Source organism: Convolutriloba macropyga, chromosome 11, assembly GCF_964194025.1.
Source record: "Convolutriloba macropyga chromosome 11, txConMacr16.3, whole genome shotgun sequence".
Lineage (NCBI taxonomy): Eukaryota > Metazoa > Xenacoelomorpha > Acoela > Convolutidae > Convolutriloba > Convolutriloba macropyga.
In genome coordinates, this window is record NC_134478.1 from 43,255,542 (window position 1) to 43,369,049 (window position 113,508).

The following is a 113,508-nucleotide window of genomic DNA, read 5'->3' on the forward strand; positions in this document are numbered from 1 at the left end:
TCAGAGTTACTTCTCTTTCTTCTGCCAGGTCGATGACCTGTTAAGTAGCATGCAAAAGCTGTCAATCTTGACTAAAAACAATACACACTTGTGTGTAAGATTGCAGTCAGTCTATAAATCTAATTTTTAGATGAAATTCAAATTAGACTTTCTCTCACGAAGTAAACACAATTTAATTTTCTCTCCACTTTAGTTCATCTGTTCATTTCATCGCAACACCCTCTCTTTCTCTTTTCCTCCCCGCCCCGCTTGAGTTGCTCTGTGTATGAGTGTTTGTTACGGTCCTGCTGTTAAAGATAATTAAAAGTGCATTATAATATTTTCAATATCAGTTTTCCTTAGTATTGCTCATCCTTTTTGCTCGGAATTTTGTCCCTTTTTCAATATCTGACGTAAATTTCTAAATAAGGCTATTCATTGATTTCAAAAATGGACTTAATTGCAAATACTTTTCCATATGTACTGATAATTGATGACATGCCTTAGCCTTTATTGTTTTTCGACAAAGAGATGCCTTATATCAACTGAGCGTGCAATATTTTTATGGGTTGATTTAGGAACTGGAAGGATTTGCCATAAAGAAACGGGTGGCCTAGAAAGCTCAAATTTAATGGCCCGGGAGTTTTTGTTTTTGACTACGTTGAGGAAATGTGGGCGCGAAGGACATATTAAACACCTGTTTAAGGATCGCGTTTATGGATTTTTTTGGGAGTCAATGCTGGGCTTGTAAATATAGAATTATAATTTTTTCAGTTGTAATTTATTCTTAGCTTTTAATTCTGGAAGATTGTCGATAAGAGACAGAGCGACGCCTTGTTCGAAAATAACCAGCTGTCTTCTGCTTGAATTCTACAATATTTTCGATCGTTTTTATGACTTGTAGAAAGTTTTGTAGGAAGTGGAAGTAATAAACAATGCAACGTAAATAACTTGGTTTTTAAATTGAAGCACAAAGTGTGGGATAGGTCGTGCTTCTTCATAAACAACTGTTGTGGCGTCTTCGATTCTCTATCTGAAGATGTTTATGTGGTTTGTGGGTTCCGTTGTCGAGAGGGGCGTGTGTATATGGAAAAGACTTACGAGTTGTAAATATTTTGTCTGACTTGAATGGAAGTTGTTGTCTGACATTTATTGACAGTTTGGCGCCATGATAGTTTGGCTGTGCTTGTAAACACTGTCTAGGCTATAATTTCACCTTATTAATTGACTGAAAAAACTTTCTGTTTAAAAGTTTCAATATCTGGCCCCTTTTGCGAAGGTCAAGGTCAGTGCGGAGTGTCGGAGAAAGATGAATGTTTATGAGCGTGTATGGTCTTACTATTTTTTTGTCAACAATATCTGCCGCTTAATAATTTGAGCAAAAAGGACCTACTCGTTTTCTTTTTTAAATAAAAAATAACTTCGGTTTGAGGTTTTTGGGTTTTGTTTTCTTTTTTGGTTCTGGCGAAATAATCGTACGTATTAGCTAAGCATGAGGTTTTGAATAGGAGTTATGTTACTTGTGATAGCGAGGTATGACAAATAGTTATCTGTCCGAGTCACAAGTTGTTTAATAAGGGTGCACATTGTGTGCTTTGAGGCTCTCTAAATTTGATTAAGATCATTCCTAAGGTAGATTGACACTAGTCATTGGACACCTGCTTTGTGTAGTTGACTTCTCTTTAATTCAATTTTCACTCTGCCCCTTAAAATGCTAATGTGGCCCCATAAAAATTTAAATTGCACTTTGATTGACAGGTACAGCGCTGGGGTGAAATTAAATTGTTTACTATTGTTCAGTTACAGCTCACTTTTAGCCTCCTATATCTCCGTTTCTTACAGATGTGCGTGGGTTGAAATGAGAACATGTCTTAGCTGTGCACCTAAATTTTTTGAATAGTTGACACTATATAACTGAGGAGGTATGGAAGGCAAGGAAGTTGTGAAATTTTGTGCCCAGCCCAGGAAATGAGGCCGCTTCCCCCCAGGGATGGAAAAGACAAAGGGAAGGGGAAGGAGTGAATTAAGAGTTGGGTGCAATGATCGCCCTGTTGTTTTGTTGTGTGGATAGATGCTAACTTAATTTTACCCTTTATTTAACAAACAGAGTCATTGCCCGTGATTTGTTTATTATGAGCTACAAAATACCGGATCTCAATTATATGTATTTGACTTGATGAATGACTTTTCGGAATGTAAACCGTAAAATGCTCAAAATTTGCCTTCCCTCAATTTTCAGGCGCATGGTGTAACTTGCGTTGTGGAAAAAAAAGTGAAGTAAAACCTTTTTGGAGGCACATTTTTTTCGGTGAGCATTGGATGTTTTGGATTGGGAGTAGGGGGAGGGGGCTGTATTAACAAGAATGGGAATTGCTTGTTAAGTATTATTAGATTTGGGTGCTGGCTGGGTAATCAAATTAAATGTGAACAATAGTAACTTGTTACTTGATCTGAGCTAAGTTGATTTGATATGTAATGCGTCTGTCGCCCTGTACACCTATCAATATCGACCCATCCTTTTGATAAGAGCCTCCTAGGGACCAATTGCGTCATAATCGCATTAAATGATTTCGGCAATTCTTGTAGACTTCTTATACAGCCAGCATATGGTGTATTTTTTTGCAGAAAATGATCACCTCCCTCAATTATCGTCACCTCGATTATTGCTCTACGCTGTTGCACCAAATACCGACATGCACCAAAATGAATAAATTACTAAGTTAATTTGCGCCATAAATGCACATTCAAGTTCCAATAGCACATTCATACTCAAATTACTTGAGCAATTAATTCATCAAATTTTGTTAAAAGATAGAAAAATTGGCATAAAATTTGGTGTTTGTCTTTACGATGAAATGCGAGTATTTAGAAGAAGTCACGGCATGGTTGCTTTAAAAATGATGTCACTATGTAATTCCATGTTTGAAAACTGCATTTATGAGCAAATTATTTTGTTCATTTTGTGCCTGTCGATGGTTTAAAACGGTGCTGCGAAAGGTTTTATTGCTAGATGTAAGTTCAGTTTTTAAAAAGCGAGCAGGAGCAAAGAATGGGGTGGGGGTTGGCTGTGATTGTGAACAACCCTGGGGACCTAATTTGGGCACACTAATTGGGAGAGCCAGGGAGAAAATTGCTTCTAAGGCCCATTCAGACTTTGTTCAAAAGCCCCCCTCATTTCTAGCCCCTTCAATTAAAACTACACAGTCTGTACAATATCAGCATTGTTATCATCGCCTAGGGCCAATTTCGAATTGTGAGCTCAATTTTCTTTTCGTTACCAGTTTTGCTGTTGTAATTAAACCTCAGTTCAATACGCACAGAGTAAAAAATTTCTGAAAGTGTTTTCAAAATTGTTCCGAGAAATTAGAGATGAAAATTTGAGGTAAACAATGAAACCGTTCCTAATTAGGCCGTATATTTATGTTTATTTTCCATATTTTTGGCAATTTTCAGCTTTAATCATCAATTTGTTGAAAGCAAAGTGGAAGCATATTTATGAGACGTCATTTGCTGTGAAATATCAAACTGAAAGCGATTTTTTATATATGAACAGGTTTCTTATGAAATATTTATGACATTAATGCTACAAGTTTCCTTCGCTAAATGGAGAATTTTTGTGGAAATGTCTTAAAAACAGATCTTGTAAATAAACTTTATAATGTTGACAATTGTGAATGAGCAGGTGACTGTGCTGATGAGCTAATCAATTTTTAATTGGCATACTCTGTCAGATTCTAACTTCAACTGGAGAGTTGTTAAGTCAGAGCTATTGAGTTTTAGTGCTTTGACCGATTAGGCTACGCTTTTTAGTCAAATATAGCGAACAATTGGTTAAAAATTTGTGCCTACAATTTTCTGGGAGCTGTATTACTTATGAGCTCATCGTACTGTGAAACAAACTTGAGTATCAGAATGATCTAAGAGATTTATCATTTCTTCTATCTACTGTAGACGTTGAACAACAGATTTAAAAATAGTTTTGATTTTCATATGCCCACTACACCATGGTACCAAAAAGCTACCTACAGCATAGTTTTTGCTTTTAAAATATGATTCGTGCTCCATAAGCATGATTTGCGCTAAGGCGTCAAAAATCTTCTGAAATTAAAAAGTTTTTGGTGAAATTTCATTCACATTTTCTTCGCTTAAACAGAAACGCCAATTTGTGAGGGTTAGAGATGATAGATCTTTGTGGACAAGACTACACATACAACTCAACTTGAAAACAAGCAAGATCCAGTGCAAAGTATGTATACAATTTTTTTCGCTAAAAATAACAGTTTTGAGGACAAAGTATCGAGCGGAAGATCCTCAAAATTTTCAAACAAAAATCACAAAAAAAGTTTTGAAAACATTGTCTTAAAATTACCCAAAATGTCAATGGAGCAAATCTGAGTGTTTCGTATGGCTTTGTTTTTTTAACGATAAAATTTCCGGAGGTTCTTTTAAACGAATTCTCAAAAAATATGGAGTTTTTTCAGGAAATGCTGCAGAAAGTCCAATTGAAGAAAGGAAGCAAGTGATATCGTTCAAAATTGTGTGTCGATATGTTCAAGAAGCCTTTCGCTATCTGAGAGAATATTTTTGCGGATGAAACTAGAATGCGCCACTCCAGCGATGGAATTTTTCGTGTTTTTTGAAGAAGTGGAACGAGATTTCTTGAAAAAAGAGTCCGGACAAGCGATCACCTGTGTTTAGTGGTGCAATACACTCAGATGGACGAAAAATTCTTTCTCGACGTCCAAACAAATGAAACGCTTTCGGTTATTTGGAAACTGTGAATAATTGCATAGAAAAAATGGGTTTTCAGGGCCTTAGTTTTCAACAAGATAATGATCTATTACTTTAATCAAAGTTTTTTGGCAGTTTTTTTGAAAAGTTGTCGAAAGTAATGAAATGGCTTGCAGAGAGTCCAAATCTGAATCCAAATGACAATTTATGGGCAATTTTAATGCTGCAAATGGACCTTGTTAGGCACCTGTGTGAAAACTATGCAGCAAAACTGTTTTATAAAATCAATATATGATGCTAAAATTAAGATAGAAGGCTCCAAACATTTTTTTGCACCGTTCCTCTCCAAGTTTTTTTTATTTTTTTTTACTATTGGTTTTTGTTCCGACCCACTATGTACTCAACGGGGTTATTGTTTGGTCAGTCAATCTTCACCGATCGCTTTATTCATTGTGCAGGTTGTGAGTGGTATCTTTGGAAAGCTTGGCGGGCGTAGAATTTCTAATTTAAATCGATTTTTCTGATGTTTGTTTAGTTACGGATGTTAGCCTTCCGTTGTTTTGTTAACAATTTTCGTAATTTTTGCTTAAATATTGATCAGTTTCTGCTTAAAAAATGACAAAATTCTAATTTTAGTCTGACTGGTTTTACGTTTAAAGATCATAGTGAGTTGTTGAATTGTTTGAACCAACTATTTTGGCTTAATTTTTGGCTAAATTTCTGAAATATCAACATTTTTTCCACAAAAAAATTGCATGAAATATGCATATTTGGCCCTTTTTGTCCAGTTTGACCTGTGGTGCAAACATTAAAACTGCTGACACAATCTTGGTTTTCTAGGATATGGGCTTATTATACCTCCGGTTCGCATGAAAAATTTCTAGAAATAACATTTTGCGCCAATTTCGCTAATTTAAAGCGATTTTTGAAAAAAAGCATAATTTGGTTTTGATATAACGATTTTCTTTTCCCAAAAAAACTACTTCGCAACGTTTTAAAACAGTTGCGATCTTCAACAGCCGCTCAGCGATGGGAAGGCCAGTTTTGGTGTCATCGTTGATTTTTGCAATGAACAAAATTCGGATTGTGTTTTTGGTCTGTCCTTTTTTAAATTATTTTAAAATTTGTTTTCATTCGAAAGTTCAGAAAATTCAATTAAAGGAGTCCCCATTCACGTGCAAATCATGTTTAAATGAATCAATACTGTGCTGTCGAAGGATTAAAACAAACTCTCTAATGCTTTCAGTTGATAAAACAGTTTTTAGGTAATATAACTCGATAAGTATCCAATATTCATCATTAATTTGATATTTTGACTGTGTGGTCAAATGAGCTATTTCTGAAACATTTGGACATTTAGTTTTTTTGCAGTAGGAGCAAGAGCAAGACCAGTTTTGTTGTAACTGTGGAATTTTTGTAGTTAAAACATTAATCGGACTATAATTGCGCGCTGTATGTTTCGAAATATTTTTTTTTTGTATTTGTTAGTTACAGAACAGAATGATTTCAGATAGGACTTCAATTTTTAACAAATAATTTTACTTGCAAACGAAGGGCAATGAACATAACTGATAATCTCAGCGGAAAGCAGATTGATTTTTGGCTTCAACACCGTTTATTTGAAGTGGTTTGTGAAATTTTGAGTTTTAACTGTATTCGTTGTTAGTTTGTAGTCTTTCGACTTAGTTTCAATAATGACTTGTACAATTGGCATCCTAAGCAGTAACAATTGAATCTATTTATCTTATACAGTTGTATTCTTTTGCGGTTTTTAAATCGTTTGTTTTTTTTTTAATTTGTTTTTTGAGATTTGCCACTTTCAATCTTATTTTTGCCAACTTTTAGCTTAATTCTAGCAAAGATAGGTTGCATTATTTGTCAAATAAATTTTTATTAGTCTTCACTGCTGTTTTTTATTTAAATAGTCGTGTTGGCGTTGGTACTGCGGGTTTTCATAAATTTTGTCAGTTGGCAGTTTTTTGAGATTCTGTTTTGTCCGATCATCACAAATGGATAATGACAGGCCTCAATGGTTTTGTTTGAAGGTATTATTGAAGCCAAGCCATCGAATGATTTCAATTGATAGCTAATGGTTTTCATGACTTCGAATTGAATTGCTTTCGAATAGTGTAAACGTTTTTTCTATGTCCGCCCCTTTTTGTTTTCTGTCTAGTTATTGTTTATTCTCATTAAAGACATGTAACATTTCTTTTCTGTTGACATGCAAGTCATTTTGTTGTGTTTAGTTTTCATCTGATGCTCTTTTGCCCTTTTCATTTTTTTTTTTTTTGAAAAAAAGACAATAAATTTTGGTCGTAAGTAATTTCTTGTTGTTTTTGATTTTGATGTTTGTCTTGTCTCTTACTCTCCAAAATGTTAACTATCAGCGGCCCTCTAATGTGTTATTGTTTAATTTGAATAGTGGTTTGAACTCAAAGATTTGGGACCAAAAAGTTATTGATTTGATTTTTTGAAGATTTTCTATCTCTGCCTCATTTGGTGGACAATTAAGTCAAAAACGTATTTGAGCGGGGTCAGAACATTATGTGCACGCAAATTTCAGAGCCTCCTTGTTCTGTTTAAATTCTTTCATTTTGATATTTTATATAAAGCAAAACTAGACTATTTTACTTGACTGGCGAAAAAAGATAACTGAAATATGTTTTCGCCGAACAATTTTTTGACGGCGGAGCAACAAAACTCTGTGCTAGTATATGTAATTCCAGTTCTTAGACGTTAGAACAATTTAGGAGTAACATGTTTATGTTCGACAGGATGGTACGGTGGGTCGTCACTCAAACTCTCAAACTAAATTTCAAGTTTTACGGGGTGCAAAAGTTTAAATGTGACGTTGCAATGAATTCGGTAGAACATGGATATACCTTCTGGGCCATATTAGGTACCTGCCATGAATCTTTTCCCTGTTCTGCCTGGCTCTTTTAAGAGAAGTAGCTTTCCGCAGCAGAAGAATGCGACGTTTGTTCTATTCTGTGGTGATTTGTATTGGGAGTTGAGTAGCGGAATCGCATAACTGTCACTCAGCCACTCTATCAGTCAGAGGGACTATAAGGATGTATGGCTATTTATGAGAATGGATGGAGAGAGAGAGAGAGAGAGGAAAGTAAAAGAGCAGCAGTAGCAGTAGTAGAATTAGAAGTGGTTGTGGTATTGAGGGATTGCAATAGCACACCTGCCTGCTCCCTGTCATTACTTATTAATGTCCACCTCTTTGTCAATTGCACTCGACTCAAATGTCCGCTAAACATCTCAACACCCCCCAACATACACACAAACAAATCAATAGCATATTGCCACTTCCAGTGCCTACTGCCACCAGATCTACCCCGTACCGCTTGGCCTTTTTCACAGAGAAGTCAACACCAAAACTGACCACTATGTTTTTTTCCCGACACAGAGCAGGAATGGTAGCGCTTTTGAGTTTTGAAAATGTGCTGGTTTGTAAAGTCATATAAATCATTTCTTGTGAACTTATACACCGCAGACAGACGAGATTTATGCCTGGTACCTTTTAATACTTGGTGAAATGAGCATTGCTACCTCAATTGTAAGCTAGCGCAATAGGCTGTTCCATGTGTTGAAACCAAATGATGAGCTCTTTTTTAAAGATAAAATTATAGATGGAAGAGGTCCTGGTTTCACCGGGGATCTCACGTTAGAAGTTAGCTTCAAGACACCCATTAGACAAAAATGATGGATCCCAACTAGTTTATTAAGAAACTGCTTCATGGAATTATTTCGCAAAATTTTTGTCAGTTGCCGCTGGGGTGATTGCTATTGATTGTAATAACGTATGTAGGTGTTTGTTCAAACTACATACCTACCTACATCAGTCAATTTTCTCTCTTTTTACCCTTCTATTTCAGTATCTATGTATATGTTATATCGATGTATTTGTATGTATATCTGTGTATATGTTTTGTGACATTTACTGTTTGTGGTAGAGCAATTCGGTATGTGTTAAATAAATGTTCCTCACGCCTGGCTGCTCCTAACCATTGTTATGTGACTGCGTACATTTTTATTATACTTTTGATTGATGGATCCAATCCATCCTTCTTTCTCCCCCTTTCCATTCCCCCTCCCTCTCCCCATTACCTTCCCTTCCTCTATCCCCTTGTTGCCATATGACAAACAGACTAGCAGCACACATTAAGCATATACAGACGTACTATATACGTACATGTATGTATACATACATTATGTAGATGCCTGCTTCCTAGTTTTATATTGGAATATCTGTTCTCCGATATTGAACTGAAAGTTTGCTGATAAAGGTCACGTTTTGAACTACTAAAATGATCTGAATTAATGATTGAAAGCTGTGACATTTGGGCAAATGTCATAAAATTTTCAACAACTTTGGTAGCGGTGTTCGAAATGAAAAGTTTTCATTCATTGTTTTGGTCATCAATTTTTGGATACTGGCTTTTAATATGATTCAATAATAGATATCTTATCAAGGCTTTTGTAATATGTAAAGTTTTTCTGGAGAATACAGGAAAATAGAAAAAGAATGAAAGAAAGATGTGGAATATGGAGCATTCTACATTTGGACATGACATTTGCGGTTTGATTTTGATTTGAACTGCTGTTTTAAAAATATACCACGATTATGAAAAGAAAACAAGATCTGTGTAACGAATCTGTGATTCTGTTTTGGCATAGATCCTGAGGCTTAAGAAGTCTTTGAAAAATCACATTTTTTAGAAAAGTGGTTTTAAATTTAGTTCATTATTTGCGAGTAATGGGTTTTTCTGTGAGATGGGAGTATAATTGCGCATGTGTTTCATGTTGGTGGTTTTATAGTTAGTATGGTGCAATTTGTAAAATAGAGGGAGGGAACAAAAGTGATGAAGGAAGAATGAATTGTGAAATGAAATGTCTTTTCAATTAAGTTAAGACAACCGCATCTTGTATCTGTCATCGCCAAATTCCTACAAGTGTTGCTATTTTCCAAATTGACAACCGCTTTCAATCTTCCTCACGACACATCCCATTGTTTACACGGCCCCAAAAGGCGAGAAAACAACAAAACAAATGATGAATAAACAAATGGAAAAGCACAAAAACAGCACGCTAAGTAATCCCTAGCACAATTCAATTTGTGACTTGAGCGCTTTGCTCAAAAAGGTTTTAGCAGATAAGGGGAGGAACGCTGTGTGTTGTGGGTAGGGGCTTGAGGCTTTAATCTCGTAGGAATTTCAAGTGTGTTAATTTAAGCAAGCCATCGTTTAAATTGGGTCCATTCATTTTGAACAAGCTGATTAATGCATTTTCACAACTAACTTGTAGAGAACGAGGCGTGAGTTGCCTGCCGTTCCTCCCAAGCATTCTGAACTGCAGGAGTGGTTTTATGAAATATGTTAAATTACTTTGCGATAATTTTTAAACAGAAATTTAAACTGATGGGTCATTGAAGTAATGTTTGCAATGGCGATAAAAAAATTGTACAACAAAAGTATGGACGGCATTAAGATTGGAAGATAAGAGCAGTGATTTTTTTGTAATTGCATAAATTTTTAACCGTCGTTAACTATCATAACTGGTAATTATCATAAAAATTGTGACCCGTCATTTATTGCATCGACCTAAATTATCAGAAAAAAACTTCTGTTCGAGGCTTTGGTAGAATATTAGTGAGGTTCTTTTTCTCGGACCTTATAAACTTGAGATTTTAAGTTGGGTATCCATTTTTTGTTTAAGAGTCCATTTTAGTAAGTACTTTATGCATCCATCGTACAAATGAGCATAATTATAAAGACAGAGATTTAGTGATAACTCATGTTAATACGTGTACATGTTGCATGCGAGAGTATAATTTGTGATTGATGAGTGAAGATGCGATAGAGTGTGTATGAGTAGTGATTGTTGTGATTGTGGTAATTGAAGATGGCGTCACCAGGTACCCCTCTCACACAATGCACAACAATTGCCACTAGTCAGCCATGCCACTCTGCCACCTGTCAATCATCCACAACACATAATACAACAATCTTAATTGGTCTGTTCTGCTCATCGATCCGTACATCTATCTACCTCTTGTTAGTAGTTGTTGAAGTTACAACTTATGCTATAAATATCCACATTATCGCATTGGTTGGATTGAATATCTGTGTGAAAATGTACTTTGACCATCTATCAGCCACAAAAGGTAGTTGGAAAGCTTCTGGAAAAAAACAAGCTCAACCTTAAAGCGTGAAAATGATTGATTTAAGTGATTTTCTTGATCCTGTTTGTATTTTTTGATGCGATTTTTACTAACTCGATTTTTTTTATCTCGCCTATTTGACTTTTCGACCTCAAATCTGGATAAACGTAAAGCTCGATAGATAGCCTTATAATGATTTACAGCTCTCCAAGATTGGCTCTTGTGGTCTCTAGGTTTACGTTTCAACAAAACTGCTTAGAAGGCATGTGTTCATGTAGTAAAGGGCAACTGTGGTTGGTTTGAACCTCTTCGACGCCCAATTTTAGTTAATATTTTTTTTGCCAAAACGCATTTTATCTTCTTTTAAAGGTTTTTTTTAGATTTTTGACTTAAAATAGGTCCTTTTGATGCTACACGTTTTTGGTATGTAATCCTTCAAAACACTAAATTTTATATCTCCAAGAGCATCTTAGACAATTTTGTTTTGACATGTTTGCCTGCTAAAATGGCTAGAAATATTTTGAGACCAATTTGTTTGTGGGACATGCCTTTTAATTATTTGGAAAGAGAGAGAGAGAGAGAGAGAGAGAGTAAATTTCTGTTTTAGTATAAATACAAAAGCAATTAATGAAAATAAAACAACTGTTTATGACTCGTGATGGAGAAACAGAAAGGACAACGTAGGGACCCGTTCGGATCACCAAGTGTTGCCCTGTTAAAAACATAATAATCAATTTTGAGTTTGAAGGCCCCCAAAAAATTGCCAACTTTGTCGAAAAAAAATCTCTTAAATACTGATCCTGTGAGAAATTTGCAAATTTGACTCAAAAATACCAGGACGCAACAAAAATTTGAAACGGCCCTAGCTTGGCTAGGGCCGTTTCAAATTTTTGTTGCGTCCTGGTATTATGGTCACGGGGCATTGCACTCCAGAAAGGGTCCCACCCGCGGCTAGATCTCAAAGATTTTTTGACTAGTTCTTCGTTAGATAAAATATATGAGTCCCAAATGCTATGCATTAAATCCGTAAAAATCAAAGCAGGGTTATCATAGCAACTCATCAACACTTCGTTATCCACTGATATATTGTATAACTTGCTATATCTGTGCAGTAATGAGAACCGACTAACTTTAGATTTGGCCTTGGATACTTTCAGAAAAGATTTAGCTGATCTGCGTGTTGCATATGTGTGAGCATCTACTAACGAAAACCAGCTGTTTAGATCCAACGTGCAAATTATAAACTGGTCGGAAAACAATTTTTAAGAGTTCATAGATGTGAAGTTCATGTACTGCAAAGAATTTACCATCCCTTATGACATCTTCTAACGTATTTTTTTCCTAAGACATATAACACGTAGTATTTTCAGCTGTTGCATTCGAATTGGCTCCAGTGAGCTAAAACTCACTCCGCCATATATGAGTACACCATATTGAACAATAGGCTTAACATTTGACGAGAAATAATCTAACAGAACTCCACGAGGCACGTAATGTCGTAGTTTTGATAAAATTCCACACTGCCTACTTAGTTTCTCCATCACCAAACTAATTTGAGCATTAAACGACAATTTGCTATCTAAGAAAACACCAAGGTAGTTGATCATCACGGAGAATATCTCTCTTGAAATCACCCATTACAATGACTTTTTTCTACGAGAGAGCTGTTCTAATTCATGATCCAACTGAGCAAGAAAATCTAGCTTATTTGATCTTGGGGGTTTGTATAAGATCAAAAGCAACAGGGGGTTTCCACTAATACGTACTTCAACCAGAGAACTTTCGTCTTTTGAACATGGGTGCTCTTCAATTATATCAATTTCTTTTACAAATTGAAGCATTATACCTCCATCCGCTTTTTCCTTGCCTTGTTTTTGAAAGAACAGTTTCATAACCTTTTATCCTGTAGCACACAGCAAGGTCCGAACTATCTAACCATGTTTCGGTGATACCTAAGATTGCAGGTGGAGACTCACGGCTATCTACTAGTACCTCAAGTTCCTCATGATATTTTCTTTGTGATCTAGCATTTGGTCGGAACACATCATTAGTTTTCACACAACTAAAAGTACTTGGTATATTAACGGGCAACATTTGAAAATTTTGATCAAGGTTCCTCTGTAGGTTAGTGCTGTCACTACTCTTCTGACTGACTACTCTTCTGGTGACTCGGTCCGAAATACCTCAACATTGTGCTCTAATACAGTTTGCTTGGCATCTGGCGATTCGGCCTTTAATCCCATCACATAATCCATCAGAGCATCATTGTCATTCCTGCTGGACTTCAGTTCAGCGATCAGCTCACGCACTTCTGTATTTTCACAAACAGGCGAAAGATTGTTGAAGCTTCTTTTCAATTGCGGCCTTCGTGATGACATAGGAGTTCCAGGTTCAACACAAGGAGGTTTTTTGAGCATTGGCATTGGGGTGTCGGGAATGTTTGCGTACTGATTAGTAAGTTTTTGGTGGGAAAAGGAGCTTCTTGATCGCTTCGCATGACTCTTTAGTTCATTGATGTCTTCGATTGAGTTGATAGTATGAGCAGCTCTGCGACCATTTTAAACAATATGAGTCATAGGTTGAATGTTATGGGTCGTAACATTCAGACACTCTCCTTCGGCGGATTGTTTTAATTCGATATCATGCCTTGTTAACTTTTCGTGGATAAACACAGGCTTGTCGTTGGCCGGATTTCTGTAGTTCTTTAGAAGAGCTTTTCGTTTCCAGATTCGGTCCTTTCTGATCATTGTACAAAAACTTAGTACAATAATCATATAAGTTCCCGTTAGCTCCTCGGCCGAATGGATGACAGGCCTTCAAGATCTTCTTCGCATATTTGGACCTGCAGCACTTCATGGACAAACGCAATGGTTTCGGCTAGATATGAACCATTTGCACCAATAGGCAAGTCATGGAACATCAGGCAATCTTTGGATTCGTATCTCTCCAACTCATTGACTTTGATAGTCATTTGACGCATCTGTCCTTCGAGTTGATTATTCGCTGGTCCTTGTGGGTAATATCTTCTATCACTTTGAATAATTCCTTCACCGATGCATCAACATTCATGACTACAATCAGCGTTGCACTTTTTGAAGCCACTGTGAGTACTGATAGGTAGAGCAAGGATGTTAGGTTGTCAAAACAGGCAATGCAGCTTACAATATCCTGAAACTATTTAATAAGTTTCTCACAACAATTTGGAAGACGACGAATTACAAATATAACATAAATTTCTAAGTTGAAAGGACTTATTCTTTTCACTGCATTGTTTTTTTCTTTTCAATTTATTTAAATGTGAAAGTGAATGAGATTTAAGAGCCAAAATCTGGTAATAGGGCTGAGGATAATTGTGCATGAAAGTTATTGTTAGGTATTTCTGCTGTAGGGGTGTCGCAATTGATCGCTATTAACGCAAAAATTTTTCAAAATATATTGACTGATGAAAAACCTTTTCGCTTCACCAACGATGAAGAACGAGAGAATTCAAAATTTCCTGTCAATTTTTGAAAAAGGTAACGAATTTTCCGCATTTCTTCATTCGTTAATTGGTGAATGAAGCTTTGGTTTTTTTTCAACTTTTTTGCTTCAGGTTTGATTTATCCAATGGTCGGGGATAATGTTGCTAGTTCAGTTGAATTTTGGTATCTTTTCCGTTTGTGCCCCCCAAGCTTAGTGGGTTCATATTATTTGCACCCTCCAGACGCACGTGCCATATTTTTACGTAGTGATTTACTTTGTAATGACACATGCTCTGTAACTGGGGGAGCATAACGTACTGGGGCGGACAAACGGAAAAATCCGAATTTTGATTTTCTGTGGAATGACGTTTGAATCAATTACTGTAATTGTGTTTGTGTTCCTTTTTTATGCAATTTTTTCCTGGCTGTTTTTTTTTATTTTTCCGGTGAGTTTGTAGCCCTTGATTGTTTGTATTTTGCGTGATCTAAATATAAATATCTTTCTCATTCACACGTGTGAGCAGCTGAACTCAAGCTGAACTCAGCTGAACTAAAGCTGAGCTCTTTTTTTTATCTCAATAGTGGTATTTAATAACCTACGTCAATAACTTACGTGTAATAACAATGTAACAACCTAACTCATGCCCCGCACCCAGCTGAAGCAGGCTGCAAAAGATTAGAGCTCCCTCTAGTCAGCCCTCGGAGAGCAATTCTTCTGACATTAAGCAATTCTTCAAATGAAAAGCCGGGCGAAATTGGTGTTTTTTTGCTCTTTTTAATAGTTGTCTGTAATAACCTCACGTCATTTGAAGACTCTTACCCCCCCCCCCCCCACAAGACTGAAGCAGGCTGCAATAAATGCAGCTCACACTAGTCGTTTCTTTCCTGTGATAAACCATAGAATTTTCTGTGCAGCGTACTTTTTCACGACTCCTCTTTTTCATTGAACCTGATTAACACTTCTTGTATTGATATTTTTGTTATCTGAAGACGAAAACAATATACTTTGAAAAAATCGTAAATTTTGTCCTCTATTTTTCAAATCTTTGGGAGTGGGGTTTTTCAATGAAAAAGTGACAAATTATTTTAATATGCTTCAAAAATATCATCCATCTGAGTTTGATGATTTATTATTAGTTTAGTTACTCATCTAATTTTTTAGCAGTTCCAATAAGTTATTGTCTGATGGCAATGCTCGATCAGATATTTTATCACAGGTCGTTTAATTAGTTAAGGTTGTCTATCGCTCATATAATAATATCGGACGTTTGTTCAATTATATGTTTCTCTATAAAATGTTTGCAATGGGTGACAACTGCCACCAATTGTTCGGCTCCTTCCTTTGACTATGTCACTCATGTGTCCATTCCATTCTAGTGTTTTTCGATGCATGATATGTCTGTGTCTGTGTATATATATTAACGTCTGTCCACCAATATTCTTAGCACAAGAGAATCCAAGTGTGTTGTGTTTGTTGATGATTGCACCTGTTTTGTCTAATCTGTTGTGTCTTTTGTGGTGATGTCTCTCGCTCGCTTGATTGTCAGGCCTTTCAGCGCCTCACTGTCTTGAGCTGCTTACATCTCGCATCAGCCAGCCATCACCAATCAATAACAACATCAAATCCTATACATCCACTCTCTCTGCCTACAAATAGTGATGGATGGTTGGATTTTAGAAATGAACGGCCTACCCAGCGAACCAAAAGCTCAGCCTCCGCTTTTGGAGCAATCCAAAATGCTTGTTTTATGTATTTTTATACTATGCAGCTGCAGCAATTTTGTAATTTTTCAACAAGAGTACAACTAAAATTGATTTTTCAAGTGTTTGGTTATCGGATTTTGCAGCATTTTTGGTAGTGTTGTATGTTAATGTTCAACAATTTGCGACATTTAATGAAAAATATTTCTTCAAATTTAAATTGGTAAAATTGCTAGTTTCGGCAGTTCTAAACTTTTGAAACTGCGAGTTTTAAATGTTTATACGAACTATTTAAGCTATTTTTTTTGGTTTTCTGTTGTTTAGTTCTGCGCGACCTATTGAAGCGTTGATCGCTTAAGTCATTAAATGTTCTTTACGCTAATGAGAGCTTGTTTGTTTACTATCATTTATACCTGTCTCTGAATTTCCAGATGAGATGTGCGTGTTTATGTTCTTGCGAGAGTGTGTTTTGTAAGCATAAACAAAGTTGTGATGCGTGTGTACCATTGTGTATGTATATTTGTTTTGTTACATTTGTATGTGCAATTGTGTGCATTTTCGTGGCTGTTTGTTGTTATTGGTGTGTAATGGTACGAGGGACAGTGGTAGAAAGTGCTTCTGATTGACGTATTTAGTGACAGTCGGAGGTTGAACAGAATAAACAACAAACACTACCCCTCCCCTCGCAGCTTCTGAAGCAAGCTCTTTTTATTTTCCCTTGTTCATCCCTTGTTCATTCCTTAAAATAACGAAAAGAGCCGGTTTTTCTCAAGACGAGTTTCTTATCGTCTTGTGGCGAGGTTCTTATCGTGGCGAGGTTCTTAAGACGAGGTTCTTATCGTCTTGTGGCGACGATACCATATTTTCCATGGCTGGCATTAGAGGCTGGCAAATGATATTGTTTTAAAACTAGACCGAACATGACGAGATGATCAGGTTTTGGTTGCAAAATTACACTGGTTAAAATTTTCATAGAAGTTTTCGTAAAAGTTCGAACTAGTAAATAGATCAATACAAGTAATAAACTGAAAGAAATCTTTATTATCAAAAATTTATTAGTTGCTCTCAAACGGAGTTTATAGCAATTATATTAGTCTTAAGATCTTTTTATGCACTTTTTTGCTCGACCGATTTTTCTTCTGACGCTTTTAACTTTCCGTCCTCAAAAATGGTGTAAACAGGTAAAGCCCGGAAGTAAATAATTAGCTGAGCAGCTCTTTTAGAGCCTTGTGCCTAAGTAGTTTCTATGTAGATTTACTGAAACTGTTTTGAGGAGACATAAAATCATGGTGTAGGGGTTGAGTCTAAATTTGGACACCTCGAACCAGACCTCCCAAACCAACCAACACCCCACCCTTCATAGCTTGCACCCCACACACGCACACACTAATGCTAGGATACCTAAGTCTCAGCTGGCTACTAACAAAGACAACCTCTAGCGGGTTCGTTAAGCGCAATTCGCTGGACGTTAGTGAGTTATATCATCTTTTTTAATGATAGTTTTGGCGTTGGTTCACTCGCTCGCGTCTTTTTATACCAGCATGGCATTTTTGCCCAATCAATATCTTTTACAGATATTGTAAAAGTGGATAGAGGGGTGGCGAACAAAAGTAGAATAGGTGTTGGCGTTACCAAATCCGTTAAGAATAAATTGACTATTGCCAAGATTTTCACCTTTTTGATATCGAAAAACCTCATAGGCTCCCAAATTTTTCTATTTCGAATTTTCAAAATCAGTGTGCTGAAAATATGGGTTAATTATATTGAAGACAACGTGATTGCTCTTTGGGATATATGGATAAACCTGTGATAGAAAGCTAGATATTCCTATTTCGACAAGGAAATCAAAAGAAGTTGATCACCATGTTTCAATGTTCAAAATTTGAGCTACTGTGTACAATGCAATATCAATATCAAGCATTAGGAAAAATGTTGTGTTGTAATATTGAACAAAATTAATTTTTTACCATTCAATTTACTATGCATATGTATCGACTGTATTATTTTTTCTCACCTTTTTTAAAATTCTTTTTTTTCCTATCTTTCTTCAGTTACTCTGATTGATGACACTTTTTTATTGTTCCAACCCTCTTGAGGGGGGAGGAACTATATACTCAAATGGGTTTTTTTGTTCAGTCAATTTTGGCCGATCGATATATTCACCGTAGAGAGTGGTACCACCGTGTAGACTGGTATCATTAGAAAGCTTGTCCAGCGTAGAATATGGAATTAAAAAGATTTTTTTGATTTTCGTTTTTTACAGGGAGTTATCGAGGTTTAAACTTTTGAGAAAATAGAGTGAATTCGTTGATTTTATTCACATTTTTCGGAATTTTCGCCAATTTTCGACTACAATTTCGTCGATTTTGCTAAAATTTGTTAAAATTTTTTCAAAAATGTTTATTGATTTTATTGCTAAAGACAAAAAAATATTCTAGGCTATTTCTTTTTTTTAAAAGTTCTGGCTAAATGTTTCAAAATTCAGAGTTCTTCATCAAAAACAGCACGAAATAAGTTTCTTTAGTCCACTTTGATTAAATTTGCAGGAAGTACACACCCAAACACCACAAACACATTCTCTGTAGACTCAAAAGTGGGCCTTTCTACTTCAACTTCCGTTGGGAGTGCTCCGTAATTAAAATTTTGCCGTTTTTTGCTAACTTTACTCGTTGATTATCGAAAACGCGGAATTTATTTTCGATTTTTTAACTAACAAAATATCTATATCTATAACACTCGAAAAATTAAGTGTTCTTAATTGACGAACAGCATTAGCAGGGCTAGTTTTGGACCAATCGTGGACTGTTACAATCCAAAAATAATTCGGATTGTAATCAGTCGGTCTTTTTATTAAAAAAATTCGATCTTTTCTATATTGTTTAAATAAAAGAAAATTTCAACTCAAAGCTCACTATTAATAGGTCCATTTGACTTCAAAGTTTGTTAGTTCCAAATTAGTTTGTCTAGTTTATTACTTGACAGCTTGTGGTCGTTTTGACATTTAAAAAAATATTGGTTTTTAAAAAAAAATTGGCTTATTGACCTTTGCCTCCATTTTCCACTTAATTTGGTCAACTTGTAGATTAGTGTCAGCAATGAAAGAATGCTTCCTTTTTCTACTGAATTTAAATCCACTCATTATTGCGGTTTTACGCCTTAAGTTATGGTTTTGTTGCTTTCATACTACTAGATTTAAAATTTTACTTTTTTTTTAGGTATTTGCCCATTTTTCACATTTTCTGGATTTGTCACATTATTACGCTACTGACAATTCATATATCACATTATTGGCGTTCAATATAGAGCAAAATTGATAATATTATGATCCTTGAAGATGTATATTATGGTTTTAACGGCTTCGACACTACTTTCTTGAAGAATTTCAAAGAATTTTTTATCATTTTTCTTTGTCTTTTAGTCCTACAATAACACGGTTATGGTTTTTTCCCGTACAATAACGCGGTTTCATTGGTATTCATGGAAGAATAGATGAGCAGATATTTTGATATTAGTAGATAACTGATGGCTTTCATGACTCTGAAAACAATTGTTTTCCAAAAAAAAACAAGTTTTAACTTCACAATTTTGTTCATTTTTTTCTGTTTGTTACCTAGTCTCGTTTATTACAGGGCAAATATAACATTTTTGTTGTCAGGGGAAGGTGTCAAAAGGTATTGGTGTCAGAAAATCTAAGGTTTTTTAAAAAATTCGTTATGACTTTACTGGCTTCGACTCGGGTTGAGAATTGATATATCGTTTTTAAGGCATGAAAAGTGCAATTTTTCGATTAAAGAAACATGGTTGTAACATGTTGCTCCTAATGTTGATGTAATTTTTGAATTGAACCAGTGGGAATCCAGTGCGTATTGACGAGTCTCCTCGCGTGATATATTCGAAACTGTTGGTTGGTGTGTAAGAGTTCTTACAGTGGGCATGCATCTGTCTTTAACGTTGTATGTTTATGTTGTGAGTGAGTGAATGGTCACAGATTGTGTGAGTAGAATGACGTGCTGAGATTGAGAGAAGTGACAGCAGCAGGCAACAGTCTAAATTCTCTCTTTCTAACATAACAACACAAGTCAACCTCTCGCTCTGACTGGTGCCTCTTACTTGAACTGTGCAACTAGCCGCCTTCACGCATGACAGAACTTACCATTGACTGTATTTGCAAGTTCAAGCTAAACCCGAGGACTCGTTTTTAATAAAAAATGCTTTGGAGCTTTAAAAATACTTCGAGTTTTTGGATTTTTGTTTTGCTCCAAATGGCTGAATGCTTTTTAGATTTTCTCGTTTCCGTTTTTAGGGAAACATTTTTTTCCAGAGTTGAAGATTTTCATCTTTGTTAGATTATATTAGCAGATTCGTCTTTGTGAGCAGAATGGTGGTTGTGTGACACGTTGGGAGGCAATTTAAGTTTTTGCGTTTTGACATTGATTGACAGATCATGTAATATATTGCTTTTGTTACTAAACTGTGACTACTGTGCTCAATTGTATAAACATGCTGGATCTATACCGGTGGTTTTTGGCAAGCAGTCCAACTCGAAACAACAAAAGTAACTGGATTCGTGGTCGGGGTCTGGGGAGGGGAATAGACCAGCCAATGCTTGTGGAAACCCTCCCTTCATTTTCGTAACGATTCTATTCTCGGCGGGAGGGTAACAGCGGTTGAATGACTAACAGACATAACAGACATTGGTAGACAGTTGAGAGAAGGTTTGAATTAGTGCACGTTGCATACTGGGATTGATTAAATTGGCTCAAGTGACAGCTGGCTGTAACTTTTTGTCAGCAGTCGCTTAAATTTGTTGATTAGATTTGCTAAAATTTACCTGATCAATCTAGGCTGCAAAATTTTAAAGACGTCAGCTTTAGGCTCATAAAATGTGTTTACAATTTAAAGCTGATCAGTTAACAGTATCTAGCAACGGGAGCGCGTCTTATGAATTGTAGCTATAGGATTTTCTTTTCGTTTAAAATATTCTTGAAAAGGGAAGGTTCCAAAAATGGCAAAAAACAAAGGTGGAAGATGATTGGAAAAAAGACATGCAGTAGATCAAGTGATCTGTCTAATATATATTCAGTGGAAACCGAATATTAGTTCTTTTTGTAGCGCGTTTTGCTGATGTTCTTATATGTGCGTTGACGTTAACATTTTTAGGGTCTTTCATTTTTTGCGGCCAGAGGTAGGTGCTCCTTTTTCTCTAGTAGTCGAAGAAGCAAAAGAGGCTCTTGTATCAACTGAGGAATGTTTCGGGGCGGTCATGCTATGTTTCGGGGAGTGTTATCTTGTAAGAGTCTTGTGGAGATGTTTGGTTTATCTTTTAAAACTCTTGCATTTTTGGGAAGTTATCTTGCAAGATGATGCATAGTTTTGCTGGATTCTTGCAAGATCTTGCTAGACAACCATCGTTCGAATAGGGTATGTATGCATTTCATTATTATAATTGTTCGGGGTAACAATTGAATTGAGAGATAAAAGTACCTCTGTGTTTTTAGAATTGAATTAAATACAATTTAGCAAGTCAAATTAAAGTAGTACCTAGGGTTTTTTGTCGACTTTGATTTGATTAATATTTTTAATTTTCAAATTCTGTTGAAACACTTTATTAGCATCAGGTTTATCCCTTTGCAGGAAACCCGCATGGGACTATCAGTGACAAATCTGTTACGATATATGGCACTATCAGTGGTATTAATTATTAGGTCTTTTTGTGCATTTTTTGTTCAATTAGATAATTTGCATCATTTTTCTGGTTGATTTGCTTTTAATTTTAATTCCCATAACTAAAACATTTGTGAAGCTGAAATTAACTTTGCTTGCTAATTGAAAGTAGTATGCTATTGAAAGTGAAGTTTAAGAAGTTTAAGCTATTGAAATAAGAATGTATTTACACTGCTCAGAATATAAAATTGTGATTCCCATTGACTACAGAGCATTTGTTGCTTCTGATGGTAAATATTTTTTGTTTATTTAAGCTTTTTTTTTAAAAGAACTTTATTAATTGGTAAGTCTACTGATAAATAATTCAACTAAAATATCATTAGACACGTCTTGATTTTAAGCTTGTGATTGATAAAGAACATATGATGTGCTGAACTGAGCTATTTGAAGAGCTTAGTGAACATTGATGTCAAAATTTTAACAATGAGCAAATATATCTGGCGTCAAAACGTAAGAAGCCATTTGTTTTTATTGACACTTGGAACAACTTATCTTTTGAATCCAATTTCTTCAGCAATTTGACAGTTTGATTATATAGAGAAAGGCGCTGGATCTGGGATGCAATTGGACTAATTACGGGTCATTTTTCAATTCATAATCCTTGGTTTAATTGTTTTTTTTAGGAACTAATATTTTGTGTTATTTGTTTCATTGACGTGATTCATTAACCTACCTGAACGGAAAAATTGAACTTGTTTATGACAGAGTTATTATTTTGCTGGAAATGGAGTTTTGCTGTAAACTTTTTAAAAGATAAATGGGACTTCGAAAAAATTATTGTTAGCTGTTGTTTTTTCTGAGAAAATTTGAAGTTGAATTAAATTATCATCTGGTCACTCTCAGATCAGATGCATTCTAGTCACAAAGTTCATCAAGTTTTTGCTTATGCGTTGGAACAGCTATTGCTGTCAGATGTTGAGTGGTTATTTGTTTTGTACTTTTTCTGGGGGCAGAAAAGCTTCGGAAGGTAGTTTTCGTGGTGAAATAACAATTTTCAACATGTTGCTTACTAGGATGCTTCCGTTTTCTGGCTCACGGACGTTTTATAAGTTGCTTGGTTTTATAAGTATTGCCAACAGCAACTATTGAAAACGGTGTTTCCTGTTTTACAATTCAAAGAATTTGAATTGGATTGGGGCGCTGTCTTTTACGACTCGAAGAGGAGTATTGGAGTGAATTTTGAAGCGGGAAATGAAACACGTAAAAAAATTTGGAGTGATTTTGTTGCTGAACAAAATGAAGAGTGGAGCGAAAAGAGTGGTTTTTTGTTCATGGCGGTGTTTTCTGGAGAGCGCAAAATTGAGGTGTGAAAAAAAGTTCTGTAAGCGAGCGAATTTTTTTGTTCACGTGCGGAATTTAAGCAATTTTTTCCCTGAATTTTTTTTTGGTTAAGAGGTTTGGTTATGATTTGCTTTTAATTTTAAGCTGGGTTTGGTAGTGGTTTGAAGATTTCTGAAAATTTGTATGATTTTTGTGCTAATTCGGATGTTTTTCATGTATTTTGCTGATTTTTGGGCTAAATTTTACGATTTTTTTTACTATTGTTCTGTTTTTCTGCCTCAAATGGGTATTGAAGATACCCCTATTACTTGAGCATTTTTTAGTTAACACGTGGTTAAAGTTTTGTGGATATGAAGCATTTTTTGTTGAGAAATATGACGAAAAATGTCGAAAATTGGAACTTTTCTTAATTTTTTGCAGTTTTTTGGTTTTTCTCTTCTTTAGACAAGTTTCTTAACCTATTATGACTTGTCTATTGTTTTGCGAGAATCTGGGTACCTTGTTGGCTGAAAAGGTTTTTTTTAGATTTGTGTGCTTTTGTAATATTAAAAAAATATAACTTTTTCCAGTTTTATAGTCAAAGTTGTTTGTAAGAGCTTATTTTTTCATGTTTTGGCTTCAAGTATTTTTAAAAAATCTCATGTGGTTTAAGTAGTCGCTAGTGGTATTGATGAAGTAATTGTGGCACAGATAGTTTTTTGGGTATCAATTTATGACATAATTTGATCAGATTTTTTATCATTTTTGAATAGATTTGATTTTTTTTTTTACTTTTTTGTTTTATGGTTTTATTTCAAGATAATCGTAACTTATTGAATGCACGTTTTGTCTAATGAGTAGTTGGATGGCATTTAATTGGATCTCCACTTCGAGTCGTTTCCGGAATTGTTCCGGCTATGTTTTTTCCTAAGATCTTCACACATTTTCATGATTTTTGAAGTCGAATTGGAGTAGTGATTTTCGTCACTCCGAAACAGGAAGTGGAGCGAAAAAGCAAGTGGTTTTGCGGCGTGAATTTTTTTCCCTCTAAATTTAAAGTTGAGTGAGAAAAAGGTGTTTGAACAAAAATTCGCTCTAGTGGTTTTTTGTTCACATGCGGCAATTTCACTTTGATTTTTACAGTTTTTTCGATTTTTTGGATCGGATTTTTTTTCTAAATGGTTTTCCCAATCCATTCATAGTCCGTTCTTGGTCTAGTTTTCTGTTTAGTCAATGAATATTCTTTGAATTGTACGTCAGGTCTTGTCCTGCTATGTTTTTTAATTTCGTAATTTTAATTTGGCGACTTTCTTATGAGCATGAATTTTGCAGTCACTGTATGTGGAATGTGTGAGTAATGGGCCTCGCTTTAGATGTTGCAGATATGTACTATGGCAATACGATTGGGCCAGGTTTTTCTCGTCTTCTGAATCAGGTTGCTTGACATTTGTAGGGGTATTTTTTCTGTTATTCATTTGTGCCAAATGGCATATCGTGAAAACAAAAGGAACAAATTTGTGGTTTCGAAGAAAATGTTTTGCAGAAATATAAATATTTTAAATCGATTCTTTCTGACAATCTGTTCAAAATAGATTATAATACATTTGTGTCCACTGTATAAAAGCGCCTTCTTCAGTCTATTATATCTGCCATTTTTTAGTCAATGAAAATCCGCTGTTATTTTTAAGAATTTAAGATACGGGCATGTTTTCATTGTTGCAGTTGGGGCTCCCTATTTCTATTAATGGTCTTTTGTGACTTTTCTTTGAGTTTCTGAATATTCTAGTCAAGACAAACGTCTGTAATATGAAAATGATCATAATATGATTTTTGGTCGTTATTTTGACACTGATTGACAGTAATGAAGTGGTTGCTGAGTGATTTTGGTGATAATTATCACAGTCTGAGGTCTTCGATGTGTCTTCACGCTGTCTTGTTATGTTCTCTGCTTTTCTCATACCAAGATAGACTTACATGCATTATTGTGTTCAGTGAATTCTGTGATTTGATTGGCGCAGAGTGAAGCGAAGCAAAACTCGTTTCAGCGCTGTTTGTGATGAGCTGCGTAATTAATTAGTGATACCTACCTGAGCGAAATTGTATGTGCTTCGCTTAGCCGAAAGGCTAGAGTAGCATAATTTTTTTCCTTTTTATTTTGTTTTCGATTTTCCGTATTATCTGCCAAGATCTGGTGTTTTTTTTGTCACAATCTGTTTAGTTTTTCCATTAAAAAATCAAATTAATCCTTTCTTTCTTCGAAAATATGGGAACTGCAATTGAAGGCGCTGTAAAGTGCATCTTAACATCAAAATGATTGTTGAAACTTTTTCGGCTAATTATGAGTTAGTTTGACTGTGATTGCTGTATTGATTGACGTCTGAACAGTGTATTTGTGTATTATGCGTGTTGTGTGTGTTTAGGCGGAGAGCTGATAGTTTTAATTTGATAAATTGGTTAGAATTGATTTGGCTTCTAGTTTCGATTCGCTCTGGCGCTAGTTGAACTGCAGGGCTCAGGTAATTTACCTTCATTAATTAATCTAATGCAGTGCATTAAGTCGAATGTCTATTTAGCTTCATTCTTATTCATCATTTTGCAGGACTTTACAATTCGCTCGTTCCATGAAATTGGCACGTAATACAGATTTTCTATAATTTTTTGTATGCTTTGAAATATTTTAGAAACGGGGGGGGGGGGGGGTGCAAAATTGCGTGGTGGTGGTGGTGGTGGGGGGGGGGGGGGGGGGCAATGAACGGGAAAGATCCAGATTTGCATACAATTGATCTCAAAAAATGCTAAACTCCCGAAAACTTTGCCGCGCCTTTTCACTTACATCGTACCTCAAGCGTAGGATAAGTTATGATTGATGACGGGTGTATGTGGTAACTTGTTTTATTGTTAAGCTCGGAAATGCTTTGTTTTTGACTACTGATAACCAACCAACCATTTGTTCTTGGTTGCCATGAGTGTTATCGGCGGTTATCGGCTAATTAATTAATGTGGTTGTGAAATGGAGAGCCGAGTGATTATGGCTAATTTAGTTTTGGTTATCTAACCACAGACTGGAAGAGAGAAAGTTGGTATGGACCGGCTGGCATTTTGATAATAAATCATATCTCATTAATTATTAATTGGCATTCGAAACGACATCTATCTGTTCTACAGAACAAATTCGCCAATTGTACTTCTAACAGTCGTGTATGTGCAGTAAATACAATATGCGTGCATACATCAACGTCTAATCAAAAAAGAGTGAGGCAAAAGAGAACTTTTTGACTTTTTTGTGGCTGAAACGAGCGTTATGAAAAGCGAAAATGAGTTTTGTTCTAACAATAAATTTGTACCTTTTTTGTCATCGTGAACTGCAACTGTATGCATCAATACATTGACAGCCGAAGATTCGAACAAAAAAGCCACCAACGAATTAAGACTTAGCTGTTATTGATTATTATTTATAACTAATTTATAACTAGCAGAGGTATTAGCTGGTTAACTAGTTAGTAGTGCTGGTAGCAGCATAGTAGTAGAATTTGTGAAGAAAAAGAGAAGGTGGAGAAAGAACGTATTTTACAATTCTGTGCAAATATTAATTCATATCACTCACTTTCAGCTTAGTTTAATTTATAATCATAAACTACAACTATTATTACTTAATAGTTTATTACTACCACTGAGGAGCAACAGAGAGAAAGAGAGAAAAGAGCACCGGCCAATTCTAAACTTGTCTCCAAATTGTCATAAATACCAAAATTTTGACAATTTCTCAAACTATTGATCAATTTTGAGGAAATTGTCAAATTTTTAGAAAGACAAGGAAAAATCGCTCATTTAAATGTGTTACATTTTGCGTTTTGTTTCTAGGAATTGCATTATTAACACAAATTGCAAATCGTCTACTATAAAATTGATCACTTTCGAAAATCATTACCAGTATTCTTACTTTTGAGTCTTGAAATTGGAGGTGTCTGGTTTATTCACGGTGTTTACATTTGTGTACATCTCTTGATTGCGATATTAATTGCCTTGTTTATTGTGGTACCTGCTGGCGGAGCGTCTTGAAATTAAGACAGCAGAGTTGTTGGAGCCATTAAGAGAAGCAGTTTTGAAAAGGGAGGAACATTTTTGGAAGCATTTTTGAGCAACTGATAGTCGCATCATCAATTCACGTTTTCTCAATTTCCCTGAGCCGCCATCTTGTCGACATTAATTGGAACTTCGACTACGTTTAGTCGACTGAGATTTTTATAGTTGCCAATTATTGCTTCTGTGCGGAGACTATTTAAATTTCAAGCATCTCCGTAGCCCTCAGTTTTCCAACTGTTGAGTTAGTTACTACTGTTCGAGACAGGAAGCGTTACGTGAACGAGTGAACGTAAATAAAAACAGACCGGGTTGTGGGGAAGAAAAACAACAAAATCCTTTCCCCGCCTTTTCTGCATCTTTTTACCGTTATCCACAAAATTACAGTTGCCTCAAATTTCCTTTGCCATCAGGTTTTCAAGCGTACCACGTTGCCAATAGCTATTGAGTTGAGAAGATACTACTTGAAAAAGTTGCCTGTGAACAGATAAATACTACACCCCTCCTTCTATTTTGTTCTTCCTTGTTTGTTACTATTGCGAAGACGCGCTTGTATTATTACCCACAGATTGTTAACTAACCAGGGCTAGTTATTACGTGCACCGTTCATTATAATTCTCGGTTATTTGCTTCGCGTTTACTCTAAATGCTGCTAGAATTGATGCTGATATATAGCTCCTATCGTTAACCATACGTTCATCATTTTGCTGTTAAAATATCCCCGCGCGTTATACTTACTTCTGCTTTAGGGGGAGAGAAAGAGAAAGCTTTTCCATTTCAACTAGTGGTACTTCATTTTTCCCTCTCTGCCTCGATTCGCTTCTCTTAGCTGCTTTGTACTGAAGAGAGTTGCCCTCCTAGTCTTTGTAAAACAGCACAGCTTAACACACTGTGGTACTACTGCACAGAAAACAGCACAAAATTATCCTACTATTGCTGTCTTTTGAAAAATATTCTCTATTTTGCCTCTATTTTGCATTTAGTGGGAAAATTTCAACATTTTCAGCAGCAGTAGCAGCCGAATACATTATCTTCGCACGCACTAGAGTTTTATGCTATATGCTACTTACTTTTTGCATATATAACCTTTTCCAATTTTGTGGGGAAAACACAATTTTGAGTAAAAGTAGTGTTGTATAGCTCAATTTTGAATTTTGTGCTCATTATTTTTATTCCATCCTGCTTTGAGGGAAAATTTTAGAAAATAGAAAAATTTATTCCCAACTTATCTGTCGTGCTGACTCGCTCTGCCTTACCTCTCTCCTGTTTACGTGTTTGCTTAGCCTATTGGGAGATTGTCCTATAGCATTCGAGTGCTTTCACCTTTCATTAATTCTCGCACTCTGATTGGCTGATAAATTCGATTCAAATTCTCGCAGCGCCTATCAAAAATAGCCGAATAAATTGTATCTTTTAACATTGTAAATTTACACTGTGCGTTTATTTTACTACACACACTGTAAAAGAATTTTAACTTTTACTGGTTGAGAGAAATATCCTATCCTTTCTGTTTTTTAACAGAGCACACGCACACAGTAAAGATTTGGTTTGGCGTGGAATTATTGGTTGGGAAGCGGGAATATATGTGTAATATTTGTAATACTTTTCCTGCCTTTTCTATATATCCTCAGAGAAGAGAACAGGCTTGTAGAAAAGTAGGCGGCGATTGTTATTTCATTTTGAATTTTGCTCCGCCAGTTTTGCTTTGCTTCATATTATAGCAGCTACAGTAGCTAGCTAGTCACTGCTCTCTTAAATCGCCATAAATTGACGGCCCTTTTCCTCTATAATTCTAAATGCCACTTATTTCTATCCCCACTACTACTACCACCAACTGAACCTACACACACACTCGCAGAAACGCATAAACTACCAGCTAACAGGCATCATTGTTGGAACAACAACGACCTGTCCAAAAACGTTCCTTGTTTTCCTTGTTGGTAAACAAATTTATTCATCCTGGTTGCAAGTATTGTTGAACTGCTATAATTACTTGACGAAATACCAAGAATATTTGTCACAAGAGAAAAGTCACCCGCGACTACTGTTCTTTATTCAAACACTTTCTGTTGTTCTTACACTTCTCAAATATATTTGGTTACATTTACGAAATAAATTGACATCTTGGGAAAAAATTGATTGTTATTCGCACATTGAATATTATTTCCGGTTTTTGTTGTGACACTTAGTGACAAAATTTGCGTTCACATTGATAACCAAATTTGTCGACAAATTTTATAGAATTTCGAGGATCAATTTTAATTCGGTTTGGCGGAAACGCAAAAATTTGTCACACATTTTGTGAAAGAATTGAAAAACGTCATATTACTCCATTACAATTGTTGAGTTATTTTACTACCAGTTTGCTTCTGTTTAACCGATAACAAAACGTTCAGCAATTCGCGTTTAAAACAACTGACGCTTTAGTCAAAAGCTAATTTTCCTCTTTTGTTTAAATTTTCCGCCTTAGGACGGAGAAATTTACATTATTTCACTTCACTCTCACAGGGAACACAAATAATTACTATTGTTCGCTTTTGTGCTCAAGAATTTAATTTGTGACAATTTTTCTAAAGCTCTAGAGTTCTAAAGCTAAAAAAATTGCGTGTGAGAGTTAACAAAACGGCGACTGACTTCCATCGACGGAAACTCAAAATTTGTTAGCAATATTGCAACCATTGGGTGAAGTATTGTGGAAATTGCTTCACTGTTTTGCCTGATATTTCTCCACTAATTACTGCTCGTTTTGCAAAAATCCATATCGCTTTTTGTGAAGAGACTGAGAAAACAAATTCCGCCCCAAAAATTCAATACACATTTGGTCTATTTGCGTCAGTGATTTTACTTAGCTTAATTCATTTGCTTAATTCGAGTTGTTTATCAATAGTTTAAGCAAAGAAAATATTGAAAAATTTACTTCCTTTTACAGTTGCTCATATTATACAAAACCAACTTTGAAAAATCAATTTTTATCTAATTTGTCTGCCGGAAAGTCTGAAAGATTGAAGGAAAATTTAATCACAAAATGTTGACTCGAAAACCAAACTCAAACGTATTTTCATTTCTAGTTTCTCTGTTGTTATTTATAACTTCAGTTCGAGCGATTAAAACGAGCGGACAGTGCCAAGAAATCACTGTTCCTATGTGCAAACAAATCGGATACAATGCCACTACATTTCCAAACGAGTTGGATCACAACACCCAAAATGAAGCGGGAATGGAAATTCACCAATTTTGGCCACTCGTGGAAATCGGGTGCTCAGACCAACTCAGATTTTTCCTCTGCTCGAAGTACGTTCCCATTTGCCTGCCGAACTTTTCCAAGACTTTACAGGCTTGTAAGAAAGTTTGTGAAGTTGCGAGGGCGGGATGCGAACCGGTGATGCAACATTATGGCTTCGAATGGCCGGAACGATTCGATTGTGATAAGCTGATTACGAAAGAAGAGTCGCTGCTGGAAGAAAACAGACAAAAGAACTTGATGTGCATGCAGGATGACCACCTGGATGACTCAGATCCGGTTCTTCCTCCAACCAAGATCGAAGGGAGCAAACCTCCTGGAAACGAAATTCCAGAACCAATTGGCCCAAAACTCGGTCCAGAGTGCTGCTCGTGCAATTCGCCATTTAAGAAATTGACGGGGACCTCGCCCTACTACAAGCTCAATGTCACAACTGGATTGATGTCAAACTGTGCGATGTCTTGCAAAAGTCCTCACTTCGATGACAACGAGAGGAAGTTCACCCCAATCTGGTTGGGAATCTGGTCTTGCCTATGTTTTGTATCAACATCCGTAATGGTGCTCACTTTCCTAATCGATATGTCCAGATTCAAGTACCCAGAACGTCCCATCATTTTCCTGTCCGGCTGCTACATGTTCGTTGCAATTGGTTTCATGATCAGACTAGTCGCTGGACACGAAGCGGTTGCATGCAACGATGAAATAATTCGATACGATATTAGTGGTCGCCCGCCGTTGTGCATAACCGTGTTCATTCTCACATATTTCTTCAGTATGGCCAGCTCAATTTGGTGGGTAATTCTCTCCCTGACCTGGTTCCTAGCGGCTGGACTCAAATGGGGCAGCGAGGCAATTGCAAACTACTCATGGTGGTTTCATCTCGTAGGATGGGTTATACCGACAATTCAAACAGCAGTCGTTATTTTCACCAACAGCGTTGATGGAGATCCGGTATCTGGGATCTGCTATGTTGGCAACCAGAGCATTGAAAACCTTCGATTCTACGTCCTGGGACCCCTGATCGTCTATCTTTTCACGGGCACTATGTTTCTGTTGGCTGGCTTCGTATCATTGTTCAAAATCCGACATGTTATCAAGCGTGGAGGAACAAACACGGAGAAATTAGAGAAGTTAATGATGAGAATTGGTGTGTTTTCGTTTTTCTACACAGTTCCCGCAGCTGTAGTCATTGCATGTTACTTCTACGAGCACAGATATAGAGTAGACTGGGAAAAAAGGGTAACGTGTCCGTGCGTTGGCAGGAATTACCCCACGCCAGAGTACTTTGTCTTTGTTTGCAAATACTTTATGCTGTTAGTGGTTGGAATCACATCAGGTTTCTGGATCTGGACGAACAAGACCATCAACTCCTGGCTGCAATTCGGATCTAAGATCTTGGGAGGTCGAGGAAACAATGTCCCGAAGGTTCCCATGACCCATGTCTAATTTGGGACTCTTCAATCGGCAAACAATAAATGCAAATTCAACCCAAACTCAAATGGTGCAAAAAAACTGAATCGAATTTTTGTTTTCAAAACAGATTTCAAAACAGAACTTAGAATGAGTTATTCTTTGACACAAATCAGCTCAAAATCTTTGGACAGAATTAGAAAAGCACTCCAAGCACAGATGGAGAAGTTTGCTACGATGCTCGGAAGCGAACCACGTTGGAATCGAAAGCGATCTTGCTGGAAGATTGTGAAGAAGAAATGAAAGAAGCGAGCATCGAATTTTGTTAGATTACTGATTTTAATAGAAAACTTGAATCGACTCTTAGTTTGTTATACTAGTTTACTGCTTATTTTTGTTGTTCCTTCCTTATTTTATCCCTTTTCCATGCCAATTCTTTCTATCTCTTAAACAAACAGGGTTTAATAAACAAACAATAATAGCTTCAGTTTACTAGCTCGGAATCATCAAAATAACACGTGATCAAACTTGAACGAACGTGGCCGATCGTGAACGAAGTTATAATTACTAATCAGAAGTTTTATTATTTCAATTCAATTAAAGACGGACGAATCCAATCAATCAAATTGGTCGAAACAACTCGACTGGACTTAACCAAATTCTCGAGATACAGGGTACCAAATTATATATCTCAAACTCGCCAGATCTCCAATATCTGGTGTCAACAAAAACAAACAAAGACTCAAAACTTGACCATTCAATGCTGATTTATAACATATGATGAACTTAATAAATTAGTCTATATATTAATATAATTCGATGTTAGTGATTGAGAGGATATTTTTATTTTGATTCAATGTCATTTCGTAACTTTCTTTTGCCGACTCTTAACACACATTCTACTTTGCCATCGTTAGAAAAAACTGGGATTACGAACTTCCATTTCAAACTTCAATAATTTTGTGTTCCTGCGAATTTGCTGCAAAATATCATCGAGTTGTATCATTACATTAATAGAAGCTGCTTTTGAAAAGTTTAACCTGGCACCTATTATGATTTTTTGAAGGCTGCGGCTTAGAATACTGAACAAAGTAATCTTGTACTTTTTTATGAACCATTGTTGAAATTATTTTTAACGTGGGTTTGAGCATTTATGTTGTGGCTTCTATGATGTACTGGTTGGGCTGTGGTGAGTGTTAATGATAATTATGGAGAACAAGTTGCCGATAGATTGGGGGGTTATATTGGCAACTGTTACAACTTTCAAAGGACTAACTTGTGATGAAATTGATGTTGAGTCTGTTTCTGCCGATGCTCCTTTTTGGTCCTCCTCCTCCTTTCCTTGCACTGTGCATAGTTAAATTGATCATACTATTTTGCATATTTCATATATTCATTTTATATTTTGCTCACTTTCGACAATGAAATTTAAACTTCACAAATTCTCTCTCTTCCTTCTCTACATCTCTCACGCTTTCTTTCTGCTTATACAAAAGAATTTTCGACAGTGCAAGAAATTGCTCAGTTTCAATACCGGGATCGTGTTTAATTCCCCAAAAAATCAGTAAATCACAAGTTTAAGGATATTAACAAATTTAAGACTTTCAAGCTTTTTTGAACAAATCATTGTTTCGTACATTCTTAGTATGACACAAATGAACGCTAGGCAAAAACAACTTTTCTTTTTCTATTGATCATTTTATAATGCCGTTTATAACATAGCTTGACAATCAAAGTGGTATGAAAGTGTGTGATAACGGGACGACCCGTGAAGTTCCAGTGAATTTTAAATGGCATGTAAAGTGACGGTTTTACTGAATTTTGAAAAATTTTTATCGACTTCATAAAATTTAGTTGATGGCCATGGTAAAACTTGTTTTCTTTTTTGGAATCCAAGAATTTCAATTTCCAAATTTTTCAAAGTCTACTTTGCTACTGGACATTTGACCTGAAGGGTTGAACGTATTGTTGGTCAACCCCAGCTACTATAAAATGGTCAAGAAAAATTTGTCAGATGTTTTTATACAGTACTTAGTTGTTCAGCCGTAATTTGATAGTTGTCTCTGTATTCAAGTTTCGAACTTCTATTCGTTTTGCCTGAAGTATCCCATTTCAATTTTTGATAGAGCTTCATTCTAGAGACTCATCACTCATTATTGTGGGAATTAGTGAGAGAACGAATGTATTCATTTTTTAGTTTAGATTTTCGTACAATTTAGCTTTTGTAGATATTTTTAAAGAAATTTTCGGCCTTTGTTGTCGGTAAAATTATAAGATCATTTAGAACAAACAGATTATACGAAAAGATTGTTATGCTCTCTCGAGATAAAATTTAAACAAAAATCTTTGTTTTAGGATGCCTGACTTTTCTCGCGATGATTAAGGCCTCTTTTTAGATAATTGCTGGTGTTAAATAATTTACACATGCGCAAATTTGTAAATATATAAAAAATTGGGTCTTGGCGAAGTTCAAAAATTACCTCTTTGATACTATTCTGCAATGTCCTGTACCCATATTTTGCCCTTGAGAGGATTGTATTAAGAATCGTTTCTTATATTTCAGGAAATTCGTTTCCTGAGTTTTATTAATAATCCGTAGACACTGGTTCGAGACTGATTCGTTCCGTTATCTTCATTTTTACTTTTACAAATATTAAAATTTTGTCCTTTTGAATCAGAAATCTCCGCTTTGACCGAATTTCGCAATATTGTATCTTTCTCTAATTCCAGTGTAGTTGAATAAAATTCCTGTGAATTATTTCATTTAAGGGGACTTTTATTCTACGGAATGAAGTTTACTGGCGAGCGTCAGTTTTATTCAACGAAACTGTCACCGTTTAAATCTTGACAGGCTGTTTGTTCGTTTTAAGAGAATCGTGTCCATGAAATATTCCGTAGTTGACTGCATTCACTAGAGCCTACACTAGAGTATGTGTGCGATGTATTAGCTATTTCTGTAATCTGAATATGGTTGTGTTGTGCGGATATTACTTCAAATTTTGTGATGAGCAAAGGTTATGTTGCATTTTAGTATATATTTTGAACTTTATCCATGCGATGAATACGAATGATTTCATCAATGGATTATTTTGTAGATATTTGACTTGGTTGAAGTTGCGTTTAGTTGAGTTTGCAAGAGTTATAGAACTTGTTTAACTATAAACTAGTGGAGTTTGTGTGGTGGTGGTGTGGTGTTAGTTGTGCGTCGATCATAGATAGGCTAGGATTAGCCACACAACTCAGACTTGACGACTCTTTATTTACTCACAAATCACAGCCGGGTTGTCTTAGAACACTCTCTCTTCAGCACACACCAACTAACACAGTCATGCCTTGGGCAAATTTGAGTTGAGATTGGGACATTGTGCGAATGTTGTGTGCAAATTTGCATATCTTGATTTGCCAATCCATCAACATAATTGACAGCTAATCAGCACAATTGAGCAAATCTCTAAAGAGATACACTAAATGTCAACTTGCTTCAAATTGATGGTGGTGGCGGTGGTTGTCATACTGGTGACTTTTGCGATGGTACGAATTATAGCATGTGCTCTGAAATACACCATCTCTAGGACTCCAGGCATCGTTGATCTTTTAAGGAGATTAACGGATCTTCACAAAGTGGTTGATGTTTGGGACTATTTTCAGAAATTGAAATGTGTCAACGAGAAAGTGCAAGGAGATAATGTATGAATGATGTTCACTGAAATATCGAATATGCTAACAAAGTTGATATTGACGTTTAACAAGCAGACGCCGGTAAAGCATTTGAAGTGAGGGGTGGGTGGACCAACGAGGGCTCCTCTTAATGACCTTGTTCTGACATTTCCTCAAAAAATGAACTGTTTTTCTCGAGTGTGAAAAATGTTTTTGAAATCTAGATTTCTCTGCAGACGTTCCTGTAATGTTCCCTAGCTTTAAGAAAAATAGGAGGGCCGGCTATTTGCGTTCGCACATATTGTTCCAACCGATCATGTGCCAAACAATTTATCAAAACTCGAGAACGTAAGTTTTATCCAATACGGAAATCTGTAGATTTAAATGCAATTTTGGCCATATCGACCGTTTTTTAAGTTTGACCATTAACACGTCCTGCAATTGTAAGACAGCTTAACTTAGATGTGACAAAAACCAATTTTTTCTGAGTTACTGAAGTGAATGAAAAAAAAAATCAAAGCAGAAAATGAAGAGCACAGTAACGAATTGCTCTCATTCAGTCGACTGTCGTAAGATTGACTCTCAGTCGCCTTGGGGAGACTATACTTGCTGAGTTAGTAGCAGAAAAGTGGGGCTTGTCTGTCTTTTTTTCATATATAAGAGAAATGAGACCGAAAAACGCAAAACCTGTTTTATGAAATACAGGTTTTAAAATTCTGACTATAATGAAAAATTTCTTTTTGCAGGCTTTAACGCCTTAGTTTCTCATTCAATGTTAAAAATTTAGAGAAAACCGATTAACCTATATATTGGTAACATATTATGATGAAAGTTGATACTATGAAACTTTTTGGAATACTAAACACACATCCTATCTTTCTCTATTGTCCTGCGGATAAATGTTTTTTGCTTAATACCTTAACCTCTATGCAGCTTCCTTTTTTTGAGCTTACTGCATCACGAGACGACTGTTGAACAGAAGGATAGAATTTGAATCTGAAATATATGCACTTAGTAATCGCGCATGGTAATTTGGTATAAAAGAATTGCTCTTTTCATGAAAAAAATTACTCTGTGAATCTCATCGTTGTTTGCTACTTCTAGTTTTGCGACCAATCAGTTGGAAAAATAAGGAACACATCTATGACGAATCTCTGATTCGCCGAATCCTAAATATCCTTTGATGCTTATAAAATTCATAATTGATATGTATTTAAATTGATATAAAGCAGTATAATTATTAACCAATCAGAATGTAGTATAATTATATCTAAAAGTGCTGGAAAAAAGAATAAATAATATAAGAGAGAGAATAGAAACTGGATAATAATATAGTTGCATTCCAAGATTCTGTTTTCCTAGTCGGTTAGATTTGGGGATTTGTAAGCTAGAACCCGTATCCGCTGGCTGAAACAAGAAATTCAGTCTACCGCCATTATAACATCTCTATAGTTATTTAGTAATCCAACGTAATCGGAAATTGATGGGAAAATATCTTAGCTTTCCGTGTATTTTTTTTTCATGATTACAATGGCTGTTAATTTTTTTGACATTTTAGTGCCATCAATTTTTAATCACTAGAAGACATAAATTTCGTAGGGGATTGTATCAAATATTTTTTCCAACGATAATCTGTTCAGATATTTTATTGGCATTCTAGAATTTCCATTAAGTTTCAATTGCAGAAAATCTTTTTTTTTCGTATACCTGGCATAACGTTTCAGATTATGAAAGAAATTGTAGATTTTCAAGTTATATGTTTGGATGTTTTCTTGTGTTTCTGATCCTCATGTTCAGTGACTGCTGGATTTTTTGGTTGAGTAAGGCTTCCATTTAACAAAAATGTGTCTTCTGTGATTTCTTTTGGATATTATTGGAGCAAAAAGATAATTAGTTGCACATCGTCTTTTCGTCTTCGATTTTTTCTGACGTCCTAATTGTAACAGTTACGCTGAATAGTTTTCATTACTTAGTGTATTACCCAGTAAAATCAAGACTGCTGAGGTTTTAACATGAAACTAAGAATCTTAAGACTCTGATCATTTTCAGTTATTGTGAAATCTTACTGTCTGTTCATTCTTTTAAGTTCTTTCGATTTGCTGTAAAGTTTGCTTTTTTTTCAAGTGAATAGGTTTTAGTTGGCACAATTTGGTAATGTTGTTATTTCTGTAGGATGCGTAAATAAGTGAAGTTTCGTCTGAAGAAAGCTTCGAATAATTATACTTAAATGGGAATACTGCAATTTGTTCAGTTTCCTATGTCGCCATAGCATTGTGGTTTTATAATGTCCGTTATTTCTAAATCATTTCGAGTATTCGAAATAATTTGAAAAAGAATTTTTGCAGCTTTTATAGCACTGATAACTCCTACTTAGTTACTAGGTTGATTTTGGTTGGCTCACCTTTCGAAAGAGCGCGCCTGGCAAAAAGCACGAAAAAGTGGTTTGACTTTGAAAATTGTTTTTTTTCTTGTCCAGTACTCTATATCTGCACCACAGACCTGTCCTCCTGGCTTCGGAAACTAAGAAATTTGAAAATTCCGATGTTAAAAGAGTCATGTCGGCTCTTATTTGTTTCGCGACCCTTGAAAAGATTTTCATTTAAATAGATTCCGTGGTTTATAAAATACTTGAAAATGAGAGAGCTTTTGCCATTGTGGGTTTGATGGGAATTTACTGCAGATGCGGAAACGCACTGAAATAGTACTAATAGATGAGTTTTATTACAAGGAAGAGAAGTGAAAACGTTTCTTTGATTAAAGCTTAGTTTCTAATTTGAATTTCGGTTCTTTCAAAATGTGGCTTTCGATTTGAAGTTTGAGTTGAATTTGTATCTCTGGTAAAGAGGAACCGAGTGAGCATTTGTTAATAAGTAAAATTTAAATTTGCTGCTTCTCGGATCTTCGTTTTTAATATCAAATTTAAGACAAATTTGCGGGAAATTGTGGTCTCATGCTTTTTAGCTATGATGTGTTTAGTTCTTCTCAAAAGTGTCCGAGTTTATTACAGAACGATGGTTGGTGTTCAATACTTATACATCCGAAATCTTTTGTGTAAATGTTTCAAAAATCATAGGAAGTGATTTTAAGTAGACTTTTAAGTGATGTTCATTAAACGGTTGTTTTTAGTCGCTCTCAAAAATTGTTTGAAGCAATTATTGTTAGGCGTTTTGTTCTAGAACATACTTTTGATTTCACTTCTTGTGCGACTTTTTCGTGCTTCACTTCTTGATTTTAGCTTGACCTAATTTGCTCTTGTTCAGAAATTTTTTCCTGTTAAAATAAAAGCGATTGTAAGAACGGTTACAAGGTCTTGATAGCCGAGTGCTGAATGCTTTAATCTATTATGCTGGAGGGTAGAAGTTTGAACCCCTTATTGGTCTGATATTTTTGCATGCATGAGAATTCGTAGACGACAGCCACTCTGAATTAAATTTCCCGCCTGTCATTTTACAGCAAATTTTCCGACGTTGGTCGGTTTGTCTGTAAATTCACACGTGATTCGTAGACGTTCATAAATTTTGGTCTGAAATTTTTTGCGTGTAATTCCAGTGGCTCAATAAGATCAATTTCATTTTTACAGCAATTTTTCCGAAGTTGGTCGGTTTGTCTGTAAATTCTCATGTGATTCGTAGACGGTCATAAATTTTGGTCTGAAATTTATTATTGCTTGAAATTCGAAGTGGCTCAATAAGATCAATTTCATTTCAGACCTACAATTTTACCAATTTTACTTTCGTATGCAATGTTGAATTTTACAGACATCATTTTTCATTTATACGGGGGTGATTTCGCGTTTTAAAGTTCTAAGTTTTCTGTCTTTTCGGAGCAAGAGGAGACACTGGTCCTGTTTTCCCAGTATTTTTAATACATATGCGAGAACTGTTTTTCAATTTCAATAAGCTCCCGGTTTCAAGTTCTTTTTCATAAAAAATAAAAGAATAGATACTGATAACAATTAATTGGAGAAATCTTCTACTTTTCGTGGACTATTCTGTTTAATTCTCCTTATCAAATTTTTGATTTCGCTTTGTTTCCCACGCTAAGATGACCAAAAAATTGTATTAAAGATTTGCTTGTGGAGAAATATAGAATGAAAATACCCGATGAAAAAAAGATACAACTTTCGTCAACGTGCGCAGCTTTTTTTGAACTTTTGCAAATTTTATTGGTCACATCTAACAAAATATGTCAAAGCCGAACGATTTTCTATAGGAATTTTACGAAAAACTTTTGAACATGTAACCCCAAATTGATTGATGACCTCCCTAACTATCACACCAAGTCAGTGCTCAAGAGTGTCACAGAAATTTGAAAATAGTGCAATTCGACATCTGATTTCTCATTTTCACAAAACCAAAAGAACACGGGAAAAGGTTAGTGTTCAGGTCAGATTTTCATTCGGGTTGTATCCAGCTTTGTTTCTATAGCTTTAATAAACTATAGTCTGCTTTTCAGAATATTTCAATGTGTCTGTCCGATCATTTCTGCATGCAAAATTTCTACATAGCCACTCAGATTACGCAACGTAAGTAGAACTACTGTCATTCATTTTTCTCAGTTATGCGGTAAATGACTTCTGACGTAACAAAAATTTTCGTTTTGTAGATATTTTTACATCAATTGTGCTATTTTTTCCCATGCTTGTTAATAATAGATAGATTTTGAATAAGATATAATTTGTAAATGGACGAGATGAGCTGATGAGACCTTGGTCAATTTTGACGATATAAGAGTTGTTTAATAGCCGCCGTCAGCCTCTCAATGACTATTTTTAGGCGCTCTTCTTTTTTCAGCTCGCTTTAACTTTTTATCACGTTTTACATAGGTCACGATTTTCACCCTTGTCTTCTGACTTACCTCACTCACTGTTTCAACTGAATGGATTTTAAATTCTTTCATGTATTAAATTACGCAATACGGTGAATGCTGTCAAAGTCAAAAGAGAAGTCGAAAGAAACGAGGTAAACAAAAAGATTTCTCATTAAGTCATACTACAGTAGGTTATCGAAGTTCATTAAAGCGATTGTTAGCTGGCATTTATGTTACGCTTAATGGCCTTCAGTTTAGAAGCTGAACTAAGTGTAATTTTAAAAGTCATTTTAGATAGGAAATCATATGAAGTTAGTTTTCAAAAGAATATCAGTCCCTCTAGTTTGCGAACTTTATGCTTCTTTGAATTTCAACCTTGCTCACTTTAAATTATTATTAAAATGTTATGGTAATTATTATGGTCCGATTTTTGTCATTGTTGCTTTCAGTTTTAATTAGAACATGAGAATCCTCAATCAATAAAACAATCACAATGATCGTTTAAGTCTGCGGATATAAGACACAGTGAGGAAGATTGGTAGTGTGCATACTCACATAATGTTTGAACATATCAAATAAACAACATTTATCAGAAAGTATCCTGGATTTCCTTGTACATAGTTAACTTCATTATACAAATTATCATTGGGCAGAATAACTGTTGCAGTCTCCTTTTCTAAAAATAAAACTAGGAAACGTGATTTGAAAGTAAACATCAGTTTTTTTCATCGTCGGGCTTTTCAGTAAGAACATTGATACATATCCGGAATACATTCAGAAAATAAATGGTAAAATTTGCTATTATAAGTAGTCTTTGGTGACCTTCGGCAGATAAATTTCTGCTCATAGTCTGATGGAGACACTGTTCTCAAATGAATTAATTTTGGTAAAAGCCTTGCAAGTGACCTCTTAAAAGAGTAATCAGGTTCAATTTAAAAAATGGGGCAAATTAGTCAAACACAATTTGAAAATTGGTATACCGATGATATGGGAAACTAGAGAATAAAGTTTGTTTTTGGACAAAGGTTTGGAAAGTGCATAGCAGAGAAAGACTTTTTAATAGTCGCAAAGCGATTGCTGAGGCTATTATTGGCCTTTTTCTTGGTTTTTTTCATCGTCAAGGTTTTTGTTTTGACCATATGACGTCACAATCACCTCAAATTTGTTTTTATTCATTTGTTCAAGCAATTGCAACTGAATTACATGCATGACGTCATTTTTCACTCTTAGAGTAGATAATTATTTTGTTTCTTTGCGGGAATTATGTTTTTTGTCACAAGTGTTTTCCCTAACTCTCAAAATTGACTTCTTCACTCTGAAGTTGACTTTTCTTCACATTAATTGAAAGAGCAGGTCAATTTGAGGGAAATTGAAGGATATTTGAGGGCAGCTAATAGAAGCAGCAATAAGCTAAACAGAATCCTAATCAAAATATAACATCGGAGTATTAAAAAACGAAGTTTCATTTTTGGTCTGTTTCTTTTACTATCTTTTTTATACTGCAGGTCCACAAAGGTATTGCAACCATTTTCTGGAAATCTGCCATCTATGTTTAACTATAGACGTTGGGAAATTTCATGAAGTTCGACTGTTTTTGGTAGACCAAAATGAGCAGATATCAAGAATAGTTAGTGGCATTATAAATGATTATCTTAGAAAAATTTTACACTATATTTAAAATAACTGAGTTCTAAATAGACTTTGAAAGTCGCTATTCTTTAAGTAAAAAAATCCGAAAAAGCAAAAATTGATAGAGGACTATTGTATATAGTTTAGTGAGAAAGAGGAAGTTGTGAGAGCTGTTAGAAAAAAAAGAAAAAAAAAGCTGAGTGTAAAAATTATTTCAAAGTTTTACTTTGAAAGGGCTCCTTCAGTAAAATCAAGGAGAGATACTAAAATAAATTCTCAATTAAATCAATGAAAAACTTTTGATTCGTATCTTTTTTGCCGTATTCTAATAGGTTCTATAGCTGTGGTAAAAACAAAGTGGACCTGCTGAAAAACTGCTGAAAATTTTGTTCCATGTTTGTTAATAGGAAAATTTTAAAATTTTTCCAAAAGCAGTTTTGAAATTATGCAATAAAGAAGATATTGAAAGAGGTTGACATAGGCTGACAGCATTGGAAATGAGACAGGGGTAAAATGTCAAAAACCTTTGATCAAAATTTTCCCCATGAAAAAAATATGAAAATCTGTATAAACTGTAGATTCTGGTTTTCAGAGCTTTCCAATGATACACCACTCGTTTTGTCTCAGCATTACGTATCGACAGGCGGAAATTAACTCAACCAGAAAAATCCATAATGTTTTAACCACCATTTCTTTACCAAGCTTGGAACAATAATAACTCAGCTGAACATATTCTGATTATTAAAATCTTTAAAATGTGCAATGATATATCCGTAATTTAATTAGTATAAGCACATTGAAAGAAATTTCAAAATTTTCGGATGAAAAAAATTAAGTCTTTTCTTGCTCAATTTTTTATTGGTAATTCATGAATTACCAAATCTGTTTTTTTTTCGAGCTGTTCCCTAAACCTTTTTTTTTCGTTTCAGTTTTCCAAGGACTCTTGAAGGACTTTTGCATCTTTCTGCAGAAGATTGGGCAAAGTTGGCTAGACAAATCAGTCGGTAAAATTCCTAACGCCCAGATAAATTGTTACCGATTGGATTTTTCCTCTAATTGATTGATGACGGCTCATAATTTTATTCCTTTTAACTTGCTTTTTTTAAATTGTAGATAATCTAAAATCTCAAAATAGGGGGAATTTAATGATCACTTGAAGCAAAAAAGTGAATGCTACTCAAGAAGTTGATTCAACCCACAGTATCTATTTGCAATTTACCAACTGTTTTGTGTTCTATAGTATTGTTGTGTATATAGTATAATCTTGGAAATGGAGTATTTTTAAGCGTTTTTTTATTCGCACGTTTGTTTCTGTCATATTTTGGAGAATGCATTTTCACAGAATGCAGTTTGAATGGTCCAGCTCTTAACTTTGCGAGAGACGCAAAAACTTTGGTCAATGGATCTCGAAGACAACAGTGAACACGTTCAATGGCCCGCTTTATATTCATTCAACTACGTTCATATCTTGCTATGAGTTCAATGCTTCCAATTAGGAAATAAATGAAATTAGAAAGAAAGTAGTTTTCTTAACGAGCCTTTATTGATTCCAACTTTTTCTCACTCGTCATATTAAAAGTAAAATTAAAAACAAAACGTTTTGAAGTTGAAGAATCGGAACTGGATGCTAGGATAAAACATTAAAGACAGTAGTCTTATTTCTATTGTGAAATCCGGCTATGTTGGTATACTTTATGGCTAACTTAGGTTTTACAGTGGGTCTTTCTCCCGCCCATGGCGAATGCTTGTCCATCTTTTTATGATGTTCTATAATGGTTCCATTGTTCTCTAAGCAAAATTTATTGCTACAAATTGAAAAGATATATATCAATTTCAGCTTTATTGTTTTTGTGTTAGTGAAACTACACTGGGTCGCGCCGCGAGACACTGAACTGCAAAAACGGATAAATTTTTAATCAGCGAGATAATGTCTTTGAGAAGTGTACAATCGACAAGGTTCTTTTCAGAATATAAGTATTAAAAAATATTAAATAGTTAGTGTCTGAGCTGTTTGTGTTATAATTGTTTCGACATGCTGTGGCTTTTTTATCCCAAAATTGACTACAAAACAGTATGAAAAAGAAAATAAAATGCGTATTGAGTATTCTGAAATGAAACGGATTCTAAAAAGGCGCCTTTCGTCTGCAATTCTACAATGATACTTCCTTCTTCTGCTTCTGTTTGTTTATTATCCAACCGCCCCTACCCCACCCCACCCTAAATGTAATAATGCACTTTATTATTCTATTGAATTTATGTGTTTCCTTAAATCTCTTGTTAAGTGGATAAATGTTTGCTCTCATAAAGCGTTTTGTCTAATCTTATTAGTACAAGTGGCGTCAGTGTGATTGATCATTTTTGTCTCAGTTGGGATCCAAATATGTTTCACCAGACGGTGGCTTGGACAGGGGGAGTGTTTTATTATGTCTGTCTGTATTTTTTGCATTTTAATGTATAAACAGGACAAAGTCAATTCTAAATTTTTGTAGCTATTTGTATTGTTGAGAATAAAAACAATATGACAATGCACCATAACGATCCTTAGGGTCCAAATGTGTATTATTTTTCTTTTCAGATATTGAGTCAGCGATGGTCTGATTGTTACTACTTAGAAATTGATGTCAATAAGAATGAGTCTTTTCTTGCTCTAAAAATGAAAACATTTCTACCGCTTATTTGTCCTCTGGGGCTTTTTTATGAACCAATGTACATTTTTTTAGCTGGTGGTTGCACGAAAAACGTTGCCAAGTAAAACTTGCGCTCTCCATGATTCAAATGTGCTAGTTTTTGTCTCCAAATGGTGTATCAGCACCGTTTTTACTACCCTAAGTAATGCACTGGGAATACATTTTCGTTTTTGACGAAAACTGTCGCCAGAAAACAATTCTTGAGGTTATTAATTGTTGTGTCGCCACCAAATTTCAATTTTTGTTCAGACTTACGAAGCCGGATGCTGATTCTTCTTGTCAAAACAAAATACATGGGGATTAGATAATAGGCAAAACTAGCGCGAAAACAATCTTTTCTAGCCATTCGACTAAAGCTTTGAGGAAATTAGGCGTATAACAATTGAAAGACTTGAAGGAAGTACTTCAAAATCTACATACAAGTTTGTAGAGATAACATGAGTTGTTAAGGAACATGTAAGTTTGTAAAATAATGGATTTTGAAAAAATTAACAGGGAAAGAACCGCGAACGTTCTCTCGGTTTTAATGCAAAGAGCAATGTAATGTATGAAAATGTTTTACATGTTAAAATTAATTAAAATGAAGCAACGGATAGTTAATTTTTTTATAAACATTGAATGTTGTTAACAAGAATGCGGATTATAACAATTCGTGTGAATCTTTTGTCGTCACCCAAATTCAATTGTCATTCAAATATATGTTCAAATGAGTTTTTGTTTTGCCCAGTCAAATTTGGAAAACCTATATGCAATACGGTCTGAGTGATATCAGCTGACAGATTGTTGGTCAATCAAGTGAGTTTTTTTGCTTGGTATCCGTCCTTTTTTATCTATTCAACACGAAGGAACAATATTCCTTCTATTCTTAGACGTTTTTGAACAGTGCTCAAATCAACAGTGTTTGCGAACTCTCTTCCATTTAAAGCTCACTTTGGTGAATTTGTAGTCATTTTTCCTGTTCTGCTAATTAGAAATTTTTCGCCTGAATTTAATTTTTCATGCAAATCTTTGACACTTGACTGCTCGATTGGTCAAACTCTGTTCAACGATTGATTAAATTCTCCTCAAGTTAGTGCCCTGCTAGAAATCATGATTGAATGCTGGCCCTGGTTTGTGCAATCTCTTGTGAGATTATAGAAAACGCTCAGCATCTTTTTGGTCTGAGCAATAACGTTATTTCTTTCCAACAGTTAAGGTATCAATAGATACGAGATGGTATGATATATTGATTAACATTCAAGGTTTTTGTAAATCAATATTAGCTTGAACTGCAAAAACGGATAAATTTTTAATCAGCGAGATAATGTCTTTGAGAAGTGTACAATCGACAAGGTTCTTTTCAGAATATAAGTATTAAAAAATATTAAATAGTTAGTGTCTGAGCTGTTTGTGTTATAATTGTTTCGACATGCTGTGGCTTTTTTATCCCAAAATTGACTACAAAACAGTATGAAAAAGAAAATAAAATGCGTATTGAGTATTCTGAAATGAAACGGATTCTAAAAAGGCGCCTTTCGTCTGCAATTCTACAATGATACTTCCTTCTTCTGCTTCTGTTTGTTTATTATCCAACCGCCCCTACCCCACCCCACCCTAAATGTAATAATGCACTTTATTATTCTATTGAATTTATGTGTTTCCTTAAATCTCTTGTTAAGTGGATAAATGTTTGCTCTCATAAAGCGTTTTGTCTAATCTTATTAGTACAAGTGGCGTCAGTGTGATTGATCATTTTTGTCTCAGTTGGGATCCAAATATGTTTCACCAGACGGTGGCTTGGACAGGGGGAGTGTTCTATTATGTCTGTCTGTATTTTTTGAATTTTAATGTATTACCAGGACAAAGTCAATTCTAAATTTTTGTAGCTATTTGTATTGTTGAGAATAAAAACAATATGACAATGCACCATAACGATCCTTAGGGTCCAAATGTGTATTATTTTTCTTTTCAGATATTGAGTCAGCGATGGTCTGATTGTTACTACTTAGAAATTGATGTCAATAAGAATGAGTCTTTTCTTGCTCTAAAAATGAAAACATTTCTACCGCTTATTTGTCCTCTGGGGCTTTTTTATGAACCAATGTACATTTTTTTAGCTGGTGGTTGCACGAAAAACGTTGCCAAGTAAAACTTGCGCTCTCCATGATTCAAATGTGCTAGTTTTTGTCTCCAAATGGTGTATCAGCACCGTTTTTACTACCCTAAGTAATGCACTGGGAATACATTTTCGTTTTTGACGAAAACTGTCGCCAGAAAACAATTCTTGAGGTTATTAATTGTTGTGTCGCCACCAAATTTCAATTTTTGTTCAGACTTACGAAGCCGGATGCTGATTCTTCTTGTCAAAACAAAATACATGGGCGATTAGATAATAGGCAAAACTAGCGCGAAAACAATCTTTTCTAGCCATTCGACTAAAGCTTTGAGGAAATTAGGCGTATAACAATTGAAAGACTTGAAGGAAGTACTTCAAAATCTACATACAAGTTTGTAGAGATAACATGAGTTGTTAAGGAACATGTAAGTTTGTAAAATAATGGATTTTGAAAAAATTAACAGGGAAAGAACCGCGAACGTTCTCTCGGTTTTAATGCAAAGAGCAATGTAATGTATGAAAATGTTTTACATGTTAAAATTAATTAAAATGAAGCAACGGATAGTTAATTTTTTTTTCAAAACATTGAATGTTGTTAACAAGAATGCGGATTATAACAATTCGTGTGAATCTTTTGTCGTCACCCAAATTCAATTGTCATTCAAATATATGTTCAAATGAGTTTTTGTTTTGCCCAGTCAAATTTGGAAAACCTATATGCAATACGGTCTGAGTGATATCAGCTGACAGATTGTTGGTCAATCAAGTGAGTTTTTTTTGCTTGGTATCCGTCCTTTTTTATCTATTCAACACGAAGGAACAATATTCCTTCTATTCTTAGACGTTTTTGAACAGTGCTCAAATCAACAGTGTTTGCGAACTCTCTTCCATTTAAAGCTCACTTTGGTGAATTTGTAGTCATTTTTCCTGTTCTGCTAATTAGAAATTTTTCGCCTGAATTTAATTTTTCATGCAAATCTTTGACACTTGACTGGTCGATTGGTCAAACTCTGTTCAACGATTGATTAAATTCTCCTCAAGTTAGTGCCCTGCTAGAAATCATGATTGAATGCTGGCCCTGGTTTGTGCAATCTCTTGTGAGATTATAGAAAACGCTAAGCATCTTTTTGGTCTGAGCAATAACGTTATTTCTTTCCAACAGTTAAGGTATCAATAGATACGAGATGGTATGATATATTGATTAACATTCAAGGTTTTTGTAAATTAATATTAGCTTTTTCCGTAAATTGCCCGTTGTTTGTTAGTCATAAAGAATTGAAAATGTTTTAACAGAGTTTTTCATTTTCTGAAATTTTCAGTTTTAGTCTCTTTTTTATAATCAGCGTAATGTGGTATTTGATATTAGGAAAGCCTTGCACGGAAACAATCTTTTTTAGCTATTCCATTAAAGCATGGTGGAAATTAAGCGTATACCAATTAAAACACTTAGAGGAAACACTTCAAAATCTACACGTAAGTATGGGAACTTACACATGGGAACATGATTTGTTAATGAGCCTGTAAGCTTGTAAAATTATGGATTTTGAAAAAATTTGGGAAAGAACCGCGAACGTTCTGTCGGTTTTAATGCGAAGGGCAATGTAAAGTTTGAAGTTGTTTATTATGGTAAAGTTAATTAAAATGATGCAATGGATAGTCAATTTGTTTTCTAAAACTTTGATTTTTGGTCCGACCCACTGGTGGGGGCAGGAACTATGTACTCAAGCGGTTTTTTTTGTGCAGTCAATTTTGGCCGATCGATGTATTCATCATAGAGAGTTGCGAGTGGTATCATAAGAAAGTCCGCCGATCATAGAATATGGAATTAAAGAGGCTTTTTGATTTTCGTTTTCACAGGGAGTCATCGAGGTATAAGTTTTTGTCAATAGTAGACGGACTTCTGTTGTTTTTACTCAAATTTTCTGTATTTTTGAACAAATTTTAGTCTTTTTTTGCTAATATTTGTTAAAATTGTAAAAAATGTCATTGGTTTTACTTTTAAGGATAGGCTGGCTGATTGGTTTTATCCGAGTCTTTTGGTTAACATGTTTGTATTTGAGACTTAAAATGGCTCATGATACGCTTTTTATTTCCAATTTTTTAACTCAACAATTGTACAAAATTCATCCTTTAGTTTTGTTTTATTAATATACTTCATTTGCTTATTGATCTATTTTGCAAACATATGGGAAAATAAGTTGTTTTTGTGGATTGTACAGTAACACTAGGCTAGGTTTGGACTCATCTTTGATTCCTACAATCAATAATCATTCGGATTATATTGAGGCGCGATCTTTTTCAAATTATTTTTGTTTTTTGTTGATTACTAACGGGAATAATTTGAAATAAATGCCCAATTGATGATACATCCTAATTTCAACAAAATGAGGTCAAATGATAAAATTCATACTGATTTTTCAGAGAAGAGCTGATAGGTTTTTAGGTTTTGACATTGTATTTTCGTAAACATTAATTGTTCTTTTGTTTTTCCTTCATTCTTTTTACAGCCTCGTGACCTCGTTTTATTAAGCAGAGATGCAATTGGATTCCTAAGGAGCCATAGGTGAACCTAAACAATCATTTCAGTTGTAATCTACTGACTCTTATGACTTTGAATATATTTGTTTTAACAAAATGTCAGGCAAGTTTTGAAGTTTGCCAAGTTTTATCTTAGTTCTGTCCACATCTAGCATAGTTTCAATAGAAACAGGGCAAAACCTATTCCAATTGAAATAAAAGAAATGCTTTTTAATATGGTTTTTTTGTAATAATGGTTTTGGCTTTCCTATTACGAAACTTCTTAAAAGTTTTGTGATCTTTGCATTATTGCCTATATTTGAGGTTGTTATTTGTTCCATCTTCAATTTTTGGCATTCAAGACCCTCCAGTTGACATTGAAGGAATGCCTCTAAAGAACATTTTTAAAGATTTCAGCGAATAACCTTTAGTTTTAACGGCTGCGAAACCGTTCCCTTGCAACATTTTTCCCCCTAATTGTTGGTGTCAACGGCATATTCTTGACAATCGAAGGCCTTAATTGCATGTACGAATGTTTAAATGAATCTATTTACTGGTTTCAGTTTATAGCTAACGGTTTTTTTTACTTTCTGACAATTGCAAAGAAATTTTATTTGTCCCCTTTGCCAGATTTTGCTCTCTTTGTCAACTATTAACTTAGCCTCATTATTGAAAGCTTTCTGTTGATCCCAACAATGTTAATATTTTTGCTGTTTATGTATTGACTGACGTCTCGAATTGTGAATTTTGCTTCAATAAGAATTACGTGAGTGTTCGATAGTGGTCAATATTTTCGTACTTTTGTCAGTTTTAAAGGACACTTTACAATAATGACCCAATTAAAATCAAAGGAGACCCAAACAAAAAAACAAAACCAATTTTATTTTAAAATTTTCAATTGTTGTCATTCAGTTTTAAGATTAGGATATACGCTGTAATTTTAATAAGTTGTTTGTAATTTTGAGTTTATCCGTATTTGTTGTTTTTTTTGTCTTATGCTTCAGTATCACTGATAACGAGCACTTCTGTTTTTGTTGTAAGTTGAAAGCCCATGGTTTGTTTGAACTGTTGTAAATTATTTTAAAAAATCGGTGATTTTTTGAGCTTTGTCACTTTTATCTGTTAATCTCATTATCTAATATGTTTTATCTAATATCACCTTTGCTAATGAATTGGCCTTGTTGGTTTATATTATAATTTAATGTATACTAGTGAATTGTATATTTGTTGTAAAATGTAGGAACCAACTAAATAAATTATACTATTTTTTTCTATCTGTCAGTTTTGTAGCTTGGACTCTGTAAAGACAGGAACTCTCTTCCTCTAGTGAAGCAAATTTTATTGGCATTTCCATAAGAAAATTTTGATTTTTGCATTTGTGCCCATTTCTAATATTTCGTCTCTTTTTATTCCCTGCCACATTATCGCTATAAATGGGTGGCCCAATTGGCGTTCAAAAATTCTCAATTGAAAGTATTTAATGTTTTCCACGACTAGCCTATAGTTTTAGCGGTTGCGATGTCACTTGAAATCACTCATTGATAGTTTAGATATTCGGTTTATGATTATGAAATTCAAGGAAATGTTATTTATCTTTCTTATAAACAACCAGTGTCTGGTTCAGGTTTCAGCAGCGAAACATTGAATTTCGATTTTTATAGAGGTTCTAAAATTCAAGCTTAGTTTAACATAAATGATATCAACGACAGTGATTTTTTTTTATATTTATGATGTTTCCAAAGTTTCAATAATCGGCTCGTTTTAGAAACTATATAACCACTATGGTGTGGGTTGGAGAGAGGGAGGGATGAAGGTCTCATCGGCCCGATTATCCAGCATTAGTTTTCAAAGTAGTTCTTTGTATAACGATATGTGAAGTTAAACTTTTCTATCTCTTCATTTGGTGGACATCTAATTCAAAACGTGGATGAGCGGGGTCGGAACATTATGTGCGAACGCACATTGCCGCGCCTCCTTGTTGTTTTAACAGATGAATCACCAACTGTAAAATAATCATGTTGGCCATTCTATAAATTATTTGGATTTATGCGTTCGTATGAAAAATTCAGGCATCTGTAATTTTTACTGTTAGAATGATTTTTTTTCTGTTGGTTGTCCGAACTCTCAAAATATGTGATGAAACAGCAGATGACCGAGTCGTTTTGCTTGTGTGAATGGGACACAAAAGTGACCTTATTAGTTCAGCTTTGTAACAAAAACAGTGGTTGTTTGTTTGATTTATTGCCTTGGAACACAATTTGTGGCTATTACAGGGCCAAGTTGTTTTTTCTTTTCATAAACTTTCTGTTTTCGAAACAGAATTTTGAAAGCTTTTGTCAGGTGTTTTTATCAGTTCGACTTTGGTTTAAAATAAGATATTCTTAGTACTTTTGTTGGACTTATTTTAGCTGAATTCTGTCAAATAGCTTTCTATCATTTTTGAATCCAACCATTCTCTCTGACGTTAATTAAGGTCAAAGTTGGTATTTTCGAAAGAGAATTTTGAAAGCTTTTGTCAGGGGTGTTTTTATCAGTTCGACTTTGGTTTAAAATAAGATATTCTGAGTACCTTTTTTGGACTTATTTTAGCTGAATTCTGTCAAATAGCTTTCTATTATTTTCGAATCCAACCATCCTCTCTGACTTAAGTTAAGGTCAAAATGGGTAAATTAAGGAAAGACTGTTCATACAACGAAATTGATTATAGGCAAAACTGAATTGATTTTTTTATGATTTCTTGTTTTCAATTTTGTTTGAATATAAACTGCAGCACATAAAGATTACGATGTTTGTGTTTTTGAAGTGAATTGTTTCTGTTGACAAGAAATAAATGCATGTTAACGTTGAAGGTTGATGATTTCAAAATAGGTTTGCTGTCATTTTTTGTTCACATAAGAGTCTCTCTCGCTTGAATGCTAAATTTAGGAGCAATTCATTGGTAGAGAGGAAGGTATTTTTTGATTTTTGATTGTTTCCTGTATTATTTTTGAAAATGACAGACCAAATATCAGTATTTTAAGAATGTCAATGAGACATCACCTTGATCTTCCATCATTGCATCACTCATTGATAGTTTAGATATTCGGTTTATGATTATGAAATTCAAGGAAATGTTATTTATCTTTCTTATAAACAACCAGTGTCTGGTTCAGGTTTCAGCATTGAAACATTGAATTTCGATTTTTATTATAGAGGTTCTAAAATTCAAGCTTAGTTTAACATAAATGATATCAACGACAGTGATTTTTTTGATATTTATGATGTTTCCAAAGTTTCAGTAATCGGCTCGTTTTAGAAACTATATAACCACTATGGTGTGGGTTGGAGAGAGGGAGGGATGAAGGTCTCATCGGCCCGATTATCCAGCATTAGTTTTCAAAGTAGTTGTTTGTAAAACGATATGTGAAGTTAAACTTTTCTATCTCTTCATTTGGTAGACAATTAATTCAAAACGTGGATGAGCGGGGTCGGAACATTATGTGCGAACGCACATTGCCGCGCCTCCTTGTTGTTTTAACAGATGAATCACCAACGGTAAAATAATCATGTTGGCCATTCTATAAATTATTTGGATTTATGCGTTCGTATGAAAAATTCAGGCATCTGTAATTTTTACTGTTAGAATGATTTTTTTCTGTTGGTTGTCCGAACTCTCAAAATATGTGATGAAACAGCAGATGACCGAGTCGTTTTGCTTGTGTGAATGGGACACAAAAGTGACCTTATTAGTTCAGCTTTGTAACAAAAACAGTGGTTGTTTGTTTGATTTATTGCCTTGGAACACAATTTGTGGCTATTACAGGGCCAAGTTGTTTTTTCTTTTCATAAACTTTCTGTTTTCGAAACAGAATTTTGAAAGCTTTTGTCAGGTGTTTTTATCAGTTCGACTTTGGTTTAAAATAAGATATTCTTAGTACTTTTGTTGGACTTATTTTAGCTGAATTCTGTCAAATAGCTTTCTATCATTTTTGAATCCAACCATCCTCTCTGACTTAAGTTAAGGTCAAAATGGGTAAATTAAGGAAAGACTGTTCATACAACGAAATTGATTATAGGCAAAACTGAATTGATTTTTTTATGATTTCTTGTTTTCAATTTTGTTTGAATATAAACTGCAGCACATAAAGATTACGATGTTTGTGTTTTTGAAGTGAATTGTTTCTGTTGACAAGAAATAAATGCATGTTAACGTTGAAGGTTGATGATTTCAAAATAGGTTTGCTGTCATTTTTTGTTCACATAAGAGTCTCTCTCGCTTGAATGCTAAATTTGGGAGCAATTCATTGGTAGAGAGGAAGGTATTTTTTGATTTTTGATTGTTTCCTGTATTATTTTTGAAAATGACAGACCAAATATCAGTATTTTAAGAATGTCAATGAGACATCACCTTGATCTTCCATCATTGCATCACTCATTGATAGTTTAGATATTCGGTTTATGATTATGAAATTCAAGGAAATGTTATTTATCTTTCTTATAAACAACCAGTGTCTGGTTCAGGTTTCAGCATTGAAACATTGAATTTCGATTTTTATTATAGAGGTTCTAAAATTCAAGCTTAGTTTAACATAAATGATATCAACGACAGTGATTTTTTTGATATTTATGATGTTTCCAAAGTTTCAGTAATCGGCTCGTTTTAGAAACTATATAACCACTATGGTGTGGGTTGGAGAGAGGGAGGGATGAAGGTCTCATCGGCCCGATTATCCAGCATTAGTTTTCAAAGTAGTTGTTTGTAAAACGATATGTGAAGTTAAACTTTTCTATCTCTTCATTTGGTAGACAATTAATTCAAAACGTGGATGAGCGGGGTCGGAACATTATGTGCGAACGCACATTGCCGCGCCTCCTTGTTGTTTTAACAGATGAATCACCAACGGTAAAATAATCATGTTGGCCATTCTATAAATTATTTGGATTTATGCGTTCGTATGAAAAATTCAGGCATCTGTAATTTTTACTGTTAGAATGATTTTTTTCTGTTGGTTGTCCGAACTCTCAAAATATGTGATGAAACAGCAGATGACCGAGTCGTTTTGCTTGTGTGAATGGGACACAAAAGTGACCTTATTAGTTCAGCTTTGTAACAAAAACAGTGGTTGTTTGTTTGATTTATTGCCTTGGAACACAATTTGTGGCTATTACAGGGCCAAGTTGTTTTTTCTTTTCATAAACTTTCTGTTTTCGAAACAGAATTTTGAAAGCTTTTGTCAGGTGTTTTTATCAGTTCGACTTTGGTTTAAAATAAGATATTCTTAGTACTTTTGTTGGACTTATTTTAGCTGAATTCTGTCAAATAGCTTTCTATCATTTTTGAATCCAACCATCCTCTCTGACTTAAGTTAAGGTCAAAATGGGTAAATTAAGGAAAGACTGTTCATACAACGAAATTGATTATAGGCAAAACTGAATTGATTTTTTTATGATTTCTTGTTTTCAATTTTGTTTGAATATAAACTGCAGCCCATAAAGATTACGATGTTTGTGTTTTTGAAGTGAATTGTTTCTGTTGACAAGAAATAAATGCACGTTAACGTTGAAGGTTGATGATTTCAAAATAGGTTTGCTGTCATTTTTTGACAAGTACTGATTGGTTGCAAGTGAGGAAAGCCAAAAATAGGACCAGTTGTTGGCTTTGAAGGTTACTCTTAGTCGTTAAGGTAGAATTTTAAAGTAATTTAGAGGTTTTCTGTGGTTGATCGGCCAATTTCACGTTTCCATGTATCAGTTATGGCTCCACTCACAGAACACGATGGACATATACAACGAACCATTTACATTTTTGGTTGATTGACTTTGAAAAGTCAATTGAATTGTCATCACTAGATAGAATATGGACGTGCTCGAGTAAAATTGGCACCCAATGAAAAAAAAAAATTCACGCTAATGTGTTAATTCATTTGCGCATTGCTGTCTTTGATTTGAGCCATAAATTAAGCTCAAATGTCAGACCTAAGATGGTTTAACATTGACAATAGTAGTGCACAGTAATCGTGATCCGAAAGTTTTTGCGATTTGATTTATTTTTAATAATCGTTGTGGCCTCTTTAGAAAGAGAAAACAAATTACGAAAAGAGCTCTTGAGAATTGATTAGAATTACAAATTGTCCACCTACTGTGTGGGGGCTAATTGGGGCGGCCTTGTTTAAACTGACATTCATGATGAGTTTGGCCATTTGCTTGTGCTTAATGGAGCATAATGAATAGGTCTCTTTTAGTTTATTGTTTTCGAACTCAAGTAATGCTAATACTCTTTTCAATCTAATCATAAAAGTTGCGGTGTTGGTTAGCTCATAGGTATTGTAATTTGATAAAAAGATGTTCTCGTGAGATAATTTTGATACAAAACATCAAAGGAACCCAAGTGCCCGTGTTTTCTGTGAAATCTTGTTCACATAAGAATCTCTCTCGCTTGAATGCTAAATTCGGAAGCAATTCATTGGTAGAGAGGAGGGTATTTTGATTTTTGATTGTTTCCTGTATTATTTTTGAAAATGACAGACCAAATATCATTATTTTAAGAATGTCATCGAGACATCACCTTGATCTTCCATCATTGCATCAGTCATTGATAATTTAGATATTCGGTCTATGATTATCAAATTCAAGGAAATGTTATTTATCTTTCTTATAAACAAACAGTGTCTGGTTCAGGTTTCAGCAGCGAAACATTGAATTTCAATTTTTATTATAGAGGTTCTAAAATTTAAGCTTAGTTTAACATAAATGATATCAACGACAGTGATTTTTTTTATATTTATGATGTTTCCAAAGTTTCAATAAATGGCTCGTTGTGGAAACTATAGAACCACTATGGTGTGGGTTGGAGAGGGGAGGGATGTTATTGCTATGTCAATTTATTGTTATAATAATTCGATAAAATCTATTTTTGTTGGCATAAAAATTTGATTGCAAAAATGTGGACAGAGATTTTCTCCTAAAATTAAATTAATCTGGCTTTGCTTGCCCAATTATCTGATGTGTTTTAATTTAGACTGAAAAATGGTGGGAAATTGAAAAGGAAAGCAATAAAAATGGGGACTTTGAGAAACTCTGAAGTCCCGAATTTAAGTAAAAATGTATCAATTCCTGCAAGTCTTCCGCTTTAACCAAGATGGTGGCATAAGTGGCGACCAAAGTTTGCGTGTTCAGTTGGTCTGTTGAAGACAACAGTTATTGTTACCCAATTTCAAAGAAATGGTAGAATATATGGTCGAGACTGATTTTGCTGCCCTACATCAAATCGGAAGAACGCACGCTTTCTTTCATTGCTTTTTTGGAGCACATTTGAAGCTGGCTGCTATGGTTGGAGTAAAAATGATGGTGATAGATCGTTGTTAAATGTCTTGTTGCAAAACTTTTTTGTAAGGTTCCTTTCAAGTACTAAAAAGAAATTGCTCAAAATTGCTTTGAGTCACATAATTTTGAGAGCATCAATTATACCGTAATAGGTTACCTTCACCCGGGAAGTCAAGTGCACGAGAATGATGGTTTTCAATTTTTGAAGAGTATTGACGTTGTTCTCACTTTTATCAACAATTTTTTTTTCTGTTTCGACTTTCATTTTAACAGGTGAGATAGCTGAGTAAACTTCTATCGATTTTTTTTCGCTACGAGCTGTGGCGTCGTGCTCTCTTCAAATTTATTTTTTCCATGCACATGTGACATTTTCCACCAAATCTGTTGGATTTTTTTTTCGAATAAAATATTTTCGTTCTCACGTGACTTTCTTCACTCTCAAAATGATTTCCTTTCTCTCAAGTTCATGTTTGCTTAATTAAAGTGGAAGAGTCAGGGTTAATTGAGGACTTGTCAAACTAGTTGTACGTAATTTACTGAACAGCTTTATATAAGTCTAAACCAATTGAAGAGTGCAGTATCTGGAGAACCTTTTTTTTTCGTTTTTTTTTAGTTTTGAATCTTTTGAAAAAATTTATTCTTTTTGGATTTTAAAAGTTTTCGGATAATTTAAACCATATACACTAAAGAAGTTTATAAATACGAAGAACGTTTGTTAGCTTTTAGTACGAAGACAAGGCTGCAATATTGGCTGATCTTTGTGCAATTTTGGTTTTTTGGATTTTCTGACCTTGGTGGACCATCTTTGTTTTCCGCTCTCATCATAAATTGAATTATCATTGCTAGCTATAAATTTTTTTGTTTCATTTTTTCTCTGACGATTTGGATTCTGACAGTAATAATGGAGCCTAGTATAGCTGTTCTGTGTAATTAATTATCTGTTAACTACAAGCTTGGTTTGCATCTCGCGTAAACCTTTATTTCAGACAAAATTTTAACCTTGCTTTGCATAAAGTTTCCTTTAGCTTTCAGCTTACTTATAATGTTTGTATTTTGTGTACTCCTTTTAACTGACAGTATATCAATGGAGTGTTGCTTTGGAAAAACCGGCAGTGAGTTTCACTTGTCAAGCGATGCCAGATGCTGGAAATTGAAATAAGTCACCTCCCTCTTAGCACTTTCTTAAACTCACATACACGCAGTCAATAACATCCCCCTCCCCTCACGCAGAGCTAGCTATTCTTGTACTATCAACATATGTCACTAGATTGTTAGTTTACTGAGCTCTTTTTTTCAATCCCAGTTTGTAGCATGTTAAGATGGATTTACTAATTGTAATGTATGCATGTGGTGTGCTTAATAAAGTTTGCTTTGTATTGATTTTCTGCCAGTGTACTTTATAATACTTTTAACATGATTCTCAATGAAAAATTATTTCATAAAGTGATAAACTGAATGATTTTCTTCTCAGTTTTAAATGATTTTCATATCATCTGTTGAGTTTTTATTGTTTTTCCATATGCTTTGTACTAATAGAATTTATTTTTTTATTCGGTCAAGATGCTGTGAAGTATCATAAGTGATTTGCTATACGCTTCCCCGTTTTTAATAAAGATGTAATTTTAAAAGCAGTAGTTCTAATAAATGATAAATTGCAAGCAGGAACTGATTTTAGAGGTCATTCACCCGAGCTACTCAGCGGGAATAAATTTGTTAAAATTATGATTCGAGAAAGGCAAGTTATTACAAATTAATGTATGAGTGTGCCTTAATGCGGGCACGTACTTTCACAAGTCAATTAAGTTCACAAAAATGAAAATTGCAACACAATGGAAATTTTTCCACCGTATTGAATTTTTGTTCATAACAATGGAATGATTTCACGTCAAGTAGGCTGTTTGCTCATGGATGCTTTTGTGACGTACGAGTTGAGTGTCTTTTTGGGCCAATTTAGCTGCCAATTAGACTGTCAATTACCACTTTTGCCATCTTACAAGGGCCAATTTGAGGCAGCTCCTGAACAATAGATAAAGTGCTATTAAGAAGCTCGAACGGGACAGGAATTCGCAACAAAAATTCGCTTCGTGATTTTGTACTATGGCTCTGTTCTTGTGGATAAATCTTTTCCATCAGTGAAACATGACTGAACTGTGAAGACGATTTTACCCTAATTGCCCGCTTTTAGGTAGCGTACAATACTTAGTCTGATTACAACTCTTGTTGATAAGTTTCAGACATTTTAGTCCTTTTAAATGTGGGCCATCAGCTGGGTTTGAATCAATAAGAAACTTAATGTTTTGGCGACACATTAGAGACCTACTTCAGTCAATTATAATAACTAGAGCAGTGTGGTGCTCATGTTTAGTCATCGTTTTTGGATTGTTCAACTTGTCCTTTCGTTCAGCACTCCTTCTTAAGGCTGAGCAGAACACCCAGAAAAACATCTGTCAGTTTTGGTTATTTCATTTTATAGTTAAATCTCAGTCAGCTTTGGTTAATGTTTTAGACCTTAATATTCATTTTCATGCAATGGCTACAATATCAAAGTTTTTCAAATGATACTAGGAAAAAGTTGTTATATTATCATGGTGAGAAGTTAAATGAATGAGTTTAAGTGAACGTAACAATGTCAGCTCCTGGTTAATTATAAGCTTGCTCAAGAAGGGTAGCATGTCCGTGGCACTGAATGTTTCTGAAAAACATTCACCTAGTAATCTGAACATGCCCTTAGATTCGCAAAACCGAGACGCAAAAGAAAATTCCTGTTTTTGCTTAGATATAAAGAAAAAGAAAGAATAGATAAAAAAGGTAAGCAGGTTTGCTAAATGATTTCAGTTTTACAGTGCAAATGGAAATAGTTTTATTAAAACAATAGAACTGGAAAGAACTTTGAAGCTCGCATCAATGCATTTAAATTTGCACGATGAATAAAGCAATCTTTTGCTGTACTTTTGTTTAACCCGCAAAATTTACGTCTGCAATGTGAGATTTATTGAAATGCCCCTGAAGTAGATTAATGGCCATTATGGTTTATGAACGCTGTTGAGAGAAATTGAGGTATGAAAAAATATTACTCAAAATTTGAAAAATATTGAGTAATATTTGAAAAATCCGTACTCAAAATTTGAAAAATATTTGTTTTTGCGAGCTATGTTATTAGGGAGACAATTGTTAGTCTTCAATAAAGCACTAAATTATATTTTTAAATAGATATTGATGCATATCCTTTAAGTATTTAAATTCATATTCGCCTAATTGCTACAAAGTTTTAGATTTTTTGGCTGATGACATCTCCAATAATTGTTTTTGGCAAATCGAGTTTACACCTCAAGGTCAAAATATCCTACGTCCTTCGAAGAGTTTGAATTGGGGAGCCCGTTTTTACGGTCTTCATAAACTTTGATGATTTCTGAAGTCTTATTTGACTTTTTGTTTTGATCACTTTGAAACAGAGTTTGAAGAGATTGTGAATTGCTTTGCCACTGTAATTTTTAGCTCAAATGATAGAGTTAGCGGAAATTTTTTTTTCGATAGTATACTTTTATTTAGGTGCGCATTTTGATTGCGCTTTCATTGTTTTTTTAAATTTTTTGTTCATATTTTCTCAAAGTGGTATTTGTTTTGTGGTTTTATTTTTTGGTTAATGAAGTGCTGCGCATAGTAGTTGAAGACTTGTGTGGCTATTTTTGTTTTACTTTTTTTTCTTTTGCAAGGAAAATTTCAGTAGTCTGTGAAAACCACGCAGGATGTATTGCTGATGTTCTGATTAATTCTTTTGGTAAGAAGTGTTTCCTGCTATTTGTTTCCAAAACATTTTTTGATTTTAAGGAGTTGTTTGACTACTGATCTGTTTTTAAATTTGAAATAGAGTTGCTTGCATCTTTTGCTTTTGAACACTTTGTTTCTAAATGATTTAGGATAAAATTTGTCATTTTTATTCTTTTTGCTATTAGAAACGTTTGTGGCACCTTCTTTGTTATAAACCTCGAATCATGTTTAATTGCATGATGTAATGAGATCAAGTTTTTTTAACCCGTAGCATTGATCTTGGTTAAGAATGTGTTTTTTGTTTCAATTATTTCCGTTAGTGGATATTTTGGCGGAAAGTGAATTTTTCTTGGCGAAGGCGACTCTTCGAGTTATTTCCGGAATACCTCAAGGTATTCTGTTAATTTGATTTTTAGGCTAAAACTGATTCCTTGATATTCCACTCAGTAAATGAATGTGCGCGCGTTACCTCTTTTGTTAATTCTTTTCGCGTGCATTTTTATTAATAGCCGCAAAGTGATAGCTGAGGCTATCAATGGCCTTCTCTTTCGTTCTTACAATTCAAAGTATTTGAGTTGTATTGGGGCGCTGTCTTTAAAGATCTGTTCGCACATTTTCTAGATTTTTGCAGTCAAATTGGAGTGATGATTTTTGTCACAGCGAAACAGGAAGTGGAGCGAAGAAGGGAGTGCTTTTGCGGCGTGTTTTTTTCCTCTTATTTTAAAGTTGAGTGAGAAAATGGTATTTGAACAAACATTTGCTTTCGCGCTAGTGGTTTTTTTGTTCACATGCGGCATTGTGACATTCATTTTTACTGTTTTTTCTACTTTTTTGGTTCTGATTTTTGTTCTAAATGGTTTTCCGAATCCAATCCTTGTCCATTCTTGGTCTAGATTTTAATTTAGTCTGAAAATTTTTTTAACTGTGTGTCAGGATTTGTATTTTTATGTTTTTTCCGTCGTCAAGATTTTTGTTACAATCATATGACGTCACAATCACTTCAAATCTGCTTTTTGTTCATTCGTTCATGCATTTTCAACTGAATTGCGTGCGGAGAGAGTTTTTGTCCATTTGTGCCATTAATTTCTGCTCTGACGTGGTTTACCTCACTCTCAAAAATGACTTGATCACTCAGAAATTGAGTTCTTCATTACTTTAATTCAAAGAGATGAAGTCAATTGAAGCGTGTCACTCTTGTTGAAGGATATTTGAGGGCAGCTCATAGAAGCAGCAATTAGATAAACAGATTCTTAATCAAAATATGACATCCCAGCATTTAATAAAAAGAAGTTTCTGTTTAGTCTGTTTCTTTAACTATCTTTTTGAGGCTGAAGATCTACGAAGATATTGCGGCTATTTTCTGGCAATTTGCCAGCTATATTATCAATTATGTGACAGAAGCAGATTTTAGCCTAGAATGTTGCAGATTTTAGCTTAGAACGTTGAAAAAACTGAAATTGATATTTCTATTCTTTATGATGGGAGACTTTAGAGGCTTGATTGATTTTTTTTAATATAATAAAATTTTGCTGTGTTTGAAACTGTATTAATTGAACAACCGAGAGCTGCTCTTCTACTTTGGCATAGATTTTACATCTGTGCATATGTGAAATGAGAGCTAGGCAGGTTTGGCACCGTCTATCTTTTGACCAATTAATTATTTACGCTTTAGTAGTGCTTCAAATGCAAAAATACTGAATATTTTGTGATTTTGATTTATATTTTGCATGTAAAGTTGAGTACCACAAAATTTTATGATTGAGGAATGTTACTTTATAAATTGGACCACTCTCGTGGGGTTATTGGTAGCACCGAGATTGTGTCATGATCAAACGCAGTTGCGCCTCGCCTCTTCTGTTTAATTCTTTTCCTTAATGCCAATGAAATGCGTTCCTAAGTTTAAGCTCACTTACAGATTACTTTTTAAAAGTTGCCCATTTATGCGACACTGACATGGACAGTTTACTTGGTAGAGGTATCGATAATTTTCGATTGGAATCATTGATGTACGCCACCTAAGTTTTAGCAATTTTGATCTGCTAAATCTACTTTTTAAACATTATCTAAAATGTTTTTGATTTGCTGAAGTAATAAGATTATTGAAGTCCAAAGTGGTGAATAGGTGTGTTTGGGGGTTGTGGGGTTGTGATGAGGGAAAAAATGAGGAGATGAGATAGATGAGAATACCTCTAGAGTGTGGCTTCCTGTGCAAAGACATTTGACTAATTAAACTTTCTCTCTCTTTCACCCATTCTCTATTTCTCCTTCTTTCTCTCTCCTCATCCCGTTCTCCCGTTCCGTCTTTCCTAGTTTCCTTCTCTCTCACCAACCCAACCCCCATTTCCGCCCTCCCTCTCATCCCGTTTCCTCCCTTCCCCCTCTCTCCCTCCTATTACCCCACTATACCCTCGGAGACCACCCTCGCCGTCTCTATTTTCATCATGCCAACATTACGTACCCCCACCAAGACCACCACCATTACCAAAGTGCCTCTGTGCTTAGTAGCCCACCACCGCCACCACCATACGCTCTATACCCCACATACCCTTATCATCTTTAGCCTAGCCTATCTTACCATACTTTATCCTACCCTATCCCCCCACCCCCATTCCTACTTAGATATCCCCTCGTTTTCATTTCTATATATCTCTACACTTTTTAGTGTCTACACTATGTCCCTCCTTTCTCCGCCCTTTGGAAGACCGCTGCGTGAAATCTTAACCCTAAATTGTCACCACCCACATATTAAATTTGCATATCTTATGCCCATAGATATATGGACTAAGCCTTCTACTACTCCCTGCTCAAATTCTGCCTATTTGGGCTCACAATACACATGTTGTCCGTTTGGGAGTTTTGCTGCTCCATATTCTATCATTGCAAAAAAAATTAGCTGTGATAACTTTCAAGTGGCCCTGGATGAGTGATAATGATAGAATAAATTGTACTAGAAAAAAATATTTATAATATAATTGGGATTCACTCGAAAATTCATTTTATATTGTAGCAACACTTGCAAACTGACTGACTTTTTAAATAGTACAACTTAATTGATGGACTGTGTTTTGGTGGAAAAATGCATCAATTTACTAGCATCAATCTCTATGCACATTGGTCATACTGTTAAACGAGTGGATGATTTTCATAATGTTAATTGGAAAAAAATCCTCATTTTTTCCAGTGAGTGACCTTTTTTATTGAAATAAAGTATAGTAGTAATGCTTTGTTGTTGACATCTAATATATTTTCAGATGCCAATGAATGTATCATGCTGATGTTGCCTGAGTTACCCTGGCTAAGACATCCAAGAGACCAAAAAGGTAAGTAGAGGTAAGACATCATCCTGCGCTGGATGAGCAAGGCTTCATTTGACCTGGAACCATTAAAAATCGAATTAAAATTAATTTTCCTTTCAACCGTGGAGCTTATTTCCAAACGGGTAAATTTTGCTCCGACACATACTAATTCTCTCAAAATTTTCGTTTGAGTTGAAGCGTTAACGTTAGTTCAGAAGAGGTAGGTAGAGCTAATTTAGAGTCAACGGAGACCCGGATTTAAACTTTAAATTGAAATAAGTTAAGAAAATTTTTGTTCCTTTTTGACCATCAATAAACCCACTGGATAAAAAATATATAAACCTACTTACAATCCAAGAATTTTCAAAAACCTACAAATAATACAAAAAACACATAGAGCTGCAATTAGAATTCGTCTTATTCCGATTTGTCATTAGAAGTCAAACTATAAAAAACATAGCATGACAAGTCCTGACGTACAATTAAATGAATTTTTATTGACTAAACAAAAACCTAGAACGGACTATGAGTGAATTGGAAAAACCATTTCTAAAAAAAATCAGATCAAAAACAATTAAAAACACAAAAATCAATGCCAAAATGCCACATGTGAACAAAAACCACTAGCGAAAAATGGAATATGGGTTCAAACAAAAAAACTAGGCCTAGAATGAACTATGAATGGTTTGGGAAAACCACTTAGAAAAAAATCAGATCCAAAAAATCGAATAAACAGTAAAAATCAAAGTGAAATTGCCGCATGTGAACAAAAAATCACTAGCAAGAAAGCAAAATTTTGTTCAAACACCCTATTCACATTCTACTATAAAATTTTAGTGAAAACATTTCACGCCGCAAAACCAATGGCTTTTCGCTTCTTTTGCTGTTTCGGCGTGACCAAAATCACTACTCCAATTTGACTTCAAAAATCATGAAAATGTGTGAACAGATCTTAAAAAAAAGACAGCGCCCTAAAACAACTCAAATTGTAAAACTTCTTTGAATTGTAAAAAAAAATTGGCTTTATGTATAGGTTGGAGGTATATTATAGGTTCGTTTTGTATATATTGTTCTTCGATTTTTTTTGTTCATTACAATATATAATGTATTGGAAATTGTTAAATTTCTTGTCTCACTCGGCTAATTTTGCTTGTACTAGGATGGTTCTGGAATTGCAAAGTAAAATAAAATTTAGGAAGAATTTGGATACTTAATATCAAACCTGGTTTTCGTGACGTCTTACAATAAAGGTGATCGTAAACAATTTCGAAGACAAACAAACATACCAAAAGTAAGCAATCTTTCCTCTAGTTTAGCATGCTTGACATTCATCGAATGTCACTCTGCCCTTCTCGTTAAAACTTCTCATCCAGTTAAAACTGATTGCAATCGTCATCAATTTCTCCCAACAAATATAGTCCATGGTCTTCCTGACAATAGGCTACCTGGAATCGGTCTTCTGCAGTAGATCGTACAGGTAGCTACAGTAGAGTGTACAATGAGTTTTGATACTTGAAAGCACACCTGGTTTTAGTGGTATTTTAAAGTGAAAGGAATTATAAACAACTTTGAACTTATTTTGATCACATGAAACCAACAAGCATGCCAAAATTAAGCAATCTTTCTTCTCGTATACTATGCTTGAAAATCATTCACTGAAACTCGGAAAGATTAAAAGTTTCATCAAGACCCCAGTTTTATGAATCATTTGCTGCTACACAAGCGGTGTCATCTAAATGTTGTGAATAATTGGATTAAGTTTGTCGGAAAGTGTTAATTCCAGAAAAAAAGTACTTCATGGTATTGATTATCAGCTACACTTTACTGATTTTTTTTTGCATGAATACCATTAACAGTGGCTCGAGGTGATACCTACATAGAGATATTTTTCTTGACATTTTACTTGATATTAAATTGTTAGTGGAAAGGTGAAACCAGCTCTGAGAGAGCCAAGGTGCGCATGCCTGTGTGATCATGCATATTTGTCGTCTTTTTTTTTGAATACTATTTGGAGAGACATAGTTTTCTAATACGATTACTTGCGTTTCTATTTAGAGAAATTACTAAGATTCATTTCAAGATTTTACCGTGTTCAGCGGCGCGATGTCCCTAAAAGCTGTAAATGCGTTATGGGATAGTAAGTTGGCGTATTATTTGAACGAAATCTTGAAGCCGATTCTGAAGCAATTCTTCGAAGTCTCGTTAGATTGTTTTTTATCTTGTCGTATAGAGTTATCTCGCTCTAATCAAGAATTGGAAGCATCTTGTTTGTTTTTGAAGCTTCTTTTTTGTCAATTTTACAAGCTTTTCATTGTTTGAGTTATTCGTTACCAAGAAGATTTGTGCTAGCACGGACCAGTATAAAGACTAATTTGTTTTTATTGTTCTGATTATTTTGAATTGAGAATAGATTTTTCCTCTAAGACAGCAGTACGTTCCCAAAAAAGGAACTTGGCCGTGATGCCCTCCAGGATATGATGAACTATTCCTCCCACTCTCTATCCCACACTCAATTCAAGTACACTATGTGCTCTTAATTAGCCCACAATTCTTGCAAACACCTGAGGCCGATTTGAAGTAAGGGTTAATGTACTAAATACCTGCCTGGCTATCCTTGCGCATCAAGCTCCACTCTATTGGATTGTCCCTCAAAATGTCGAAATGTTTTTATTGCTTCTGTCACAATTGGCCTGCTCTTAGTCTTGTTGACTCTTTCAGCTCAATCAGCCCTCGCGGCTGTGTTTCTTCTCCCGTCAACATTTTTCCTGATTTTTTTTTATTCGTCGAATGATAACAATCATAAATTGTTCATTTATGTAATGGAAAAGATTTATGTTCATTTATGTAATTGTTCATCAAGTAATGCAAAAGAAGTCCATTTATTGAGAACAAAAATATGTACATTGAAGTTGAACAGAAGAAGCGAGCACACCATTAGATCATCAGTTGATCTGTTTTCAGCCGCATGGAATGTATAGAACATCCAATAACTGTTTGATTAGGAACACAAAAATCTATAATAATTGAATGATAATCATGATGGGTTTAAAGAAAAAAGAACAGTTGGAATATTGAGCTCAATATTTGTTATCCCTTTACCTTCCTCACTTTTGTAATAAACAGTGTTTTAGCTGGCATTAGGGGGTGGCTATAACGGAAAGGTTACTGTAATGAACTTGTATTGTGAATTAACTGGAACCGTTTAGATAAGGACGCAGGTCAAGTCATTATCAGATAAATGAGCAACGATGCTCTCACCACTTGTGCCAATTAAGTTTAATTTACTAATTGAATTCTTTTATGTACATGTCAATATGTGCTGACAATAGAAAAAGTAACTTTATTGTAGAAAAATGTAGAATTCCACGTGCGTTCAAGTTGCTCTCTTGATTTCAACAAGCAAGACGAAAATAGAAACAAATTTTACACCGAATCTTGAGCACCCTAGATTGATCCCCCACCAACTTTTTTTTGGCTGTTATCATATCAGAAGCAATGTGCACGTGAGCAAATCAATTATGTAGTGGTTCTTCAGCAGCTTGTGTGGACCTCAAACCGGTGAGATCTAACCAAAACGACCCCCGCCCTTGTTTTTTTTATCTGGTGGGATAAAAAAAACTTGATAGGCAATTGCGCATTCAATGTTAACAATTATGAAAACTAGAGAAAGCAAGAAGGTTTTGTTAGCTGAGACTAACAATACTACAGAGCTTAGTCAGGGGGCAAAACAATGCAATATATCTTCGGGACTGACTCAGCAAATGAATAATTTAATAATTGATGACAACGCTTCCCGCTTTCAAGTGCCCCCCAAAACAACACTTTTCTACCCCGACAAAAAGGATAAACTGTACCAGATATCTGTTATCGAACATCATCTTGGAAAAACTAAAATTAGATATGACCAGTGGGGACCGAACTTCGATGAGATGGTGTGCTCCAAATCAATATGGGCCTACTCGCAATTTACGCCTTTACTGTCTAAAGTGAAAAAGATACCACGCGATTTAGCGAAGCGAATAGACGAGATTGTGCAATCCGCGAGTTCACCAAATCTAGCTACAACAGATATAAATCTAAATGAACTCCCAGATCTCGAAACCATCAGCAGTAAGCACATCCCTACCCTAAGGTTCATTCCTGTAAAGTTTCGGGTGAGATGGTCAGAATTACTAACATCCGTTATCGATGCTTGCATTTCAAACGCGCAATCGATAGAAAATTGGAAAAAACTCTTTGCAATTAGCAAATGTGTTCTACGCCCGTCTAATCGTGGGGGCAAGAAACACAAGCAGCAGCAAGAGAAACAGTTGTTGAGCAGACTTGAGCGATGGAAATCAGGTGATTATGCTGCACTGTGGTACGAGGCGGCCTCAATGAAGCAGTCAAATAAAACTAGCAATGAGTCAATAGACGCCTTAGCAAGCCGCGCGAAATCTCTTTGTCTGCAGGGGCAGTTTGGGAGGGCAGCGAAAGTTCTGTCTTCTGACGGCGTCGCACCTGACAATGCTGCAACGTTGAATGAACTTAAAAAGCTCCACCCTAAGGAAGAGCAACCTGACCACCAATTTGATCAAGATGCTAACACGAACGCATATCAATTTGACGAGGCATCAGTATTCTTCCAAATCGAGTCGTTCTCCAAATTTACTGCAGCTGGGCCGTCGAAAATGTATCCCGAGCATCTGCTGCATGCAGTAAACTGCGGTGCCCCTGATCAATCAAAGCGAGCAATCACTAGTTTAACAAAATTTGTCAACTTAGCTAGCAGAGGTCAGCTTCCCGAATTCGTTGCTCCTATACTATGTAGTGCAACAATAACTGCATTGAAAAAATTGAAAGGTGGGGTCCGTCCTATCGCTGTTGGGGAAGTCATTCGACGTCTTATTGCTAAATGCATAGCTCGTGAAGCAAATTCAGATGCTGCTGATCTTTTTAACACAAAACAATTGGGGGTAGCAGTCAAGGGTGGTGCTGAGGGCATAGTACATGCAACAAGAGTTTCCTTTGAAAAACTGCAAAGGTCAAAAGATTCCGGAATATTGCAGATTGATTTCAAAAATGCCTTCAATTCGGTAAAAAGAAGCAAGGTTTTGGAAGCAGTCGCAAAATTCTTACCTAGTGTTGCCCCTTTTGCGACTTTTTGCTACTCACAACACAGTCATTTGCATTTTAACAACACATACTTAAGTAGCCAATCGGGAGTTCAACAAGGGGATCCTTTGGGGCCGCTTTTGTTTTCACTAGCTCTGTGGCCAATCATTAAAGAAATTGAAACAAAATTACCAAATCTAGTACAGCATAATTGGTATTTGGATGATGGCATCCTTGCTGGTACCCACCAACAACTTTGCACAGCATTGAATTTGTTGACAAATTTGGGTGAAGGATTCGGCTTAGAGCTCAGAATAGAAAAATGTGAGCTCTGGTCACCCGTTGATCTGAACGCTATAGATAACAGAGTAAAAAGAAATAGCAAAGAAGGACTTGAGATCTTGGGCGCTGCCATCGGCAATCCCAGTTTTGTTGCTGCATCTTTGAGAAAAAGAGTCAACAAAATAGAAAAACTGCTCGACAACTTGGCGTACCTAGACGACCCACATTGTGCGCTTGGAATTCTTCGAAGCTGTCTTGGTGCCCCAAAGATGGTATATTCCCTGCGATGTAACACTCCATCTGACGAATCCTCTGTTATTTTGCAGGATTTTGACAAGCTTCAGAGAACAACATTTGAGAATATGTTAGGCGCCCTTATAAGTGACAACGCTTGGAAGCAGGCTTGTCTACCAATAAGCAAAACTGGCGTTGGAATTAGACAAGCAATTGACCAATTGAAAGCGGCGTTTGTTGGGTCAGTATCGCAGGCAGACGCTTTAGTGGAACAAATAACCGGTGAGAAAATTACAAACAATCAAATTTTCAAAGAAACAGTGGAAGAACTGAAGAATCTAGAAATTAGCCAATATACGCAACACAAGATTCAGGAGGCACTTGACGATGCTGCTTTGTCTGACCTTCTTGGTAATCAGACTTCAAATCGGGAGAAAGCTCGTTTGCTTTCACTAACGTTGCCTCAATCTGGTGCCTGGCTTTCCGCACCTCCAATCCCTAGTCTGGGCCTTCACATTCAGCCAAATGAATTCAGAGCCGCATTGAAGTATCGGATTGGTGTTCCGTTATACATTGAGGAACGAAAGTGCCCTTACTGTCAAAACGGCAGACTGGACAAGCTGGGTGATCACGCTTTAAGCTGTCATGGTCGGGGGGATATGATATCGCGGCACGATAGAGTGAGGGATAGAATATTTGCTGCTTGCTCGACCGCAAACTTATCACCCGTCTGCGAACAGAGAAATTTGATTCCAGATAATAACTCAAGGCCAGGAGACATATACTTGCCCAGCTGGTCAGCGGGACAACCATCTGCGTTAGACGTAACCATAACTTCCCCACTGCAGCCCAGTCTAATTTCAGATGCGGCGAGGAGGTGTGGTTTTGCTCTGACAAATGCTGAAGATAGGAAATATGAACAATATGCCCAAAAATGTGCCGAAATAGGTATCCAGTTTGTACCACTCGCGTTTGAATCTTTCGGGGGCTTCTCAGATTTGGTCCGAAAAACTTTGAAACGTATAGCCTTGCTTGCCGATAACCGAAACTTTCAACCAGCTGGTTTATCAGTTGCCTACAATCGATTATCTCAAGGAGTCTCAGTGACTCTAATGAGAGGTTCAGCCACAATGCTGATCGCCAGAGATCCCCTGTTATGAGGCTCATTCCTGCGACAACACCTTCAGCCCCACAATAGTTAATTTACAGTATTGACTCACCCAATTTTAGTTGCCCAGTTATTGCTGTGCGCGAACTTGTTTGTCACCCAATGAGTGGGGACAATGCTCATTTCTTCTGTTCAACCCGATTGTGTGGGTTGATTTTGATGAAATTTTGAAGACCCGATTGTGAGGGTTTCTGGGAACAAATAAAAGCCAAATACTCAATTGCGTGGGCGCCATGGTGATTTGTGGGCACAAGGTTGATCGCAAGAAAACTTTCTGAGAATTGACTGAACTTAGAAATGATTTAAACCATGATTTCCCCAACCAAGCACACCTTAAATTTATGATTTTTTTGTTGAAAAAAAAATTTAATAAATAGAGCAAAAATTATTTATTAAGCAGGTTTATGGCAAAATATTGTTGCTAAATATTTCATAAGTATTTATATGGAAAATTACAGTGCTCATTAAAACGAGCGTTGTATACATTCAAGCTTAGTAACCCTGGAAAGTTCGTCAGATTTTGAAGAATGAGACACGTTCTTATTTAATGGAATGATATTATAATCGCAAAAATTTGGGTTCTTTTCTGTTTTTATCCTCTGAGATCTCTCCTGTTCGTATCCGTCCTTTTAAAAAAGTGTCTCTTAAATACCAAAAAGGACATTTTTGGGGTGGGGTGCGAACAGACTGGATACCTAGGAATAGGGGGAGGGGTATTCGACTTAAGCGTTTTCCCAGCCGATTTCTGTTTAAGGAAAACTGACATTTACAATTGAGAACAATGGTTTGAATTTGAAGAGAAAAAGGTTTGAGACAGTCCGAAAATCAATGAACAGTCCAAGATGAGAGTAGTTTTGTCTTCCTTTAGTTTTAGCAAACAATGAAGTCTCTTCTAATCGAACATGTTTATTTTTCTATGCATTATTGTGCCACTTCAAGTGGCGCTCTTAAGAGACCATTCGAAATAGATTCGCAGACCTATAAACAATTAGAGTTTTACAGCCTCGCGGGAATGGAGCAACTGGCTTTTTTAAAATTAACGGAATCCTTTTGTCACTAAGTATTTCAGAAGGCGTCCGTTCCTGGTTACACATTCAATTGATTTTGTCTGCTGAAGAAACTTGAAATTACACAATTTTTGTAAAAATTTCAATAGTTTTCTGTTCGAATACGTTATGTTCCGTTTTCTATCACAACAATGGAAATGATCGTTATAGAAAAGAATTATGAAAACACGCAGCTTGAACTAGCGTCCGAAAACTTCAATAGACATACTATTACACAAGCAATTTTATTCAATGGTGTTTTTTTCTGTAAAATTGCTGACCTGCGAATAACTTCGAACTGTCAATTAGCTCAAGGATAAATTAGTTTTAAAATTAAATAAAGGATATAACTTATTCGTAATTGGAGAGTAGTAAAATGAAGCGCGGTAATTTGCGTACTCTTTTGTTTTGAACCCATCGAAATTTTGCTCAAAGAGCAAAGAAGCTAATCTTAGGCAAACAGATTTTTTCATTGCTTTCAAATTTGGTGGATCAATATGTAAAGAACCTTGTACTAGTTTCCAAGTACTAGTATTTATCGTGGCAATTTATGTTATGAGAACAGAAAATTTTTAATTATATTGCTGTGTTGGTCAAAAAATTGAAAACAAGATCACGATCACAAGACTTTCTTTGAGATTTCATAGCAAACATCAGCAATTTTCTCGCGTTTTTGTGAAATAATTTATTAATTCCACAAGGTTACCAACGTAAATCACATTCGCACATGACCAACGTAAAACAACGTTCGCACATGATGTTCCGACCCGAGCTGATCTATATTTTTGACTTAATTGTCGAGATAACCAAAAATAGATGTTTGAGTTTAAAAAAATCGTTACACAACCAAACTACTAATTGCGTTACATAATGCCGTGCCTCATTACAGCGGCTTACTGGATCTGCCCATAGAAAGACTACAAGAAAAAAAACAAACAAAATAAGCAAAATTAAAAAAATTAACAGGAAAGAAACTCAATATCTAAATGTAAAAGCACCTAATAAACAACGTCAAATTGCAATCAGATAAAACCTTAACTGCGCAAATTTTTCTTTATCTAAAAAATACAGCAGATGGGACTTTTCCTGATTGAGACCAGGTATCAAGTAAAAAGAAAATAATAATCAGGCGAAATTCAAAAATCTATCAACATTTTTGAAATCAAATAATTTCAAACGTCTTAAAAATCTTTATCTTTTAATAAAATAATTCACGATAAATTGATTAAAAAGTAAATACGAAACTGATAGGGCCTGTCTCTGGTTAACCTAAGCCATAGAAACGGACTAAGGATGCAGAAAAACTAAGAAGTTACAAACAATCCGCGAAAAGACAAACTAATTGAAGCCATTAAAATCATGAGCTATTATCTGAATATTGATTTTTTTTCAAGTGCTATCGATACTAATTGAGCTAAAATTATACTGAACAAATAATTAACTTCACTTGGGCCTGAGCTGAAAATAATTGGGCTCTGATATTACGCGAATGTGGTAAAACAAATATTGACCACTCACAAAACGTTTACGAAAACGCATATTGTCCCAAAAAAAACATCAGTGACGACATAATATCAATAAGAACTTTAATCTTTGAATTACAAGGAATTGGATGGCTACTCTCATTGATGAGAACAAGTTACAAGTTGATGAAAAAAGAAGAACAAAAATTGAAATAAAAAAATTTGAAAACGAATCATATCATAAATTCTAGAATATTCTAGAACGAACTGACTACAAAGAGTAATATTATTCATTCAATTCTCAATTAGAAGCTTATGAGACTTCTCGGCAATTTACGACTACATAAAGAAGAAAAATACAAAGAACGACAAACTTTAAAAAAATCAGGGAAAAGTGTCGAAGCCATTAAAGCCAATAAAGTTTTCAGTACAAACGTTTTTTTCAAATAATTTCAAATTCAGAGCAATAGGATTCTTCTTTTATTTATAAGATTACGAAAAAAAATCAACAATTATTAACAATTATTTTGAAACCACAAAATCTTTACAATTAACTTGAAACCACGGAGATCACGAAAAAAGCCATAGTATCAACGCCATTAAATTCAGGACCTTCAATGGAAGTCAATAAATACGCTAAGTTATGCCTCAATGGGACGAAAATGCTGTTTTCGGTTCACCAGTTATCCATAAGACATCAGAATAAGTCCTATGACTACGAAAACAATAACAAATACAGGCAAAAATTTTAAAAAAAAATCAGTAGTAAAGTGCGATACAAAGTGTCGAAGCCATTCAATCCATAAACTTTCTCTGAAAACTTTGTCCATGATTATTTTGACGTCTTCTCTGAGCCATTGGGTACTATCAATTTTAGTATAATGTGATAAGATTTCAAAGGGAAGCAAAATTATGAAAAAAATTATCCAAAAATTTTTAAAAATATATGAAAACTCATAAAACCAATAATTGAAAATAAAACCGCTAACCAGGTTAATTTTGGATGCAGTAGAAAGAGAGGGTGTCTTGTCATTACTGAGAGTGGCTTAGCTTCTCAAAACTAAATTTAAGATAGAGTGACGTTCAAAAAATTTTTAAAAAATTTATTTTCAATGTCTAAACAGCCATTAGCTGTCAAATCAGAGCACTAGATAGGTTCAATTATGGCTCATTAGGAAGAATATTGCACTTTTAGGCAATGTGTCTTTGTCATAGGACTTCAAAAGTTCAGAACAATTCCAAAAAGAAAATCAAATTTTCAGTAAGAATTACGAACACTCACAGCCGAAGCCAAAAAAATTTGAGCAAGTTCTTGAATGCTAATTTTCTCTTCATTGGACCGTAAATGAGGTTTGTCATTAACGGAACTATGAAAGCTGAGTATTGTCTTAGTGAAATAAAAAAAATGTTTAAAGTATTCTAAAAAAAACAGCTCTCAGATAGAATTCGATTTTTTTAATAGTAAACTTCCTATAAACTAGTCTTTATGATCGCATTTCATCTATTAGGAACACCAATTTGGTGCATTTTGTGGCGTGAAATGTAAATTTGAATTAAAATTTTTTTAGAAAGAAAGTTAATTCGAGCAAAAATTACGATAAAAGTGAATAAAAGTGAACCAAATATCCTTTGTTCACATGAAAATTTAAACCTCGATAACTCCTCGAAAAAAGCGAAATTAAAACAAATCTTTTTAATTTTGAATGCTACGCTTGACGAGCTTTTTAATGATACCACTCACATTTCTCTACGATGAAAATATCGATCGGCCAAAATTGTCTGAACAAAAAAAACCAGCTGAGTATATAGTTCCTTCCCCCTCAAGAGGGGTCGGAACAACAAAAAGAATCTTTACAGTCTAGTGTAAACCATTGAAATTGAATGGCATCTTCGTTTTTTGACCATCAATTTAAAGCTGATTGAAGTAGTGCGACCTCATAACAACCTTACCAATATGACACTCGAAAATAGGCATAGGAAAGAACCAAAATAATATAATCTGAATCGGTTTCTAAAACAAATAAATAGAAATTCATGAAAGGGAAATTCTGACAAAATGTGATGATTAATTTGAGATTGAGAAAAAAATGGAACGCATAAAATGCATACCTGGCTCTTTTTCTATGTCTATGGCTTCTATAGCCGATCTGCAGCGTAGTGTGCTTGCATTCATCATATATCCTTACATCCACAATAATGTTTTGTTTCCTACCACTAGGAATTTTAGAGCAGGTTGAAATATTAGCGGTAGAAAAAGAAAAAAGTCGTAAATTATTTACCATTCTTTTGAAACCCACGGATTACAATTAAAAGTAATTTAAATTATGAGAGTTGGTTTCTAAAAGGTTTATACATTGGAGCAAGATGTATGTAGTATGACTTTAGATTTTCTTAAAAAAGGGTTATAAAAAAGAGGATGTTTTTATTCCGGGAATCCGCCATTTCTGTGGAAAAGCACTTATGGATGCACACTGGTCTTGATTTTTGAATTGAGTACAACTTAAAGCAAACCAAATAGATTATTTCTTTCAGTGTTTACGTTACAAATTGAAGACTATTCATGGCGTTTTTCATTCAATATTTTTCTCACTGAAAAACAGACGTTTTTGTATATCATTTAACGGAAACTGGTGGATTATGGTGTATGTTGATTTTTATGTCAATCAATTATTGATCAATTGGAGAAAGTATCTTCAAAAGTCAACTAAAGATCAATTGAGAAGAGCACAGCAGTGTTGAAAAATAGTAAATTATTTCTTTTTTCAGTTTTTTAGGATGTTTTTTAGAAAGTTTCCATCAATGGTCAATTCAACTAACAGTCAAATTAAACCTCTTAAGTCGAGGTCATGGTGTTGGAAAGTGGTTTTATTTTGCAGTAGTAAAAAAAATTCTAAGTGAAACATTTTAATTATTTGAATTGAAAACATTGACGGGACTCTAGTCAAGTTTCCGTTAAATCCGTCAGCAGACCAAGGTGATTGTCAACCAATTTAAGACCAACTGGTTAACGCAAGCATCAAATTGAATTTGAAGTCTATATATTCAAATATCTTTAAAAAGAAAAAAATGTATGTTTTTTGTTTTTTGCGCAAATGGATATTTTTATCTAATATAATTAGATGACCTTTATAGAAAAATTTTAAAAGTTTTAGTGTGCATTTGAACCCCATAAAATCTATAGACTGCTTGCAAGGTTTAGCGTGATTTGGCTCAGCGAAAAAAATTCTTTTCCAAAAAAGTTTCTGATCGTTTTTTTATTTAATCAAAACAAAAACAGACTGTTTAATACTACCTGAATTAAATCAGTGGTCTACAAATCAGAGGCCATGCTTTGCACACAAAATAGTTTTCTCAAGAAGCGATGTAAACCAGCAAAAAGGTGAGCATATCTTTACTTTTTTCCTTTGTCTTATCGTCGTTCTCTATAAAAAGTGTTTCCTCTAGTTTTCGTGTACTTGAGGAGTACAACAATTATTCACCTGGATTAAACTACGGGCAACTATAAGGTACTATTTGCTTTTAAATTTTAGTTTGAGAGTTCAATGTAAAATGCAAGAAATTAGAAAACTTTCCTTTGTAAACTTTTAGCGTCTATTGTGCTCTGTCTACTGTTCAAATTTCTGTGCTTTGATTTCTTCGGAATAATGATCACCCACATGAAGTTTTTAAAAATTTAGCAACTTTGTGAAGCCGACTGAAAGAAGCTATAAAGTTTGTAAAAAAGCCTTAATTCTTTACTCTCTTAAATTCTTGTTTTTTTTTCAAAATGTTATCACAACTAAATTATTAGCCGCTTTCTTTTCCTTCTTTCTTTTCTTTGCTTACCTTTCTTTGTTTCAATTTGTAGTTTTTCGTAAAAATGAATAGCAGCCTTTAAAGTTTACAAAATGATGTCTCTTTTTTTCGCTGCGATGCGTAAAGAGAAAAAGAATTTGACGAACGATTAAGAAAAGTCGCCCCTTTTGGAACAAAGTATAAGAATGCGTGAAATCATAATTATTGGGTTGTGCCAAACAGTTTTTCTACTGTTACTGACGGATAAAAAGTTAAGACGAGGACATAATTCTGTAATATTTAGCCTTATATGTCATAATTTTATCATAATAGCGTAATTTTATGAACAATATTATATTGGTGAACGACATTGGGTAAAAATAGTCTAGTGTTCACAAAAGTGTAAAACCCCGAAGATCTGCAAAAAAGCTATCTTCAAAAAAGATTGCATATCTTTCTTCCACGCTTGACGGGTTTTTGATGATACGGCTCATATCTGTCTACGTGAATTATGTACCGGTGAGCTGAATATATAGTTCTTCCCTAACTGTAAATAGAGTGTGAGCAAAAATTGAGCTTGATAGCTACGGAACTGGAAACTAGGAATGATGAATAGGAAAGCAATGAGATTTCTGGAGTTATTTGCCATCATTTGTAGTTGCCCTTATACAAAGTTCGGTGCGGTTCTTGGATCCTCTTGCACTTTGAATCCTCCTGCTCGTTGGATCTTCTTGCGCTTCAGATCCTCTTGCGTTTCCGTAGCGGTTCGAGCTGTAACCTCACGCACACAGCTGAGTGGTCAGATAATCTATAGCCCCCCATAATGGGGCTATAATCCCCCATAATTAAACCATAATGGGGCTATAATTTCATGGGGGAGCTATAATGGGAAAGACCCGAATTTTGAACTGAAGTTAGCTGAGTCACGTAATCTTGCTTGAGACAAACTTTGCGAGCTTTGAAATTTGGTACTGTATATAGCATTCTAGAATCTGGCGCTACAGAGATCTGTCTGGTATTATGAAATTTGCACTTGTCCCTGCTGCAAGTGGTATATTTTAACCACGCGATTTGATTTGTGATAAGTGATAAGTTTCCCTTATTCGCTATTTTGGCTCATCAACTAAGTTGCGTGCTCTTTAATCTGAGCACTTTGTGCACTCGCAGTTAGTCTACATGGAGCAATTTTTGTTCCGACCCTACTTGTGGGAGGGAGGAACTATTTGTTCAACTGGTTTTTCTCTGTTCAGTCATTGTTTTCCCATCGATATATTTTTGTAGAGTTGTGAGTGGTATCACTATGTGAATTTTGAGTTCTGGCCGTTGTTGTTTTGTTGCATAACCCTTCGAGCTCATTTTTAATTTCTTCATGAGTCAAAAATAGGGTATATCTAGAAGAGTTTCGGAGTTTATTCAGGATTTTTTCAGTTTTTTTTATGTGCGCAATATGTGGGTTTAAGTGATTTGATAATTTTTTTTGCTTCAACACGCCTTTGCTAAGTGTCAACACCTAAAAGGAAACAGCTGATTCACGACTAATGGTTATATTGCTTGAGTGACCTCCACCTGAGTTTTCATTTTCATTGTAGATTTTTAAGTGAGTGCGGGGGTTATTTTTCTAAACTTCTACACTCTCTTATACTTCTAAATTCAGCTGATGGTGTGATGGAAAAGAAAGAGAGGTCAAGCAAGCTGAATGATGATGATTTTGTTTCTTGAGAGATTGTACTATTTGAACATGAGTTTGAAAACAGGATAATTATTGATTTCTGGATTTCATGTATTTCCTAAAATTAGTTGTTTACTTGATAGAATTGTCTTACAAAATTTGAAATCGCAGATTTGATTTAACATCTGTTGTTCCTTCTGTACTTTGTTCAGTGTTTTTTCTAGTGAAATGGAGAAGCCTGGCCTCACTGGTTTTAACCAATTTTTGTATACACATATGTCCTTCTTTAAGAATCTATGAAAGGTTTAATTACAAAATATGAACTCCAAAGTCTAGCAAATGCGATATTTGCCTTAATCGTATATAGATGTTATTTTTTGTTTTAGTGTACAGGCAACTATTTTGTTGACTTCGACACTGACTGTTTTCATTAACATTTTGTAAATTTTCATTTTTTAATATTACTAAGGACCGATACTGAGAGGTATATTCTATGGTTGAAGGTCTTGATTAATTTGAAATTATTTTGCTACCGTATACATTTGTTACCGTCTGAGTAATGAAAATTCACATCGGTTGCAGTAGCGGCATAGGGAAGATTACAAATGTCTCGAATTAATAGCTAATAGTTTTTATATACGACATAATAGTTATTTAAATTTTGTTTGTATTTATTTTTCTTGTTTTGCCCTTTAGTCCCATTAATCAAAGTTCCATAAATCAATTATGAGGATATCAACAAGATAACAAGATTTATTTTCCATTGGTCTCTAATGATTGATGCCATTTTATGATGTGAACATTTAGAGAAGTTGTGAGTTTTGTCTATTTCGTTTTCCAATTCTTTTGTGCTGACTTCATTATTTTCACATGAATTAATCAATTATTTTCATTGCTGGCAATGCAATTGTTTACCTCAACGGCCATTTTTGAAACTTCTGTTTCTGTTCATTCTAGAATGAATGGGTTACATGTTTTCTTTCAAAAGCAATTACAGGTTTTGGATTATCTTTTGCCTATTTCTTTCAAAAGTAATAACCGATTTCGAATACCTTTGACCTTCAGTAATGCATTGTTGACTCGTGAACGCATATCAATTACCAGGTTTCCTAGCTGCTTCGTGCTCATACTCACTCCTATGTGCTTGTGTTCCATGGTTTCTGATTTTTGGCTTTAGGTGTTCTTTTCTGTATGTTTATTACAGTCTGAGTAATTAAAAACTTTCAGTAGTGACATAAGAGAAGCTTATAAATATCTCGAATTGATTGCTAGTAGTTATTTTATCTGACAAATTTTCAGTTTGATTTGCAGTTATTGTCGTTGTCTTGCCCTTCAATCTAATTTATTAAAGTCGATAATGTTATCTGAACGTAGATTTATTTTTCAGTTGCTGGCTAATAATTGATTCGAGATTGACGCCAATTTTTGTGAATATTCGGAGAAGTTATGAATTTTGTCTATTCGTTTTTTGATGGTTTTTGCTAATTTGGTTCTTTTCAAATGGCCTTATCATTTATTTTCATTGCTGACAAGTCCATTTGTAACGAAACAAATCAGCAAAAATCATGGCATAATTGAAAATTCTGATTGTGTTCTTTCTACAAGGAATGGGTTTCAATTTTTGTTCCAATGTATTTACAGATTTCGGAACAAGTTTTAAACTTAAGCATTGTATTGTCGACTCATGATTGCATCTCTTTAACAAGATATCCTAGCTGATTTTTACTCAATCCTGTGGTTGTGCTCCGTGGATTTTGATATTCGGCTTTAGACAATCTTTCTGTAGGTTTGCTACAGTCGTCAGTAATGAAAGATCTGATTGTTTGCTGTAGTGGCATAACAGAAGCTTACAAATGTCTCGAAATAATTGCTAGTAGTTTTTATGTCTGACAAATTTTGAGTTTTAATTGCAGTTATTTTTGTTGTGTTGTCCATCAGTCTCATTTATTGAAGTTTCATAAATCGATAATGAGGATATCTGAACTAAGGTTTTTTAAATTGGTGGCTACTGATTGATTTAATATTGACGCCATTTTGATATGTGAACATTTGAGAAGTTTTAATTTTTGTCTATTTGGGTTTTTAATATATTTTTTTTTGAATTTGGTTCTTCACCAAAGGACTCCTCATCTATTTTGATTGATCACAAGTCCAATTGGTATACTCAATAGGCATAATTAAACCTGCTGATTGTGTTCATTTTACAGCCAATCGTTTTCAATTTTGTTTTGAAATCAATTACAGATTTTGGATTATCTTTTGTCTGTTTCGTTTTTCAATATATTTTCCTAATTTCGTTCTTTACAAATGGATTTTTCTTTTATTTTGAATGCTGATTAGTGCAATTGGTATCCTCAACAGGCACAATTGGAATTTTTTGTTCATTCTAGATCTAATGGTTTTCCTTTTTGTTTCAAAAGTAATAACAGATTTCGAATTACCTTTGCCCTTCAGTATTGTATTGTTGAATCGTGAACGCATATCATTTACATGATTTCCTAGCTGCTTCATGCTCATACTGACTCCTATGTGCTTTTGTTCCGTTGTTTCTGATTTTTGGCTTTAGTTGTTCTTTTCTGTATATTTGTTACAGTCTGAGTAATGAAGGACCCCATTGGTTGCAGTAGTGGCAGAAGAGAAGCTTATAATGTCTCCAATTGATAGCTAGTAGTTTTTTGTCTGGCAAATTTTGAGTTTTCTTTGCAGTTATTTTTGTTGTCTTGTCCATCTGTCCCATTTATTGAAGTTTCATAAATCAATAATGAGGATATCTGAACTAACATTTTTTAAATTGGTGGCTAATGATTGATTTAAGATTGACGCCATTTTTTTGTGTGAACTTCTGGAGAAGTTTTGAATTTTGTCTATTTGGTTTTTTAAAGTTTTTTTGTTAATTTGGTTCTTTACCAACGGACTCTTCATTAATTTTGATTGCTGACAGGTTCTATTTGTTTACTCAATATTTGTTATAAGCTGTATTAAAACTGCTGATTGTGTTCATTCTACAGCCAATCGTTTTCAATTTTGTTTCAAAACTAATAACAGATTCTGGAATTAGTTTTGCTCTTCAGCGTTTTATTGTCGACTCATGAATGCAGCTCATAAACAACCTTTTGATAAGCTTCAAGGCAGACATGAATTACTTCAATCGTGAATAATCTGTTTCTTTGGAATTTTGGAGAAAAGACAAGTACAAAGCTGTTGATGAATTGAAACTATCCAGAGGTTCTGTACATGATCTTGATTATATAGCATGGAAACACATTTTTGGATGAATTGGTTTTGTTTTCTCGATGTTGACTTCTAAGTGAGTATAGAGAGAATTCTCCATACTTCTGGGCTCAATTTTGGTTATTCACTGGATAAAATGGTTTTTTTTTCTACTTGAGAAAATGCATTATATTTGACTTCATGTTCGTAGCTTCGTTTGTTCGAGTATTCATTTGATCTCACTGGACTAAACCTCGCGGTTAATACCAACTTTTTAAAAGAGGAGTTGCTGTTAAAGAATAATCTAGATCCGCAAGTTCTTAAATTAAAAATTCGATGAGAGAAAGTGTTCTCATCAGTTTTTTTTCTTTCTTTTTCAGAAGGCAAATCTGAAGGTGGATTATTTGACCTCCTAATGATTTTATGAAGCATGAACCAATTATTTCGAGAAGCCAGATTAATTTTAGCAGTAGGCTATGAGGTTTCGCCTTCTTAAATGAGTAATAACCTAATGTATGTATTAGTCTTGTTAGCTTATTGTACTTGCTTGTGTTGTCACAATATTGCCTATTGGGAGAGGTTTTTGAGTTGTTTATGAGGGCCCATAAAGTATTGTGACGCCCGATTTGTCTCCAAGCTAAGCACTGCTATTGATAGATACGATAAATTACTGGCTGAAGTTGTCTGCTTTTAAATTTATGACACACTCTTAATTTGAGCTCCCGTTTGCCATTTGAATGCAGAGGCAGACGTGTTTTTAAGAGGGGCTATTTGAACTGCAATTGACCCGTTATGAAGTCGAAAAAAATGTCGGAGTGATAAAATTTTATTCCTGTTAACCAAATTTCTCGAAGAAACAGCATTGAAAGATTTATCGTGACTATTTTTCCTTAGTGGTTGTCCCTGAGTTGTAAATCTTGTAGTAGTGGTCTATAAAAACAGTTGGTGTATTTACAGGAATTTTTTATTTTTTTATCCCGAACGAACGTGTAGTGTATTTCTGGTACATCGGCATGGTCACTATCTAATTTGTTGAGCTCTAATTAAAAGTTAAATGTAATGATTACTGAAGAAAACTTGAGTAACCGTTGACTAATACTTTGAGTTCAATGATTCATTATAGGGCTCAGTTTAAACCACAAAAACCAGTCCTATAGCTCAGGTTTTAGATAGACCTCTTTTTGATTCGTTCCTTCTAAATTAAATTTCTTGAAGATGAAGCATCTTGATAATGGGAACTTCTGGTGTTGTTTCGGTGTAGGGCGAAAATAAGTCAATTTCGACGTTGATAGCCAGTCCTGAAAGGATCGAATTCAAGTCACAAAGATCGTTTTGTATGCTTTGTTTTGGTTTGTTTTAAGATTTTAGGGCGATGAAACTGTTAAAATGAAAGTGAAACAAAACATTTTTTTCAAACGTGTTCAACGGAAATGTCAGGTAAGCTGAAGTTTTTTGATTTTGACGAATTGTTCCAAAAGAGAATTCAAGTTCTTAAGTTACCCAAGAATGAAATTCCAAGTACCTGACCTAGATTTTCTTAATTCGTCAGCGAAAAAGTGAGTATTCTCTTGCAGATATTTGGTGACGCAACGTTCGAAAGAGGCAACTTGCAAATCCAATTTTTCTTCTTTTATAGAAGTTAGTTGTTCGAATTTACGCCTAACGTTGAAAAAATATTGTTGTACTGCACCCCATGATATCATTCCAACACACGTCCTGAAAGTTTTGTTTTGTTAACAGGCGTGTTTCCATCTTTAATGCAGGGAATATTGATCCCTCTTTGAAAAACGACAAGAATGAAATTGAAAATTATAGACCTGTTAACCAATATCCGAAAAGTTTTAAAATAGTCGAAAATTGGATTCTTGATTAAATGGTTGATTCCTTCGATTGGAGTTTGTTATGGCCGCCATTTCAAACTGCTTATCGTGAGAATCATTCAACTGAAGGTTATTGATTTGAGAGAGTGACCGATGTTTTGGCAAGAAGGAAGCTAGTACTTTATACCTCTTGATTTGAAATCAGCGTTTTATACGGCCGATATTATTTTCTTATTCAAAATATTGAAAGCTTGGCTATCAAGGCTCAGGCTTTCAACTTTTGAAATGTTACCCGAGATTTCGCAATTGGAGATTCGCTGTTGAAAATGAGTTTGTAGGTTGTTTGAAAATGAAGCCGGAGTTCCGCTGAGTTCGATTTTTGGGGTCAGGGCTGTTCTCAGTGTATTTGACACCCTTTTATGGGTTTTTAAATGCAATTAGTTTTATGCATCATTTCTATTTCTATGCAGATAACAAGAAATTTATGTATGAATTAGACTTCAAGATTACGTCCGTAAGATTCATTTTTATTGTTTTGTGCAAGATCAAGTGAGTAATTAACAATCGCAAAAGGGTTATATTTGTTTTTTTTTCGCAATCGTAATTCTGGCATTCCGTCTGTTGACTGCTCTTCTTTACTTGGAATTGAGTAGTCATCAAGATGTTCGATAAGCTTATATACAACTACGAAAGTTCCATACGAACTTCCTTCCAGTTTTAACGGCTGCGAAACCGTTCTCTAGCAAATTTTATTAGAATTTTCTTACCTCTAAATGTTAATCTTGTTTTGTCGTACTTTTTATTTGCGAGAACCAAAAACCTTAATTCTCCCTATGAAGGTTCAAGTAAATCTATTTACTGATCTCGGTTTATAGCTATCGGTTTTGGTGGGTTTGAATTAGGTTTTTTTTAGAAAATATTTTTGTACTTCCAAATTTTTCTCATTGTCAACAATTAACGTAGTCTAATTTTTGGCACAGCTCATTAACGTTCTGTTGGTCCAAACAATTTGCGCTCTTCGTTATGTTTTGATTGACGTCTTTAGAGCTTAGAAGTGTGTTTTCATAAGAATTTCGGTACTGGTCAATTTTGGTAATTATTTTTCTTTCGTCTCTTTCGTAAAGACCGTTTTCAAGGAAGTTATTTAAAATAAAAAGATACGGAAATGCACAATTCAAATCTTTTCTGTCATTTTAATGTTTTTCTCGTTTCAATGTCTTGTCGTTTTAATGACTCAACACTCTGTCTCCGATAAATTGTTTGTGAAATTTGGATTTCTGTCCGTTTTTCGTATTTGTTGTTTTTGTCCTCCTATGATGCGTTCTCACTAATAATAATTACAACTAGTTTTCTGAGCAGTTTCAATTGAAGCTGTTGTGGTTTTAAGTTGAAAGCTTAGGTTTTGTTTAACTTTTTTTGTAAAATATTTTTTCTAAAAAATCTTTGGACTTCTGAGCGTTTTTTCATTTTTATCTTGTGTAACGGCAGGTTGCATCCACTTTCTAATGAACCAAGATGCAACCAAGAGAATGTTTTTATTCTGATTGTTTTTTGGATGTTTGACCATTTCTAATTTTTTTTTGTTTTCTTGCCACAGTATCACCAATGTAGTTTTTGCTATTTTAGTGTTTTTTAGATTTTTGCCCCTTTCTGAGTTTTTGGTTTTCTTGCCATGTTATCGCATTATTGGGGTTGCCCATTTGGTGTTGAAAAATGTGTATTTGCAGATATTTGTTGTTTCCAATGAATAGTTTTTGACGGTTGCGACACCGCTTCCTTGTTAGTTTTTTTTGTTTTTCTTATAGTTTTTAACGTTTTGTTGGCTGTTGCCGGACATATAATGGATAGTGACAGGTCTCAATTTCTTCCTATGAGGTTTAAATTAACTTTAATAATAAGATGAGTTGATACGTATTGGTTTTAATCAATTTGAAATTGGTTGTTTTCAAAACTAAAAACGTATTATTGAGTTTTGCGCTTTCTGCTCTTCGTTGTCGACCTGTTACCAAGTCTCATTATTGACAGTTCTCATGTCTTACCTAAAGACGTACAAGTTAACTTTTTCAATTCAGGTTTTCTCTGATTCCATTTTTTTGTTATTAAATGTTTTCAAATATAGACATCGAGTTTTTTTTCGTAATTAGTGTTTGCTATTGATTGATTTTTATTGTTGTTTTGTCCAGCACTCATAAATGCCTATTTCTTGTTTGTTGAACGATATGTGATTTTTTGTAATGTTTTTATCTCTTCCTCCTTTGGTAGACAATTAAATCAATACGTGGATGAGCGGGGTCGGAACATCATGTGCGAACGCACATTACCGAGCCTCCTTTTTGCTATACATATTGAACGAATGATAAAGCAACATAAACTGAATTGGCTTTCATTAAGCTTAGATTCTAAACTTGATTGAACAAAAGTGTATGATGTAGGTTGGATTTTACTAGAAGAGTTTTTTGTCCCTGTGTCATCGTTAGCTCGTTGAATCTAATTTTCGGATCGTTTTTATCAATTTTTGTAATAAACTGTCACATTTCCGCAAATATCAAGTGTTACCGATTAGGTTTGGGGGATATAAAAAATAAACCAAATTTATCCAAGTTTTCCTCAAAACTCAAAAAGACCTTATGATTCAGTCTTCGAAAAATTGTCTGCATCCTAATTGACTCTGGTAACTGGCAGAGCTTTTCAGTTTTGAGTTTGTAATACATTTTGTGCTGAATCAAAGCTAGTCGATAGGGCTTCCAATGGAATTTCCATAAGTTGAGATTCTATAATTTGTTGTACGAAGTAGGAAAAATTGAATATACATTTCCATAATTTGTTCTACAAAGTTATTGGTTTATTGCTTAAACTCAGAGGGTTGTTAGAGTAGAAAAGTATGGGATTTTTTGGCTAGTAAGTGTTTCTGAACAACTGATGGCGCGATTATTGTTTTCTGATGAAGGGGTCAGATTTATTTTGCTATTTAATTGTACAACACTTGAAATCTATGATACTAATCCGTTACTTGTTCTTCGAAACGTTCTTTGCTAGTTTATGTGGATTGATTTTAGCATTACAATTAAAATAACCACTAATTAGCAAGATAATCACTAATTAGCCGAGACCCGCAATTTCAGAAAGTGTGGACCAAGAAAATTGTATAAAAGTTGACGAGAAGGTTTAACTGATGTCATGTTACATTTTTCTACGTAAATTTTGATCGGGGAACCATTTTTTGGCGACTGTCATATTATTTTTTTCAGGTGTTTAGTTTTCTCGAGGAAGCAAAAAGATTTTTGAACATGTTTATTTGCTCTTTATAAAAAAATATGCGTTTTGCATGGATGGATAATACAACCCAGCTGAAATTGCAGAAAAACGACCTGCCTAGCCCCCAAATAATTTTTCGAGGCTCGGGCACAATTTTTTGTTCACCTCTAAACTATTGCGACTATTTCATCGTTCTGGTTTGATTATAAACTATGAATTCAAAAACAAAACCAAAATTCTTATCGATCTGATCTGATTTGTGTACCAATGAAAAAAAAACCGGAAGTATTGCCATAACTTGTTTTTATTATGTGCCACAATTTAAGTATATGACTGCTTCTTACTGAGGAGCAATAATTTTCTTCAAATCGTGATTTTAGACGATAATTTAGACAAATTTAGAAACATTTCCCTGTATGCCTGGTTTTTCCTATTTCCATTAACTGGACACGCCAGTTTTAAAAGTAGCAAAATGTCAGTTACGATCTGCTGTAGAAATGAGATAATGATTGCTAGTAGTAAAGTATTGTAGGGATATTGTGATTTAGTTTTTATGGAGTACTGCTATAGACAGTTGAGACGCTGGGCTCACTTAGTGGGTAATGGATTAGGTTGGGTTGTGGTAAAAGGGGGAGGGGTCGTGGGCACTCTATGTGCGAGAGGAGGAGCCGGGTAATATTGTCGCCTGTCAATCAATCGCCAGACCCTCATTTGACTATTTCCCCCTCTCGTTCCTTCCTCTATAGCTGAAGGTAGTAACTGCTTCACGTGTTTTGTGGTCGTGAATTCTGCTACTACTTTTATTGGGCTATTTCACTAGGTTAATAGCTATAACAGTCATTACTGTTACTCTTAGCCTTGCCCTTAGCCAAATATGCCATAGCTCATAATGTGTTACTAAATACCCTCGCTCTGTATATATTGGTTGTAGGGTTTTGTTCATGCTCACTGAAAAGAAGGGTACTCGTGAAGAGCGAAAAATCCTCATAAAGCTTTAGAGTTGCTTAATCCGTTCAGGGCTATAGACTATTAAGTTTTTGAAAAAAAAATGTTTTGTTTAATTACTTTTTAGTTCTGTTGTCATATGCACGTGATTTGATTTCAATACAGTTAGTAACTAACGACTTTATTGTTCAAAATTGAAAGTATTACCATTATATCGTTGAAAAAAGGCCTTTGTGCTTTTTTAGCATTAAATTTCTCGAAGACAGCAAAATTTTTGTGATAAATATGGATTTCTGTTTTCTTAAGATTCGGTATTGTAGTCATAACCCAATTACAGCTAGTAGGTAAACAACCCCAATCCAAATTGGGCAGCCGCCGCAAACTTGTTGACCAAATAGGTCCAAACTCCTGCCTAGTTTTTGACTTCCTGCCAGCTTTCCTGCTGGACTATTCGCCTATCCATTCATATGTAGCCTGACCACTGTAAAACATACAGGCAGGCGCGCAACATGATTTGTTCGAATGCGAGTGGTCTTTTGCAAAATAGTGAAATAAATTTGAAGAGAGTTGACATTTGCCTAATTTGAAACTTTGCCTGCCCTAATGCCAAATGTGGCGAAATATGAAACACGCACTAAATCATAACCCGTGTCCGCAAATACACTAATCGTTATCATGCTAAGTCATTATAACATGGATTAGCTAACCACACAACAATGCGGCAAAGGTTAAGATTAAGTTGTAGCCTGATTTCCATGTCTTATTCAAAGGGGCCTCACGTGACACAAGATATCGTCTCTGCTCACAATTTAAGCCATTAAGGAAAAGTTGGAGAGCAAATTATTTTTTTTCTTTTTTTACTGTAAACATGGCATTCTGATTGTGACAGAAAGTTGAAGGCCGATTTTACTGGTGTCAAATAATCATGAAGCCTTCAGTCGATTTTTTTCCCTTTAGGTTTTGTAACCTGGGCCGAATGAAATTTCAAGTCTGGCAGATCCTGAAAAATGCTGTGATATTGTTTCGACTTACAAAATTTTAATTATTGTATTGGAAGAACTCTTACATAAATGTTTTATGCGATAACTGAACCAAAATTTTTTGTAGAAGTTGAGCACTGACGAAAATAATCAAAAATCAGACACACTGTATTATAAATTTGTTCTTTACCTCGGCTAGTGAAACCAAAAATGTTTAAATTTTAACAAGAGGGCTCTTGTGAGTCTGCCCATAGCACAGAATTAAGCCTTAAGCATTACAAAAGCTGTATTTTTCTTTGAGAGTAAGGTTTGTTTTATTTTCGTTTCAATAAAGGAATTGACACAAGACTCTGGAATGTTGAATATATGTATCGTCTTTTTTGGCATTAGAAAACTGTGGAAACGGTTTTCCACAAAAAAACTCAAACGGGGCATAACTAGTTAATCTAAAAAATTGAAAATGAAAAGAGGTGTTCACCAGAATATATTCTTTTCCTTATTGCCTGTGCGTAATATTGTTACCAACTCTCAAAATTTTTGATCTCAAAATATCTGAATACATTTGATATGTTTTTTCTTACTTCTTTAGCGATGAACTTGAAATTGGTTCTGAAAAACAAAGAACTTCACCTGAGACCACATTTACTGGTGAGATCTAACCGAAATCCTCCAAATCCGAATTGTTTGTCGCTGGATGCTTTGAATCCATGGTTGAACTAAAGAACCACAATTTCTCGACTAGTTGATTAGTAGTAGCGTTCAAACAGAAAATAAAAAAGATGTCAACTTCACTTTTTATTTTCGTCTCAGTGGAACTACAAGAATCAGTCTCAGCAATAAAAGCTCCCCTTTCAAATTTAGGCAAGATATTTTAATGTCTGCTTCAACATCTGGTCACTCGTCTGGAACAATTTTTTCATGCTCTCGTGAGAGCGCATCAACAAGCAAGAGAACAGTATTGGGGACATCGTGTTTTTTTTTACAATCCTAAGGATTTGGATTGTATTGGTGTGCTTCTTTTTTCTAAGATCTGTTCAGGCCTTTTTCGGCTTTTACACGTCAGTGAGAAGTCGAATTAGAGTGATTTTAGTCCAGCTGAAGTACTAAAGGGAGCGAAAATCAAAATAGGTTTAGGGCGTGATTTTTTTCAAACTACCTTTAAAGTGGAGTCAGAAAGGAGTGAGTGCTTTTAGTATAATACATATGTGTTCTAATTGCTCTAGTTGAAATTGCTAGAACTCATCAAGGGGCAGCTGAAACTTTTTATGACCTGAACACTTTTTTTGTCAAAAAACTTTTTGTCAGGAATATTTGATTTTGCCTTCTTTCAAAAATTATTTCTGTTGTATTTTTACTTAGTATCATCAATGACAGGTCTTATTGGTTCATAAAGAGGCACAGAAGGGCAGAAGGACCTAATTAATGGTCAGAGTTAATAGCTTTAATGACTTTGACACTACTTTTTTTTCAAAAATTATGATAATTTTAGAGTTTTTGTTGTACTCTTGTATTTTTTGCTGTCCTATCCTTTATTATTTATAATAAGAGGCCTCATAGGTTGCTATTAGGGGTTATTTTGTCGAATAAATTGTTTCTGTTCACAGCTGACGCCTTCTATGACTTTAACATCAATTGTTTTCAAGAAATATTATAGAATTTTTAAGTTTTGCAAGTTTTTGGTGTTAACTTTATTATCTTATATCTTTGTCCCATTATTGACCGTTTTCATTGTTTTCTTTAAAAAAATTCTTTTTGTTTGAAATCTTTTCAATTCATAGGGTGTCTCAATGGTGTCAAACGAAATGTCCTATTGCTTTCTTTGATTTATACGCTGCCCGTTTTAAAAAAACTATTAGCTAATTTTTTTTAGTTTTGCAAGTATTTACTGAACATATTGCTGTCTTCTCACTTAACCTCATTAATGACAGGTTTCAATGGTTGATAATGAGATACAAGGGAATTTAATTAGTTTCGCGAGTTCTTATAAGTCGTTTTTTGATTTTGACCATGTCTTTAAAAATAGATCTGATTTTTTAGTCTTGCTTGTTTTTTGTTCTTGTGGTAAAATTGCTTAATCTCAATGGGACATCCAACACGGCTTATTTTTTGTCAGGTCAAAGCTAAATCAATTCTTCGGATTGTAATTCAGGACTTGTAATTTACTAAAAGGTCAATAGTGTGCATCTAAGTAGTACCGGTCGTATATGCCCTAATTCTTGAGTTTTAGAGTCTTGAGTGTTTGATTTCGAATATTAATTTTGAAAAAACTTCATTATGGTTTTTTCCTTATAGAGCGTATATACCGTATATGTCTCATAAAAATGACAGTCCGACTCTAACCAAAAAGTGGTCCATTATAGGACTGGTGGTCAATCTTATCTTATTTCTATCTTATTTCTTTAGTTTTTTCAATTCATGGAAGGCAACAAGCGTCTAGCTCGGCTATTTGCCGGCAATCTGACGGCTATGTTCAATAAAGTTTTGACATGGCAATCGCTTGCTTGGTTGTGAACTTTCCAGATATCAATACGATTTTGATGACAAAAATACAATCGCCTAGCGTTCAATTAAAAGTTTGAGACCAGTGGTCTAGTGCATTCAATGATACAATCAATGATTGCCCGGTTGACGCTGAAGTGGAATCGAATGCAAGAAAGCAGTCTGTGACAACAATCTGCCTTTTAGGGATCAGCAACATTAGGAATTTAGGGGGACTGTTGAAAAGGGGCAACAATAGGAATTTAGGGGGACTGTTGAAAAGGGGCAACAATAGGAATTTAGGGGGACTGTTGAAAAGGGGCAGTGGAGGATTGTCGAAAGGAGATGTGTGGTTGAAGAAGTCTTAAGATAAAATCAAAGATGATTTTGAAGCTACTGTACAAAGTCTCAAAGCACAGCGTGGATATCTGAGGGCTTAGAATCGGTTGGAAAAAACTTTCCCCGGGGAAAAAAGGTGTTGAAACAGGTAGTCTTTGCTCGAGAATAGAGCACCAGGTCCACAAAAAGGTTTCACTAACCATCTTTAACATGAAGTACAATTAATGCTGCGAGGATATCACTAAAAAATGTTGTTACATGCTGCACAGTAGGTCTAGCTGAGTATGTTTCATATACATCATTGTTCATTAAAAGAAGTCAGCAGCTATTCAGTAGCTCTCTTTGATAATTTGCATCGTGGATCTTGCTTTGGGGGTTTATCAGATGCAAGCACTACGGCGATTTTTTACAAAAAAAAATCTTGAAACAATCCATTAAATGTGTTCCGTATTCTGTTAAATATTAAGTGACTTTTTCCGATTTTACTGAAATCCGGCAAGAAGAGAGTTATGTTGGTTTTAATATTTTAGAGTTTTGAGTAAGTTTTTTTTTTAAAAAAATCCTTTTGCACTTTTTGAAGGAAGAATTGAGAAGTAAAAGACAGTTTTTATTAATTATAGATTTCATCCGTTTTCAGCTTCATTTTCTTAATTTGAAGTTCAACTGCTGAAAATAAAACCTGTTCTTCTCGTTCAATTTTAATATTTTTTGGTCTCATAGATTTGGAAGTGATCATAGATCATCGTTCGTGATCTTTTTTCGACCATTTGCAAATTGCATTTACTAAATGTGCCGAAGTATTATGGATAATGTCGAAAAATTTACGAACTGAAACGCGGCATTTTAAGCATCATTCATTTTTACGCCAGATATAGAAATCAAATCTTGTACCATTGCTATGACTATGGTATCTGCGGAATAATTTTTTATTTATGCCATCAGAAATTGAAAGACGTATTTGGAGGCTCAATCGTTTCAAAATAAAATTGAGGCTTCTTTCTGCCCGACAGCGAATCTGTGTGTTTTCTGTCTCTTGTTAGTGAGAAATTGTTAGTGTATACTTTACCATATCTATCTTTTTTCTTATGTTGTCTTTTATAGATAATCTTTAACGATGTTTATTTTGTTTGCAAAGATTGCAGTTTATTACGTTCTTTATTACACTTAATTATCATGTTAAAATAACATAAATTTTTTGCGAATTATTACTGTGGAACCGCAAATACTTTGGTCATTTTAAATATCAGATTTCATTTAAATGTTTCTTTTTTTCGGTTGTTTTACATATTGTTTTAATCTGAATTCACGAAAGTTCTTTAATTACATAACTCATGGACATAAGGGAATTTGTTCGTGGACTTATCATCGAAACGTCTGCTGCGGATGATTGCTCTTTGGGCGCTCTTAAAATTTGGCACTCTTATTTTCAGAATTGAAATGAGCCCTAGTCAGCCAAGTGACTCCACGGAGCTGAACAACAATGAACCACGAGCCATTCAGATTATTGAAGCTAAGCCAGACCACACCTTTGAGTTAAATTTGGAATCCTTGAAAGAGGTGGTACAGAGGCCCCATGTGAGAGACAAACGTGTAATGGTTTTGTCGGTGGCTGGGGCGTTTAGAAAGGGCAAATCTTTTCTGCTTGATTTCCTTTTGAGGCAAGTATTTTATAATTTTTTGCTTTCTCATTTGACCCCCAAGTTATCATTGCTAGGTTGCTTGAAAAAATTTGAAAACTAAATCATGGACCCATTTTTTGATCAGACCAATTTTTATTCTTCTAAACGCCATCATGTACCAATATACGCCATAATTGTATCATCATAAATTTTTGATGACTAGAATTTAGATATTTAGATCCGAAGAAAAATTTATTTACAGTTTTGTAGATGTTTTGAGACCTAGAAATGTATCCGCCTTATTGATGGTTCTTCGAAAAATGCTGGTAACTATTTGGCCATTTTTGACTTAATGACAAATAAAGCATAAAGAAGTTGAAATATTTATTCAGTTTTGGCATTTTTTAGGCACTGTTTTGGTACCCCGCCATTTTTTTTTATTATTTCAGCAAAACACAGTTAAATAGATTTTTTAAAACGAAATGTCCGCTCACAATCAACTGTTTGCAACTCAAAATATATGCTATTTTCATTTTTTTTCCATGGTTTTAATGTATAGTTTGTCAACTTCTCTTGCTCATTTTCAGAAAATGCACCATTTCAAAATAATTTTACTCTTCTAACAAATTGTTTTATCATTGAGTTGCGAATGCAGAGATATATTGCAACAATTCCAATATATATATTGATATTTATATTCTTTTGAAGAGATGCGCTCTGAGCGCAGTTTCATTGCTGTCTATGAGATAAATGTTTTTGCAATACAGCTCAAAGCATAATGAAAAAAGTGATAGAATGTACTAGTCGGAATTTCAAAGATAACAGCCCATACTTCATGCAAATTATTGATGCGTTCAGTTTTTGCTATATGCTGTGTCAGTCAGTTTTGCGGACCGATTTGTTCCGAGTAAAAAAAACAAGTTTTTTTTAGATAACCTGGTTACCTTCTGTTAGATTTTTGAATTTCGTCTTTTCATTTTCGGCATCTCGTTTTCACTCTCTGAAGCATTTATATCTCCCGTCTTTAATTTTCTCTTTTTCCTGAAATTGTTCTTAATTCGTCTGAGACGTTATTGCTTATTTTTGTAACCATGGAAGGTTGTTGAACTGTTTGAGAAGACTTCTTTGTTAAAATACCGCGATGGTTTATTATTATCGCAAATAAATTGCGTCATATCACCAATTTTTAGTTATGTATCTTGGATTTCAGCGAATCGTCTCTTTTATTGCTGATGGAGCATTTATACTAATACAACACATGTAGGCGCCCATTTTTCCATTTTGCTGCAAAAAGATTTGAATTTCTTGAAAAATTAAAACCTGATTTAAAAATTACACACAAAATTGTTATTCAGGTTTTTTTTTCAAATTTCAACCAGAATTTTCGTTTTTTCCTTGTGTATATAATCGTCGAATGTTGTGATATAAGTCAAGAAAAGTAGTCATGAAACATCTATATGACTTAGCGTCTCCTTAAAGTCATAAAATTTATCGGAAACAAGGATTTAAGTTGTTAAGAAACAAGGATGTTAAGAAACAAGGATCATTAAAATATTCCTCTTTCCCAATTAATAATGCTCTACTCGCTTCAAATTTTCATATATACCGTAATTCTGCCGTCCTGTTAGCTTCCTTTGATTTACAAGCAGCTTTCGATACTATTAACCACCAGCTTCTTTTAAAAGTCTGTCACAATCGCTTTGGAATTACTGGAACAGTATTAACATGGTTGGAAAATTACCTGTATCAGACATCACAAAGTGTGCTTAATGGATCTTCTCTTTCTAAACTCAAGTATCTGAACTTTGGTGTTCCTCAAGGTTCAACATTGGAAACTGTTCTCTTAAACATGTTTCTAACACCATTTTTGACCTACTTGATGAGACTGAAATAATGTACCAAGTGTATGCAGACGACACACGTCTGTGTTTCGAAGCTAAATTTGGCAATCAAGCTATTCATGACAAATTGGAAAGGCTACTTGATGTCCTCTGCAATTGGATTGCCTCAGCAGGGCTGAAATTACATCCAGACAAAACTGAACTAGTCTGAATTAAAACAGTCAAATCAACATTTTTTTGGAAACGTGTTGAGGTGCTAAACGAAACAGTTGATATAAAAGCGGAGCTGAAATCTATGGGGGTATTTCTTGACAATAGCTTAAACTACCGGAAACATACAGCAGCAGTTACTTCTTCCTGCTATTTTCAATTGCGAAAACTGAATAGCATACGAAGATTTTTGGATATAAATCGCGTATAATAACCGGGTATAATAACTTGTTTACTAAGCAGACTGGACTACTGCAATTTGTTACTGAATGGAGTGAGTGCAAAAGACCTACAGAATCTTCAGAAAGTACAAAATTATAGTTGCTGTTTTATTTATGGTCTTCACCGTTCTAGTAGTACCTCATTTTACATGCACTGTCTTCACTGGCTAACTATACAGCAGAGAGTAAAATTCAGTGTTTTGTTTTTTTTACAAAGCTCTCTTAAAACAGAACTTCTACCTCCTTACCTTAGCGTTTCCAAATTGCAACTGGATAGAGATCTTCCGACTCGATGCCTTAAAAAATGGACTGCTATTGGTTGTAAAGCCTTTGACCACATGGGAGCAAAATTGTGGAATCGGCTACCAGCAGAACTGAGATCAGCAGACACTCTTTTTTTGAAGAAAAAATGGAAAACGCATCTGTTTCAACAGCACTATTATCATTGAGCACGACGCACTTCTGAATTCTAGAAGAAGTGCTTAAACAACTCCGATGATGATGATGATTGTGTCCCCTTCCATGCCAAGTTTTCGTTTGTTCATAATTTTACTAAATTTGGACAATTAAAGTTCGAAGGAAGCTCAATAGTAGGTTTTCTAAAACTATTTAACGGTTTTTTATCTGCCATGTCTTTGAATTGGGGCATTGAAATCTTTTATAGTTGCCTTTTAAAACTTTTGTAGTATAGTGATAGCGTTAAAAGTTATTAGTGTTAGATTGTTTTGGTTCTTTTTTGGTTCGTTCGTTAAATATTTCTTCTTGTTAGAAACTTTGCAGAGGTTAAGTTTTCTAATGTTATTTAGTGGTTGAGTTCTTATGTTTTTTATTATCGCTATTTTGCTTTTGCAAAAGCTGCTGATTTTCCAATTTGCAATACGTGGTGATATTGTGGATTAAGATCAATCGAATTATAGTAAAATGAATGATTTTCTACTGAAATGAGCCAAAATTTATTAGTTCTACAAATTTGCGGTCAACAGGAGGAACGATACTTACGTGTTTTCAGGTGTGTCGACCATTTGTTTATTATAAGCGTATTTCTGTGCGGGCTGTTATTTCTTTTTCGGCAATTCATTTATTTGATGGTCAGAGAAATTATACGATTTCAATTTTCCCTAACTGTGCTTTCCCGCTTTACCGTATTGTAGCGTCAAGATTTTAAATATCAGTGAATTCTTTGGTATGTAACAAAATCGTCAAAATGTAGAGGAAAATTCTAACTGGTGTTTTTGGAGGATTTAGTTCCCCAGCTCGACTTGGAAGATCTGCTTTTGAAAATAATTTTAAATTGCTCTCGAACGAAGTTTGAAGCAATTATTGTAAACATGGGTGTCCTTTTTATGCCAAATTCTTGCTTTACCGCTTTCCTCCAGAACGTTCTTTTGATTTCACTTCTCAGTGACCCTCTTCACGCTCGTGTTTTGATTCTTTTGAGTGATTTGAATTATGAGCATTCAGAATTAAAATCTGTTGCTAAAATAAAATCGATTGTGATAGCTGACCGTACGTAGCCCGTGTAGCGTAGTGATTAATGTCCCTAACTCCCATCCAAGAGGAGGCGGGTTGGAATTCGTCACTAGTCAGAAGGTTTTGCAACATGTTATTGGGTTTATCGATTTATGTTTTGCCAATGCTCTCAGTTGCTTTCCTGGTCTTGAATTTTTTTTGAGAGCAATTACACTCAAGTTAATCCGTTTTTTATCTTCTTGCCGCAAAAAATTGATTTACAAATTACACACAAAATTGTTATTCAGGTTTTTCAATTTTCAACCAGAATTTTCGTTTTTTCCTTGTGTATATAATCGTCGAATGTTGTGATATCAGTCAAGAAAAGTAATCAGTAGGAGATTGATGAAACATCTATATGACTTAGCGTCTCCTTAGATTCATAAAATTTATCGAAAAGAAGGATTTAAGTTGTTAAGAAACAAGGATGTTAAGAAACAAGGAGCATTAAAACATATTCATCTTTCCTAATTAATAATGCTCTACTTGCTTCAAATTGTCATATATACCGTAAATCTGCCGTCCTAGTAGCTTCCCTTGATTTACAAGCAGCTTTCGATACTATTAACCACCAGCTTCTTTTAAAAGTCTGTCACAATTGCTTTGGAATTACTGGAACAGTATTAACATGGTTGGAAAATTACCTGTATCAGACATCACAAAGAGTGCCTACTGGATTTTCTCTTTCTAAACTAAAGTATCTGAACTTTGGTGTTCCTCAAGGTTCAACATTGGGCTCTGTTCTCTTTAACATTTTTTGACACCATTTTGAGCTGCGTGATGAAACTGAATTAATGTACCAAGTGTATGCAGGCGATACACTTCTGTGTTTCGAAGCTAAATTTGGCAATCAAGCTATTCATGACAAATTGGAAAGGCTACTTGATGTCCTCTGCAATTGGTTTGCCTCAGCAGGGCTGAAATTACATCCAGACAAAACTGAACTAGTCTGAATTAAAACAGTCAAATCAACATTTTCTTGGAAACGTGTCGCAGTGCTAAACGAAACAGATGATGTAAAAGAGGAGCTGAAATCTATCGGGGGTATTTCTTGACAATAGCTTAAACTACCGGATTCATACAGCAGCCGTTGCTTCTTCCTGCTATTTTCAATTTCGAAAACTGAATAGGATACGAAGTTTTTCGGATTTGGAAAATCGACATATGCGTATAAGAACTTGTGTACTAAGCAGACTGGACTACTACAATCCTTTACTGAATGGAGAGTGCAAAAGACCTACAGAAACTTTAGAAAGTACAAAATTATAGTTGCCGCTTTATTTATGGTCTTCACCGTTCTAGTAGTACCTCATTTCACATGCGCTGTCTTCACTGGCTAACAATACAGCAGAGAGTGTTTTGTTTCGTTTACAAAGCTCTCTTCAACGCAGAACTTCTACCTCCTTACCTAAGCGTTTTCCAACTTGCAACTGGAAAGATCGTCCGACTCAAGAAACCTTGTATGCCTTAAAAAACGGACTGCTATTGGTTGTAAGGCCTTTGACCACATTGGATCAAAATTGTGGAATCAGCTACCAGCAGAACTGAGATCAGCAGACAGTTTTATTGTTTTAAAGAAAAAATGGAAAACGCATCTGTTTCAACAGCACTATTATCATTGATCACGATGCACTTCTGAGTTCTAGAAGAAGTGCCTAAACAACTCCGATGATGATGATGATTGTGTCCCCTTCCATGCCAAGTTTTCGTTTGTTCATAATTTTACTAAATTTGGACAATTAAAGTTCGAAGGAAGCTCAATAGTAGGTTTTCTAAAATTATTCAACGGTTTTTTATCTGCCATGTCTTTGAATTGGGGTATTGAATTCTTTTATAGTTGCCTTTTTGAAACTTTTGTAGTGTAGTGATAGCGTTAAAACTTATTAGTGTTAGATTGTTTCGGTTCTTTTTTTGTTCGTTCGGTAAATATTTCTTCTTGTTAGAAACTTTGCAGAGGTTTATTTTTAAAATATTATGTAGTGGTTGAGTTCTTAAGTATTTTATTACCGCTATTTTGCTTTTGCAAACGCTGCTGATTTTCCAATTTGCAATACGTGGCGATATTGTGGATTAAGATCAGCCGAAGTATAGTCAAATGAAGTTTTTTCTACTGAAATGAGCCAAAATTTATTAGTTCTACAAATTTGCGTTCAACAGGAAGAACGATACCTACGTGTTATTAGGTGTATCGGCAATTTGTTTATTATTTCTGTGCGGACTGTTATTTCTTTTTCGGCAATTCATTTATTTGATGGTCAGAGAAATTGTACGATTTCAATTTTCACTAACTGTGCTTTCCCGCTTTACCGTGTTGTAGCGTCAAGATTTTAAATATCAGTGAATTCTTTGGTATGTAACTAAATCGTCACAATGTAGAGGAAAATTCTAACTTGTGTCTTTGCTGGACTTAGTTCCCCAGCTCGACTTGAAAGATCTGCTTTTGAAATTAATTTTAAATTGATCTCGAACGAAGTTTGAAGCAATTATTGTAAATGTGGGTGTCCTTTTTATGCCAAATTCTTGCTTTACCGCTTTTCTCTAGAACCTTCTTTTGTTTTTACTTCTCAGTGACCCTCGTCACGCTCGTGTTTTGATTCTTTTGAGTGATTTGAATTGTGAGCCTTCAGAATTAAAGTCTGTTGCTAAAATAAAACCGATTGTGATAGCTGACCGGACTTAGCCCGTGTAGCGTAGTGATTAATGTCCCTAACTCGTATCCAAGAGGAGGCGGGTTGGAATTCCTGACTAGACAGAAGGTTTTGCTGCATGTTATTCGGTTTATATTCTTAGTTCTGCTTCAAACTCGTTGGTTAATTTATGTTCTGCCAATGCTCTCAGTTGCTTTCCTGGTCTTGAATTTTTTTGAGAGCAATTAAAGTGAAGTTAATCCGTTTTTTATCTTCTTGCCGCAATAAACTCTTTTTTTTGTAAATGCACTGAAAAAAATCTCAGTAAAAAGCCTTTTCTGTCTGCGTTATAGCGTTTTGAGCACCCTTTTTAAATATATTGTGCTCATTTTTGAAGCGGTAATCACTAAATTCCAGAAGATGTCCAAAGTCCGCCAATTTTCCGAAATTTTTGTAATATCTCAACCTAACGTCCGGAGGTTTCAATATACAGCTAATTGGTATTTATGGAATTTTATACCAGAATTGTTTAGACAAATTATTCACAAGCTTTCAGCCCATGATCTGGAGCATTCAGCTTTGTTTCAAATGTTTCTTGACATTTTTATTGAAAATATCTTCTTAGGGTGTTCTCAATTTTCTGCTGAATCAAAATGCCCAAGTTAATCAATATATATATAAAAGAAATAGTTTCTTGTTTCGAAGCACTGGTTTTAAACTTCAGGTGAACTGTCCTTTTCAAATTCAGAACAAGGCCATTGTTGTTTAATCAACTATTGATGTTACAGACATCTGGTTGAACGCGTTCGTTATCGTGACCAATTGCGGTTAGGCTTGTGTCATCAGCAAAAGGTATCGTGTTCAGGAAATTACATAATCCTGGCATATCAATAATATATATAATGAAAGGAAATGAACCAAGAATCGAGCCCTGTGGCACTCCGTTTTATTTTGTGCCTAGTAGAAGTTATTCCATTGAGATCAACTCTCTTTAAAATATCCGTCAACTAAGATTTGAACCAATTAAGGCATACACCTCTAACTCCATAGCGTTCTACTTTGTCAAATAAAATTTTGTGATTAATTGTGTCTTTGGATTAATGGTGTCTTTGTATTAATGGTGTTCTGTGATTATAAGCCTTTCCGAGATGCAGAAAAAGTGTTTACTTTTTTTTCTGTTACACTGTCTTACACGTTCCGTTAATCCTACCAGAGCGTTAACTACATTGTGTTTTTTTCGAAAACCAAACTGTTGGTTGTAAAGAGAATTTTTCGAACCAGTTGTAAATCCTATTGAAAACCAAACTGTTGGTTGTAAAGACAATTTTTTGAAGTAGTTGTAAATCCTACTGAACATGACCTTTTCATAGATTTTACTCCGAACAAGTTTTGAACCATCTATATGTAAAGGTAAGATTTTTGCTTATTTCAATTGATCCGGGAAAACTCCATCCCTAAATGACATGTTAATCAGATCCTTTAGGAAAGGTACTAATATTGAAGCTGATTTCTTCACAATAACATTACTTATGAAGCTGCCAAGATGCCTTACTTTCCAGGTTATTAACAAAACATTTTATCTCTTTATAAGTAAATAGATTGATCCTCCCTTTCACAATTTGGATCCAAATGTGTAGTTAAGTGTTTACTAATTCCAAGTCCGATATTGGCAAAGTAGTTATTAAAAGCGTTAGCATTTTTGTCCATTGAGGGATCAGTTATTTGATTAGAACAGTTTGCTAGAATTGGAGGCCTGGTCTTTGAAGAGGTTTTTCCTCTTAAGTCGTTAATAAGTTTGTAGGTTTAGCGTGTGTCTTTCAGGCAATCGCTAAACTTTTCTCAATATTACTTCTTTTTTAAGCATTTTTAGAGCTACGTTCAAACCGCTGTCTAAGTTCATGAAACTTTTTTAGGTTGTTAAAATTGTCTCGATTATAGTCCCAGAGTTTATAGGCTTTGTTTCTTTTGGTACGTAAGTTTTTTTTAGAGAGTTGTCAAATTATTTCGGCATTTGGCTTTTTGGTTAAATTGACTGTTTTGATTGGTGCAAATTTATTTGTTAATTCAAAAAACTTATTAAAAACATCGTATACCTCCGATGCATCTTTCACTGATCTCAAAGAACGTCAAGATTTTTGCAAGTGGTCACCAAGTGTTGTAAGATATTTATCAATTCTACTTTGCTTATTCACAAATATGTATCGAGATGATCTAACATAAGTTTGAGAGCCTATCAATCGAACATCACAACAATGTTATTTTTCACTAACAGTTGAGCTCACCATATGGAAAAATTGTTGTTACAGAAAATTTTTGCTATCGGCAATGGGAAATTTTGATTTTTTTTTCACTCAACTTGCACGCTAATAACTCACGCATGGTTAAGGTACCTCAAACGAACTGCAGTTACAAACTCAGGCGATTCATGGATCGGCGAGGCGGAAGACAAACTAACCGGCTTCTCGTGGCGAAGTGGCTCCGAAAGAGACACGAATGGGATTCTCATGTGGAGTGAACCCTTCTTCGTTAAAACCACTTCGGGTGATGAAATTGTGGTTCTATTAATGGACACACAAGGATCCTTTGACAACCAATCGACAGTACGCGATTGTGCAACTATTTTTGCACTGTCAACAATGATTAGTTCAGTCCAGGTCTTCAATATCAGTATGAATGTTCAGGAAGATGATTTGCAACATTTACAGCTTTTCACTGAGTATGGGCGTCTAGCATTGCAGTCGGCACAAGGCAAACCCTTTCAGCGATTAGTTTTCCTAGTTCGAGATTGGAGTTTTCCTTATGAGTACCCATACGGAGCTGAAGGGGGAGCCAAGAAGCTCTCAAAAATTCTTCAGATCTCTGAGAAACAACACGATGAATTAAGAAATGTTAGAGCGCATATAAACAGTTGTTTCTCACACGTCGATTGTTTCTTGATGCCGCATCCGGGATTGAAAGTGGCAACGTCACCGGAATTTGTTGGACAACTCAAGGATATTGAACTAGAATTCCAGAACCAGTTAAAAGAATTGGTAAGCTACCTCTTTAACCCTGACAAAATCCAGTGTAAGATGATAAACGATCAAGCAATTACAGCATCGGACCTCGTCGCTTATTTTGAATCATATATGAAGATTTACCAAGGCGATGAACTTCCTGAACCGAAGACGATGTTACAAGCCACCGCTGAGGCAAACAATCTCGCTGCTGTTTCGGCTGCCAGAGAATTGTACCAACGCGAAATGGAATTATTCTGTGGCGGAGACAAACCGTACATGAAACCCGAAATTCTCGAAACTCATCACAAACATTTGTCTGACAAAGCTTTGGACAAGTTCAAGTCAGTAAGAAAAATGGGAGGCTCTGAATTTAGCGAACAGTACGCATTGCAGTTGAACGAGCAACTAACTGAAGTATACGTTAGCTACACGAAACAAAATGAAGCTAAAAATCTGTTCAATACCGCCAAAACGCCCCTTAGTTTGTTCATTTTGGTTATTGCATGCTACCTTCTTTCGGGAACCTGTGTGATGTTCGGGGCTTACTCCGTGGCCAATTTGTTCAGCCTGGCAATGGGAATCGTGATTTTGTCTCTATGTACGTGGGCGTATTCGAGACTAACGGGTGATTATGGTGAGGTTGCGGCGGTTATTGATACGTGTGCTGAGGTAGCATGGGACAACTTTGTATCGAATATGATTCAGAAAGTGACAGAGAAAGCGAACATGTCCAGTCGGCTTAGTACTTTAAATAATTCACAACAACCAGCTTCTAGCTCACAGGCTTCCACTTCGGACAGAATGGCGATGATGTCTGAAAGTGCGAAGAACAAGTAATGTCTCTTAAATATGACAAGCTGCCCGGAAGATTTATATCAGTGTGAACAAATCACAATTCTGTTTCCTTTATTGTAAAAACAACTGCGTTTCATTGAAAAAAAAAATAGAATGACGTCTGAAAATTAATGTAGCAAAGAAAATTCTTAAGTTGAATCACGGCCAATAAGCATATCTGAAAATATCAATATCAGTAGAGAACAAAACGTGTCAAAAGTTGATTTTTGATTGTTCAATGTTTTCGTTTTCATTTGTGAGTCGGTTAAAAAAAACTCTCTGAAAAACTGGAGGGGCATTTGCCTGCGCAGCTTTTAAATTTATATCTGTTATTAGATGAAATATATTGCTTGAATGGAATACTTAGATCGCCTTGATGCTAGGAACCACTTTATCCATTAATTTCTCGTCATTTTAACTCTTGGAAAGAACTAACCCTTCAAATAAATGAAACAGAAGAATGAAGAATGTTAATTATGTAGTAGAAGTCATTGTTTAGATGTAAAACCTATATTGAGAACTGTTATTTTTATTGTATAATAATAGGAATGAGTTTATTTTTGACCTTCTATGAATTAATAATATGATTTAATAATTATGATGGTTGATTTTAAATCAAAGAATCTGTCAATCGAATACTGCTCACTATGTCATGTCAATTCTTTTGATCGTATTTATTATTTAGTGTTGTGAAAATTTATTTAGTGCTCCCAAGTTTTGAATTCAATACACCTCCAGTTTTCGATAGATTTATATTGTGACGAGTAAAACCAAGGACATGATGTAACAGCGCAGCCAGCTTGCAAAATAGGTTTTCCTTTTTGATGCGTCAACTCGGAGTAAACTTAAAGGACAGACGTCTATGCAAAAAAAAGGTCCACGCCTGATTGAGACCAATTTTCCTTATTTTAATAGAATGAACACTCTCACGAAGCGACAGACTTGAAATCAACTCCAAAAAAAGTTATCAAGCGAAAAGCTAGTTTTAACCAAAAAATCATATTCGAAAACGAACATCTACACCGGTTTCAAAGTAAATCTTCAACTGTAATGTCTTTGAAGTAACCAGTGGTATCTATTTATTTCCTATTTGATTTTAAATGATCAATTTTGACTTACGGATAAGTGAGTGATGAAGTAAAAAAACTGACCTCTGCAATTCTATATCTAAATTTAAAATGCAAAATCAGATCAAATTCAAATAGGGGTTAAACGCCAAGCTCACAGTAAGTCCTAAAAAGTAAAATAATTTTAATCAAGCAGAGAAGTTCAAGTTCATCATCAGGCATGAAGATGGTATGTCATCTTGCTAGTGATGATAATTAAGGAGTCAACAAAACAATATGGAAGGGCCAAAGTGTTTCTATAACCGGTCAATTTTGAAGCAAATTTTAAAAACCCTTCCTTGTCAGAGGAACGCACTCAAAGGCTTCAATTATGATGCAGAAAACCATTTGGTCCTAATTTTGCAAACGTTTTTACGGCGTTTCAGATATACGTTATTATTGACTTATGAAGACGTACGTAAATGAGATTGAAGGGCAAGACATAAGAAACAACAATCAACCAGAACTCAAAATTCACTTTGTGTCCAGTCATTGAAATTACAAGTTATGAACTCTTGCTCGATCATAAATTTCTTTTATGCTGCTATTGCAGTCATTGAGATCTTTAATAACTCAGACTCGAACAAATCTACAGCAAAGACATCTGACGTCAAAACTCAAAATTAAAAATTACAAGAATTTCCATGTTTCTGAAAAGAATCAAAACCATAAACTATAAAAAACTATGTAGATGTATAGCCCTCCTTGGAGCATCACCGAGACCGCTCATTATTGGGTCTAATTAAAAGTACAAAATAAGAACAAAAATGGAGAATTTTTGAAATTTAATGAGAACCAGTAGAGTCAATGTTAACAAAATCATTAGTTGCCCACAGAACAACCTATGCTCCTTAAATACAATTATTATGCGTTTAAGACTCAATGTTCTTTTTTTGAAATTTAATCTTTGATAGATTTTTATAAATGACAGCTATCTATAGAAAAGAGTGTTAATAGCATTGAGGTCAATGTTTTCACCAGAATGAGTGTTCAACGAGGCATTAAATAATTTCTGATGCAAATTTGTTTTAAATAAAAAGACACTTTTTTCGACTAAACAAAAAACGGACTACGAGATTCAGAAATCAGTATTTATCCCGTGATCAAACTAGTTTTCAAGCTATAAAGCCCCAAGTAATAACTTGAGTACTAATCAGATGTAAAATTTTAGATAATATTTACAAATTTTACTAAAATAAAGTAATCGAACTTGTCAGTTGGTTTCAAAGTAATTAATCCCATAAACTATAAACTGAGAGCAATATTCTGGTTGGTTTATAACTCGCTAAAAATTCGAGGAGAGCTTTAGTTTTGCTACTCATAGAAAAAAACTTAAAAACGAAAGATGAACAAAATTAACAAATCTCTCAGGAAATTTTTGTCAATTTTTACGAAATCCTTAGGTGCCACAGACCAATTCAGACAACAGCATCTATTCACCATTAAAAGAAAAATGCATCGCAATTAGTATTTTTTAACCAGAAAGTCATGAGAAAGAAAAACAAAATTGAAGTCAATTGGCCGCAAAAAAAGAAAAAAGGTTCATAAAACCAACAAATCTAGATCGAAATGAAATTCTTTTCTATTCCAAAAACCTCTTTAGAACAAAAATCACAGTTATGTGATATTTTTACTAAAACTTGAAACTTGGATAACTACTAAAAGGAATGTGAATTTTGAAAAACGGTTTTCAATTTTACAATGTACGGTTAACGGACTTTCTAGGGCGTTGACAGCTCTCCATAACAAATTTATCCATCGGCCAGAATTGACTGAACAAGAAAGCCAGTTGCGCTCTAATTACGGCCACTGATCGATGTCATGTATCTTAAAAAGAAGCACTTTATAATAAAGTATAAATAATTCCCCTAATGAGGCTAGGTAACAAATGGACAAATAGTTGCGAAATTAACAAATATCTTATTTTTGTCAACTATTAATTTAAGTCATGAAAACAATAGCTGTCAATGGCAATCAATAAATAGTCCTGTTTTTGACCTCCATAGGAAGCCATTGAGGCATTTTGTTATGCATAGTATGTGTGTAACGGCTGCTCTCCTATCAAAGTCAAGGAGAACTTTACACCGCCCAGTTTGTTTCAGCGGTTTGAAATCTGTCCGGATATTGTGTTTTCGCAGCTAACTTTTGTGAACTGTATTATCCGCTATACTGTAAGTTACCGTTGCATTTTTTGTTGCTCAATTAGTCTGAGTATCAAGTTAATAAGAAAAAATTAAAGAGTTTCAACTGACTCTTGGTAGTTTTTCAAGCTCTATTTATACTGCCGTACATGTCAAAATTGCACCTCTGATTGGTTTTAGATCACTATGTCGTAAGAATCTCTGAATACATTGAGCTTTGGGTTCGGGATGCCTTATTGGGTCCCCCGCACTCTCAGTTTAACTTCATGTGTAACGATTGTGTACTAATAATAGTTACTAAATGCAGATGTTGAACAAAGTGAACAAATCTGTATGGCTTCGATAGAATGTAGCATAAAATTTTGCTTGTCATGCTATTCTAGCTTTAATGCTTGAAATGGCCTTGAAGCGCTATTCAATTTGGTTCTTGATTTAGTAAGCTCAGCCGCCACATCGTCGGCCCTGTTTTACATCGCGAAAACATCTATTACAGGTAGTACTGGGGCGAGCTTCACTACTGGTCTCTGTTAAACTCCGTCGTTTGTTCGATCTATCGCTGATCGAATCACACCCTCAGACCCGTCGATGGTCTCCGTAATTCGACCAAGATTGTAATATCCACGCTTATCGCTGAGTCTATCAACCAAATGAGATCGCCTTCTTTAAGGGTTTCGTTCGCCGTAGATCGCCATTTTTGCCGGTTATTCAGAGTTGGCAGATATTCTTTACGAAATCTGTCCCATAATAGATTTGCATAGGCTTGAGTTTGTCTAAAGAGCTTTCGATGATCGAAAAATTCTGCGCATGGTAGATAGGGTAAGCAAACGTTCCTGTTGCCAAGCAAGAACTGATTGGCGATCAATGCCTCTAAGTCAATAACATCTGAACTGACTGGAGTCAAAGGTCTTGCGTTCAATCTCACATCGTTGTTGAAAGAACGTCCTCTGTGACTGATCTGTTCCCCAACATTGCTTTCTTGCAACTTCTCACCAACCGTTTCCATACTCCTCCAAAGTGAGGTGCTGCGGGTGGGTTGAACTTCCATCTGACCCCTTGCTGAATTAGATGTTCCTCGATCCCTTCTTTGTTCCATGCAGCAACGTACTCTACAAACTCCCGCTCAGCTCCAACAAATTTTGTCCCGTTGTCGCTGATGATTGTACTGGGTTTGCCTCTTCGTGCAATAAATCGCGTGATTTATTGAGACAGCTATCCTTGTCTAATTTGTGTACCACTTCTATGTGCAATGCTCTCACAGTTAGACATGTGAACAGACAACACCATCGCTTTTCGTTTCTTCGCCCAATCCTCACAGTGAAAGGGCCAAAGTAGTCAACTCCAACATCTTTAAAGGCTGTTGAAGCATCTAAGCGCTCTTCGGGTAGATCTGCCATTACTGGGGTTATCGTTTGTGCTCTGCCTTTTTTGCAGGTAACACACTTGTTCTTGATTGATCGTAAGGCGTTTCGTATCAATATATTCTGCTGAACAATGTTTCTTACATGCCCAGTGCCTTCGTGTTGATTGTCCTTGTGCTCGTTTCGCAAGAATAATTCAACTGCATGATGTTTCCACTGTAGCAATATTGGATGCTCAGCATTGAAGTCCAATTGACTTTTGCCTATTCTGCCTTTGGCGCGAATATGTCCTTCATCATCTAGGAATGGGGCAAATTGTTGGAGTTTGCTGCCTTTTGGAATTTCCTTTCAGCTTTCAGAGATTGCATCTCTTCGCCAAACTGTTCTTGCTGTAGTAACTTGCAGATTGTTGCTTTTGCTTTTTCTCTTTCTTCAATGCTGACTGCAAGTGTTGCTGGTTTGTGTTTGTTCAATGCTCGCTGTACTTATGTCACTGTAGTGACTAGTCTGTTAAAGTTACTGAATCGTTCTCACTGAATGACCACTTTCTTTTTTTCAGCCTCACTATGCAGACTGATGAGGGTATATTCTCTGATGAGGGTATATTCTCTGATGAGGGTATATTAATTATTTTGTAGCCAAGTCTTCGTTTAGTGTTAATTTCTTCCACTAAGTCTTGGAACTTCTTGTCGTATCTGTAGGCTGTTGATTGAAGCTCCTCTCTGTTGGTTCTGCTTGGAATTCCTGGTTGCTGTTTGCTTGTGCTTTGCTTATTTCCTTTTAACCGGGTTCGCACTTGAATTTCTTTATTGAATTGCAGTCTTCTGTTCGCCTCACTGGCCTGTTGCTGTTGATTTGTTTCTCTTTGGGGGGGGGGGGGGGGGGGGGGTATGCCTTCGGCACTCTCTTCATCAGATTGTACAGCAGTTTGCCTTCCACTGTCCGGGTCAGTGGACCAAATGTAACGGCTGCTCTCCTATCAAAGTCAAGGAAAACTTCACACCGCCAAGTTCGTTTCAGCGGTTTCAAATCGGTACGGATTTTATTGTTTTTGCAGTTAATTTTTGTGAACGATATTATCCGCTATACTGTAGCTTACCGTTGCAATACTTGTTGCTAAATTAGTCTCAATAACTAATTGCTCAGTTTTGCTGAATAATAAACTTGTTTCTCTCAGAATAACAAAATAATTCAAATTGAAACAATCAAATGTTATTGAGTTTTTGTTAATAACTCAACTTATAATTCGAAACTGCAAATTGAGTTGTCAAGGACGGCCTCAAGTAACTGTTAACCAAATTTCAAGTTTGTAGCGAACCTCCTTGTTCAACGGGGCGCTTTTCAGTCAATTCAGATACTAAATCTGATTCAATTTAATAAACGATTTTCTTTTTCTCATTTGGCTTCAATAACCATCAATATCAAAACTGTGCTAGGTTTCGTTAAAGCCATTAAGAGAAACTGACTCTATGCCATGCACAATACTAAGGAACTTTGTTCCTCAGAAAGAACGTTTTGAGAATATCAAATTTAATTTTCTTTTCACAAGTCAGAATTAAGTTAAAATTGTACAATCACTAATATGATCTACAGAAACTAGACATGATAACAAGTAATATAGCGTTCAAGAAAGTCTGCTTCAATGCGCACTGGATGTCAATTTAGTCAGACAAAATTAACGAGTTTCGACTGATTTTTGGTAGTTTTTGAAGCTCTATTTATACTGCCGTACATGTCAAAGTTGCATTTCTAATTGGGTGTAGATCACTATGTCGTAAGATTCTCTGAGTACATTGAGTTTGGGGTTCGGGATACCTTATACGGTGCCCTGCACTCTCTGAGTTGGTATGAAAATCGCAAAAATCATCGAATCTGGCTTACCAAGTTGGGTCTCTTGCTCCGTTTGAGGTAAATTTTTGTGATTGTGAACACTTGAATGCGTGGCAATAATAGCGTAGTTCGGGTTTGGGTTTCAGTTTAACTTCATGTGTGACGATTGTGTACTAATAATAGTTGCTAAATATAAATGTTGAACAAAGTGAACAAATCTGTATGGCTTCGATAGAATGTAGCATTAAATTTCGCTTGTCATGCTATTCTAGCTTTAATACTTGAAATGACCTTGAAGCGCTATTCAATTTGGTTGTTGAGTTAGTAAGCTCAGCCGCCACAATGTGCGACTGCAAAATCTACGAAATTAAGATATTAATATGAAGTAATTTTTACGAAAAAAACGGTGTCGAAGCCGTTGAAATATGTTTTTTTACTGAAAAAAAAAAGAATTAATCATTTGCGTCGTCTTTCAATGTCATTAGTTTAAAATGTGACTTGTCATTAATGTGATGTGACAATACAATAGAAACTAAAATTTAGGCTAGTGTTATAATAAAAGAACAGTTTATGAGAGCTCGTACTATCAAAGTCAAAAATTTGTTACGTAAAACGAAAAACTACTATAGAGACAGTTTTGTTTCGGTAGAAAGAGGTTGTCAACTCTCTTTGCTGAGACTAAGCTATAAATCTCTGGAAGTAAGATAAAAACTGGTTAAGCTCACAAGTTTATTGTTTTTCAGAATTTTTTTTTCGAGTCATTACAACCATAACCTTTACACTATGAAACTAGATGGAGTAACTTAGTAGCTAATATGACTTGTAGTTAGTGAGACTAAGTCTTAAGATTACAACGAATGCAGTCAGAACATAAAGCAAGTTTTGCGCAAACAGTGTTGAACTTCATAGAAACAATGAGCTTCCCACTGAAAATATATGTGTGCTTTAGGCCTCACTTCCGAGTATGTATTATATGTCATTAATCACGCCTGATTTGGAATCATTTTGGTCTGTAATTAACATAAGGAGAATGCAGAAATTTTTTAAAGATTGCGCAGCAAGACAATGCAAACAATGTTTGGATCCTAAAATTCCATCATTAGACAAAAACAAGCCTTTCTATTTCTACTCGTCCCTGAAAACGTATGTATAATGCTTTGCAAATGTTAGCAAATCGGATAGTTTGACAAAAAAGTCAATATACTGTTTAATTATCGGATTAAATTAGCGAAAACCCGGCAGCGTTTTAATCACAGAGCAATCTCATTTTGAAAGTAATACTGTACTAGCCCTCTATGGAGTTTGAGAAAATGGCTTCCGCAGGTTTTAGGTTTATACTCGCGGCTTTATTAAACAAAATGGGCTGAAGAATAATTTTTGTTATATTTTTGTAAGAAGGGCTGATTTTTGAGAGTTCTCTGTCCCTTAAGTGAAAACCAATAGCAGTAATATAAACAGTTTTAACTTGTGTTTATCAAAATTGACGAAAACTCGAGCAATAAGGCGAAAAATTGGAACAAGATCAACGGAAATTTGTCAAGTGTTGGCAAACATTTATACCTTGTTGACTCCGTGGAAAAAAGTTCCAAGTACCAAAATCTTTTGTATTATATCTTTTACTCTGGACATTTATTGTTTCCAGTGATAACACTAACAACTTTCTACGTCCATCGGCCAAATTTTTCTGAACTAAAAAACAGCTGAGCATATAGTTCCTCCGCCATGAAGGCTTGTCGGAATACTTACCAAAATGACGATACTTCACATACTGACATGTCCTTATCAGTTAACTAATTCTCAGTAATTCAAAACATATGGTTGTTTTTCAAAATCAAAATTGAGAAGTTCCGTATCAGTTAGATGCTTTCTGATTGATCTAACATCTACGTTTAAAGTACAAACTTTATCCAGAAGACTTTAGTAGATTTCAACTTAGTAGCAGAAATTAGTGATGCTTGTGGGGTGAGTCGGTAGCCTAAAACAATGACCACGTTAGTTCGTAGATTTATAAATAGCTTGATTGGACAGTTGCTGATTCGTTTTGTCTGTGCAGGGATTTTGTATATTATTCTTGGCTATGGAATAATTTCAAGGTAGCTGTGGAGTATATTTTTTGAAAAATTCAGAAACTGCTTTAACGCTATGCCCTAGATCAATTCTACCTTCATAGAGTCCTTGTTTTTTTCGAACATTCAAGTCTTTTTTGAACATGTGAAAAATAGATCCGTCACTAATCCACGACCTGCTAACACGAAAATCAGTTTTCATCATTATTAGAAAATTTATTCGATCTTTCTAACGTTATCAAGAATACGAACGTCGTCGATTAATTTGCACTGTGATAGACGTTATAGGTCCGTTGGAAGGAAGCCAATGGCTATTGAAATGTCCCGTTCGTCAAGTGGTGCTTTCAGTTCTTTTGCTACAGTGGCAGTAAGATCATCCATCTTTGAGTCGGACTCTCTTCCACGTTCATCAGATTCGTTTTCTGAAAGACCAAAAGTCTTTAGATTGTCCCTGTGGTTTTAATTTTCGTGTAGTTCTTTCAACATTGTTTTCATATGTTCGAACTCGACGTTTTTGACGTTTCTTGCATGATTGAATCCATCTTTTGATCAACAATAACATTTATTGTTTTTTTTATTTCATCTTGCATAGTTATCATTGAATTTGGAATCAGCTTGACTGAAGATTTCTCAATACTTTAATCAATTGTTTTGATTATTGTTGCTCAGGACCACTTTTACTGACTGGACCGAGAGAATCACATCCTCTTTTTGATTCTCTGCTTATTGTTGTTGGGTCTGCCGTATAGGTTGGGGTTTGCTCATAAACCGTGAGGGTTTGAATATTTTCATTGTCATTGAGATGGAAACGACTCTGACGTTTCAGATTCAGGCCTTTCGGGCAACTCAACGAAATGATTGTTAACTCATTAGTTTTAAAGTTTTTAGAAATATGAACAGCTTCCTTATCTGTACTACTCATTCAATTCTATTTGATTGTTAAAAGAATACAGCAAACAAAGATCAGAAAACATCAATAAAGCAAGAACACATTTTTTAGATTTTTACTTAGATGTCTTTATTTTACTAGGAACAAATACTCTCTGGCTGCTCCAAAGTATGTAACACCTCAGGAGCGGCCACGAGAAAATGTATCAACTAGAATTATTATAAAAATACAAGAACGTTTGGTGCGATACGGAAGGGGAGAGTGGAACTTGACAGCTATTGAGTGCAACAGGCATAACTCATCCATTAAAATAATCAACAACTGACACCGTCAGTATAGAAAAGAAAGTTAATAGATTATTAATTTATAGGCTTACAGTATCATTCGCACATCTTGCGCAACAAACAAGTTGATTGATAAATTAAAAAGTTTTTTTATCAAGGCTCCCCCACTGCTCAACGGTATGTGACACCTCAAAATCTGCCTCGGAGTAAACAAAGGAATTGCGTCAGTTAATAATCAGCTGCAAAATTTTACCAGTTTCATGTCTGAATCACGCGTTAAACATTTGATTTGTGTTTTTATCATTTTTATTTTCTGCTTTTTGATATGTATTTGAGAACAAGTTTTTTAAGTCGATTTTGATGTTTGATGACAATTTGCATTAAGTTGATTTCTATTTTGGATTACAGATGGATTTGCTGTAGCTCGTAATGGTAAAAAGAAGTCTTCATCTGCTTTTTCGATACAAGATGTCACTGAACACTAATAACAGTAGAAATATCAAGTGCACATAAGGTATCAAACAAATTAGGCGCTTTCAAAATGTCTATTAAAACAATGGTTTTTATTTTAAATAGCTGCTGCACTTCAGTCAATTCCTTAGCGCTCGAGGGTTTACTCCGATTGCTTCTATGCGCTGTAATAGAAACATTCGGCACGTCATGCCAAATTACTAAATCCTCGCAATACTTTTTAGAGAGGA

At 34.9% G+C, this 113,508-nt stretch overlaps 2 protein-coding genes across 3 annotated transcripts; both read left to right on the forward strand.

Annotated features, from left to right (window-relative positions):
- The first annotated feature begins 26,509 nt into the window (after nucleotides 1-26,509).
- Nucleotides 26,510-33,201, forward strand: LOC142349501 (frizzled-5-like). Its single transcript, XM_075401095.1, has one exon. The coding sequence runs from the start codon at nucleotides 30,131-30,133 to the stop codon at nucleotides 31,790-31,792; it is 1,662 nt and encodes a 553-aa protein (XP_075257210.1). The 5' UTR covers nucleotides 26,510-30,130; the 3' UTR covers nucleotides 31,793-33,201.
- Nucleotides 33,202-39,239: 6,038 nt separating this feature from the next.
- On the forward strand, nucleotides 39,240-103,876 carry LOC142349779 (atlastin-1-like). Of its 2 annotated transcripts, none has more exons than XM_075401548.1 (3): nucleotides 39,240-39,938; nucleotides 92,704-92,931; nucleotides 101,687-103,876. In XM_075401548.1, exons 2-3 carry the CDS (start codon nucleotides 92,711-92,713, stop codon nucleotides 103,134-103,136), a joined length of 1,671 nt encoding a protein of 556 aa, XP_075257663.1. In that variant the 5' UTR covers nucleotides 39,240-39,938; nucleotides 92,704-92,710; the 3' UTR covers nucleotides 103,137-103,876. The 2 variants fall into 2 exon arrangements, with proteins under 2 accessions (XP_075257663.1, XP_075257662.1); XM_075401547.1 differs by lacking the exon at nucleotides 39,240-39,938 and adding an exon at nucleotides 63,472-63,540.
- The last annotated feature ends 9,632 nt before the right edge of the window (nucleotides 103,877-113,508 follow it).

What these genes read in the sequence shown, in the direction of transcription:
- LOC142349501 (XM_075401095.1), top strand. Translation starts at nt 30,131, where the DNA reads ATGTTGACTCGAAAACCAAACTCAAACGTATTTTCATTTCTAGTTTCT.
- LOC142349779 (XM_075401548.1), top strand. Translation starts at nt 92,711, where the DNA reads ATGAGCCCTAGTCAGCCAAGTGACTCCACGGAGCTGAACAACAATGAA. An exon ending in CTGCTTGATTTCCTTTTGAG is followed by an intron (nt 92,932 to 101,686) that starts GCAAGTATTTTA and finishes CGCATGGTTAAG; the next exon opens with GTACCTCAAACGAACTGCAG.